This window comes from Trichoplusia ni, chromosome 20, assembly GCF_003590095.1.
Source record: "Trichoplusia ni isolate ovarian cell line Hi5 chromosome 20, tn1, whole genome shotgun sequence".
In the NCBI taxonomy this organism is placed as follows: domain Eukaryota; kingdom Metazoa; phylum Arthropoda; class Insecta; order Lepidoptera; family Noctuidae; genus Trichoplusia; species Trichoplusia ni.
In genome coordinates this window covers 2446464-2563544 of record NC_039497.1, presented here as the reverse complement: position 1 = coordinate 2563544, position 117081 = coordinate 2446464, and the positions used below count along the sequence as shown (strand labels likewise).

The 117081-nt window shown below is 36.0% G+C and overlaps 2 protein-coding genes, 3 long non-coding RNA genes and 1 other non-coding gene across 8 annotated transcripts; 3 read left to right on the top strand and 3 right to left on the bottom strand.

The window, feature by feature from the left end:
• Positions 1 to 6: 6 nt before the first annotated feature.
• Positions 7 to 6292, bottom strand: LOC113503831. Its single transcript, XR_003401516.1, has 3 exons — positions 6024 to 6292; positions 3031 to 3101; positions 7 to 2092 (listed from the first exon to the last, which is right to left on the bottom strand). It is a non-coding gene; the product is annotated as an uncharacterized LOC113503831 (long non-coding RNA).
• A 54537-nt stretch (positions 6293 to 60829) lies between these two features.
• On the bottom strand, positions 60830 to 60902 carry Trnaw-cca. Its single transcript has one exon. It is a non-coding gene; the product is annotated as a tRNA-Trp (tRNA).
• A 15886-nt stretch (positions 60903 to 76788) lies between these two features.
• Positions 76789 to 78424, top strand: LOC113503808 (chymotrypsin-2-like). The gene has a single exon (XM_026885907.1). The coding sequence runs from the start codon at positions 76868 to 76870 to the stop codon at positions 77651 to 77653; it is 786 nt and encodes a 261-aa protein (XP_026741708.1). The 5' UTR covers positions 76789 to 76867; the 3' UTR covers positions 77654 to 78424.
• A 2716-nt stretch (positions 78425 to 81140) lies between these two features.
• Positions 81141 to 104730, bottom strand: LOC113503943 (dipeptidase 1-like; the record flags this gene model as incomplete). The annotated part of the gene is made up of 6 exons (XM_026886087.1): positions 81141 to 85402; positions 85894 to 86032; positions 86640 to 86715; positions 95682 to 95766; positions 96424 to 96600; positions 104578 to 104730. Coding segments are annotated over 6 exons (738 nt in total), but the record flags the coding sequence as incomplete, so codon positions are not given.
• Positions 89512 to 90429, top strand: LOC113503759. 3 transcript variants are annotated; one of them, XR_003401499.1, is made up of 2 exons: positions 89512 to 89792; positions 90171 to 90429. It is a non-coding gene; the product is annotated as an uncharacterized LOC113503759 (long non-coding RNA). The 3 variants fall into 3 exon arrangements; XR_003401500.1 differs by lacking the exon at positions 89512 to 89792 and adding an exon at positions 89807 to 89864; XR_003401501.1 differs by lacking the exon at positions 89512 to 89792 and adding an exon at positions 89828 to 89880.
• On the top strand, positions 93127 to 93973 carry LOC113503761. Its single transcript, XR_003401502.1, has 2 exons — positions 93127 to 93159; positions 93709 to 93973. It is a non-coding gene; the product is annotated as an uncharacterized LOC113503761 (long non-coding RNA).
• Positions 104731 to 117081: the final 12351 nt, after the last annotated feature.

Below are 117081 nucleotides of genomic sequence, written 5' to 3'. Positions count from 1 at the left end.
TTGCTTAAATCACTAAACCGGTAGATAATTCTTACATTGCTAAATTGATTAATAATAAATACACTTTAACAGCAAATTACACAGATCAATATTTATAATACTGAGTTGGGACAAAAAAAATCAGCGAATAAGATCAGGTTTAGGTAAAATTACTAATATATATATATACTATAATACTAAATATAGTAACATAAATCTTTTAAGTCCGTCAGACGAATTTCCAAAACATTTAAAATAAGTATAGTATATATTTTATATCAAATCATTAGAAAACCAAGTGACGTCAAATGAGATTTTAAACCACTTCGTCCCCTTCATTTTTTTACGAAATAAAATACTAGATTTTTTTTTAAATCTGTCTGTCGGACTACATAGTTTTCTTTTTGACAATTATCTTACTGTTAAGTTCTTAGTTATCCCAGCTTCGACTACTATTTGGGGAGTGGGTGATTCTCCAGAAAAAAGTAAAACAAGTTAAAAACGTCATTATCCTCACCACACTTTTGATACTGCAAATTGATGTATTCTATATTATTTTTATCCAAGTTCGTAAAGTACTCAGACTACTAATAGATGACTTAAAAAAATTAAACAATTTAGTACTACAGTTACTTAGACCAGTTGGTGAGGATAATGACGACGTTAACTTATGTTATTTTTTTCTGGAGAATCACCCGAGTATTATTCAGTAACTTTTGTTGACTTGATCTATCTACTGCTACCTACTTGCCTCTGCTTGGGCCTAATACAAACATACATATGTTAAAATTACATAAAACCAATCGACCAGACTGAAAATGAAAACACACAGCTTAAATACTAATGACTCAGATAAAAAATAACTTATAATATAAACAGGCGGAGTAAAATTATATTTAAAGTTGTAATAATGTAACACATGGGATTAGCTTAAAGACTAATATAATCTTAAGATAAATATATATATATATCGACTAAGCACATGGGTTAATTAAGAAATGTCATCAATTTAAAACACAGCTCAATAGGGATGATGACTAGGTATAAAAAGTAAAAATTTTTATGACCGTTCCGTTAGATAATTAGAAATATTAGACACGTATATTTACCTTTTTTTCTGAACAAAAAAAATATAAAGATTTGCTTTAAATTTAAGGAGAGAGGTCTTATGACGTAAAGATTTCGTTCGTGTGATACATGTCATAATACATTGCTTCAATGAGACGGTGACATGGTTGATAATCTCTGCTGTCGTTTAAATAGGGTATTTGACAACAAAAAAACTGTTTAGTCAGTTAGACAGTTTTCCCAGTTTTTTGTTTTTTAAAAAACTAAATGGGATGCAGTGATTTCTAAATCTCGAGTGACGTCACTTACTAGTACGGTTTTTACTAGCAAGTGATGTTACTAGCTCCACTTCAATACACTTTCTAATGATATATTCAAATAAAAAATACGTATTCAATATTTTTGGGAATTCTGTCTGATGGACTAAACAGATTTATATTATAAAGATTTAGTCAAATACCCTTTTCATGTTGAACAACAGCCAGTGACACAGTTTTCAGTCATGTGAGCCTAGCCCCAAGTCACATATACAAGAACTTCATTTAATAAAATATCATTTGTGAGTACGACTGTGATGTTTTTGAGAAAGACAAAATTTCCAATTATTGTGTTAAAATATCTAGAATAACACTCATAGTGCCAATTTAATCGAATTATCATCGGCCATTTTAAATAGCAGAAATGGGGCAGGGGCCATGTTGTAGACAAAGACGGCGACTTATGAGAGTGTGAGACGTTTTGGTATGTAGTAGGTAGTAGTTTACTTAGCATTATTGCGTCGTCGCCTGGGCTTGGCCGCGCGAGACAGGACCCGCTTCAACGCCAGCTTCTTCTGCTGCAGCAGTTCCTCGTAGGGCGCCAGCACGCGGAGGATGCCCCTCTTCACAGCCCTCACTCGGGGCTCGTTCTGGTCCATCTCCAGAAGCACCCGGATCCCCTTCTTGATGAGGCCGAGAGCATCCATCAGGCGTTGGATCTGGTCCTCCAAACGGACGGGGTCGCGGGAATATTCGAATTTGTACAGCTGTAAATCCATCTCGGAGACCTGAAATGAATATAGATTTATGAAGAAAATACATAACCGTAGATTGTAATGTTTTTTATTTGCTTACATTTAATATGAGAGGTTCTTCACGACTAGCAAATGTATAGCAATGACATTATTTTACATTTTAGTAATTGAATATTGTAATTAATCCTCTTATATGTTATATTATTTTGTCGCAGTAGAATATTGCTGAAATTGGTTTTTAACAAGCCAGTATAATTTCTAGATTGTACTCATCTACGGTCATAAAACGACACTGACAATAAATTTTGAGAATACCAGTAGGGAGTCATACGAGGAGCTCGTGGCTAAGCTATAACCGCATAAGTGATACGATCACAGGTTAAGCTATGCTTGACGCGGTTGGTCTGTAGATGGGTGACCATCTTTGTCATAACGAGTTCCTCCGTGTTTCGGAAGGCACGTTAAATTGTGGGTCCCGGCTGTTATTCCTATATCTTTGACAGTCGTTACAGGTAGTCAGAAGGTTGAAAAAGTCTGACAGCCAGTCTAACCATGGGGTATCGTGTTGCCCAGGTAACTGGGTTAAGGAGGTCAGATAGGCAGTCGCTCCTTGTAAAACACTGGTACTTAGCTGAAACCGGTTGGACTGGTAGCCGACCCCAACATAGTTGGGAAAAGGCTAGGCCAATGATGAGTCATACGAGGAAATAAATAACTCGGCCACAGACCCAGGGAATGCCCTAAGTACTATTCGTTTATATCTGCCATAATCATAGTGTTGAGCATGGATGTGGATGGATATAGGGAAAGAGGACGACCAAAGAAACGATGGATGGATTGTGTGAAAGACGATATGGCTGCAAAGAGTGTTACCTGTGAGATTTCAATAATAGAAGGAGAAACATGTTGTATCGACCCCAAATAAAATAATTGAGATAAGGGCAGGGGAATGACGATGAATCTATACATACCAGAAAACTGTCCACAAACGGACCCAGTAGCTTTAAACGCGTAACCTTCACCGATGCAAATTCGCCGATACCTGTAAAAACGTTAATAACAGTTTGAGTGGCTTTTTAATTTCATATTAAAGACATTGCACTATTAGAAGTCAAGTAATAGGTTTGATGCGTCAGACTCTTTGTAAGATCATAATGTAGAAGGGATTGGTAGATTTCAATTAGTTTGGTTTATATTAAAAACGAATGAGTGTGTTTTTAGACAAGTTCGAAGAAAAAAAAAAATCGGTGGAACCAAACGTCGTGAATTTTTTATGGTACCAAATGACAGCAGGTTAAACAAATAATCACAATTTTCACAAAAAAAAACCGACTTCAAATTAGTTTCAGTATTGCGTTTTTTTGTAAAACTTTGTAAGTGCCCTTGAACATAATTTTTTTTCGAAATAGTTTTTATAACCTTTGTAGTGAGTACAGGCGTGATAATATGTTGTGTGATGGCGTAAACAATGCTTAGATATGCTATAGCAACAATTGCGGTTAATCTGCTGTTATTTATTGAAGAGTTCCCCCGATTTCTACAAGATCCCATCATCAGATATTGAAATGGTGATAATGGGACCACACGGGAAGCACAGGCTTTCAAATAAAAAAAGAATCATGAAAATCGGTTCACCCAATCGCAAGTTACGAGGTAACAAACATAAAAAAATAAATACAGTCGAATTGAGAACCTCCTCCTTTTTTTGAAGTCGGTTAAAAAGGAATTAACAAAATCGCTCTATCCGGTCTTAAGTTCTTAGTTATCAAACACAAAAAATACAGACTTATTGCGTAACCTCCTTTTTTTAGCTAGCGAACCAGGCCTAATAACTTCCTGAGGCGGGTATGTGAGCAGTAGGGAGATAGACAAAAGACTGTCTAGGAAGTCGTGCGCGTCTTTATAATAACTTCCTCTGCCGTCCCACAAGATTAAATACTTCAGGGCAGCATGCACCGGCAAAAATGGAACAATATTAAATACCAAGAAATACATATTGTAATGTGAAAAACTTTATAGTTGAAAAGAACTCACAGTGTTGCGAGTCCTACTCGTACTTAAATAATTTCTGTAGAAGGCTGATTGCTGATTGTGACCGGTTCACCAATCTACGTGGCGACACTTCAGGATCTTCTGGTATTTTATTTCAGTGCCATCGATGGACCAATTTAAGTAAGAGGATCTCGTGACTAAGTTACAAGTGCACAAGTTGATTGATCACATGTTAAGCTATGCTGGACACGGTCGGTCCGTAGATGGGCCATCTCTGTCCTAATGAGTTCTTCCGTGTTTAATAAGGCACGTTTGATTTAAGCTTATTTATGCTATATCTAGGCTTCGTAGACTGAAGAATAGGCTATAGATTTACATTGTATATTGAAGAAACAACTACCCAACTACCATGGTTCATGAGTTACAGCTTGGTGACAGGCGGATGGACATAAGGGTTAGTATTTACTCTTTAGGTATGGCTCTACACTTTTAAGTATTGTATTGTATAATATTATATATCAGCTTGTCTCACCCTTCACAATCATATTAAGTTAGATAGCAATTTGAATATCAAAGATATTCAGAAACACAATATTGGTTTTGCTATTGGCATTTAAGGCATTTAATTTACAAGATAAGTTATTAAATCTAAGAAACTTACAACTTTTGAATATTCATTCAAAACAGGCTAAAATGGAGTGTATTATTTTCAGAATCTTAATGTGTTGTTGACATCATCATCCTTGAATAATAGGCACTGGATATATACTGGTCATAGGCTCCCCATTGTTTATTCTATTCTTTTCAGCCTCTTGCTCTTTGCACCTATTCTATTCCTCTTATCTACTTTACATTGTCTTTCTGTCTTAGCCCCAGCTTACTGGGATTTCACCGTCCAAATATTAGCCACTATTAAGTTATAGATTTCTGTGTGTAAGTGCATGTCTGTCTAATTCTAATATTGTTGACTGATTTAACACAGCTACTTCCCAATTTTCCGGAGGCCAATCATATACTGGTTACTGGTTATAAATTATTGATAGTGTAAAGTAATGAGTTTTAATATAAATCAAATAACTCAGCTAGGCTCAGATAGTAACAACAAGCAACCACTTGCACCTATTGTACCCTATTATATTTTATCAGTGGCCTCTAAGATCTAGTTTTTCTGATTTTGGCACTTGCACTGATGGCTAACAAGGTCTACAGGGGAGCGACAATGCCAGTCGCAATGTCTGCAAACAAATTGCGTTCCTGGTGACATTGGAGGTTGTGCCATTAGTTGGTGACGTAGGACACCCTTTTATATGTATGTATCATTAGTTTAGGTCCAGTGAGTCTTAAAAATTCAACTGCCCGACTGTAAATCAAGTAATTTACTGCTCTAGAATTTTATAATGTCTCATGGACCCGTGATAGCCCACAACATAACTATATTAACATTATCTATAAAAAGGAAAGAATAAAAAAGGATTGGCCATTTATACTTAATAAAAATAAAACAGACAATACATAAAAGATATCAAGGAGAGGAAAAATCCTGTCACTCTGCTTGTTTACAATATGTGTGATGCTCATACGTTCAGAATCATGAGTTAGGGTGGTTAAGTTGTTAATAAACAAAATATATATAATTTGAAAGTGCTTACATCTGGAAATGAACAGTTTCCACCATCTTGTGGTGTGGTCTGTGTAAAGGACTAAGCTATATTGTCCTTACTTGGCCTTGCAGTTGAAAACTAAATCTATTTAAAGGATTTTATCACTATTAAAATTGAAGATCGTTAAATATCAGTTTAACAAAATCCTCAAAACTTAATATTTCGAATGTATACGTATAAAAGATATTTTGATAGATTGTATACACCAATTTATGAAATAATAGCTATAATCAGAAAATAATAACAAAATGTGAAAATAAAACAGCCGGTTTTTGTGTAGGTTTAGACATTTAAACTTGAAAGGTACTTACCACAACACTGGCGGGTGGGTTAAACCACTGATTTTACAAATAATTTAAACAGTTGAATATATAGTTTCGTTATAATAACAATTTAGTTTATTCAAAAGACTTCGGGCAATTTCAAACACTCACACAGTAGAGACTTCGTTTTGTTTGCCAAACCTGAAACCAGTGTTGCTGCCCTTAGGACGGTGTTGACAGCTAGCATTAGTAAGTTTGCAAACTTTGAATGTTGGAAAATCAATAAATGTATGTGATATTACTATCTCGAAAATTATGTACATAGAAAATTATACAAATATATGGGAGAAAAAAAGTTTTGATTTTTTTATGATCCTTTCAAGGTGTTTCTTTATTTATGAACTCGAATTTACACTTGCCTTTTTGTGATATTATCAGGTTATAGTTATTTTATGTAGACTTAGAGTGCTATTGATTATTGGTGATTTAAAATAGTTTTCAAGTTTCAGTTAATTTTAATCTGCATAATTTCAATTTTGACCCGCAAAATTCCACACGTTTTCCCAATTTTTTATTTGCAACATCGAATTCATGCGACAGTTTTTTTAAATGGCGCCAACAGGTGAAATGAATAGCATGGCGATCGGCGAGCTGTAGTTATTTTTATATTTGCGCACTATTTTGTAGTACCTGTTACTTTTGTATAAGTTTTGAAGGTAAAATAATATATAACTTTAATACCTGTCCGTTTGAAATATTTCATGTAAGATCACGAAACAAATAAAAACCAGGAACGTGTCTAAAATAAAAAATCCACTTACGAGTAGCTTGTTTAGCAAATAAATATTTTTTTTTAAGTTTTCCTTTTTTAAATCACGCATATTTATAGGATGTTATGATGTTTTGTAAATTCAATCCCCTGAAGAAAAAGCCGCGCTCAGTAGCCTGTCATAGTTCAGTTTCCACACAACAGGTGGCAATTTTCACCATTTTTGTTCTGTGTTGTTGCGTTATAATTAAGATAGATGGCGTGATTTTTTCACAAATTCTCAAACTTTAAAAGATATCAAAATTTAATTAAGAGATGGCGAAACTATTAGAAAGAAGTAGTAAATAAACTTTAACAAAAAGCCTTTTCTCATTAAATACGCACTCTACAGTTAGCTAGCAAACTTTTTCCTAACGATAAATTAAAATATTATAAATAAATAAATAAAATGCGGACAACATCACATACATTGTTCTGAACCCAAAGTAAGTTGCCAAGGCACTTGTGTTATGGAATTCAGATACAACGAAGGTACCACAAACACCCAGACCCGAGACAATGTAGAAATGTGAATTTTTACATTGACCCGACCGGGGATCGAATCCGGGACCTCAGAGTTAGCGACGCCTTGAAACCGGTGCGTACGCCACTCGACCACGGAGGTCGTCAAACACTTACTTAGATTTTGAAAGTGAAATTTTAAAAACCTTTATGGAAGGCTTTATGCAATTAAAAACTAGAACGAAATTTACATTTACGGGATACAATGATATTTTAGGGCTAAAATTATGTTAACAGTAAACAAATTATGTACACCAAAAGCTTACATTTTGTAGAAAATAGTAAAAATACTGCATCTAATAATTTACAAATCTTGTTATTAAATCTACTCTCTTCACTGCGGAACGCTCCTCTAAAAGCAGAGAAGTTTTGAGAAATTGAAGAATCAGGATTCAATAACAGCAAAAAGGTCGAGGAACATAGATGTGATGGTTTGGGTACCTTTATATGACTTCTAGGGTCTCTAAAAACCTTAATAAAAATCGGGCCCTCTGCATAGGAACACTAATTTCGTTAGAACTTTCAGCGGTGGCGTAGCTCAATCGGCAGAGCGCTTGTTCGGCAGACTTGCTGAGCGGGAGGTACCGGGATCGATACCCGGCGCTACTCAAAGCAAATAATTCACATTTTTGCATCTCTAGATTTTATTTTGACAAGAATATTGTTATTTTTGAACGGTATATAACGGTAACAAGAAATAAATAATCAAGTACCTAAGTCATCAAAGTAGAGTATAATTTATTAAATAAATATTTAATAGATTATACTTAGTTGCAAAAAAATGAACAAAAAATAGTGTATAGAAGAAAAATCTGTGTGGAGTAAAAATAAAGCATTACAATATGCCATTCTGACTCTAAAAAGCGGTTCTGTTTAGGTGGGCTTTCTGGTAATCCACCCTTAAGAATGATCGTCAAGTTGCGTAAAAATCAGTAGGTACATTGGATCCCGAGAGTTCGGCACTGTAATGAAAATTTAGTTGAAGTTAATTTAGTTCGCGAGGTGACTAGATGATCAATAATCAGCAGAGTATTAAGCTTTACAAAATATAGCAAGTACACTGAATAAGAAAAGTTACAATTACCTGGACACCAATAACTGATGAATTACATTGGCCTTATTGCGTACCCCGAGTCTTAATAAAGCCTATTTACATATATATTTTTTTTGTACAAGTTAAATAAATATTAACATTATTAAAATTTCTCAATTACACTTATACACACAGCATTTACAACATAGGTGTACTAAGGTCTTTTAAGGAGGCGGATACCTAAATAAAGGAGAGCTCGCGGATAGATCACAGGTTAAGCTACTCTTGACGCGGTTGGTCCGTAAATGTTTCATCTTTAACGTTTCATTTGTACCGAGTTCCTCCGTGTCCGTGTCCCGGCTGTTATTCATACCTATGCAAGTATGAATAACAGCCGGGACACGGACACTACCTGTAGCGACTGTCAAAGTCTTTGACAGTCGCTACAGGTAGTCAGAAGCTACCCAGGTAACTGGGTTGAGGAGATCAGATAGGCTCCTTGTAAAACACTAACACTTAGCTGAACCCGGTTAGACTGGAAGCTGACCATAACATAGTTGGGAAAAGGCTAGGATGATGTTTAATAAAAATCAGAAAGCATAAAACTTTTCATTGATGGAACTTGGAAGGCTATCGACAAGTCATTTTTAATTCACTTTGATGAGATATCCAAAGAGAAAGGAATATGGTCCAAAATCATCCAAAACGAGCCTCCTCGTGTGCCGTGGTTTGAGACTTGTAATATAAGTAGGTCTTATATTAAATTAACACTAAGACTTCGGCTGGTTTTACAGTCACGCCGCTAGACGCGCCGTTGGACAGCGCGCTGTTGGACAGCGCGCGTTTGAACAGCGGTGCACCATAAAACGACATTAGTACGGCGCGTTTCGCTGCTGTGAGACAGTCGTGTACAAACAGATACAAAATGAACGGCAATGCGGTTAGAGTACTGGCTATTTACTTTTTATGGAAAAAAAGGCAACAAAAACGTCGAAGAACAGTAGGTGTTGATCCTTATAACGCTACAAGGTTACTGAGAGGCGAACACGTAACATCTTTCTCTGATTTACGAGAAAATAGTTATAAATTTTATAAATATTTTCGCCTTATTCTTATAAATTCTATATTCTTATAAAAATCATCGGCCGGGTCCCATAAACATCTTCTAATTCGCACTTCGTCAATTACTCGACCCGTATCGATGTGATTCATTTTGTACACAACAGTACCTAACGGCACGTCTCAACGGCGTGAGACTAAAACGCACAATGGCCGTAGAAGCGCACGAGCGGCGCGCGCTTCGACCGCGCCGCGCGAATAGGACGCGTTCAACGAACGGCGCTGCTCAAGCGCGCGAATTTGAAACGCTACTAATACCCCAAACATATCCGAGCGCGCGCGCTCCGACGGCGCTGCCGAAACGCGTGACTGTAAAACCAGCCTTAGTTCTGGGCACTATCCGACAGCAAAGTTTGCATTTCTAATGGAGAAGACAGCATCACCCAATTGTGAATTATGCAATAAAGTTGAGGACGTGCAGCATTTGCTGATGAATTGTGTCAAAAGGGAAAGGGAATCACTGATTAAGGAATTCCAATTAAACATTTTGGATGTTGGTCTTCTCATAATTTGTTTGTCAAATCCTGTTTCAGAAATTACTAAACGAATATATGGTCTGGTTCGAGTGTGTAATCAGTGATTCCCTATTCAGTAGCGTGTTAATAAATTTAGTATAAGGTACAATGGGGTTGACGTATCCGTGTGGATAAAAACCCCTTAAATTAGAAATAAAGATTAAAACAAAAAAGTCATTTTAATTTTTTATGACAAGCCCAGCTTCTTGCTCCGAAGTCAATATAGTCGACTGACCTAGCTTAAGGGATATCTAACCACTAGCTAGATTGTTGCATAGGGGTTTCCTTGCCCTCTTGACATTGCATTATGTAATTAATTATTTTCCAATGAGCTTTTTATTCCTTGGGCTGACAGCTGGTGATACGTTTTTCATGAATTCACTAAAAAACAAGAGCTTACTATGTTTTTTTTATGCTTCAGGACCGTTTATTTGATAATATCTACATGATAGACCGACGACGTCCTTCTAAAACCAAGATGACTTATTGTTTTTTTTTCTCTCCTAAAATTTACATAGCAAATGAAAGTACTTGTAAAAAATAATTGAAAAAATTAAGTGAAGCCACTCTGAAACCATTATAGCGAAATTCTAAACCTTCTAACTTAATTGGAAGAACTTTTATTTGACGTTTTTCTTCGCAGTAAGTACCCAAAATAGTGAAGATATTCTTTACACGCATATTTTCAAAATGTTAGATACTGGTATCAAGTTTTATGCTTACAAATATGCAAACTATCTGCGTTAACCTACTTAGTTTTAATGATCCAACTCGCGTTTAAAGTATAACGTCGTTTGGAATGTTCAAGAAAGCGTGAGCTTCTAAAAACACGTAACTGACGATGTTACGCTTTAGGAATGTAAGATTCTTATATAAGGGTTGGTTTACGCTGTGGTGGTAAGTGCCTTCTTCCTGTGCATTAATCTGGAAAGACAAGAATTAATATTTAACATCAATCCAATTAATTAGAGGTCTGGAAGTTTGTTCCACTTTCACGCAAAACCATTGAACGGATTTAGACGAAACTTGAGGATTAGAGATTGTACCACCAGAATTTAATTTTGATATTGTGAATACAAAAAGAAGACTTAATGCTAATACTTCCCAGATTTCCTATGTCTTAAGTGGCTCATCATCACATATCAAGTTATTCAAGAGTATATTTAGGTAAAGGCGTCGGTAAGTCTGTCTGTGTATCCGTTTCGGAACAAGGAGAATGGTTTGAGGCGGAATTCAATGGAATTTGTCAGTGACAGTAGTCATTACAATTGAGGCAAGCGTTTTGACTGTGGGATGTTTTGTCACCCATGCGAACGGGTTGTGGAGAATAGATAGACAGTGGTTCTATATCCGAGAAAGCCTTTTCGACAAAGGCTTTATTACATTTTTACTCTTACACATGAGATTATATACCATATTCACTTAGGACCACGTTTTGCTGTTCTTCCTAATGTCGAGTCGGTCAGTGACAGAGCTAGCACGAGTATTTAGGTCGACCATCCTTACTCCTGAGAATTGCAGCGCAAAGCCAGTTTAGGAATCTGGTCCGGGGATTTTATCAAGGGATGCCTCATCCAGTTGCAGCTGCGACGTTTTATCCGATGTTCAAAAGGACTTTCATGGTTAGAAATTTGGTAACTGGTATTTGAGATCTTCTCCGGACAGAATATCTATGGGATATGACGAAGATATTGGTTGATGTAGACTGTCTAACGTGGATCATCTTTTCCCGATAGTCTACGAAAGCGTTCCCGTTTGGCCATTGACTATAGGGAACAGAGTAACATTTTTGGTTGTAGCAGTTTTAAATTGCGTATGGCGAAGGAAGGAAGAAAAGCTTGGGTCATATACATGAGATTTATCAACTTTCCCTGTCTTACTCCTTGTTTCCGTCAGCTTAATCTTTCCTTGAAGTTTACGGAATTGATGAACACTTATTGTTACATGTGACCTTAAAACACTGAAAAAAACACAAAATTTGCAAGTGGAATCGAAATACATATTTAAATACTAGTACCAAAATATTTGTAAGTTGGTGCGTAAAACAAGGACATTGAAGTAATAACTTAAGATTATCAATTGTGCTCGTTTTCCTGTAGTTCTACCACCACGCATCACAGCCCTTACTTCCTCCGAGGGGGAGGAAGTTAGCCGCACTGGCTTCGCCCCCTAATAGGGGATGATTACCCCCTATTTGTTTACCCCTATCGGGCAGGTAGTGTGCAAACTTCCCCAGTTTCTAAGATTACAGGCGTACAATACACCACACCACTATCCACCAGCAACTGTTGCTTCCAAAAATCGCCTCTATCCCTCAGTGATAAAGTTGTTTTTAGTTCTGTTGTTGTAGTATTTGTGTGGTAAACTGTAAACTATTTGCAGAGAACATCGATGGTTATTTATTAAGTTACCTTGTACTTAGGGCAAGCTTCGTTTAACTTGGACATGTTTTTACGCTTCCTTTCCAGATATTTATTTTTCTTTTAATCAAAACATGCATGTAACTCTGTCGCGTAGAGTACCTCGGGGTATTAGTGGACTGATATGTTATAGAGTTTATGGATATGGATGCAGCAATTTTACGTTACGAGTATATGAATATTGTACTCTTGGTATCTCTGTGATAAAAGGATTAAATCTAGGAATATCTTGTGCAACAAAAACGAAGCTTAATGAGTTGTACAGAAATTGCGACCCGATCGAAATCATTCGAAACTGTTACTAATGGGTTGATTCCTGACAGAATCGGGTCCCGGTCCAATCAAATTTTGAAATTGTGCTCGACACGTCACAATTTTGATCTACGCTTGATCGACAGCTGACGAATCTGATAACACTGCACAGCTACTGGATAGTACCACTTTATCACCGAATGGGGAATCGAACAATATTCACATCAAAACCAAAAACTGAGGGAGGATGCCAGTCGCTGCCTTTCAACTGCCTAGCAAGTGTTATAGGATGTTGCTGAACGTTTGCTGGTCTTAGGGGGTTTAATCCTCATGTCGCATTGGTTCCACAAACATGCGCAAAGACTCCCAGACTCAGTTTGCAGAAGCTTGGCTTACGCGGGGATCGAACCAACGACCTGACCTAAGGCTGTCCATCCAGTCAATTTGAGTGCAATATTTAATCGATGACAACCTAAACAAATGTTGTTATATACTCGTAATCTTGCTGTATCCGTAGCAAGACCGAAACTCCATGCCAGAGATTCCACTAATACCAACTCACCTACAAACCTACCTAGATTAGCTCAACTTTAGGTATAAACCTCTTCCACACCTAATATATTCTAGACGGAGAAGTTTTATCGCTTTGAGTACTGGACTTTTTCTCGAAGTTTAGTTGTAAAGACCCCATCCCTCTCTTCTCGTAAGAAAAGAAGCCACTTCATTGAACCTGAAACCTCATGTATACAAACAAAGTTGTAAGATCAGTTTCTTATCTCAAAAACGAAACATCACCATCATCACCATCCATATTTTTACATCTCAGTTGGCGTCATCTGTCGTGTTGTCGCCAACTCTTATCTAATATATAAAATTCCCGTGTCACGATGTTAGTTACCGTACTCCTCCGAAACGGCTTTACAAATTTTAACCAAATTTTATATGCGTATTCAGTAACATCTATTTTTCATACCCCTAAGTGATAAGGGTTGCTCACACTAAAAAAAATATTTTATTTTTTGGACGAAGTTGTTTGTTTTTTTTTTTGCAATTTGTCATTTGCTGGGAACAATGTTTCAAAACAACGTTTGCTGGGTCAGCTAGTCAGTAGATACTCAAATATAATCGATTTACTAATGTCAACTTACAAAATCAAATATTATTGAACTAGCTGTTGCCCACGACTTCGTCCGCGTGGTTAGAAGATATAAGTTATGATTTTTTCTTCGCTCCTATTAGACGCAGATGGTATATAGCCTAAAACTTTCCTCGGTGAATGGTCTATTCATCACAAAAATATTTTTTCAATTTGAACCAGTAGTTCCTGAGATAGAGGTTTCAAACTAACAAACAAACAAACTCTTCAGCTTGATATATTAGTATATAGAGTATAGATTAATTATTATAAACATTCTGCAAAATATTTATACCAATACCTATATCTTGGGTTACGACCTGACATTATAGAGTCACAAAACCAAAGCGTCTTGTGTTACATGCAGGTATGTGTATAATATTAGTCGTAATCTAATGATCTCAAGCGCACTCATGTGCACTATGTAGGTACTAACAGATGTCATTTTGTGGTACCAGTGGCACGTGCCTGCAATGCACGTTGGCCAGTTACAATTTGCGTGGAATTGGACATGTCTATACAACGAGAGCAGAATAAGATTATAATACGAGGATAATATGATGATTCTACACCGTGATTTTTAGTCGTCTTACAAAAGCAGCCCAGTTCATGTATCCAATGACTAGAACACGCTCATGATAAAAAAATAGGTATTTATGAGATTTGAATAAATTTAAAATGCAATTTTTATTCAATATTATGATGCAATTCGTAGTTTTTTAGAAACACAACTCTGTTGCGTGTGCGGTCCGAGCCTTGTAACAATGGTGAGGGGCGCGGGCGGCGGCGTTTTTATCATTTTTAAGAGTATATTTCAGATTTCTCTTGTTTAATTTTACTTCGTACTTATTATCTTAGTCGATGTTAAAAAAAAACTCTCGCCTATACATGAACTGGTCTGCTTTTGTAAGACGACTAAAAAATCACCGTGTTTACTATAAACGTGTTTGAAAGTCGGTGATTTTTTTCCACGTTTTTATAAACTCACTTTCTTGTTTGTTTGTCGTTAAGGTTAGATGTTGGCAATACAATTTTGAGGTACGCTGAGATTTTCAGGGTTCTTTCAAACCCAATGACAATGCAATTTACAACTATAAAAACTTGGGTAGGTATTTAGATTTTATTAATCTATTATTTTTTTAGCGTTATGTTACCAAGAGGGAGCAATTTAACCCTGTATTTTTAAACTAAAAAGCATCTTTTCGTCTCCGCCGCGTCAGTTCAAGGTTAAGGACTCCGGTTGGGTCGCAAACTAGTCGAGCAATCCCGATGAATACGCGTGAGTGAAGTGTAGCAGCATTAAATTACGAATCATTTTCACGATAGTTACCTACTATAAGTATAGGATAAGCATACATAATATATATATTTCTAAATACACAGAACGTATGATCGTGCTCATCACACAAACATGTCCTGTGGGAATCGACCTCCAATAAGCAGTCATCGTCTTGCCAGTAAACCGACAGGCTAGCTACATTACTTAGGCTCAGCTGCTATTCTTCTGGCTATTTAAGCTAAGCAACGATTGGTAACACCACAAATTTGATGGAAGACCATTACATTTTGGAAATTATCAATTATGCATAAAGGGTAAGTTCAGTGTCGCAAGTCTAATTCACACTTACTGGTTTTTTGTAAGAAAATCCACAACATATCCAAGAAAGCGATATTCTACCTAAAGAAAATGCTCTTCCTGACTCTTCTTTAGAGAATTACAATTCTTAAGAATTTCTTTTTATTTTGATTTGGCGAGCAGTTCTATAGTAATCCCTTACAATGCATGTTTCTTTTACCACAAGAGGAAACTTTGAAAACGAGTTTTATTTGTATTTCATATTTAATAGGAACAGATATACTCGTAGACAAGAGATCAGAACAAAAGAAAATAGTAGTAATAGTATTTAAAAGTAAGATCAGACAAATCCAAAATGTAGGAAGAATCTCTGAGTAAGTACCCATTTGAATCTCCAGTACAAAATAAGTATTTCCGCCTTCAATATCCTACTACTATTATAAAGGCGAAAGTTTGTAAGTATGGATGTATGGATGTTTGTTACTCGTTCACGTAAAAACTACTGAATGGATTTGAATGAAACTTTACCACAATATAGCTTATACATCAGAATAACACATAGGCTACAATATTTGAGGTTTCTAATGTGAGGTCGTAAAAAACACATTTTTTGCGCTTACATTGCAATCGCTGACTGAATCCTACAAGATAGATAGAAGGCAGATAGATAGATAGAAGGCAGGTATAAATTATAACTCATATCTTCTTACCACGCGAACGAAGTCGCGGGCAACAGCTAGTTTATAAAATAAAACATCTTTCGCTATATTATTTTCATTCAAATGACGATATTTTTTGCTATCACCCTTTCATTTCCAGTAATTTCGTTCAGCTCATTCATTAATTTATTTTAAACTTCTCATACGTGGTCAAAGAACAATGGCCGACTTAATACCTCAGTCATTCTGTACCAGTTAAACGTAAAGGGAGGCGGAGCCAAGAACCAGGTGCAAGAATACAGAGGGGTAGTACACCATTCACTAGGGTCAGTCGACTTTATACTTGTCTAACTGGTTGAACTGACAAAACAAGGAAAACATTCAAATTCAATAAGGCATTTGACTAAATCTAACATATAAGTAAATCTGTCTAGACCTTTAGATAGATATCCAATAAATATTGAATACGTTTTTTCAAATTATTAGGTACTTATGTACGTCATTAAAAAGTGAATGAATGAATGAAAGAAAATCGTTTAAAAGCACTTAATATGATACTAACTGTATGGCAGTCGGGGTAGTAACATCACTTGCTAATAAGAAAAATATTAGATATATTTTTTTATTGACGAAGTAAAATAAAAAGAATCTGGATTCTATAGACTAAATATAATATATTTTTTGTCAAATACACAATTTTCAGAATCGATAAATTAAAGTATGACTGCGATGCGTTAAATTAACTTCGCTGTATTTCATAATAAATACAACGTAATTATCGTGACATGATTCACAATTTCGTGCACATTCCCCTCAGTAAATTTTACTGGGGAACATGTTCCCAAATATGTGAAACATTTTCACTACGATACGTTATAACGCACGTAGAATAGAAAGTGAATTCTGAAGCTACCATCACTTGCGTGATGTTATAGCTTGCTAAAAATTGGTAATAGGGGAGGCCTAATACCCCAGAATAAGACAGGCATAATAACGACGATGGTTTCGCAGACTACTTATACGCGGCCGTGTAACGAAACCATAGCGCGATCTAATTCGACGCCAACGCCATCTAGTTAGAAAATCGGTACTAATCTTTCACTCCAAGCGGTGAAAGTTGGAGCTTTGAACGTAACTTGAGGATGGGTTGGGGAGCGACGGAAGCGCCAACTAGCGGCTAAAATGATACCGGTCTCTGAAATGTTAATTTCAAGTTTCATTTTGTTTCATTCAAGTGTTATTCGTGTGTAAGTAGATAATAAATAAGACTGCAACATTCCTTTACTAAAATGACAGAATAAATTAAGTTTAGAAAGTATACACAGACTTTCAATTAGAATAAGTAGCAGTCGTAAGTAAAATTAAACTTTAAATTGCCTGCACATTTCATATTACATTCTAGACGATTACGTCTTTAGTAATGCGTAGTTTTAATGTACAGATAACTTATCTAATTTTTTATAAGCTTCGGATTTGCAAATTCGCCTTTTTAATCAGACGTAAAAGCGATTGATTGCTATAAGTAAGTTTGCTATTAGTATGAGTTTATGGTATCGTAGCTATCGAACGGATAAATCGAAGTTGAAATACTCTTGAATATCATCGTAAAATATTAATGTTTAACATAATTATGTGCAAAATGATTAAATGTTTTCTACTGTCTCGTAATATCCAGCGCCTAGAGATTTTACAAATTATGTATACATGCGTTTGTAAGCTGTGTTGCTTAATTAATTAATTAGTTTCTTGCATTTTGGAACTCTACAGCTAGAGTCATTATTACAGCGTTTTAAAAGCGACCGAAAAGTGTCTACTTGAAATTATTTCTGATTCTGTTAGACTGCTTATATTGTCACACAAAAGATAAAAAAAACCAAGACCAATTCAAAAATCTCTACCAATTTGTTGTTGAATTGTAAAGTGTGTGAAACTGAAAAATTCAATTGTCAGAGCCATTGTTGAGAATCAGTATGACTGACGCTAGTGACAAACGGACAGACAGCGTAACGTTAATAATACTGTCCGTTTAGGTATGTACAAAGAAATAAAACGGTCAGGTGCGAGTCATAATTGGGAAGCTAAAGACTCCATAATTCAGATTCTGTAAGAGTTGCAACTGTCTGGCTATCACGCTTAGAGAGATATAGCCTGGTGACAGACGGACGGACAAGCGGACAGTTAAGGATCCGTATTCCTATTTTGGAACGGGTAAGATTGAAAGCGTGGTGATTTAAGCTTGTTCCTTGCATATATCTAAATAATGATAATAAAGAAACCTCCTTCAGTAAAACACGCCATGAAAATGAAATTTAAAATGAATTCAATCATAAAAATAACAAATTGACTTGTTTTATTTCAACTTAATAAATATAACATATTTGTGAAATAACAGGCTAAATTCCTTGTAAAGTCCTTTGTACACGGGGCACCAGAAATCTTCGATACCCGCCAACTGCAGTCTCATAGTAACTTACACTTCACAGGAGACTACAGCCATCGGTTATCAGAGAGCTGAGTCGCGTCGTGTAAGGAGGCTCTAAATCAATTTGTGCCTTGTGGTATTAAACCTACGTCTTGCCTTTCCTGATATGTGCAGTTGGATCCAGTCGATATACGGGCTGACTGGAGTGAACTCCGCGTAGGTCTTGTCCACTTCTGACGTCACTCCCACGATAGTGTCCGCGTGCACTAGAGGAGCTCCGTAGTCCGGCGACATGACACTCGTCCGCGGGTCACTCTCGTCGATGTCGAAGCACTTGTTCGCCACGCAGAGCGTCGGGCCCGCGTAGGTTTTCCCCTCACACAGCATGGCCACACCCGTTTTCACGTCTAACATTTTCACATCAAGATAATCATCGGTTTCGAATCGAGCGAACAGAAATTTCTTCTTCAAGGGCTTGTTATCGCTTCGCAGGCGGAGTTTGTTCATTTCGTAAACCTTCGATTTTAACGAGGGTAGAAAGATAAACTCGAAGACTGTCACCTCCCTCCCGAGGAGGGCTGGGTAGTCGATACTGGAGATATGGCCGAGAGACCACTTTGGGATCTCTTCGATGTGTGCAAGGCCTATGTTATTCGTTTTTGGTGTTAAACGATTTTTTGTCAAGACTGGACCGTAGACGCTCCGTGAATTGACGTGAGGTACGCGTTTGAGTATTCTGCGGAAAGTCGCGTTCTCGTCGCTTGCCATGTCACCGTAGCGGACCTTGCAAGCGAACTTCGGGAGGCAGTTGGCGGTGGTGAGGACCCAGGCGCTGGCGACGAGGGAGCCGGCGCACAGGAAGTTGTGGGCCTTGGAGCTGCGGTGGATGCTCACGATGTACTGGTACTGCTCAGCCTGGCGGGGCCTGGTCTCGTGGCCGGAGGCCGCGAGCAGCGCCAGCGCTAACACAAATGATTCCATGCTCACTACTCCATACGAAATTGCGTTAGAATTTTACGGGCGATAAAGTTTTTATAGTTCGTTTCTGGTTAGGCCGGAGGAGTGGCGCTGAATTATTGAGCACTGCGCCAAATCTGACAGTTTTAGTGAGTTGTAGTAGTGAGATTGTTGGACGAAGTGTGTTGGCCGGACACTATTGGTACGATATTCCAGTCCCTCGTGACTCAAACGTAGAAATAAAATACAACTTTAAAGCGACAGTTAATAAATGAAAGAGTATTCCTGAAACATTCTTGCAAGTTTCATTATTTACAATGTTGCCAGGTAAGAGCGCTGTTAATGAATTCATTTCATAATTGATTTAATTATAAGAGTGTAGTAATTATGCCCGTAATAAAATCACGTTGCTTTATTTATTACTCTCTGCTGTTGCATGTTGCGAATGTGCTAGCAATGAGGATTTTAATGCGATATATTTCACGTGCAGAAATAATATATGTTTATTTTTTGAAGATCAACATGTAAAGATTGGAGTACCTGACTGTCTTTTGGCGATGCCAATTTGGAAAAAACTTATGTCTGTTATCAGATTTCATTTCAAAGAGTTTGTTTGTTCATAGTGTTTGTTATGTATTGAAAACTTTGGTTTTTCTATCGTGATCTGACAAAGAGTTTTATAACAATGCGTAAAACAAGCGGTAATTTTACTATGCAGAGAGGTTAATATTGTATTTTTTTTAGGTCGATATTAAGTTTTAATAAAAAACTATTAGTGACGCTGATTGGTCCAGGATCAAGTGCGGCTAGATTTATTATCAAATATATACATAGCCGGAGCTGAATTTTATCTAGAGTTATTTTATGATAAATTATAGATTCTGGCCATAAGTAATTTATGTTAAAAGAAAGCCTCAATTTTTCAATTTGAAAAATGGGATTTTTTATAACGACTACGATGATACGGGATACGATGGTCTACTGACTGAGATACTGAATGGAGAAAAAAACATTTATTTTCAACAGTTGAAATTCCGTAAATGAAATATTAAGATAACAAACCAGTCTAACTAAAGGGTATCGTGTTGCCCAGGTAACTGGGTTGAAGAGGTCAGATAGGCAGTCGCTCCGTGTAAAAAACTGGTACTTAGCTGAATCCGGTAAGACTGGTAGCCAACCCCAACAAAGTTGGGAAAAGTCTAAGAGGATGAGGATGAAAATGAAATATTAAGATTAATATAATTCCACCAAAAAAATACAAGGTAATTTCGTATTACTAAAATGGCTTACGGTTTAAGCAGTGGTTTATTCGAGGCTGATGATAATAGGTTACAATCCTAAACCCTGTCAGGCACTTCAGGCGTGAGCCCGCGAGCCCGCGAGCCCGCGTCAATGTGCCCGCATCCACAGTTATCGGCGGCGTGCAGTCACGTTAGCGTGACCTCCATTCACGTCACGTGACACTCCGCCGAGATAATGCAGGGTTTAACCTTACTTCAATTTGAGGGGTTTTCATTCATTGTATTCATAATTGCTCTTTTGTTTTTATTTTAACTGATTACTGTATGTGATATAGGTTACCGAGTTATGTGTACTTTCGGGAGGGGGGGGGGGGGTGGGTCATCAAGTTTAAACTGAAAGTATTGAAGAGGAGCTCGTGGCTAAGCCATAACCGCATAAGTAATACGATCACAGGTTAAGCTATGCTTGACGCGGTTGGTCTGTAGATGGGTGACCATCTTCGTCATAACGAGTTCCTCCGTGTTTCGGAAGGCACGTTAAATTGTGGGTCCCGGCTGTTATTCCTACATCTTTGACAGTCGTTACAGGTAGTCAGAAGCTTGAAAAAGTCTGACAGCCAGTCTAACCAAGGGGTATCGTGTTGCCCAGGTAACTGGGTTAAGGAGGTCAGATAGGCAGTCGCTCCTTGTAAAACACTGGTACTTAGCTGAAACCGGTTGGACTGGTAGCCGACCCCAACATAGTTGGGAAAAGGCTAGGCCAATGATGATTGATGATTTATATGTTATTACGTAACATAGTCTACGTATGTGTCAAAGATACGAAAAGCTATGCCTTTTTTCCCCATTTATCAACTTACGTCATATAATCATATCTGCTCCATTGTATTATATCGAAATATATCATGGGTGTTTGTGGTGCTTTCGTTGTATCTGAATTCCATAACACAAGTGCTTTAGCAACTTACTTTGGGTTCAGAACAATGTATGTGATGTTGTCCGCATTTATTTATTTATTTCAATAAATATATCGCAGGTTAGTTGATAAAATGAAATAAATCTGTTTTGCCCTTCAGACAGATTTCCATAAAAAGGTTGAATACTTATTTTTCATTTGATTATGAAATGTGTGATGGTGGGGGCTTGTTGTAGTAAAAAGCGTGCTTCTTGTCACACGAGATTTTATTTCACTGAAATTCCTCCGTCCTCCTCCAACCAGGGTATTTTAGCCCAATCAGACACCGGGAAGTAGGTAAAAGGGTAGAATTAGTTTTCTTTACATGCTATACACCGTGATTTTGTAGTCGTCTTATAAAAGCAGCCCAGTTCAGGTATCCAATGACTAGAACACGTTAATGATAAAAAATTGGTATTTATGAGATTTGAATAAATTTAAAATGCAATTTTTATTCAATATTATGATGCAATTCGTAGTTTTTTAGAAACACAGCTCTGTTGCGGGCGCGGTCTCAGCCTTGTAACAATGGTGAGGGGCGCGGGCGGCGGCGTTTTTATCATTTTTAAGAGTATATTTCAGATTTCTCTTGTTTAATTTTTGCGTCATAAATTACGTCGGATACATGAACTGGGCTCCTTTTGTACGACTAAAAAATCACCGTGTATGCGAGGCAGAGAAAAAAAAAACTTAAGTAAATAAAGATGGTGGCAAATATCATAAAAGGTAAATTGATATAAAAAGTGCACCAAACATAACCATCAGCTAAGCTTCTGCGAAGCGTTCACAATCTAAAAACATTTCAATTGTCGTCGATACCATTTACATCACTTTTCCCACCTTGCTTCCAGCTTCAACGCTATCTGTCCAATTGTGCTTGCTTTATTGAAAGTTCCTTTTTTTGTCACACCTGTCAAAAGAATGTTACCCAGTCGCTGTGACGCGAAATCCTCGTCCGTTTATCCTTCAGTCTAGCGCAAAAATGGATTTTGCAATATCAATCTGACGGGTGACGGGAGGGTTTTGCTGTGAAAAGTGTTTGGGAATTTCCCTTTGAAGATCAACTCTGGATATGGTGCAATGTGAAGCTTTAAATTCACACCGATGGCACTTTATCAGAGACGAGTGCGTATGTATATCGAAGGATGTGCTATAGATGCCCCACTGGTGGGCATTGTAAATGGACACAAAAAGTCTAAAAAAAAAAATAGAATCGATATTGGAGACATATACATTGATTTAATCTATTACTCCTGAAACAGTTTGATGTTCTTAAGGGCGATCCAGGGTTCTCATAGGAAGCAAAGATCTAAGGTAGAAATATTGTTGTATTTGTGGAAAGGAGAAGCGGTTGTTTGAAATATGATGATAGGAAAAAAAAACTACAGTTAAGCACCCTAAGGTGAACTGTCATTGTTCTGGTACCAGTATAGCCAAACTTATCTACTTATTCGATGACTCGATGTCTGATCCCTGTCGCTTCTAGCTGTTAGTAAACATTAAAAATAGTATATTGCTAAGAGTTTCGGCAAAAACTAGTACAGAAAGGAAATTTGCAGTTTTTCGTAGTTTTAAAATGTAACTCGGATCAAATCTATCATGCACAGGTTGATCTTCAGCACCTACTTACTTGTGTGAAGCCTAAGTGACTCTCAATTCTCATTGCTTCAAGATCTCTATACATTGCAATTAATACAAAAGATGGCTGAAATAACTAAATACAGGTAATCGACACTTGTGTTAAATTCAGATTTTGGTACTTAGTATGAAAATATGAATAATTTTCCAACTATTTTTACATACACTAGCTGTTCCATTTTACAAAATTGTATTAGAAACGATTAGTGCTAGACCTGCGCTTTCACTATTCAAATTCAAAGCCCTGTTGCAAAAGCGAAACTGTGTGAATGAGACGATGCTCTACACTGTCTAGAGCGCTCTCGCTCGCACAAAAACTTTACACTTACTTTAAAGTTAACAGTAGAAGCATTCTCCTATAAAACGTGGTTCTATCGTGATCACATCGGCTACGGTCGTAATCGTTATCGGCAATCGATACATATCGGCCACATCGATGTGGAGGGAGCGGGGAAGAGGGGTAGATAACAAGAGATCGGATCGTTAGGGTTGATAATGGAGACTTTAAAGTTTATTAGATCAATATCTAAGATGTGAAATATGTGAAGAACGAAGATGGAGGTTAAGCAACGCTGTTATTGTCATTTGTTGGGTCCGTAGACATTTTGTTTCTCAACCAATTTGTTTCTCTAACTTGCATTTGAGCATTTTTTTTATCGGTAATCAGACGTTATCTATAAACTAAAACATTAACAGTCCCAAAACAAAACTCATAAAAAGCTCATATTATGTTAATGCTGGTTATAATTTATTCCTGTAAAGTCGTCTTCTAAATCCGTTCAGTGGTTTTCGCGTGAAAGAGGAACAAACTTCCCGACATATATACTTTCGTGTTTATAATATTAGCAAGAATAGTAGTATTAGAAGGTAACGTATTTAGGAGGCTTTACCTGTCAAGGAAGTATCTTACTTAATTCACAGCCGATGTAGTCAAGCGAAATTGAGTCTAATCACGTTGAATTAATATTAGTATTTAAATAGCTAATATATGCACATAAATAGCAAGCAGTGCTGTTGAACTCGGTCCAAAAGCAAGGACCAAGCCATCTAATTGATGGTTCTCATAACAGTTTGCGAGATCGTTGCCCTCACGTACATACTCTAACAATGCCGCTTGTGGTCTACCACAAACTCTACAACTAGGCATAATGTAGGCGTGGGAGCAAGATGGCGCTATCCACGGAACAGGCTATCTCTCTTCTTCAAATGACAAGATATTTTTTTTAACTAGGAGTATACGAGAGATATGTGTGGTTTATAGTCGTAAATAATACATAGTGACCTTGTGTACTGATACAGCTGTCATTTGTGTGTCACTGTCACACAAATTAAATTAAAGCGTCGGTACTTATGAGTTGCACTATTTTTATTGGGTTTGAATAATTCTATGTATAATTGGGTATTTCGTTAAAATTCCAACAGATAAAATGTCAGAGAGATATTTTAAACAAAACTTGTGAGTAAAATTAGATGCTTAGAGCGGAAATCGTTTTATTAAAAAAGGTAGAGGCTTTATGAGTTTCACTTATATGTGTGCGTGTTTTATTGTTTGTGCATCGTATCTCTCGAACGGATGAACCAATTTCAATTGAGTTTGAAAGGACAAGCATTATACTATATAATGTTTACACAAGGAAGGAATCGGTTTGTAAAATAAAAGAAACTTTGCGGTCTCTAAACCTTTATTACTACTTACATTTAATTACATCTATTCTTAACCTTATCTTATCAATATCTTACTCTAACAAAGTCACATTATATTGTGCATCATGCGACAAATCCCTTAATCTATTCTGCCATGCTGAACCTCACTACATAAATTAATCCTATCAGGTGCTTAAAGATATTCTCTTAAAATACTAAAAGCCCTTCGTACGCGGAGCAAAAAGGCCTTGCGTACGAAGGGCCTATTACGCTAAATAATATTGCATTAAGTGGTATGTTGATTACTTGACACGCGAGTCAAAAGCTAAGCGACAATTTTTGGGGTCAGCATTAAAGGCAGACTGCTTTGAGTGTTTAAAAATATCTTTAATATTGTGGAAAGGTGGGTAAAATGGGAAAATGTGTTCGCTTTACTTGAAAAATTTATGTGATAATAGATACCGATTCGTCTGAAAGTATTTTTTTTAATTGTAGAACCGTGATACCGCGTAACAGGGCGTAGAGGACGCGGTACCTCACTTCAACAAAAAAAAAATTACTCTAAGACGTAGGGATAGGTTTTCCAGCTATATTGTTTCCCAATGTATTTGATTATTTTGCGGAGCCTTGCAAATGCTGACAATACAATTATTGGCGTCAAATCTAACGTGTATCACATTAGTGTGATACGTGATACAAATTAACATTTAACAGCAATAATTGTCGTCATTATCGCATCGCTTTTGATACGGACTGCTGAAGATGGTAAGGATAGAGACACCGCTTCTGTAAATAGTCTAGCAGAACGACTTCGTCCAAGAAACGCCAGTCGATTCTCGAGTAAACACGAAGCTAACAAAATGGATGATGAGCTGATCACAATTTTGTAGGTTATTTCTTCGAGAGTGGACTGTATGCCTTATATCTCGATAAGAAGTTGTTCCTTTGCATGTACAGAAGCGGTGTTTTGTGATTGAGGTCAGTTTTATGGAGGATTTTTAACCTATCTTAAAATTAAGATATGTTTTTGATTATTCCTTATTTTGATGATCGGATGGCCAAGCGGTTCAGGTCACAACGACAATGTTCTCTGTTCACGATGGGTCGCGAATTCGATCTAAGCTTTGGTTAAGCATTTGTGTTTGAGATGAATGCTTGTTCTAAGTCTGACTGGGGGATTAGTGGAGATTAAATGGTCTAGCTGGTGGTTAGTGATCTTGATTGCAGAACTGTAGGTCGTGAGTTCGATTCCAATTCAGGAAAAAGCAGTTGTTAAATGGTAATTTGTTTGTCTGTTATTTTATCTATGTAATTTTTTTTTGTATTGGTGAGTTTTTGGTTTCGTTAGCTCTGGTATTTTACACAGTATTGTTTTTTTTGGGAATATGGAACAGTACTGAAGGAATCAGGTTTATTGGCTTACAAGAGGACACAGGTTCTACACAGGGGCTTTATTGAGAACTTTGATCTGAAAGGTTATGAGGCGTCTACCAGGAACTAGCCACCCCTGTTCTATGCAAGAACAGACATGAACAATGCCAAGTAGATGCAGAATTATGGTATATTATGGATGGTGAATAACCAGGCTAGTGATATTCAGAATGTGGTTGCATTGAATTCGTCGGAAAATTATTACATCTGTCTTTCTATTCTACACATGAGCATGGATTATTTATTTGAACAAAGTGCATGTGATTTGAATGTTTATGAACTCCCCTGAGACACGAAAATATGATCCAAGATCCTTAGTAAGGCAGTTTCCGGAAGGTAACTGATTAGGTTGAAGTAAAAGCAACAATAGTCGATGAACAAAGTCAGATTTACATATAGTCAGAATAGTTGAGATATATTTCAAATATTTGGTATGGTTGCAGTAGATTTCCAGAGTGACTGATTTAATTTTCTACCTTCAATTTGAACTCATTGCATTTTTTTTTCTATTGTTGTCTTAATATGTTGATCGGATGAAGTCCATGGAATTTTGTTGCTTATTGTATTTGAGGCTAAATTTTATCAATGTTTTTGATGATAACGGATATAAGCAGATCAGTGGTGAATTTATGGTATTGTAAAATGAAGTTGAGAGAGCGGAGGTTGGATTGCATAACATATATAAGGAACCAGTGGCAAGGAGAGGAGATGATAGGAAAGAGTTAGCTTCGCGAACGTGGTGCTTGGTGGTAGTTTACTGTGTGCGCTAGTGCTGCACTCTGGTGGCCGAACATTGCAGTATTATCAGAAATCTATTGTAGGAATGAGTGTTTTAAATATGTCGGGAATGCAATCACCTCCTGTTGCCACAACTGCGATAATTTAATTCTAACAGAAGGTGCTAATTACTATGGGGACTCAACAATGTGAAGAATTAAAGATTTTTTTTTTGTGGCTATTGTGTCTTAATAAATTAAAATTTTTGTTTCTTGAGGGTTTCACGGGCATTCAGATCACATGCACACACACATGCACTCAAACTTAGAACAAGCATATTTCTCCCTCACAATTGTTTGTTCCAAGCGGAGATCGAACTGGCGGATCGTCGTTTATAGAGACTATTGCTGTGGTGAACTGTACTGCTTGGCTATTTACATTGTTTTTGAAGAATAATGGCGTTTTTTTTGCTATTGTTTTTGGCCGTGTTTAAGCTACGTTTAATACTAAAGAAATTATCCCTAACAATCCTACCTACCAATCTTTTATAACTAAGTCTTAATTGTTAATTAGTACTAAACTTAAAATTAAATAATATTAATACATATGAATCGCGAGTTATCTTCAAATATCGCGACAATAAATCTAGTGTTTTTTTTCTATTTTAATTTTGTATTTTTTATGTTTTTCTTTCTTTTATTTTTTTTTAAGCTTTCTTCTTTTTTATATTTTTTTGTTGAAAGTTTTGTTGCTTTTTTTTTCACTTTTTGTTTTTTTTTCATGTTTTTTTTTCGTATTTACATATTTACAATAACAAACAATTACGTACTAATGATTTTTGTGCCCACTTTTCTATTAAATTAATGTTTAAGAGTTAAGTTTACGTCGCCAGCAATAAATACTAATACTTTAACTTATTTGGATTATAGTACCTTCTACCTACTATATACTAACATTTTTTTTTCACATTAAATTTTAGATTTTATAATTTTTTTTTGTACCAACCTTTTTTTATTTTTTCAACAGATTTAAAAAACCTATATTTACAATTTTATTTTTATTTTATTTTTTTCTTCTTTTTTCTCTATTTTTTTTTTCTTCTATTTTCTTTATTTTTTGTTTTGTTTTAAAACCTACCTTTTAGATTTTTTTAAGGGTTAGATACTTCCAACTTTTAAAAGAATCTAAAAAGGCAACACAGACTAACACAAAATCACACGTCTATAGCATATCACAGTACAATACCAAAATATAAAAATTTACAATAAATTCTAGTTTCTAATTAAAAATAAAAATTAACTAATCCTAGATGCGTCTATTAGTGGTATTAGCCAACTTGCAGCAGCCAAGCAGCAGCAAAAAAATTACAATAGCGCTCCCAAAATTATATTTTTTGACAGCGATATAGCAAAACCCCCACTGCTCTTACAAGTTAGGTAATACCATTGCTTATATTTAACGTTCGGTCTAATTAGATGATCAGTTAAAATTAACTAAATTAAAAATGATGTATACACTATGGAAGTTACAGGATTTTTTTTGCTATGGAGAATATTCTCTGCAAGCAAGGAAAATAATTAAAGCTTGAATAGACCCCGAGACGATCAAACTGTTTGACATACTATCATTGTTACAGTCAAACACAAAACAGCTAGAATCCGTCAAACTGTTTTGTATTTGACTATAACTTGGTCTGCATCAAACAGTTTGATACTCTCGGGGGCCATTGAAGCGTTCACCGAAACTAAATTAAAACTGAAATAAATAACTGTGTTAACACCTAATTATTTAAAATAATTGCTTTTCACGTGTATTTTTCAAAGTATCCTGAAAAGTTAGAGGCAGAAATATTCCAGTCTCGCACACGACAGAATTAATGAAAAATACTCGTGAAAGACCAGGCACACACACATCCCAACACACACCCACACATACACTCACACACCCACACAGACTCACTCACTCAGGCATACACAACACACACACATCCACACACACACTCGCCTTATCACACGCTCAAACACATCTGGGAACGACAACACACAACTACGTAACGACGACAACAACAATCTACAAGCTTGTTCTCAGAGACTCAACGAATAAATATTCTTTTGAATAATTCAATATTATTACAACTAACCCCAGCTCTCATACAAGTGGTATCTCTACAAGCTTTAGCGTCATCTCTCAAATGTATGGATGTGACGTCGCAGTCATTTTCATACATTTAAAAGATTTTTTTCCTCTAACACTTGTATAAATATCACTTGCTTAGGGCATGAGGTTCACTTAATTTTGAGATTTTAATAAATGTATACCGAGTTTCACAGCCACATTCACAAACGACACTTAAGTTAACGACATTCTCAAATATCTATTTGTCTCCATCAGCGATGGAGACAGACAGATATTTGACTTCGATTTTCTATCGAGTATTGTTTGTGAATGAGGTGGTAAATATATATTTTAAAAGTATGCTTTCTCACTAAATTCAGACAACTGATTTAAAGACAAAAAAAAAATGTAATTTCATATAAAAATATTTATGTACCTTTAGAAATTATCTGTAAAACAGTTGTCCGTTGAAGCTAGTAAGAATGCACACTTTCTAAGTATATTGCCGAAACATATTGTTTATCTCAAAAAGTAAGGAAGTCTCGAGAACAAACTACTACCTTTACTAGTGCATCATGGTCAGAGGACTCTAGTGCACTCTCTATTCCGTCCCTCAAGCCTGCCGGCGGAGCGAGGCTCACGCCGCGGCGAGGTCAGGCGCAGGACCAAAAGATTAACGTGCTCTCCGAGGCACTTACACAAACATGTACAAATGTCTAGGACATATACTACTTCATGCTGATATAGCCTTTGCTCAGACGGTTTTTTATTAGAAGCAGAAGCCGAAAAGCCAAATTGACTTGAAAATATCGTATTTCCTGTATAAACTGGGAAATTATCGGGATAAACTGTCCAATTTAAATGGAGAAGGTAACTTGGACTGAAGGCGAAAGTCGAAGGTATGCCGCGATTTACGACTGGCCTATGTCCAGCAACGGGCTGGAACGCAACGGGTTGGCTTGACTGAGATATCAAGAATCCCATTTCCCCCGGTCCGGTAGTAGGATCCAAGACCGCGTTTCGGAGGGCTCCTCCATAAACTAAGCACAGCGGAGATAACCATAGTTTATCAACCGGGTAATCTGCATAGATCGAACTTACATGCACGCGAGAAGCTATTCAATACCAGGGAGATTTTCACAATGATTTCGCGGATCCGGCGCTGTTTGCACAGGGGACAGCCTTCGAGGTACTCCGGCTCCTCTTGTCCGTTCGACGAAGGGTTTTTGGATCCAGCCATAATTGGAGAATCACTCTTCAAGATCCTAATTTCGGCAGCCACTCATCTCACACACTCACCATCTAGTACAGAGCGAAGCGATTGAAGCCAAGGCTTTCAATAATAAACTATTTCAAACGGATCTTACGAAGCTATTATTACCTTTCATGAGAATACAACGTAGTTTAAATGTCAATAGTAAGTGCTCACCAAGGAGGTTTAGAACTGGTCTTAATGTATCAGTTTAGTGTATAGATAGAGCATGATGTAACAAATGAGGAAGATGATGGCTACAGAGAGGCCCATAAGCGACCGGCTCACTATCGGAACGACCGAATCTTTGTCGCAGCACGAGGTTTGGGGCATTATTCCAAATTGTACTCTACACTTGTTCCTCAGTTTTACTATGAAGATATAATCAGATTTTTTAAATTTATCTGTACAATAAGCAGATTATTTAGTGACATTTTTCTTGACTTGTAAGCGAGGTTTGTTTTATCGGAAATATAGGTAGGAGGAAACCTTTAATGCGACTTACAATTGCTTTTTTCTGATCAAGTTAAGTTATTTGAACGGGTAGAACTGAAGTCAATTCAATGTCAACCTCTTTTGGTAAGGATTCCGCCATAAAATATTCTTAGCCACACGCTAATGTGCGCTTCAGTCAACGTTTTATAATTCATTTAAATTATTTACCATGTAATTATTTTTCCCCAAAATCTGTCTGACAAAAGTCAACGATGCATTAATCAAATGATATTATCAATAATACTTATAAATAAATTATGTTATCGACACTCAAATTAGTATAACACAGTAATTAAAAAAAGACATTTTATCTTTTAAAATAGAAACTATTCTAATTAGTTAAGCACCAATCGTATTCTTCAATATGAAAATCGTATTGATGTTCCTTCTTTTTATAATCAGCTACGCAATATCAACGCCATCAAGCTTTAAGTAGTGATGCACAAACGATTGCATCATGAACATGTGAAAGGCAAATCCTTGGCGATGTCTCAGCAGAGTTACCTTGCCTGTTTTTAATATACACGGCTATTGTTAGGTTATAGTTATAGGTTATGTAGTACGTATGGAGCAAATGATTGCTCGGTCAAACTTCCTGAAAGTAGACCTTGCGATGGGCAGTTCTTTTACCAGAACTAGGCAGTTAGCCTGAGCACACACTGAACAGCGAAGAATTGGAGACCAACCGTTGTATGTCGATGTAGATTGAGCCGATGTGTGAATGTTCGGGATGAAGTGACCTGGAAATGAAAGGAATTATTTCAAGTTATTGTATATGAAGTGAAAATAGAGAACCAATTAGTATAATAATTAGGTCTTTTTTTTTAGTCTACGTAATGCAAATATTGAGGTCGGCTTCTAATCTAACCGGATGCAGCGAAGTACCAGTGTTTTATAAGGGGCGACTGCCTATCTGGTCGTCTCAACCTAGTTACCTGGGCAATATCATACCCTTTAGTTAGACTGGTTGGCAGAGTTTTCTAGTTTCTTAATAACCGTAACGACAATAACAAATAATTTATTTAATTAAATGTGATAGGACTACCTATCACATTTAATTAAATAAATTATTTGTTGAAAAGAATGTGGCCATACTAATGGCCACATTCTTTTTAAATAAACCTTGACGTAAAATACACCAAAGCTTTATTTTTTCATTTTCTCATAGGCATAGCGATGCTTTTTGATAAAAAACTTATTTTATTTTGTTTATTTTAAGAAGGCTTACAGACTAATAACAGAATAAGTAACAAAAATATATAATAAGGTTGTTAATGGCAAGCCTCCACAGATATTATGACCCGATTTCTATGTTGTCACTATGCAAATAGTTTATGTTTTCTATTGTCATTTTAGCTATATTTCGTAACTAGCCGACCTATACCACAGACCATACTCAACAATACATTTGGCTTAGGAAGACGCAGGGCTGATAAACCTTTACCAACTGGACTGGATCAAACATTTGGACCAATATGAGGCATAATAAGCTTTCTGCCGTTGGTTAGATATCAGCATTCGTGTGTGAAACAAATACTCGTTCTATATCTAGATACATTTTTGTATGGGATTTTTTTTAAAATTAAATATAATTTATGACCTCTTTGTGTAGTGATTAGGGAGCCTGACTGCTGCCTGTTCGATTCCCGCACTGATGAAACAAATGATGACCATCATCATTTGTTTTGTGTCTGGGTGTCATTTTACACGTCATTTTATCTACATAAGTATGTTTATCGGTTGTCTAGTACTTATAATACAAATTTTGCTTACCTTCAGACTAGATGGCGTTGTATATATTAATTAGATGTTCTAAATTGTATATTATAATATTAGTTGAAATATTCGCTAACTGAATGCGAATATAAAAATCTACTTCATCTATTCAACACGTCTTTCGGAATAAATCGATATTGATAAATAATTTACATTCCATTAGCGATTCGGGATTTGGAATTTGTCTGGCTTAATGCGCGTCACTCCGTTACGTAGACTGCATTATTGAAACGAAATTCAGGTATTCAATATTAAATGTTCTCTCTCGGAAATTAAATGTTCCAAATTCCAATTTGCGAATAGTAGGCTGAATTTATAGAGTTTGATTATGAAGTTATATACCTATAAATGATTCATCATCGACCTAGCCTTTTCCCAACTATGTTAGGGTCGGCTACCAGTCTAACCGGTTTCAGCTAAGTACCAGTGTTTTACAAGGAGCGACTGCCTATCTGACCTCCTCAACCCAGTTACCTGGACAACACGATACCCCTTGGTCAGACTGGATGTCAGACTTTTTAAGCTTCTGACTACCTGTAACGACTGTCAAAGATGTAGGAATAACAGTCGGGACCCACAATTTAACGTGCCTTCCGAGACACGGAGGAACTCGTTATGACAATGATGGTCACCCATCTACGGACCACCCGCGTCAAACATAGCTTAACCTGTGATCGATTCACTTATGTGGTTATAGCTTAGCCACGAGCTCCTATAAACGGTTACCGACCTCCAAGTATAATATTTAATTGACTTATTATTATATTTTCACTTCGCTTCTTTACTTTTATTGAAGCAAGCGCTGTGATCAGTGCCGGATCCTTCTCAAACTTATGGTAATAGGCACTGGAAATTATAGGTTGACAATATTAATGCCATATTTAAATTCGCAGTCGCTTATCGCACACTTTGTCTATAATTAGTTAATAAGTGGCAGAAAAATCGCAGCGCAAGCAGAGCATTTTGATCTGATATCGCTTATTTGCGCAGTAAATAAAGACAAATTCTTATAAATTCATGAAAACGATTTTTAAGAAAACGTTTTCTGAAAATTTTTTTTTGGCTGTCATGTATCATTGATGCCAAATTTAAGCCTATTAAATAATAATTTTTGGCAGAAAAAATTCTTTAATTGAGAAAAACTCATGACTCCTAGTTCGATACTACAACAGTCTTTTTAAATCTTAGCAAGGAGGTTGTATATGCTTACCTGCACTGCCGACGGAAGCCCCGCCTCAGCAGACACAGCCAAACTTCTTGCTTCGAGCACCAAAGTACATCGACGTTGAAAAATGAATTCTGAAGAACAGTGGCCCACTTGAGTCAGAGAGCTCTGAACGGAAGCAAGGCAGGATGTCCACTGGAGGTCAATCACCAAACACTCCGCTTTTAAAGGAGAACGGCAAGAGAAAGACACGTGAGTCGGAAAATTTCGACATTTTTTTCAACAATTGTTATATTTAAATTTGACTGAATGTTGAAAGTTCCGCAAAGTTTCCCCCTTACAGACATTTTGAGCGGTTTCCCTTGAAATTTGAGGGTCGATTTTTTGTTAAAGATTGGTTCATTTGCTGCGACTACTATTAGATATATCTAAGGGTAGTCGTAGAAAAGCGATCGGATTTAAATATATATATTGAAATCCGATCGCTTTTTTAAAGTAAATGTGAGTGAAAATGTGAAATTTCGACAAAGTAAATGTAAATTTCTTACATTTTATTATTTAAAATAATATTAATTTCAACATATGAATAATGTTTTGAATATTTAAAAATCGTTTGACACTGATTCGAGTGCTTTTTCTAAATTAACTATTTAGAATACACACGAATGAAGTATTTACAAAAAGTCGTGATTCAAATGTGCAGAAAATTTTCTTTTCAAGAAAATTGTATTTCTGAAACGAGTCCTTAACTCGGCAGCTATTCAATCCACTTGGTTATTGCGACATAAATATCATTTGGAAACATTGCCTTAAAAAAAATCATACTCTTTTCTGAGGTTTCATTATTGCTTGTGCGATTTGGAAAATTTTGGGAGTTGCTCAAGACATTGGCTTCTTGCTTTGTCAGTCACATTTCTTGTGCAAGCTGTCACGTTACCAAACTTTGTATAGATATTTCGAAAAAGTTCTTTATTTCGGGGGTGGAATATTTGTAATCTTTCGTTACGACTATTTGGTGCGTTATTGTCGCGCACAGATCCAACGCCTGTGTTGTAGCACGGCGGTTTAGGTTTAGTCAGTCAGTCTGACACTATTCGCTTTCTCCCCCGATGAGGCTGGGGTCTATGAGAATATCCCAGTATAACAAAAAAGTTAATTGTTTGTCAGTACTTTTGACCATCTTTAGTAATAACAAAGTGATACAAATCTTACCAGGTACACGCAAAGTGTCTTAAGACTAATTTACTTACAAGTTCATCTAACGCGTTATAAACTGATAGCCAAGTGGTTGAGGTCACCCCGCCAAACCCACTGTGCGCATCGTGTTGCGAGTTCGATCGTTCGAGGATTACTTGTCCTGAGTCTGGGTGTTTTTACCTACCTATGGTTAGTAGTAGTTTTAAATACCTAAGTTGCAATTTGTTTTAATTGTACCTATATAGATATTTTTAGCGTGCAAGAAGCTTCTTCTCATTTTCGCAGCATATTTTGCTACCTATTAATAATAACGGGATGGTGCATATTCTTTCTAAATTCTTCACTTATATAATACTAGCTGTTGCCCGCGACTTCGTCCCCGTGGGTAGAAGATGTAAGTTATGATTTTATTTTAATCGGTTAAGTTTTTAGAGTTCAAACCTTTTTTACCAATTTTTTGTAATTCTTTTATATAGGTTTTTTTGGTATCTTGAACCGTTTTCGCAACTCATGAATATGATGAATAATTTTCCCTGGTTTTTTCACATTTTCCATTGTATCTTCGCTCCTATTAGCCGCATAAGAGCAAAATCAACGAAATTATTGATACTTATGCATACTATTTACATTTTAAAATCAGTTAATTTTGAGGTCGGTGCCAAATGCGGGCAGACGCGTGAGGGTAGAAGACGCTGATGGTTGTGTTTTATGTTTGTATGTATTAGTTTATGTTTCTTTTTTGTGTTATTAATAGATAAATTATTTTATTGTCTTCTTTTTAATTATCGGTTGTTTTTCAATTATGTATGTAATTTCTTTTTGTGTCATTAATATATTGTTTTTGTTTTGGCTGGCACCGACTCCAAAAATAACTGATTTTAAAATGTAAATAGTATGCATAAGTATCAATAATTCCGTTGATTTTCCTTTAGTGTTCTTTGGCTTGTAATTAAAATATTATTTTATACTTTTTAGTTCAATTGTATATATTGTTAGTGTAGTCTTGAAGTCGCTTTTTATTTTTTTCCAAAATTAATTTTATTTTTCACTTTTTAGTGGAAAGTTTCTGATTTTTAGTATGGGTAGGCCTACTAAACGCGCTGCCCAAATGAGTTCTTTGCCCCCGTGAAACTGCCCAGAATTCCCCGTGATATTTGTTCGAAAGCCTCCACCCAGTCTGTTACCATTTGAGAGTGATGTTAATTATGGAGGCCATTTTGAATAACCGAATATCTCATCAGAACAAACATCTAATTATGTTTATTTTAGTTTCAGTATTGCGTTTTTTGTAAAACTTTGTAAGTGACCTTGAACATTATTTTTTTTCGCAATAGTTTTTATAACCTTTGTAGTGAGTACAGGCGTAATAATATGTTGTGTGATGGCGTAAACAATGCTTAGATATGCTATAGCAACAATTGCGGTTAATCTGCTGTTATTTATTGAAGAGTTCCCCCGATTTCTACAAGATCCCATCATCAGATATTGAAATGGTGATAATGGGACCACACGGGAAGCACAAGCTTTCAAATAAAAAAAGAATCATGAAAATCGGTTCACCCAATCGCAAGTTACGAGGTAAAAACATTAAAAAAAAATACAGTCGAATTGAGAACCTCCTCCTTTTTTTGAAGTCGGTTAAAAAGTAAGTTCTAACATAAATAAAGGATACAAAAATGAAATTAAGTATCTAAAATTATAATAAACTAGCTGTTGCTCGCGACTTTGTCCGCGTCGTTGGAAGATATAAGTTATGATTTTATTTTAATCGGTTAAGTTTTTAGAGTTCAAACCTTTTTTACTAATTTTTTGTAATTCTTTTATATAGGTTTTTTTGGTATCTTGAACCGTTTTCGCAACTCATGAATATGATGAATAATTTTCCCTGGTCTTTTCACATTTTCCATTGTATCTTCGCTCCTATTAGTCGCAGCAGGATGGCACAAAAAGATTTTTTTTGTATAGATATAGTATAGATAGTCAGTATAATACATAAAGCGGAAGAGTTTCGAAATTATATAATAACTAGCGACCCACCCCGGCTTCGCACGGGAGCAGTACTGATATAGGTACATCACAGAATTTCTTTGACGTTCTTTGTTTTGATAAGGATTCATACCATCTCAACAAAAACAGCTTCGCACAGAAGTTTGTTTTGGAATAAAATTATTAGTCCAAAAAAATATAAAGCCCCCTTTATTTTCCTCCCATGGGAGATCATCTTTGACTTTAGATATAGATTACATACATTACATATAGATATTTTACCAACAAAATCAGCATTTTTCAACCCGGTCCAGACAAGTTTGTATATCGAAAAATAAAAAAATAAAAATTGAAATAAAAAGCATACCAAACATCAAGAATCGAATCGTGGCGGCGCCGGGTTTCGATCCCGGGACCTCTCGCTTGCTAAGCGAGCGCTCTCCGCTCTGGGCTACGCCGCCGGTGGATGTAACATCAAAATTACTGTTCTTATGAAAACTTCAGGGTTTCTGGAGGAGCAGTTGGTGACCACAACTGCACTCTACTGTGACTAGAATAGGTGTCTATCCTGTACCTACACTTACATTTTTTTTTACTTACATTTTATTGAATGCTCCGAATAGCGGCAGTTGTGGTTAAGATCTTCATGCCAAATCCACAAAGCACGATAGTTGTACGTATAAACTTACCTTATACTTAGACTAGCGGTCGCCCGCGGCTCCGCCCGCGTGGATGTCGGTTACCGCTGCAAAAAGCCTACCCAGGAAAGACACGGTCAGCAAACAAAATGATTCCCAGGTCAACTCACAGACACCGACACTAACATCGACGAAGCAGTCACTATCCGCAGGCTGAACAGATTTTCTTTCTGTGGATGTTAGTTGTTAAGTCCCGGAGTGCAACCCGTTGTTTTAGGATAGAAAACTTAAGCTTTTATTGTAGAGCTTCTCTATACACAACATTTGTCGTTATATTATTTCCTGGTAACAAAATATACTGATCGTCGGGAGCCCAGACCCGTGATAGGGCAACGTAAAGTTGCCAATGCGTGAAACATTCTTTTCGTAAATCAATTCCTACTAATTTGAATGTTTGGCCCTGGGATTTGTTTATCGTGAGTGCGAAAGAATTTTTTACTGGAAATTGGGGCCTTTTGAAGGCAAATCAGTAGGGATCATGGGTATTCTTGGTATATGAGCTAATTCACCAGCTGCAGAGCCGGTGATAATCTTCGCAACTATTTAATTACTCACCGGGCCTTGGTAACGCCTACTTCGCTACGGGCCGTGCAGCAGAAATCGTAATATTTTAATTTCGCTATAACTTCAGAACCAAACGTCCAATTTTAATCATTCAATGACCAAATATTATCTACATTAAAACTGTACTTAGTGATGAAATCATTTATTTTGATAAGGATTAATGGCATGAGTAAAATAAAGGCGTTTAAATGTAGTCCAAAAAAAATCAAGATTTTTCAATTAAAAATGGTTACTGTGCCTCACTCGACATAAATAGGTATAGTGTGTCGCAGACCCTTTTGTAGATATTTATAAGATCTACAATTACGTACGCAAAATAAGTAACTTTTTTGGTTGATTTTTTACACCTAGTGTCCGAAAAACCCTAATATCTTACGGAACCCTATTTTTGTTCAAAAATAAATATAGCCTATATTACTCGTGAATAATGTAGCTTTCGAATGGTGAAATAATTTTTAAAATCGGTCCCGTAGTTTATGAGAATATTCATTACGATCAAACAAACAAAGTTTTCCTCTCTATAATATTAGTGTAGATAATATACGCAATACAGTAGGTACCTAATTCAAATATAAATATGAATACTCAATTAATATATTTATCTACAAATTTCACTAACAGGATGCAATTTTGACAATCGCTTACAAAACTCGTTGCGTTCGATAGAAAACTAAACGATCGCCGAGACCCTAAAGTTTACGACAGAAAATAGCGTCATTCCTAAATCAGCTGTTTGGATGTTGCTAACTGTTTTGTTTTGAATTATTCAGTTTTAATTGACGGGCATATTGGTCTAGGGGTTAGTGACCCTGACTGCTATGCCAGAGGTCGTGGATTCTTTTCCCGCTCAGGACAAATGTTGTGTGACGAGCATGAGCATTTGTTCTGGTGTCTGGGTGTAATTTATCTATAATATGTATGTATTTAGAAATATATAAGTAAGTTTATCAGTTGTCTGGTTACCATAACACAAGCTCTGCTTATCTTGGGATCAGATAACCGTGTGTGAGTTGTCCCAGGGTATAAAAAAAAGTCCCAGTGGCAAAAATAAGCAGCTGATCAAATAAAATCTAAAATTATGTATTTATGTTTGATTTAACTATGAAGAAAGGTGACTCAAACGGCGGGAAAGAGACCTTAATCACCAGTGCATAGGACCGTCTCAAGATTCATTATTTATTTATTTATTTATTTATTTATTTATTTAATTATCACACTAATCTACCATTACAGGTTACTTAACCTAATGCGGTAGCTAGGACTAAACAAAGGTCTAAGTATTTATGTGAACTAGGGTTTCAAAGATTGAATTATTATGCACATAGTTGCAGGTCTAAATTCCAGCAACTGTTTTAATATGTAATTTTCTGATAAATCTGATATGCATAGGCAATAAGTTAGCCTGAAACACATGCCCATCATTGCTCCTCCTGGAATCATGCCAGACACTGTTTCGTGTAACATTATATATTGAATAATTCTATGATTCCGGCCCTTTGTCAGAACTTTGGATTAAAATGTCCTTGACATGAACTTAGGAGATTACGCTAATAGTAATGGTTAGTCCAAAAGAAACACTTTCGAAATGCATAAGCTTCAAACTGTTGTTGCTAGGAACATGATTCACTAAAAGAAGCAAATCTTGTGTCTTTGTAAGTGTTGTGCGCTCTTTTATAAGCTGACAGATAAAGGTTTGATCAATCAAAAGGAAATACCCTATCCTGTATATCATCATTGGCCTAGTCTTTTCCCAACTATGTTGGGGTCGGCTACCAGTCCAATCGGTTTCAGCTAAGTACCAGTATTTTACAAGGAGCGACTGCCTATCTGACCTCCTCAACCCAGTTACCTGGGCAACACGATACCCCTTGGTTAGACTGGCTGTCAGACTTTTTCAAGCTTCTGACTACCTGTAACGACAGCCGGGACCCACAATTTAACGTGCCTTCCGAAACACGGAGGAACTCGTTATGACAAAGATGGTCACCCATCTACGGACCAACCGCATCAAGCATAGCTTAACCTGTGATCGAATCACTTATGCGGTTATAGCTTAGCCACGAGCTCCTCCTATATATGTATTCTCAAATACCATAATTCTTATTATTTTTTCTTTCAGGTTTCAAAGAAGTTTTGGAGTACTGGTCTGGAGTAATTGGGTGCATAGTATATTGGTATTATAAAACCTAATGAGGAAGATAATCACAAGACAGGAAAGGATATCATTAATTAAATGTTCAAATGGTAGATGCCGTCCCCGACCGTACAACAGTCATGAGACAAGTGTCGATTTGTTCATTGCTACGGTAAAAAAAGGGTAATGGTTTGATAGCAAAATCTATTGGGTTTATTTATAATAAAAAAAAAACTTTTCGGTAAAATGTATTTATTTTTAAACAAAAATATATTTTTTTACCGCTTATTTCACACAAACAAGGATTATTCTACATCTATAAAATATTTATTACTTTCAATTTCGAAAAGGCATAAATTCCACTATAAAACTGTACAAAACTATAGAAAATCAAATAGTATATATGATTGAAATCAGTTGTTGCCCAATATAGGCCTAACAGTTGAGGGGATTAATAAAAATAATAAATTTAAATAAATAAAATGCGGACAACATCACATACATTGTTCTGAACCCAAAGTAAGTTGCTAAAGCACTTGTTTTATGAAATTCAGATACAACGAAGACACCACAAACACCCAGACACGAGGCAATGTAGAAATGTGAATTTTTACATTGACCCGATCGGGGATCAACCTTGGGACCTCAGAGCTAGCGACACCTTGAAACCGGTGCGTACGCCACTCGACCACGGAGGTCGTCAAAGAACCACGAGCGTAGCGAACATCAAGCGAGTGACGACTGCGACTACCTGGCTGGTCGGCGCGTGTGCGGCGGTACCTGAGGAGTCAGGGAGGCAGGAGAGGGGTAGGAGACGCAGGACCTCTGTGCATGTCTAGCCAAGCCCAAGTCCGTTTCTATACCTATGTTATTAGCGTAATTATTTTATGCGCAATTTAATTAAGAGGAATGAAATATTCAAAAGACACTTATTTCGAGTCTGGTGGATGGTGGGGACATGTTTTCACTTTTATATGTGTATCGGCTTAATGGTGGAGAGTTCGTTGCGAGGGTTGACTCTGTACATAATTTATTAAACGATAATGTTTTCCTAAATGTATTTAACAAAGTCCTTAAGTTACCAAATAGATTTTTATCTTAAGATACGCTTTATACCAAAAAATCACTGGGTTTCTAGTTAAATGCAATACTACAATACTTTACGACACTACACGGTATATCCACTCTAATTTTGGACTCACAGGGGTATAGGCTGCAAACATCATACCTGCTTCTATAGCTATAATCGAACCAACTCCTATGATCTTACCATCATATATGAGCGGACCGCCGGAGTCGCCGGGCAGCGGTGACTCCAACTTTTTCGAGCACTTCGACGCGAGGCATATTCTATTTTCCCCTTTTTTCATATCTTCATGACAATTAACGATCACTGCTTCACCGAGCTGCAGTGGTGTTATAAAGTATTGAAATAATTTATCCCGTGTTTTCTCATCCTCCATGAACGTGTGACCCCCACCAACATACACTACGGGTAATCCAACCAACGTTGTGTAATCGGCGGCTAATAAGACTGCGTGTGCCTTCACAGGTACATTGTTGCATCGAAATAAAGCTATGTCGTTCATCAATAACTTTGTTTGTCCTTTAGAATTGACAATCACTTTGTAGCTAGGATGCTTGACTGATTCCATAACGGGTACATAGAGTCCCGAAGTTAACGGTATTTCCGTAAAGTTATCGTAAGCGACGTATTGATTATAAACGAAACCCTGAGCAAATAATATTATATACCCACAGTGCGCGGCGGTGATGCCCCAGGTCGCCGTGATCATACTGCCGGTACACGACCTGGTAAATAAGCCATGTTCTTCATTCATATATACCAATAGGATCACAAAAGGGTACTCTCCCACCGCTAGGTCGCAACCCTCGTGGACTCTGCTTATATGTTCACTTTTGTTGAGATGTTGTTCTTTTTTCATTAAGTTTCGCTTAACATTCCTAGTGCCGGTAATCGGTCCACAAATTAAGTAAACGAACGTAATTAATTTCAACAATTTTGCTACGCATAGCATATTATCCGAGTTCTGTCAAAGTTTTCGTTACAGAAATCACTACTGTTGAATATAAATTACAAGTGCAAAACATAAAATGCGTTCCAATACGTTTATCAATTTCAAGTAAGTGTTTGATGTCGTAAATTTTATATTCCGCTCGACATGCTGTAAATCTTTATTATATACAGAATTGCTTGTGGTGTTTTATGTACATGTATAAGGACTTATTACATTTCTTGAAACAAACATTGACTCTCGGCACTTTTGACCGTCGTTATGTCTTCTGTGAAGCCCATACAAGTATTATTACTACTTTACGTTGTTCGTACAAAAACTCCTAGGGGTGGCATTAGGTATGGATTACACTAGAGCAGTGCGGTTGGCTTGGGGAGGGAGTACTCATGGTCGACCACTTTCTCGAGGGACGGAGCGGGTAGTGCCAGACTCTTAACTGACGATACATTAACACAAGCACGCAATACGGCCCTTGCTCAGCATGTTGCTGCGACCTCATGCTAGACAAAGTCCCAGCGCTGATTTTCAGCGATAGCCGAAACTAACTAACCATACCTAGCCGCAATGACTTTCAGAATGCTGTGGCTGAAACTGTAACAGAGAAGCCGTTTTCTTACCGATTAAAGCTTTGAATTAGAGACCTAGTATAGTAAAATCTTATGTAAACAAGCATATTATAAATTAAACGATTATATTGAGGAAAAAAATGCTTGGAAGCAGGCTGCTGCTGCTCCACAGGACAACTATTAAATTCTTTGTTTTAACATGGCAATAAAACCTCGTTGCTTAATGTAAATTGTATATAATATATCTAATATATAAAATTCCCGTGTCACGATGTTAGTTACCGTACTCCTCCGAAACGGTTCGACCGATTTTTATGAAATTTTGTATACATATTGGGTGGGTCTGAGAATAGAACAACATCTATTTTTCATACCCCTAAGTGATAAGGGTTGCTGACACTAAAAAAATATATTTTATTTTTTGGACGAAATTGTTTGCTTTTATTTTTAAAAATACATACAACTAGAAAAAAGAAATATTCGGCCAAACAACGTTTGCTGGGTCAGCTAGTAATTGTATATAATTGTTGTTATTGTAAATGTGAGTACCATGTAACCAATTAATATAAAATTAGACTAGTAGAATGTACTTGTGTCAGCTTGGAGTTGTCATGCTCACTCAAAGTCTCGTTGGTGGCGGCAACGGCATTGGATCGCTCGCTTCCCTGCGCTAGGGTTGAGTTGGGCGGTGCCGGTGTGCGTGCCATGCTCCTGAACGGGCGCCGTCAATTGGGACTGGCCAGCTCTTGGCTGTACAATTTGTTGTTTTACATCGTTCTCATATAATGCAACCATAATATTGTAACCCAGATAATTATTGTATGGCAGTGAAAAAGAGTAACCATGGAGTTTCTTGCTCGTTCTTCTCCATGAGAATCTACCTTCCGAACGAGCGGTAGCTTCAATAGGAGACTGACCGACAGACTGACACTAGTTTTTAATATCTATTGTTCATATATAAATTGTTTTGACGTTCAAAAGTGCCATATACTGGTCTAATTGAAATAAAGAATTTGACTTTGTCTTTGACTTTGACTTTAGGAATAGCGTTTTGTAATATTAAATCTATTATTAAATGATGTAACGGTTTACTCACGCGTATTTATCGGGGCAGCCCGACTAGTTTCGGACCCAACCGGAGTCCTTAATCATGATCAGACGCGGCGGGATCGCGTTTCCGCCTCTAGAAGGCAAACTAGTCGGGCTACCCCGATAAATACGCGTGAGTAAACCGTTACATCATTTAATAATGAATCATTCTCACGACAGTTACTATCAAAATATTAAATCTAGTTTTCCGAGTAGTTAATAAAAAGTAGAAGATTGTATAATATTATATAAATAGGTAACTTGTTAATTACCATATCTTTGATCAATATAAGGTAAACGCAGGTATTATCGATCCCGTTAAGGCAATTTTAAAATCAACCACTTTTTTGTAGTGTACTGGTTCCTCTGAATGTTCATAGTTTAATTTTGTATGCTAGTGTTATGTTTAAACGTGTTTGAGTTATGTCTATGTTTAATTAATATTATTTGAGTGATAGGGTCCAATGTGTAGATGTTAATGGTAGTAAGTTCACCGGACTACTAGGGGTACCCCAGGGTTTAATACTCAGCCCATTTTTATTTTTAGTATATATATTAATGACTTACCAGTCTCTTTAAAAGATACTGCTTTAATAGTTAAAGTTAACACGAACAGAAATGAGTTTAACGAAGTAGTCACACATTGGTTTTCAGTTAATAATTTAGTTTTGAATGCCAAAAAAAACTTCAAACGTCATCAATCTTCACGTATACTCCAAAAACAGTTAAATACATAGTATAAATAGGTACACGGAATAAACATAAGTTAATAACCAAAACCAAATTGATAACCAAAATAATATGAAATAAATAATAAAAATAAAAGTACAAAATGCATCTAATTCAATGGACTTAAATTTATAGAAGATACTAAGATAGAAAGTCTCGGAAACCAATTTATTCAGAGAACTCCAAGAAATCGCGGAATGACAGAAATTTGAAACATGGGAATCGTAATTAGTAAGGATTTCATATCTAGGAGAAAAGTGGATGAAGCAACAAGCAATTCCAGAAGGAGCAATGATGGGCATGTGTATCAGGCTAACTTATTGCCTATGCATATCAGAATTATCAGAAAATTACATATTAAAACAGTTGCTGGAATTTAGACCTATAACTATGTGCATAATAATTCAATCTTTGAAACCCTAGTTCACATAAATACCTTTGTTTAGCTCTAGCTACCGCATTAGGTTAAGTATCCTGTAATGGTAGATTAGTGTGATAATTAAATAAATAAATAATTGGTACATCGCACCGTTTACACAGGGTACACAACTCATTTGTGGGACTTAGTGTTCGGCCCTACAATAAACTACCTCTCACTTTATTGGAATTGCCTTTTAGCTCATTTAAAACAACGGTTAAAGATAAACTATGCAAGAAGGCTTATTATACAATCAATGATTATTTTTTAATAAAATTCCTTTGTTGACAATACAACTTTATTCCGATACCACACCTTCTTAAATCTTTTATCTTTAAACCGAATATCCAGCGCAAAGGTATTTTCCGATCTCCCGCCAGAATTGTCCGTCATGAATTGTTCCTTTTTCTTATCGCCAACTTTGTATTTTTTTCGTTCTTTTTTTTTTATCCAGACAGCCTCATTTGCTCACGCACGCGAATTAGTCAAATGACCTTCTAAAATCATTACATTTAATTTCGCGCCTTACAATTTAAAGGATAATAATATAACTTAAAAAAAAACAATTTAAAAAACTATTATTTAAATGCTCTAAAAAGGACAAAATAAACTTTAAATTAAATGAAACATATAACTTAAATCCATACCAATATTATAAATGTGAAAGTATCTCTGTCTGTCTCTGTCGCTTTCACACCAAAACTACTGGGCCGATTGCAATGAAATTTGGTACATAGATTGTCTAGAGCATGAGGAAGGACATAGGCTGAACTCTTTAACTGCAAAAATTGTTGTAAAAGGGCGAAATGGTTCGTTATGTAGCGAGCGGTTTTAGCGAGTAATAAATAAAAGTTGTAACCATAGCAACTGTCAGAATGCCGTTGTTATTGTCATTACATTTCAAAGGTACAATTAAAATAATTTCGATTAAAACCTTATATAAATAACAAAACATTTCGATTCGACAAAATATGTCCGCAAAATTCAGGTAATGGATTAATTTCGCTAAATTCCAATCGGACTGACAATCAAACCGCTGTCGCCATTTTTACTGTTGATTTTTCGCAAAAAAAAAGTTCAAATGTCATTTAGTTTCGCATGGTGATTTATTTGTCTTAAATAATTCGGTTGATGTAGATATAAGAACTCTTTTTGTAATTGCAGCGTGCCGTCGCTTGATACCTGTAGGAGCATTTGAAGTTGAGTTGACAGGACTGCTGGAGGTCATGAGAACATTGATTTGTATTCATTGATTAAAACGAGGTGTAGATTAGGTATTCGTCAACTTCATTCATAAATATAAATATATCTTCTCATAAACGATTGATATCACAAATAGATATAATGTTTTCTTCTTGCTATTTTGGGTTTTAGTAACTGTGCATCTTTCCATACTAATATTATAAATGCGAAAGTATCTCTGTCTGTTTGTCTCGCTTGTAAACCATATTGTATAGAAATGTGGTATACAGATAATCTGATAAAGGACATAGGCTTCTATTTAAATGAAAAAAGGGTTGTAATGGGGGCTAATGGTAGGTCAAAACTAATATAAAACTCTTTTTATAAACATTGTTTGTTAAAAGTAATGAAATATGGGCACAAGGGTAGTCTGAATTTAAAGGGTGTAATGGGGGGCCAAGGCCACATTTTATCTCGGCGTTCCCATGGAAACGGCGACCACCGAACACAACTAAAGTCCACGCGGACGGAGTCGCGGGCAACAGCTAGTAATAACATAAATATAAATGCGGACAACATCACATACATTGTTCGGAACCCTAAGTAAGTTGACCCGACCGGGGATCGAACCCGGGACCTCAGAGTTAGCGACACCCTGAAACCGGTGCTTACGCCACTCGACCGCGGTGGTCGTCGAAAGTATTGTCAGTCATTTGAAGATGATTTATAATTTAGTAAAATTGAGAGACAGAGTTTCTTTTTAAACTAAAATTTACGAACGGGTAGTGTCAGAATCTTACTGACTAAACCTGAACCGCCACGTTACGTCATTCGCGCTTTTACGTCGGCGTATGGCAATGCGTTGCAATCCTTTAACACCGGTCTGTAGTGTGGGTTGGCGAGTAACTTTCTTGTTATGTGTGGAATCCGACGTGTAAAGAGCGTCGGCCTCACATCCTTAGTGAATTGTAATTTCTGCTATGACATTTAAAGAAACGCTTTCTCAACAATATTAAAATAAAATGTACGTCAATAGATTAAACAAAGCACCATCAAGGGGATGATTGCACGTTTCGGTGAAGCCTGATAAAGTCAGCAATACGTTGCGACATCTATAAGGAAAGGTTACAAATAAGTTTATTTCACTGGAATTTGATTTCGACATGAGAAATTTAAATGCGTATTGCGTGGTTTTATTTTCTTAAACTCTCTATGGATTTTATAATGGTGTCGCTTACGAGACATGTAGACTCAGACCAGCATAATACGTAAGTAATACGCGGGCATGAAACTCGCGACACGTCTTGCAAAGTGGTTTCTCGTGGCGACCTACACTAGCCTAGCCATCCATGCAGTCAGAGTAGCTATTAAAATCGTTGGGAATTGAAATGTCAGCGATTCGATACAATTATAATTATAAAAATCATACTGTCCTTATCATAGTCAAGTGATATGAAAAAGACAGTGTGACATTTTCTAGGGCTTTAAGGAGCTGGAATTGAATAAGAGCGTTAGACTTGTAAAAAAATCTCGATTTTTGAAGGAAGCATCTGAAAGCTGTAACAATAGTTTTTTTTGGTTTTATATGAGTACGCGTAATTTTACCGAGTAGTCTGATTTGGATAATTCTTTTCATTCGATAGGGAACATTTTGAAGATGGTTTAATAGGTATAAGAATAAAAGAGCAAAGAGGCAAGTGGCAACCCTCATTACGGAGCGATAGAAAAAAAGAAGAAACAGTAAAAATAATATAATATACGAAATACTAAGTAATTAACGTGATTAACAGAAAAAACAATGTTTGGAGAAAATTATGCGCCACAGGGACAAGAAATGGCCCTCGCTCAGCATATGCAGCGACTCCATGCGAGACAGAGTCGCGGCGGATGGCCGACACTAACACGTGGACATCAGTCGGTGTATTGTGGATATCAATGTTCTAGAAGTGTATATAATGAGAAAAACAAACACGAATTTGAGTAATAGATGTAATAAGTGTAAGGATGGCGAAATTAATTAATCTATATACTAATATATAAACCTGAAGAGTTTGTTTGTTTGTTTGTTTGAACGCGCTAATCTCAGGAACTACTGGTCCAAATTGAAAAATTCTTTTTGTGTTGAGTAGACAATTAATCGAGGAAGGCTTTAGGCTATAAACCATCACGCTGCGACTAATAGGAGCGAAGATACAATGGAAAATGTGAAAAAAAACAGGACGGGTATAAATCATAACTTACATCTTCTTCTACCCACGGGAACGAAGTCGCGGGCAACAGCTAGTTCGTTATAATTGTTGTTAATACTGTTAGATGACAATGCAAGATCCTGACCCACAAACAAAAAATAACCTCCTGAATTTAAGATCCTTTGATAATGAATTGTAAATCTGTGTAACTTGCGGATAAGAAAGGATTTAATAAGAAGGAATTAATCTCCTAGCCTTGCTAGACATTAGATAATAAATTCGAACGTCAAAAATGAACAGATTCATTATTTTACACAAATCCACTATTGATCTACGATAAGACCTCAGAGAGAAGGAGATTCTCAATTCGTATTTTGTTTGATAACGCAGAACTTCGGACTGGATAACCAATTTGACCAGTTGACTCTTTTTTTATTCCGGAGCAAAATGAAAGGTTTCACAAGTTGGACGTGTCTGTCTGCTAGTCTGTCTCTGGCATCGTAGGTTGAGCTAGAATTGTTTGAACGAGAACAATGTAATGAGTATAAAAGATGAATTATTCGACAATATTGTATTGGGTGTTTTTAAATTTTATTTGACTTGAAACAGCTGTCTTTTTATCCAATAAAGATGCCATCTAGTTTGGCTTTCGTTGTTAGAAATATTAGAAGACAGCACTTCGTTTTGTGAAGCGCCATCTGGTTGCCTCAATTGCAACAATCTTACTTCAAAAGTGGTCGGTTCTCTCAGCATACGGCTTGCCAGGTTGTCAATTACTTACAAGTTTGCCAATTTAAGGTCGGATACGTTTCCCAGTTCGATTCCTCGTCGGGAACTATTCGATTTTCATTACATTGCACCGGTTAGGGTTGGCCAGGTATTTTATTTGGTTTTTCGTGTTTCCACAAATTACTAACTTTGAGTTTACTGCTTATGCAAATGTTATAAATGAACTAAATTATTTAGCTTGACTCACGGTAGATAGTATTGTATTGATGAATGTTCCTTGTAGTGTTATTAGATATTCTAGAACCATCTTAGTCAACCAATGAGATCATTTACTATTAATTCTACTTTACGTGGACGGCTGGACCGACTGACAATATATTTTTGTAAGTACAGCTTTCATTAGTTCTCGCTGTTGTTTTTCATGACCTCCAAACTGGTTTCAACCGATGGGGCTCGATTCAGAAACAAATTGTTCTATAACTTTCAAATATATTTAAATAGTACATTTTTCTTTTCGAGAGTGTTACCAAATGCACGACTAACATTAGGAGTGTAATAAAAACCGTTTCACGGTAAACTTGTCACGATACGCCGCGAGCCTTAATTTGCATGATTTAACCAACTTTTTATCAGGCAACCCTGTTTACGAGAAACTTTGTGCTTCGTAAAACACTTTAACGCGGTGTTGCCAACTTAAAATTTTAACTTTAATATATCCTTAAGTTAAACGCATCGAAGTTGTCGCTTTAAATTAATGAATAGTTGCCTTGTTTGTTGGAACTTGTTGTTTTGTTTCTGCTGCAGTTTCGGGTAAGTTACATTTATTAAAAGGGGTTGTCGTGGCGTCTTGTTTTTAGCAAATGGAACCATAATACTGGTTCGTCGCTGTCAGTCCTTTAGAATAAAATCAAATTATATGCAATCATTGAATGTGTGTTAGATAGTGTAGATAGTGTGTGGTAGCAGGATATGTTAGACCGCACAGCAGAAAACGCATATAATTAAGTGCCAAGCGTTTTCGATAGCAAAATATATAACCAACAATATAGAACTATCATCTAAAACACTATTTCGAAAATTTAGTTATAAACATAGAGGTTATTTGAAAACCTAAAGCCATCATTTGTAAGACTATTTGTGTTTACATAAATTATTAAAAAAAAAGAACAGGTACATAATTAATCGAATAATGTTTCTTGCAGACAAAAGTAACGTTTAAGTAGCTTTGATATGGTGCCTTTACCTTAGTATATTAAATTTGTTATTTTTTTCGTCTTTTCCGCAATGTTTTTCGTACTTTCTCACCGTTTAAAGCTTCCCTGGACTGCTACGAATATTTCAAGACTAAAAAAGGCAATTCGGTTCGGCCGTTTTCGAGTTTTAGTGAGACTAACGATCTGCAATTCATTTTTATATATATAGATTTAACCGGTGTATAAAGTTAAAAATAATAGTTTAAAAAACTAGAAACACGCTTTTATCAGAGCGTGTGCAAATTTCATCCTAATGGAAGACCGGGAAGTAGGTCAAGTTAAGATTAGAAGATTTTCTTACAAGTGAAGTTGGGTGATGCATTTCGAACAACGGCGATTGAAAGCAATTTACAATATTTATTTGTGCCTGCAAGATACATTATCCGACTAACAATTGAATTTATCTGTCATGTTTATAAGGGCAAATGAGGGCATTACGTAAACTGAATTGTACGATTTCCTAAGTGTTTTAAATTATATTTTTCAAGTGAAACTTCTTTACGCACTTGCGTGACGCAAGGGTTACGAAAAGTGTGATCGGACGAGGCTAACGGGCATTGACTAGGGCATATCAGAAATAGAAGGCAGTGACCGCATATTTCTTTCTCTCTTCCTCTTACAGCCAAATATTTTCCGTATAACTAAGCACAGTGCAGGCCCACAAAATAGATTATTAAGTTTTAAAAATTAAGATTTAGCGAAAGAAGTTTATTGTCAGCCGTGTGGTCATTAGCTTTTGCGGCTGCTGTGGCGCGGTAGTGCTTCAGGTATGTTCGCTGAAGCCCACACGGATGGCTTCAAAGCTTTAATCCGTAAGAAAAAGGCTTCTCTGTTACAGTTTCAGCCACAGCATTCTGAAAGTCATTGCGGCTAGGTATGGTTAGTTAGTTACGGCTATCGCTGAAAATCAGCGCTGGGACTTTGTCTAGCATGGGGTCGCAGCAACATGCTGAGCAAGGGCCGTATTGCGTGCTTGTGTTAATGTATCGTCAGTTAAGAGTCTGGCACTACCCGCCCCGTCCCTCGAGAAAGTGGTCGACCATGAGTACTCCCTCCCCAAGCCAACCGCACTGCTCTAGTGTAATCCATACCTAATGCCACCCCTAGGAGTTTTTGTACGAACAACGTAAAGTAGTAATAATACTTGTATGGGCTTCACAGAAGACATAACGACGGTGAAAAGTGCCGAGAGTCAATGTTTGTTTCAAGAAATGTAATAAGTCCTTATACATGTACATAAAACACCACAAGCAATTCTGTATATAATAAAGATTTACAGCATGTCGAGCGGAATATAAAATTTACGACATCAAACACTTACTTGAAATTGATAAACGTATTGGAACGCATTTTATGGTTTGCACTTGTAATTTATATTTAACAGTAGTGATTTCTGTAACGAAAACTTTGACAGAACTCGGATAATATGCTATGCGTAGCAAAATTGTTGAAATTAATTACGTTCGTTTACTTAATTTGTGGACCGATTACCGGCACTGGGAATGTTAAGCGAAACTTAATGAAAAAGGAACAACATCTCAACAAAAGTAAACATATAAGCAGAGTCTACGAGGGTCGCGACCTAGCGGTAGGAGAGTACCCTTTTGTGATCCTATTGGTATTTATGAATGAAGAAAATGGCTTTTTTGCCAGAATGTGTACCGGCAGTATGATCACGGCGACCTGGGGCATCACCGCCGCGCACTGTGGGATTTTAAAAACAATTTATAATGGTTTTGTTTTTAATCAATACGTCGCTTACGATAACTTTACGGAACTACCGTCTACTACGGAACTATTTGTACCCGTTATGGAATCATTCAAGCATCCTAGCTACCAAAAACTTAACAATGCTGTAGGAGGATTGATCTCAATGATGAACGACATAGCTTTATTTCGATGCAACAATGTACCTGTGAAGGCACACGCAGTCTTATTAGCCGCCGATTACACAACGTTGGTTGGATTACCCGTAGTGTATGTTGGTGGGGGTAAGACGTACCTTGAGGAAAACGAACTTAATTCTAAGAAGTTCGATACACAACCATTGCAGCTCGGTGAAGCAACAATCATTAATTGTGATGATTTTATGAGAACATTTACAAAAACGGGTTTATGCCTCGCGTCGAAGTGCTCGAACAGGTTGCAGACACCGCTGCCCGGCGACTCCGGCGGTCCGCTCCTTTATGATGGTAAGATCATAGGAGTTGCTTCGAATATAATTCAACATGCACGTATGATGTCTGCAGCCTATACTCCTGTGAGTCCATATTTAGAGTGGATATACCGTGTAGTGAATGGCAAGAGGTCGTAAAATATTTTACGTATTTTGTGAATCTCGGATTGTATTTAGCTAGAAACCTTTTGTTGAGGAATAAATCGTGTTTCAAGATAAAAATCTATTTATTGCCTTAAAAACCTTCTTAAATACATTTTGAATGAACATATTGTAGTTTAATATGTACGGAGTTATCACCATTGCCCAGCGCTTAGTTAAGAGCAAACATACCATCGCAACGAACTCTCTGCCATCAAGACAATCTATACATATAATAAAATTGTAGAAAAGTGAAAACTGTACTAGTCTACCAGCGTAGCTATCCTCGGTCCACGGCACTGATAAATTAACCACGAAAATTCTAGCTCCAATACTGGTTGATTTTGTAGTGCCGTGCATCTCCGAGGCTTTTGATGCCTGGTGACTCGCCTGCCCAAGTGCAAATTTACCTGGTTGCCCATCATCTCAAAAGCTGTGGGACGAGCCGCTTTGCAGAGTAGTTCAAGACCATCTGATATCTACTTCTGCCACTCCTGCGGAGCGGGCGCGCCTCCTGGCTGTGAGTGAGTGGGAGTCAGGTCTTTGGCACTACCGTCGTCGAATATAGGCACCTTGTTCGACGACACAACTTTCCGCCTCGCTGCTGCCTTAAGACTAGGTGCTTCATCTTGTTCTCCGCATCGCTGCCACTGTGGTGAAGTTGTCAACAGCCTCGGACACCACGGTCTATTATGCAGCCGTAGTGGGGCACAAGCAGTAAAGTTTTTAATTTTTAGACCCACCCGTTATCTCGTGTAATACAATTATGGGGTGTATTTTTACTAAATTTAGTAGAACCGTAGACCGTACTGGACGTAAGGTCATCAATTTACACCAAAAACATCACGCTTTTTAACTTAAGACATTTGGCAAAGCAGTAATATAATTTTTCGAAAATTCAAAAAATTACAAAAAAACATTTGCTCAAAATTAGTCATTTTATTCTCTTTCAAGTCTAGCGCGGCTATTTCACAAGTAAAATAAAAGAAACATAAACTATTTAACTTTTATTATTATTATGTTTTTGATGCAATTGTTACTTCGTAATCGGTACATTCTTGAAACAAAGGAACTTTAAATATTTTTATTTTTATGGATATACTAAAATTGCTCCAGTTCAAACGTGAAATATTGTTTTGTTTATTTATTTACGACCTATATTTTTAACTCGGTAATGTTGGCGATGCTACTTCAAGATCAAAACATTCTCACTCAACCCAAAGTTGCATGTAGTTCACATTTTTCAAATCTATACCTAGGCATAACAATAAATTAGTACGCCGACGGAGGATTAGGAATATATTTTTCTAAATTCCTCAATAAGGCTGATAATAATCATCGTCAATCGTGAACCTATCAGCACGGACATCCGTCAACCTCATGCAGTAAACCAGACAAGTGAGGGGCAAATAAGCAGAAAAGCTGAGGCTTGGTTAGTGTTTAGCACTTCGAACAAATTTTATAAATCATTTATGAAAACTTTTTTTTCAGATCGTCCAAAACACAACCTCTCAATCTCTAGAAATGCTAGGAATATTATACTTGCCTAAACTACTAACTCTTCTTTCCGTATAGTTCTTTATTTTAGTTGTATATGCAATAGGGATGACGACATTTTACTTTAATGATCGTCAGTTAGGTTAACGAATAAAATACGTAGATAATTTTTCTTCGTAAATAGGCTAGTTTTTATTTTTATTATTTGATAGAACGGTTCTTTACGATTATATAACACCATAAAAAAATATCATTTTTTTTGAAGCACCTATCCTTATATATTTTGAATTTTAAAATTTATTTTCGCTATGCTGTCAAAAACGCCGTCCGCCATGATGGTCTATTAATTATCTGTGCCGTGACGTGACTATTCTTGTAAACACTAGGCGTGACTGTCATAACCTTTTTATCGGAATTCAAAACCATACCTTCGAAAGGATTACATGATAAATATAGTAATTACCACTATTGTATCGTGCGGGAATGTAAGAATACATCAATACAGAACCCAGAAAAGTTGTGAATTAAAGTTCCCACTGATGAGAATATGCGAAACACCTGGTTAAAAGAGATCCCGTAACTGTGTCCAGTGGAACTGCAGTGTATTTCTGTGTATTATTTACGTGAAATGAATAATTATCAAGGCGTTTAAATGAAAGACCACGAAAAACCTGAAACTAGCGTTTGACATTATGTTGTTTACAATATTGGTGACGTAGAAACATGGCGGACGGTACTTTCAAGCAAGAGAAAAAAAGTAAATATTTCACGGGTTTCAGTTGAATTTTCACAGCAATCCTTTATTAATATTTATTGAAGTTTATATATTTCGGACCCTTGTATTGAATAATATTTGAATTAAAAGTTATTTCTGTAAATAGTGACATGAGGCAACTAGCCTATTGGTACAGTAAATGGAACTCATGCATGAAGTCATGTTCAAGATTCCGCATTTCCTATATTTTAGATTTTGTTAATTTAAAAAAAAGAAAAAAAAGCGTGACTGATATCTTTTTGCTTTGTCAATATTCCAAATTTTTGTTAAGAAGATCAGTTTTAATATTAAGAGGGTAATCAAACATAACGTGTTTCAGGAAACTGTTTATCCACTGTTTCCTAACATCTAACACTTTTTAAAATCTTATTCTGGCCGGTTCCATCCTCAAAAATCATTTGACATCTTCTTTATATCGTCAGAAAACATCATGTGTGAAAATTAAGAACTGTCTGGCTATAACAGTTCCTGAGATAAAGCCAAGTGACAGACAGACGAACAGTCACCGGAGCCTCAATAATTTGGTTCCGGTTTACCTCTTTCAATAATAATCAATGATACCTCAACTATCATACACAGTCCAGCCTTTTGAGGTGCAGGGCGGGACGAAGTACAGACGTGCTCGAAAAACATAGCCCAACCTTCTGAAGCCGTCCTGTAAATAAGGTAAAATTAAAAAAAAAACCCTCTAAAGTAATGCATTTTTAGCAGAGGCGCCAAGACTAAGTTATACAATAGCTTGACAAACGGATTTCCAAATCCATTTTTCTGCCACCAATTATATCATTATTACTGAACTAAGAGCTCGCTTGATTAAGTCTTCAATATTTTATTTTTGTTATTCTTTCCTACGTCCTCAATTTTTCAACTTTTAACCTTCTCGATTTTTCCAAACATGTCTAAGACCACATAAATCACTTTTAATACAAATCAAACTATTACAAAGAAAACATTAAAACAGCTGCGAAATATTGAACACCAGGACAGTATCGTAATCAATGAAACATGTTTGACACAAACATCTGATACTGTTTGGGGCCCTCTAGATTCATAAAACGTGGAAATAAAAAAAAAGCAAGCTCAAAATGTACGAAAGAATTTTATAACAAAGCTTACCACAAAAAAGGCGCTTTTTTTGAAATGTTGCGTTACATTTTTGCGAAGATCGTTATTAATTAAAATTTATTGTTTTTCACATCTTGAAAATTACGCAGACAAACTCGCGAGCAACAGCTAGTATACACATCAAAGTGAAAACTGTGCGTAATTGTAATGAGAGACTTTTCAATGTTCGACGTTCGTTCGAGTTTAATTTGCGTTTAGAAGAAACTCGACCATTGATGGTCAGTCAACTACAAATGTCAATTTGCAGAGTAGTAGGTATTTATGTCTCTCACCTCAGTGATCATATAAAAATCACATCATATCTGAAGTATGATAGTAGTTAAATTATTGTTGGATGAAAATAAATGTTTGCGTTTACTAGTAAAAATATTTACCATATGCAAGTCTACAGAAATTGGTTAAATAAAGTTAAATAACCCAGTTAAAGTTTATCAAAAGGCCTTTAGTACTGCAGACATGAATACAAATAATTTTATTTCATTTTATCTTATTGCTGCTGAGGTTGATTGGTTGATTTTAATAAATTGTATTTTAGTAATACAAATACCAGATCACACCCAAATTTCACTTCAAAAATATCACAACGTCTATTGGACGCCATATTTGTAAAACTTTTTAAGTTAAACGGTTTTATGTTAAACAAACATTGCAATGTTTACGATAAATGCACTAAAAACCAAAAAATAATAAAATAGATACAGTCGTGATAATCTATACTAATATATAAACCTGAAGAGTTTGTTTGTTTGTTTGTTTGAACGCGCTAATCTCAGGAACTACTGGTCCAAATTGAAAAAATCTTTTTGTGTTGAGTAGACAATTAATCGAGGAAGGCTTTAGGCTATAAACCATCACGCTGCGACTAATAGGAGCGAAGATACAATGGAAAATGTGAGAAAAAACAGGACGGGTATAAATCATAACTTACATCTTCTTCTACCCACGGGAACGAAGTCGCGGGCAACAGCTAGTTATAAACATATGCATAGACTAGATTAAAATAAAACCGTTTGGCACGTCAATTGTCTGCAATCGTTGATTAAAATGTTTGTTTTGTAATGTTTGTTGTATAATTAGGCAGTTGTACGTTCGTACAAATCACTGTAATTATAACGATACTTAACCTTGTGAAATTAAGTGACTTTCATCTATTATTATTTTACATATAATAAAATTGTAGAAAAGTGAAAACTGTACATTGAATATTTTTTAAAAAGAATAATTGCAGGGTGGTCTACGAACGATTCCGATGCCGAAAATATGATTTTTAGAATTTTTGTGTTTGTTTGTCTGTTTGTCAGTATGTATGTCCGGAACGATCTCAGAAAGTACCGGATAGATTTGATTCAAATTTTCAGAGAATATCAACGAGAGGTCCGGTCAACATACTTTTTACTTATTATCTCGCTTTTCGTTACAGGGGGTAGCAGGAGCCTTTTATATCTATAAAAAAATATCAAATTATCTCATAAACTACTGAATATATTTCGTTTAAATTTTGCATGAACCTTATCGTAGACATGATAAAACAAATATACAAAAACCATAACGCTACTATGCAGGGGGCATGAGCAGTAAAGTTTTAAATATTTGGACTCACCGGTAACATCGTTTAATACAATTATGAGGTGTATTTTCACCCCATTGAGTAGTAGGCAGCACGGTCATCAGTTTACACAAAAAAAACATCACGCTATTTATCTTAAGACTTTTGGCAGAGCAATATAAGCTTTTCGGAAATAAATAATTTTCACAAAATTTGTCATTTTATTCTCTTTCAAGTCTGATATAGACCTACCGCGACTATTTCACAAGTAAAATAAAAAAAGCATAAACTAATACGTTTTTTTTATGCAATTGTTAAAGTAATCGGTACGTTCTTGAAAGAAAGGAACTTAAATTATTTATATTTTTATTGATGTACTCAAGTTCAAATGTGGAATGCCGTAATATGATTTTGTATTTATTTACGATAGGAGTATATACCTACGTTTTCAGCTCGGTATGTTGGCGATGGTACTTCAAGATCAAAACATTCGTAGTGACACTCAACCCAAAGTGGCATGCAGTTCACATTGATCTCATCTATAATTACGCATAACAAAAAATTACTGAACGACAGTTAATTATTACCTTGGTTCATCTGTAACAACAAGCAACAAAAATATAAACTTTCAAACAAAAAAAAAGCCTTTCAAACAATGAAATAATGTTTTCTTAAATTTGCAACATTACATAGGCCAAAAGTATTTCGGATAAAAAAGCCCAGAAAACTTGCATAAAAACTGCATAGTAGGTATGCAATGTGAAAGATCTAAAAGACCAAAGCTATCAATGAATAGACATTTTGTATCTATTGATAGAATAATGTCTACTGATAAATGGGATTTTTCGATATTTTAACGATCTGATCGGTCTACATCCACCATTATAGAGACCGCACACGTGGTCCTTCCAAAAATTCCTTTAACAATTTATTGTAATCTCTACTTATTTAAAATTTTCTTCTTTCGTAGCCTGGTAAAAACAGGGAAAGGAATGAGACTGAATGAGTTTCTGAGATCCCTAAGCCGACGAGGATTAGGAACATATTTTTGGAAATTTCCCCAATAAGGCTGATAATAGCGTGTAGCTATCAGCACTTACATCCGTCATACAATGTCTGGAAAATTCATTTTAGCTGTCGGTATCGACAGCGTAACCTCATAACCAACCTCATGTAGTCTTTATTTAAGTTCCATTTATGCAGTAGGGATGACGGTATTTTACTTCAATGATCGTCAGGTAGGTAAACGAATAAAATACGTTATTTTTCTTTGTAAATTGGTACAGTAAATAGAACTCATGCACATGAAGTCACTTTTATGTTCATATTTTTGCAGGAAGATCACTTTTAATATTAAGAGGACAATCAAACATAGAATGTTTCAGAAAACCGTTTATTTGGGCGCAATTTTGCAAAATCTTATATCTTATGACACTATGTAAAATCCACAGTTACCCAGCCCGACTCTCACTTCACCATATCTATTCTTTATATCGTCAGAAAACATCATGTGTGAAAATAACAACTGTCTGGCTTTCACTGTTCCTGAGAAACAGCCAGATGACAGACAGACAAACGGACACCGGGGTCTCAGTAATATGGTTCTGGTTTACCTCTTTGGTTACAGCACAATAATAATTTTATGATATCCGTCTAGCAATTTCAGGTGTAGGCAGGCTTAAGAACCCACCCAATTGGAAAATGGAAAATTTCGAATGTAAAAAATTTTTAGCAGAAGTGCTAAGACTGAGTTATAACTTCTGTTATTTTTTCCCCATTGAACCCCCACCCCCCCATTTTTAAACGGCTCGATTTGTCAAACATGTCTAAACGAACACACGCACATAATTCACGTTTAAATTTAAATAGTTCAATTCGTTCGGAAGCTATGATGTCACAGACAGACAGGCAGGCAGATATGTCAAAGTTATAAACCCCTCTTTTTGGTATTAAATAAGAAAAAATCATTGAAACAGCTGTGAAATATTTGACACCTGGATAGTATCGTAAATGATGAAATGTGTTTGATTCAAACATTTGATAGTCTTTGGGCCGCTCAAGATTCATTATAATTTAGAAATAAAAAAGTAAGCTTAAAATATAAAAAAGTGTTTCGTTTTCAATATTGCATTACATTTTTGAGATGATCGTTATTACTAAACTTCATAGTTTTTCATATCTTGAAAATCACGCAGACAAAGTCGCGGGCAACAGCTAGTATGATGAATAAAACACGTAACTTATAGATTTGACTGTTACCCAATAGATTCTAAAAATAGATATAACTTTAGGATTATTACTTGAATCTATTTTTGATATCTAGACATTTTATTATCTCATTATAGACGGAATTCTAAAATCATTCATTTGATAAATAAATATTATTATCTAATATTAACTATCCCACCAAACGATGTTTTGCCATACAAAAGAGTTTTAGGGTATTAATAAGAAGGGGTCTGAAAAATCGATGTTGTCCGATTCTCAGACCTATTCAATAAGCACACAAAATTTTATAAGAATCGGTCGAGCCGTTTCGGAGGAGTTCAATTCCGTACATCGTGACACGAGAATTTTATATAATAGATTTTAAATAGTGATACCAAAGTTGATACCAAATAACTTTAAATCGATTTCACCGAGCAACGCCACAGGGCACAGCTAGTATTATCTCATCGTCCAAAGTGCGAGTAAAAGGAAGCGATTTCGAACTCACCGTTTGTTCGGAACACTAAAATCAAAATTAAATCGAGATATGTAATCCGTTTGTTTGTAATACATAAAGCAAATGATTCGAGGTCATTCCGCAACAATTTGCCATCTGAATATAAGGATAAAATGAAATCATTTCTGTACCTCAGAGGCATACAACATTATGTGTGAAAATCGGTAAGAAAAGTAGAATTAAGAACTATTTAATGAAAAAGAACGGGCAAAACTAATATTAAAAGTAACAAAAAGGAACTTTCTGCATTGGTGGCCACGACAGGATTCGAACCTGCGACCGCCGATGCTGGGATCGGTCGCTCTGACCTCTGAGCTACGTGGCCGGTGAAACAATACTTCAAATTTACCTTCTGATGAGCTTCGCCGCGCATCGCTACTTCAATTCCGCGCCGTAGTCCCCTAAACATAGAGTACAATTTAGCAGTTCCCGATCATTATTTCAAATTTGTTCTCTTATGAACTTCGCCGCGCATAACTCCCTCACCGTCCCTCGTCCTAACCTTTTCCTAACTATGTTTGGGTCTGCTTTCAGTCTATGTGGATGCAGCAAAGTACTAGTGTTGTACAAGGAGTAACTGCCTATCTTCTCATCCCAGTTACCTGGGCAACACGATACCCCTTAGTTAGACTGGTTCTCAGAATTAATCAAAATGCAAATGAAAGAACGGGCAAGAAAAGCCATAAGTTACTCATTAAATAAATGCAGTATATATCCATACCTCAGAGGCATACAACATTATGTGACATTAAAGGTAAACGGTATTTCTTTTTCTAGATGTCATGGGACTTAATATCGTATACCAGTGTATAGAACTGGTTCTTGCGAGTGTAATTGGCAAAAAACATACATTTTATAAAAAATGGAGTCAATGTTTACCTCTGAGGTACAGATTTATTCTGCAGATAGGATATATCATCACTTCTATATGTCTTTTTGAGAACGATAGAGTTGCAGTTTCCTATCTGACTACCCTGAGGAAAATAGGATGGAAAAGGCAAAGGCGGATACAACAACTAGTCAATATTAAATCCTTGTCTTTCTGGGCCCTAATTCTGCTATTTACAACGGCCGATGAATGAATGAATTTCGTATTCTCTTAAACATTGTTCTATACAATAATTGGAAATTCAGTACGTGACGGTACACTCAAGGCCAATACACTTAACTTCCAATTATTGTATTGGCAAAATGCTTAAGAGAATAGGAATAATTTCAAAAATGTAATTGCCATTCATTCATCGGCCATTGTAAAAAAGTAGAATCGGGGCCTTGGCAAGCCGCATGTTCAATATCCCTTAGAATATCTACACAAAAGCAATAATCATTAAAAAAAAACATATAATAATAATAATATAATATTCCACAACTTTCACACAACGCCATCTAGTCTCAAACTAAGCAGAGCTTGTATTATGAGTACTAGACAACTGATAAACATACTTATATATTTCTAAATACATACATAATATAGATAAATCACACCCAGACACAAACCAATGATCGTGCTCATCACACAAACATATGTCCTGGGTGGGAATCGAACCCACGACCTCCGATATAGCAGTCAGGGTCACTAACTACTAGACCAACAGGTCCCTAAGTGAAACCTCAACCACGAACTCTCAACTAACCATTTCCAAATTCCATGGCAATCGATTCAGTAGTTTAGCGTGATAAAGTAGCAGACATCCATCAGGGGACTTTCACATGGCAATACTCGTATTAACACTAGACCTGTGTACGTAGCCCCGGGGGTCATATCGACCCACAATTACGATGCGTCGAAAATAGCTTTGATGTAGTGATTTATAATATTCTAGTGTTGAATCTATACTAATATATAAAGCTGGAGAGTTTTTTTTTGTGAAAAATTATTTTTAGTGTTGAATAGACTATTTATCGAGGAAGGTTTTAGGCTATATACGACTAATAGAAGTGAAGATATTTACAATGGAAAATGTGGAAAAAACAGGGCAGGTATAGGTGCTTTTTATATATTTGAAAATCATAATTTGAGAAACAATGAGAATAAATAATAACTTATATCTTCAACCACGCGGACGAAGTCGCGGGCAACAGCTAGTTTAAATATATTATTTCAGCCATATTAAAATTCCAGTGTCAATGCTAAAAACTTAAAAGGAGCAGCGATGCACAATACCCCGAACGTTTTTCCACAGGTTTTTCCCTTCAGTATAATCCTACCAAATCTAAGAGGTTAGCTAATCCTTTCATAAGTTGTGACAGAAGGGATTTTCTCATTTTGTCGGTTTATGTCATTTGAAGTTATATGTCACAAAAGTGTTATGAATACTGCATCCTGTTCGTTGTTATTGCCAAGTTTTTGTGATTTTACTGTTTAGTTATTGTTTTCTTATCGTTACTAGTGTTGTTATTGTTTTGTAATTTAAAATAGAAATAAAATGTTTCGCCCTCCTGCTTCTACGACCCTCTTTTTTCGAATGTTATAATAAATCAAGTACAGCTTTTCGCCCGTGGCTTCGCCCGTGTCGAGGTCGGTTATATCCCGTTTCCAAGAAAACTCTTTAAAAGTCCGGGATAAAAACTATCCTATGGTCTTTCTCAAGGTTAACTCTATGTCTGTACCAAATTTCAATAAAATCAGTTCAGTAGTACAGACGTGAAAGCGAAACAGACAGAGTTACTTTCGCATTTATAATATTAGTAAGGACTAGCTGTTGCCCACAACTTCGTCCCCATGGGTAGAAGATATAAGTTATGATTTATACCTGCCCTGTTTTTTTTCACATTTTCCATTGTATCTTCGCTCCTATTAGTCGCAGCGTGATGGTTTATAAAGCCTAAAGCCTTCCTCGATTAATGACTTAAATTTAAATTGCTGATTCAACCAGATGACTGCGACATTCTTATTACTAGTCTTAAATCTTACATTATTAATAAATGCTTTTTTAAATTATTATATTTCGCTGTATTATTTTTTTACAAAATAAGCAGTCAGTGCAATTTTAATTATAATATTCCACAACTTTCACACAACGCAAATTCAATCGTGTGCAGCGGTTACACGGCCGCTTATTTTTGTAGCCATGAGCCTATCCCCGGGGCGGTTCACATCGGCTCGCGTCTTGCATTCTGTTATACGTATCGATCTGGACGTGTGGTTGCAACCTTCCTCGACCTGACGGCAAACTTTTCATGGTGTACAATTTTTTAGAACATTATTTCGATGTAAGTATCTCGCAGGGCAAAGCCAGCGTTTGCAATGAAAGAAAAAGTCTTACTACTAAATTATGCATAAATTATACTTTCAAACCTTTTATTTAAATTTATTTTATCTTAAAAACAATCAGCAATAAAATCCGTCGAGTACTTTCAAAGATTTAAGTAGTAAAAGGGATATAGGGACAGAAAAAACGATTCGGTTTTATAATATGTAGTGATTCTTATACGTCTACGTTGCTAGTGACGACATAATTTGGTTTTTAAATAATCAATTTAGTGATCTCCTAAACAGATGACGTATCTCTGTTGCAGCTTTAAAAATAAAGATCGTTTCAAAGTAACAGTGGTTCCCACTATTTCATAATAATGAATCACATGTATTATTCAGTTAACATAGTTTACACTTCAGCCCGGAAATAGAGTTATTTATTTTTGACTTTTACCAGTTTCGCAAAAGCGTGTGTTTCGTTTTTTTTTTTAAACTATTAATTTTATGTCATTTCAACCCTGCATACATGAAGCTTAAAGTTGTTTCAAAAACGCGTTGCCATTTAGAAAATAAATTAAAAATGTATTATTAAGCTGAAGGGTATGTTCGTTTGAACGACCTTATAGCAGGAACTACGGGTCGGATTCGAAAAAATATTTTCAATGGTCTTTTTACTGAATAGGGCTATTGGACTATAAAAATATCTGTCATCAATCTATTACTACTCGTAATAGAGGAGTAATTAATTATTCTTAAAAAAACAGGAAAGGGATGCGTGGTGCAGCTAATATACGAAGACATTAATTACCGCGATCTACTTGGTTAAGGTCCAGTTTCACCATACTCTGTTTGTTAAATCATAATCGGTCATTTACTAATGGATTGTTAATAGTTAACGGTCTGTTATGTCGTCATGTGTCCCACGGCAAAAATTTAACAAGGCATTAGTAAATCTGCCATTTAACTGAATGACGGGCAAGTCATTCGCTCTTATTTTAAGCAACCAGATTGAAGTGCTCGCTTCCGACGTGTATTTATATGGAATTGGACGACATTTTACATAGTCGTATAATACGTCGTTTGAAATGAAATGTCAAGGTATCTAGGTGTTGTTTACGTTTTGATTAGTTGTGTTCGGTTTGTTGCGGTGTAATTTTTTCGCGATTTTTTGAAATAAAAAAATGTCGAAGAAGACACGTGGACCGAATTTTACCACACACGAAAAAGAACTCCTGATAGAATTAATTTCACGGCATAAGGATATCGTGGAAAATAAAAAAACGGATGCCGTGACCAGTGCAACGAAAAATGAAGGGTGGAAGAAACTGGCAGAAGAATTTAATTGTTTAAGTTCTTTTCACGTGCGTCACGTTGAGCAATTAAAAACCTGCTGGGACAACATCAAACGCACCACACGGAAAGACAAAGCCGCTGCCAAAAAAAATATTTTTTTAACTGGTAGGTGACACAGCTATTTGTTTTAAAACATGAACTAGCTAGGCCTGAAAACAAGAAGAACACAATATGCTACAGCCGATTCATGTACCCACTATCAGCCAATAATACAGCATCCCTATACTTGCCGCTTTCGAACAAAGCATTCCTGTAGGAAGCGTTCCAAATAGTTTGGTCTTGGCTACTGCCAGGCCATCTTGCCACCAAATCTAAAATTTCTAAATTTGCACTGCAAATCGCTTGCACATTTATGGACATGTAGCCTTTCCGGTTCCTAAAATATTCTGCATTTACCCCACCAGGGGAACGCATCCGTACATGTGTACAATCTAGAGCACCCAAAGCTTTTGGAAATTTTGCAATATTATAAAAATTCAACTGAGTTTTCCTTATCTCTTCCACTGTGTCTGGGAACTTGATACAATTGCGGCTTAATGAGGCTATTGCAGCAGTGACTCTGTGTATGATTCTGTGAGATGACGATTTACTTATACCGCAATAATCACCAACTGATATTTGTTGGGAGCCAGTCGCATAGTATCTCAAAGTCAAAAGAAGCTGATTTATGGGTGAAATTGATTCGTTTCTGAAACAAAATAAATGATTAATTTTATAAAACATTCATGTATTGAATAAGCCTTATAAATCTTACCTGTATTATGTAAATCTGTGTTCGTAAAGTTATAAGGTTGTAGGTGGATATAATCAAAATATCACACATGATAAGATGGGTTGTATAAGTGCATAAAAATACTACTCAATGATTTCTTGCATTTCATAACGTACATGATGGTCTTAATTAATTAATAGACGACTTACCGATCTGATGGATATTCTAATTTATCTTCGATCAACTGGAGAATATCAAGGGTCATATCTTTTGATAAACGAAACCTGGTACAAAAATCGACATCATCGTATTCTTCGAAATAGCAATGACGATCTTTAAAAATTCTGGGACGTCGTACAATTCCATCTAAGCAATCTAAATTTTCTAAAATGTTATTTGCAAAAATAAAATTATATGCAGCGTCCATTTTGACGTGACTTTGACAATCTGTTAGTGTCTAACAGACGTCTTGACCGGTGATTAGATTTAATGCCTTGTTAAGCGAAGTTAACAGACGTTTAGTCGTGGTGGGACACTCGATAACTTTAACAGTCCGTTATCTGTCTTAACAGACCGTTAAATATTTAACAGAGTATGGTGAAACTGGACCTAAGTGAGTGTGTCCCGCTCTCGAGCCGCCGTCCTCTCGTGATGGATTCCAGGGCTCTCCAGAGCTCCCGACGTCATCATTACGACACACATGTGCGAGCTGTTGAACTCGGATTGGAAATGAAAAGTGGTCTAGCGCTGCGACTAAAAACTTCTTTCAAAAAATCAATAGTTGAAATAGAAAACACTTTCGAAACTCCTTCCTAACTTTTGACCATTTGACGATTCGAAAGGCGTATCTGAAGGAAGTGAGTATACTATGACTTGTTCAAGTATTTGGTTAGAGGCTGGTTGTTTTACGTGACTCGATCACTGAGGATTATAAGAGGCGTGTCGGCACAGTCAAGGTCGTATGCGCCTCTTGGATATTCGCCAGAGGGATTACAAGCCAAGCAATGGGAGGAGGCGGAAGGGCCAAGCCACAAGGGAATGACTACTTTTTCACAGCACTGAGATTTAAATACTTATTTTAGCTAAGAGAAAAGACGGAATAAAAAGGACTCATTGTCTGCGATGGGTGATGTTCGACGATAATTTTACGTGATAAAGTAATAATGAAACATTGCTGAATAATTGCATAATTTTATAATAATCAACTACTAGTTATAAAAAAAATAGAAATCAAAACAATATTAATATTATTAAAAAAAATCTCGCTCGGTCATTGCCCAGTTCAACTTGTTTTGTATTAAATTAACACTATGCTACTTCTTATTCCGCAACAAATCATTCATCACCCTGTACAGATTCATGATGATCGATTACCTAAATATTTTTCGGGTGAAAGCGCAATTAACAATGACATTCCTTAGATTAACATTTATCATATTAGTGGCTAAAGCCGCATAAACTATAAAACGGCGGAAACATATTAAACCTTATCCTTACTAATATTATAAATGCGAAAGTAACTCTGTCTGTCTGTCTGTCTGTTACGCGTTCACGTCAAAACCACTGAGCTGATTTTAAAGAAATTTGAAACGCGATATAACCGACCTCGACGCGGGCGAAGCCGCGGACGAAAAGCTAGTTGGTAATTATATTTTTGAAACGTTTGGGGTTGAAACGTTCGGGACATAGGGACCAAGTGCAAGAGTTATTTATTTATTAGGTATACTAACAGCATAACTTACATTTTCTCATGTGCATGCCTAGTATACGTACCTACACAACTAAACTATTACAAAACTAACAAAAAAAAAGTTGTTTTTAAAGAACTCGCAAATTTTTTCAGGGATGAGGATGTGTTTAGACGAAGACGTGGTTTTAAAATATGTCAAAATGAAATTTAGTAACTTTGGATGTATACACTTATGTATTGCACCACACTCCAAGAATTAAAGACACGAGTGTAGAGCGCAGAATGTTTTCCATAGTCTTCATCATGTGGTCGTAAATACGTGGGGATTTAGCGGGAAACAAAAATATAAGGGGCCGAGCACTCTTAGCTATATATTACCCCATACCACTTAGGGAACAAGGATTTAGTAAATATATTAATCACATTTATTAAACTAACATTCCACAAAAATAAAGCATATTAAAGGGACAATATCTATCTAATATATAAAATTCCCGTGTCACTATGTTAGTTACCGTAAACGTCCGAAACGGCTTTACAGATTTTTACCAAATTTTATATGCGTATTCAGTAGTATTAAGGATTGCTCATACTAAAAAGAAATATTTTATTTTCTGGATGAAATTGTTTGTTTTTTTTTTATAATGTGGCATTAAAAATTCCTACAACTAGAAGTAATTTATTAGGCAAAACAACGTTTGCTGGGTCAGCTAGAGTATAAGTATATGTATATGTGTATACAATGTGTCGAATAATATTAATATTATACATTTGTTGAAGAGTGAGGCATTATCTAGACCTACATGAGAATCTTTTTTTTAAATTAGGAAATCAAGCCAACTTAAATCGACATTCGGCTGTACCAAGAACTTCATTACTTAATTTAAATTTTCGAAATTTCATAATTGAAAATAAATTTAAAATATAAATTTCGAACCATCTAGTAAAAATGGGGCGTGTGTGTTTTGAAATTAAGTTTTAATCTATACTAATATATAAAGCTGAAGAGTTTGTTTGTTTGTTTGTTTGTTTCTTTGAACGCGCTAATCTCGGGAACCACTGGTTCGATTTGAAAAATTCTTTTTGTGTTGAATAGACCATTTATCGAGGAAGGCTATAGGCTATATAACATCACGCTGCGACTAATAAGAGCGAAGATACAATGGAAAATGGGGAAAATTCTAACCACGTGGACGAAGTCGCGGGCAACAGCTAGTAATAGTATGAAACCTCTTTGCGCGCTGTTTAGGCGGCACGCAACGATGCGCTCCGTGCTGGCCGCTACTGGCACACAAAACGAAAAAATAATTTAAAAATAGGTTCGTCTTTTGTTTTTAATGTAAAATGTTCTTAGGGATTTGTGAATTCTTGAAGGTTTAAAATGTGAATTATGCATGTTTTAATATTACACATTAGTTAGTATTATCAAGTTTAGTAATTGTTGTGAATATGTGTAATAATAAGTGCTGTCGTGTTTTTAAATTGTGTGTTCGAGGGAGAATAAGTTTTATGTAAGTCACTGTTTTATTCATCATATTTTTTTTCAAATAGGACTGTGCCCACTTTTTACGGGATGTTTTCATGTTAATACACTGTCTTATGTCTATGTATTACACTTACAAAAGCTGTACCTTTTTATTAGTATTTAGATATAAAAAATCGGTTTATGCGATTCTGTGATTATCAACACAGTAATTGGCCTAGCTTTTTCCCAACTATGTTGGGGTCGGCTACCAGTCTAACCGGATTCAGCTAAATACCAGTGTTTTACAAAGAGCGACTGCCTATCTGACTTCCTCAAACTAGTTACCTGGGCAACACGATACCCCTTGGTTAGAGTGGTTGTCAGACTTTTCAAGCTTATGGCTACCTGTAACGACTGTCAGAGATATAGGAATAACAGCCGGGACCCACAATTTAACGTGCCGTCCGAAACTCGGAGGAACTCGTTATTACGAAGATGGTCACCCCTCTACGGACTAACCGCGTCAAGCGTAGCTTAACCTGTTTTCGATTCACTTATGTGGTTATAGCTAAGCCAATACCTCTTCCATTATCCTTTACACAGTAACTTTACTATTTCGTATAACCTTTATCTATACAAAAAAATATTCATTTTTGTAATGTAACTTACATCCGACTCTTCTCATCCGACGTCTTGTTGATTCCATGTTTTTGGGTGAAATTTTTCTAAGTCCTAATAACCTTTGAAAACATTTTGTTTCACTTAAAAATACATTTAAATTTACTTCACTTAAAGAGAACATTAAAAATTGCGCGGAAAATTAGAGAAATTAAGAATACTTACACACCATATTAGGTAATCCTTACTTTTGTTACAATAGTGATTTGTTGGACCCATCTACGTCTCCAATAATATAAGGGCACCGGGAACCGTTTAGCACAGTTAGTACGATATAAATATATATTATACCAGCTGCACCATATAACCAGCTGCGTAAACGATCAGTTGTTTGAATCCCATCTATTACATGTTTGGTCATCTCGATCGTTTCGTGTAAAACCTTTATTTATTGCCTTCAAACTATACTACTGAAAGTCGTCATATACCTATTTTAAAAAGCCTATAAATTCACCGCTGCTAGGCCTACGGATTCAAAACTTCTTTAACTATTACAATATGATGGTTTAAATATTACGAGATAGGTACTCTTCTTAAAAATCCACTACCCGATTTTAGAATTTACCTAAATTTTGCGTGAAAATGCAATATTATTTTAACTAACATAGATCTAATTCTCGAGCTTGACGGTGCTCATCTCAGCTCCGTATTTAAAGGACACATCAGAAATAAATTTAAAAAATCGAAACCCTGTAATTGAGTCACCGATGGCAGCCAGTATGACACCAGGCTGGTCCTGTATCTCAGGTCCTTATTCAGTTTTTTTTACAGAAAATGTATCTAGTTCTTTCGCCATTGTAACAGCAAATACAAAAAATCGATTTAAAGCAACGTTTTAATATGGCCATTAGTCTGAAGGCTGTTTTTTTTAACTGAATTAATTTTCTTTGTTCTATTTGTACTGATCTTTTAGTTTCACTCATTAGATAAATAACCGGGACAACCGGTTATTTTCCATACTATTATTAATTATCCTTGCTGCTGTATTTCGTGACACCTCGACGCAGTAGTACAGAAAACAATCAATGTCTATTTCACTCCACATTCCTATCCCCTTAAAAGTAGTCGTCGAGTGTTTTCGACCAGTAGAACAGTGTCGTTCTGAGTTTTACGACACTCGGAATTATGCCGTACCGATCGTAAAAGCCGTACATTTTATATGACACGATCTCCCAGAGCTACCCTAAAATGACGCTGAAGATAATTCAATCTCTAAAGAAGGAATACTAAGGTACAGTTTTATAGGCTCCTGTATTTTTAAAGTGTATCACTTTGTGTCTGATACGCGTGGATTTGAACTATGTACATATTTGCACGAGGCAAAGCAATCAGGCAGTTTGTGATTCAAATTTTCAAAACTTCAATTATTCTCAGAAAATCCTAGACTTATAATATTGGAATCTAAAATCACCAATTCAGTGATGACAAATGTTCCTATTTTGTATATAGTAATACCTACCTCTGTACTTAGAAATGGATTTTTTAAGGTTGTGTTGGTATTGTTGTTTGTCAATGTTGAAATCAACGTTGTTTTTTATTTACCTCCATAAATTTTCCTTATAGATGTCGAAACGAACCCGACTTTAAGTGGCTTCCCAACAATTTACAATTGCCTTTCAACGTGTTTTGTTCAATCCCGATATAGATCTAACGACGCACGTTTTATTTAAACGTTGACAAACTCGTTTTTACTAATTTATCATAGGTACCTTGGACAAGTAAAAACAGTGTGTACATCGCCTTAGTACTCCAAATAGTGTCACTAAACTTATTTCTGTCTCTCTTGGTCATCTGTCAAATGACAGACAAAAAAAAATACTAGTAATTCGCTGTCTTATTCCTCTACCGGGTCAAAAACTTGTCACAACCTCCAAGCTTAACTCTTTGACAAGTTTCCACATATGTATGTGATTCCGATCAACAAGTACTCATAAACATACATAATTACATACCAATTCAAACATTCGTCTTCGCTTCATATAAAAGCTCTGAATTCTCAGATACGAATGTCAATAAGACAATATTATATTGATATGAAAGTTGTCGAGTGTGTGGAGATCAAAGCGACCCACTTTCTCTCCTGTAAATATGCGCTCGAATTGAAAGGAACCGTGAACTTACCTTGGGGTGGGAATTTTCAATGCTGCCCGTACCAAGGGGTCTCCTACCACCTTCAAAATCATCTAGGAGATGAGATTGTGGAAGCAAGATAGTACTTTAAGCAAGGAATAGCGCCTTCTCGCCCGCACAACGGCAAGCTATATTATTTTGAGAGGTGATAATTGGGCTCCTACCACGCAAAGTACGTTGGAAGCATCATTCGGTATTTACTCAGTTGAAATATTAGAATGTATTGATGTTTCTAGTCACTCGGTAAATGACTAGAAGAGTCGACAGCTTTCTAACTCAGTTTGCCATTTCATCTTCGAAAGAGATGAAATGGCAAACTATAAAAGTCTTAGTTGACTGTTAAGGGTACAGGCAAACTGATCTCACGATCTCACATCGTGATATCAAGATATGGAATAGGAATAAAATTGTGTAGAATAGAAAACTGCAAATTCATGTCACAATTCACGCAAGCGAGATGAGCAGTGTAGATGTGGCGGTAGACAATTTACTGAAATAATAATTTAACAAAACCTTAAAGTTTTTACATTTACATACATGTAATAATAATTTTACAAATCTTAAACATTACTTACATTTACACACATGTTCATATTACATTAGAATAGAAGACCCAGGCCCAACGGGTCCGGGGCCTATCAGAATATTTACGGAAATTAATCGATTTAAAAATAATCTTCATGATTCATTAGTAGACAAGTACACTCTATAAAATACTTCGTATGGGACAAATCAATGCTAGTCAATCCTAGCTAAGTCATTCCTAGTCCTTAGTCATTATGTGTTCCGAACCCTTTTCATCTGCACCTTTATACTTTAACTAGCTGTTGCCCGCGACTTCGTCCCCGTGGGTAGAAGATAAGTTATGATTAATCATAACAAAAAAGCATAGGGCACTGCCCTGTTTTTTTCATATTTTCCATTGTATCTTCGCTCCTATTAGTCGCAGTCGTTTATAGCTTCTATTAGTCTTTTATAGCCTAAAGCCTTCCTCGATGAATGCTCTATTCAACACAAAAAGAAATTTTCAATTAGCGCGTTCAGACAAACAAGCAAACAAACAAACTCTTCAACTTTATATATTAGTATAGAGCATAGATTATTTCTTTTTGGTTTAAACTTCATGTTTTTTATATTTAATTATATTCCTACTACTACTTGACTATTCTACGCACAAAGGGTGAGACATAGCTGATCTGTTTCATTACTTAAGACCGTATTATGTACAAACCTATGACCTAAAACAAAGATATTGAATTGAAATTAATCACTACATAGTGTGAACGCGCCCTTGCGATTACTATGCATTTGCTACCATGTAATGTCTGTCACGTGTGGAGATTGTGCAAACACAGCGATATAGTGCAACAACAAGCGGTTTGACGGTCGAGTAACTAGATCATACGGCGGATTAGCTCCGCCGGTCATCACTATTGATCGTCTGAATGCGAGGCTAGACAGACGTTTACTATGACACGGGTATTAAAAAGCGATATAAATTTACGATAAAATAGCATAATTTATTTCTTTTTATACATTTTTTATTTTTTTGAATGGGAAATTATCACCTTCCTGAAGGTGATCATGTTGAGAGTCAGACTTCTACTGGCAAAAACTCATCTTTGGATTTCGCAGCTAGAATATTTTTTTACGCCGTATAATTATTTAAAATGTTAATAGTAGTTAGTGGTAATACGACAAGAGTTACATTTTTGTTTAAATTTTAGACGCAAAATTGATATAGCTTTAGAAACGATCCTTTGGTTTCTTATGTAAATAATCTGAAAGATACGTAGAATGCAACGTATCTATTAAGTTTATAATTATTTTTAAAATAATAAATAAATGATGAGTGATGGTTTATAGCCTAAAGCCTTCCTCGATGAATGGTCTATTCAACACAAAAATAATTTTTCAATTTTGACCAGTAGTTCCTGAGATTAGCGCGTTCAAACAAACAAACAAACTCTTCAGCTTTATATATTAGTATAGATACGCATGATTGAATTTCACATAACGCATCTACATTGAATGTCATCTCCATACATTGGAAGTCTCCTAATATGTATTTTTATTTCATAATATATCAGTTTGTCGGTACCCTAACACTTAACTAAGTAATTGACACTGAAGTGATAGCATAACTTGCTCTAACTCAATTCATAGCGTCATAAGTTACGTATCGCTTCCTTCGGAGATGTAAGGGCAACAAATTGAGTTACGAAAGCTTTTAACTCTTCTATTCATGTGCCTAGTGACGTCAGTACCCGAGCCCCCAGTTCAAAGGGATGTTAATTATTGAACTGCCTTTTATTCGTGACTTCGTTTAACGCCTTTACTTCTAAAAGCTTTGACCATGATTATGAGTATGCCTTGATATTATTGTTAAGTGTTAAAACCGACTCCCCTGCTGTTATTCTTACATCTTTGACAGTCGTTACAGGTATATACCTAGTCAGAAGCTTGAAAATTCTGACAACCAGTCTAACCAACGGGTATCGTGTCGCCCAGGTAACTGGGTTGAGGAGGTCAGATAGGCAGTCGCTCCTTGTAAAACACTGGTACTTAGCTGAAAAAAGGCTAGGCCGATGATGATGTTATAACCGACTCCCGCCTACAATAATATATTTTTTTTTTAATTTTAAACCAGTAAAGGTTCATTACAACATATCTAAAAACCATATAAAAAGGTCGAGATCATTAATATTGTATTACCCATTGTTAAAACATATGTGAGTGGGCAAGCCCATTTAGTTATTATCACATTCGCGAAGCTGTGTTGCTTCCGTTTATCCTGAAAAAAAGAGCAACTAAAAAGTGTCAAATTCTGAGTTTTACAAACATTTAAATCACTTCGTTAATTAGGGCTCTACATTAATAATTATAGTGTACTTTAGTAATACTTGTATGCTAAGTATATGCTCCGTAGCACCATTTATCTGTAGAATAAATCGTGTTAAAATAGACTTTTTTCCTTTTTTAATTATAATATTATCTCTTCCATGATTGGATGTAAATTATTCTCAAACTATAATATAGATCAGAAACTTTATGTTTTTTTAACAGAATATCTTGATAAGGTTCTTTTCTGTAAATGAAACGGGATTTTTTTCCTAATTTAACTTTATTCTATAATATTTGTTCTTTAATTTCCACAATGCCTACGCACCTACTGACCATTTATATAGGTACGTCAACATCGAATAATAAAAAAAAATGATTTTTATCTTCAACCAAAAGATTGTTAAATCCAGTTGCAATATAACCAATAACAATTGTATTTTAGATAAAATCCCCTCCATTCAACACTAAGGAATAGAATAGAATCTAGAGTAGGTTGTGTAACGTAGCGAGTGTTTCCAGTCGGTCGCGTCTATCGCTTCGGTCGTATCGCACGCGTCTCTCTATACATACGGAATACGTGCAGCTTCTGCACTACTGCCTGACTTCACTATAGCACAGCCTATAACCACAAGTTACATTTTTATTGAAATTGAAATAAAAATAAACTCTTTATTTTATATTTTAACTAGCTGTTGCCCGCGACTTCGTCCGCGTGGTTAGAAGATATAAGTTATAATTTATACCTGCCTTCTATCTATCTTGTAGGATTCAGTCAGCGTTTGCAATGTAAGCGCAAAAAATGTGTTTTTTTACGACCTCACATTAGAAACCTCAAAAATTGTAGCCTATGTGTTATTCTGATGTATAAGCTATATTGTGGTAAAGTTTCATTCAAATCCATTCAGTAGTTTTTACGAGAAAGAGTAACAAACATCCATACATCCATACTTACGAACTTTCGCCTTTATAATAGTAGTAGGATTTTGTTTTGTAAACTTCTTGCCTTGGCTTTTAAGTATTTGTGGATTGTTAAGATAAGTTAATTAGTTACTAAAGTTATAATGTGTTACAAACTGCTTAGTACCTTTTGTTATTACGATAACCAAGTGACAGTTTTTGAAGTTATACTTCTTTATTTTTTATTTATTCGCGTTATGGAAAACGCTCATCTTTGCTGTGACTGTGTCTACTATCCTGTTATTATTTTATTGGAATTCATTATTATTCGCAGGCAAATGAAATATTTTTAATGATGTCCTTTCCACGTATGTATGTAAGTAGTACACCCCCCGATTTTTTATATTGACAGTAACGCTAGACCGCGTGACCCATGCGAGGATCGAACCCACGACACGTCGCGCACAGTAAGATGATATGGTGATAAAGATGATCATGTGGTGACCTCAACCATTCGGTTATCCGTTCATTAGAAGCTATTAATTCGCAACTTCGCTAATACGATTCCGCGTAGTGTACGTCCCTAATGCGAAGCATCGGCCGGCCAATTAAAGACGTATAATTACTTGAAGGTAGTCTATAATGTAATGTATCCTATTACACAAACTAAGCTAATTATATACATACTCAGATAATGAGGAAGATAAGCCGCAAAGCACATACTGTCTAGTAAAGCATTTGGAAACAAAGCTGATGTTAATAGTTGTATAAGTTTTTTTATGCGAGTGAAATAGCCTTTTTATATAGATGTATATTTGCAATCTGAGATTTATTCTTGATGATGTTTTTATATGCAATAGCATTAGTGGAATTAAAATGAAAAACTATATGTTAAAAACCCCGATTGGGTTGGTAGTTTGTACCTATAGGTGATCCTTAAAACTAGCTCATTTAAATGAAATGTTGTTAAGATCACTGTTTGAAAATACAAAATTTGACAGCAAAGTATTTAGACCTAAACAATAATTAAACCTGCCGTCCAGCGTGTGGCGTTACCGGTTGGTGTATTTTCAACGTCTTTTCCTAAACGGTACGAAGTATTGGTACGAACTCCCTCAGTGCTTAACTCAAATTCACACTTGTCCGGTTTATCGCAATTATTAACAGTATAATTTTACGTGTTTTAATTGATAAACGAATATAATGAAATTTTACACAAAAACCCATTACATTTAATTTGAATTTTACATTAAATTAACGAAGTATGAAATCAGCACTTCTCTGTAATAGTAAACTTTCATTAGAGAACTTCATACGCGGGTACCATGTTTTGGATCACATTTATATTTCTTGTAGTCACTTCAAAGGTGAGTTGTGAGCCTCAGTCTCTAAGGATTCTGTACGGCCGGGACGCAGAGGAAGGAGAATTTTCATACGTCGTTGCACTTTTTTCAATGAACTCAAATGAAGACAGAATATTAGCCCCGAGGCAGTGTACGGGATCCGTGATTGCCAAAGACTGGGTACTAACCGCCGCCCACTGCCTGTTATTCGCAAAACTAGAAAACCTATACGTTTTGCACACAAACTTCACCGTGTCTCCTCTGATCAGCAAACAGTATGCGAAAGCAATCAAGTTTTTCATACATCCTGGGTTTAGTACATATGCTTTCAATAATGATATCGGTTTGTTACAAGTGGATAAGTTGGAAATGAACAGCTACGGGCAACTGTTAGCAGTAGATCATTTGACTATGATAGGACTACCTGTGACGTATGTCGGCGCTGGGAGCACACGCGAAACCAAAGGTGGAGACGATGCCCTCAGGCCCCTGCAGGTCGGCGAAGCTGGGATCACGACCTGCCCGAGCGAGGTTGTAGAAAACTACTACCGGGTTCGGCAGAAATACATCATTTGCTTGGCTGCCACAACTGACAACATCTTTCAGATCCCCTTCTACGGGGACTCCGGTGGGCCCCTGCTGTTTGAAGATCGGATAGTCGGCGTTTGCTCTATTGGCTCTGGGAAATCCTTCTTGAATGGTGACAGCTACGCGGCGGTCAGCCCTCATTTAACTTGGATATATAACGTTTTGCACAATAAGTACTAGCTACTATGATTCAGTTTAGATGTTTTATTAAGTACGTGGTTAATTCTGTTGATATTTGACAGTTATTTTCTGTATTGGTTAGCTGGCTTTATTAGAAGTTATAATTTAGAATAATGAATAGATTTATTTTTTTAATATTTAATGGTCTAACAGCAAGTGTGACGCTTAGCAAAATATTATTATAAAGGATCATACTGTGTTGGTTTTCTTCAAGTGAAATGTAGAGACAAATAGCTGTTATAGAATGCGCCTTAGTCGTATTGTTCTTGCGTCGCAGTGACTAGTACCAAGTGTGTCAGTTTGTTACGTCTCCTTATCAAAATATATTCTTGTTATTGTATACATGACCACTAAGTGCACAAAAACCTTCACTTACATTTTTAAGACATAAATTGACTTGTTTTATAAGGCAAATAAATGTTGAACATGATTTTCAAAATAATACTCTTTCAGTTGCACCTGTTCGTGTTTGTCGAGATATTTATCATGTTTCTTCCCACCTTAGTTTTGAGCTATTTCAAGTTTAAAATAGGAGTTGGTGACGTACTAAATAAGTGGAATTTTATTTGACTGAACGTAATCATAAAATTATAGCAATAGGGAACTGATCTTTTATAAAAGTATTACATGTCTGCTTTTTATCCCTAATAGGCTTTTTTCAACCCCATTATGGCAAATATTTTTGGAAGTTCATTAGGGACCGGATCATGAGGGGTGTTTTTTAACTTATGCCTAGGAATAATAAGCTTATTCGTATATAATTTTTCAAACAAAGCTTTTATAAGTAAGTTTTTATCAAGTGGTTATGCGACTGCACGGATAGCCGAGCAGTTGAGGTCACCACGCCAAACCCACTGTGCGCGTAGCACAAGCAAGCACGCAAACAAGCATTTTATTTTGTGTGATCGAAGAATGCTTGTTCTGAGTCCGGGTGTCTTTGTGCATGTGCTTTGTATGTTTATAAAAACCCCTGCGACACAAGCATTAAATTCCTTAGTGCGGGAGTCGTTATTTATAACTATAAATATGACTCTGAAAAACGCACAAGAATTCCAAAAGTTAGATAAGATTAGTGCGACTCTTGGCAGTCCAGCGGTCTCACCATGAGACGGTCACAATTTTTCCAGAAAAGCGAAAATTCCGTTCAAAACCGCTTTAATCACACACATGACACCAATTTTCCATTTCAAGTTAATTGAAATGTCGATAAACTCATTAATTTGTTTGTGTGGACGGTGTTTGCTGTTTAAATGGACTAACCGTGTCCAGTGAGCCGCGGCGAGGGAATGTTTATTTGCGGTGTGCCGGACGCCAACGGCGAAGAAATTAAATATTCATAATCATTTATTTATACAACGTGTGATCGTTACTTCAACAAAACGTTTCAGTTTCATGATAGTGAATAACTTTAGTAAGGAGTTGAGAACGACATACAATATAATACTTACACTTATGCATACAAAGTTACATTTTAAAACTTACTGCATATAAAAAGATTTGATTATTCAACTCATAAAACTTCAAACATTCCAATATAATAAAATCGTCTAGCACTCGCAACACGTCACATTCTGGTTTTGAATCCAGGATTAACGGTTTAATGATTTCAAAAAGGATTCTTTTCAAATTTTACTTATAATGTGTACCTATCCGAAATGCTGTCTCAATCATATGGCTAAAAGTGGTTTTAATTTAGCTTGTCGATTTCCCCAATACCTACTCTACAAGCAATACTCTTTTTTTTTTTAAATATTATTGGAATAGAAATCTTAAAATTTTACTTAGAGAGATATAATGTTTCAGGCAAATATTTTTGATCATTACGACGTGATCGAAGACTCATCGCTCATTTGAGAGTGACGTATCGCTGTTGGAATCAGTCAGTTTAGATGATGTCACGTTTGGTTTCAAGTAGATATGTCCGTTTTCACATAATTTGTAAAATGACAAAACTGAGACAAGACCCTTTTTATATCCAATGTTTGATCGCTCGTATTTGGACGACGCTCAATGGAATTAATGAAATCGTTTTAAATGATAGTGGTCATTTTGTTAATAACATAGAGGTAGTTTTAAAACTATAACATACAGCCAAAATTTCAAATCAAAATTACTGAGCCAACTGACATCTAGTCCAAGGTTCCGAGTTAACAAACATAAAAATAAAAATACAGATGAATCGAGAACTCTTCTTTGAAGTCGGTTCAAAAGGTTCTGCATTACCAAAACCGCTTCAGCAATTTGTCGTGTCATTCTGTGTTACGTTTTTCCCGGTCTTTTGTCTGCATCGAGATGACTGATGGCCCCAACTTATTAATATTTTCGACGCGGTGATTGAGTAGGGAGAAAATTAAATTTCTCTTTAGTGCATTCATCATGAACACAGCTTGGAGTGATCGAATGCTTAAACTTTCTTTCACAATGGTAGAAATTTTGGGCAGTGGGCATTAGCTGAAAATATATATATTAAGTAATAAATTTTGTTTCGTATTCACGTTTCTGGAAAGTAACTGGTTAGTATTTGGTTTATTTGTCAAGAGTTTAGGTTCAAATGAATGTAATGCATTGTACCTATATTGTTTTTTTTTTAAAGAACAACTCCGGGTTGCACCGATAGTCAGACGGTTAACGTAGGACAAGCACATTTGTATGTGATAGAATCTTAAAACTTTTATTTAAAACAGCAATGTCTATTCCAAAAGCAAAGTTAAATATTGATCAGCTGATAATTATGAATAGTGAATTTATCCGTCGTTTTGTGCATAATCTGGGTTTTATCTAAAATTATTTTTTATTATTACCCTGTGTCGCGGTGTAATTTATCTTTATTATGTAGGTATGTATTTGGAAATGTATAGCTATGTTTTATTGCTTAGTGTGACACTAGATGGCGTTGTGTGAAAGTTAGTGTGTAAATTGATTAAAATCAAGCAAGTAAGGCATTTGGCAAAAAATACTTTCTAATTGTAAAAGGGTAAAAAATAAAACAAGTCATACATTACAGCAAACGTATTTATTGGTTATCAAGTGTATTATTAAATATATAAATAGATCAGAGTGCAGAAACGTGGCGCCTTACAATAACTAGAGATTATTAACATAGTTCTTAAGTATATAATACCCATAAGGGTCGAAATACAGTGTGAGTACTTTCAATGAATGCTATGTAATGCGCCACGCGACTGTCGCAAGCGCACATCAGGAATTCGATTTCAAGCTCATAATTTTACAGGTTTTGCTTTGGCACAGCTATTATTGAAATGTTTCAACGACGGAACATAGGAAAGTAGGGGGAAGCGCCCTTACACTGCAGTAGTGAAACCAGTGTCGTTAAATTCATTTATTAGCTGACTTTTTCTTCGCGTTTTGTGATGTTTGAAGTATTAGAAAATTATTAGGTTTTCAGTTTTGTGTTTGACAGCTGACATGGGAATAGTCATCATTTTTTTTTATGGTTTCGTCGATCTACGCTTAACCTGATTGTAACTTTTCCTATTTTCCATGGTTTTAACAAATATACAGTTCCAATTATCTATAGGGTTTTGCTCCACAGTGCAATGTGCAGATTACATTGATTTGAATACAAACATTTGTCTATAGTTCTTGTTTGTAAGTATTTCGTTAACCGTTATCGTATTACTGTTTGTTCCACTAATTTTAGTTAGTGCTGTTCGATATTTCGGAATATGAATTTGTTATCGTAAAACGGTCTGCGGCAGCGTTCGCCTCGCCGCGCTGCGGTCGAAATATCTCCCCAGTTTTAACGGTTTTAGCTAAATATTTTGTAACATGTGTATTTTATTATAATGTCCGATAGTGCGCTTGACTTTACATGTATGTACGGTAGACACGAACTAACAATCAGATTTCAGAAGAAAATCTTTAGATCAAAGATCAGTACAGGTTCAAAAATCGTTCAGTCACATCATATAAGAAATAGTCGTTCTACATCATCGTTATATATTAAAATCCTATTTAAATATACATTAAGAAATTCACAGCATTCAGTTTTATTTTTAAAGTCGACTTTAGTATTGTCATGGTGACAACAGTTGTGATGTAAAGTACCCTCCGTGTGGCAATGAAACACTTTACGTTAGTACAAAATTATAAAATAAAGATACAGTTTTTTATATCAAACTGTTAAAGAAGTTATAAAAAGTTTAGGTCATTCTGGCCCTACAATCTTCATCACAACTTTATACCTTACCCTAAATGGTATACTAGCTTTTAGCTTCGGAGAGCGACTCGAGACGGATCCGTGCCGGTCACGAGCCGGACGCGGGTCGGACCCGTGCCAGACGGGAGCCAGACGGCCGTCGGGTCCGGTGGCTTCAGGCGCCGTTGTTCTATTCGGCCCGCTAGCATTTAATGCTTGCAAACTTTAGTACGATTCATTAATTCCTGAAGATCAATAAATATAGGTATTATTATATTCATAACTTGCATTGTTCAACCCTCTCGCGTTTATTAAGCCCCGAGACTCCTGCCCGATTTAAATTCAACTTAATATAAGAAACTACACGTGTTGTCATTTCCACATGTAAAATGATGGTAACTTATAACTAATTATAATAATAACTACACAAATTACTAGAAAGCGGTGAAGTTAACAAACCCTCTATACCCCATTTAACTTTCAATTCCTTTTAATTAAACGTAAAAGTAGAAATATAAGAAATCAACGAACGAAACCGAAATGTTTGTTACGTTATTTTTTTTATAAATTTTATTCGCTACCTACGCCCCTAGAACATTCCGATTAGTTTTCATTTTAAATTACAATAGTAAAATAAAATGTTTTTCATTATTTTCCCTTTAATCATCCTTTAAGTATTTTACTTCGTTCTTGAACCATCATTTAATTCCAATTTATAGTTCTCTATCTAAGCTCCCCTGATAATGCAACCTTAGGAAAGAGAACGGAAGAGATAGGAGTCGTATTATCAGAGAGAGTAGAGTACCAAGGATCTGTCGGTGATATGTGAACGCCATCTAAAAGGGAGAAGTGCAAAGTTCACAGAGTTACAGCTAATGCATCTACAACATTTATTACATATACTTGATTATCTAATACAGTACACATACGTACAACCGTCATAATTCAAAAACCAAAGCGGAACAAACCGACATTATAAAGAGCATTAACGAAATGCACGTAGGATTACCGGACGTTGTGTGATGTTATTACAACCGCTAATCCCCTTAATCATCTCTCTGTAACAATGTATAATGCTGCTAATTAATTGATTGTCATTCCGCAACGAACGGAATTATTGGAATGATTGGACAGGCGTCAAACGATCCATGAAACGGTCTCTCGGTACCTTGTTAATTCTTCAAGAGAATATTTGGCAGGGACTAGTCTAGCAAGGGCCCTCAAAAATCAAACTTACGACGCTGAAGGAAACTTTTCGTTAAACGATGTCAACTGGAATCGAACAATGAACGAAATTTGGATTGGAATCGGAATAAAATTCCGAAGCGTGAATACACTCCAACGAATTTACCACGAACGCGATATTGGATGCCAAATAATTACTGTAAAACACTTGTCATTGGTCATTAAATACCGAATTACATGTGATATAGACACCGAAATACGCGCGAACAAAACAACCGCCAATTCCGACAAGTTGGGGACGCGGAATGCGGCGAAATGTCCAACACAAAGTAGGGATAGTTTAATAAAATTAATCGCACAAAATAATTAATTGCGGCCAGTTTAGCACTAAATTGTTTCCCGGCCGTTTGGCCAGATATCATTTCGAATAATTGAATTCCGACGAAATTGGAAACCGTAGCGAGGGCTTACCGGACGATACCCGATGCAGAATACGGCCGTTTCAATAAAAATTCCGTAACGTCTGTATTTAATCTGAAAGAATTTTAAGTACCGACTATGAAATTGATTACGATATCGAAAAGAAACGCATCGTAATCATATAGCAAAAGTAATTTATTCCAAAGTACAGTCGTAATCATATTTGAAACGGTACATTATAAAACCAGTAGTTTTCAGTTAAGTCTTGCACTTAATTTGCTTAATTGTCATGAACATTCAAGCCGGCATAATGAAGAGATCTTGCACTGACTTCAAAACTATGTTCGGATTTATGAACTTTAAACTCCTCCAGTATTCTCATAACTGGAACTTTTAAAAGTCTGCTTCGTGGAAACGATAATATAGAGCCGAGAGATGCAGACTACATAAAAGAACTTAGTCCATGTTGAGAGATGAGTAGATTTATGGAACTAATATCCGAGGAACTAAATCTGGGTCTTCTAATATCGGAACCCGACCTAGGCTTTTGAATTATGACAATCGTTATCCTGAATATTAAACTAAACAGACACATATCGACTACGGCATCGGTTATAGACTTTCCACACTTGTCCCCTATCGTATATTTTCATGCATTGATACTACTGCCCACCAAATAGATTAGGGTCGGCCATTTTGGTCTCCATTACATCGGATTACGAATCCAACATGTACACACACAGATACAATGGATCTGATGCTTTTGGCATAAGCAATTAAGGTATTAATTAATAGCGATACTAATATTAATTACGCTATCGAAATCGGTATTAATAACAATGTTGGAATCACGGATTATTATGACACAGTGAACTGTAAAGAGAAGGTTCATTGAGAACCGGTGTTTTTTCTCTTTCATGTTATAGCGAACAAGTGTGAACGGTCGCTTATTGGTATACAGACATTTATCAAGTTAAACACGCATCAATTGGAATCAAACTGTCGGATTGAACTCACGGTCCGCTGGCTGTATCGCTCGGTGTACGCGACTGCAAATTGGGGCACGAAATTTCTATTTTCCGAACATAAAATATTCTTTCATCTTTTGAATTTGCCGCAGTAATTTCGTTCCAAATATTAAATTTATGAGAATAAAAATGTCACATTGAGCTTTTGAAATATCGTGAACGACAAATCGGTAATTTCGGAAATAATTTTTGGATTGATTTCATTTTGCTTTGTCGAAAAATATTGTTATTTCGAAAATATTATCTGCCTTTTCATTACGATTTGAATCACAAAACTCAAGACATGTTCTCTTTCAGTACCGATTGTTACAAACAACTTTATCGTCGTTCAAGCTGGCAGAATTCTGAATCAAAACTGTTCAAGTTTACGAAACTGTTGGTTTCAACGCAAATGAGTTCGATTTATTGAAGACGAGAACTCCAAGAGAAAACGAACCGCAGTTGATCCTGGGACAATCAAGTTTATGCTTGATTTGAGCGCCGATCCCTACCGTGGCATTCATTCAAAACCGTGGTGCGCTTCAATAGAATGCAATTATGTTTGTCTGCGAACCAACGTACTAGAATAATTAAAGTTGCTTGCTTCGGTACTGAAAGGATTTCTAATTGAGATCTCGCGCTTGAGTTAAAACTTAATGTAGAGACGGGACTAGTGCTAGGACTTTTGATTCCATGAGTATTATTCAGATTCAGCCATCAGACAAGCTCACGTATTTTTGCATTACCCTATCACAGCATCCAAATACTAGAATCATATTTGGTTGATTGACATTTGTTTAGCTAAAGTAAATTGAATCGTATGACAAAGAAATAGTGTTGGAATTTGCAGTCGCGTGTCGTGTGGGCCATTTACACGTATTCGGTGTAGAAAGCGTTGCTGGTGCAATTTCCGTTGTCGTTCGGCGAGTCGGGATGTTCCTCCGGTTCCACGCCGTTAGTGCGCATCTCATCACGGACCTACACAAATAAACGTGATTTATACCTTAATAGTAGTCGACATCTAGACTTAAAGGGTGTATGAGACGATCAAATGTGTTAAATTCGTAAAAGTCGTTTTTGGTTTGACTCAAATATGTTTGATGGTTCACTTAGCTGGTTTGAACGGTTTATCAAACTAGATTTCATTGCTTTCACTCAACCTCCAGACGATTTTTAACTGACACGTAACATTCGAGTCACACAAGTTTGGTCGTGTGGCGCATCCTTAATGTGCAGGGTAACGACATGGTCTCTGTTATGAATCAAGTTTATATCATCTTTGAAGGGATTACTGAATAGTGCAGTAATAAAACTAAAATGTATACAAGGCGAGAAAATATTGTTCGGGCTGCAATACACTGCGGGGCCACGATGCTATAATATAAAAAATAATCGAACCAGCAATATATTTCAACTCCACTCTACTTCTCGTTTCCTCAATTCTCATCTTAGTAGTTCAGTCAGCATACCTTCTCGACGGCTCTCATGACGCGCAGCATGTTCAGGCCAGCCAGGTTCTTCAGCTCCTGCACGTTCCAGAGTCCGCTGCGGAGCAGCTCGGCGAACAGCTCCGGGTAGCGAGACACGTCCTCCAGGCCACGGGGCACCCTAGAATGGAGAAATTAAGCTTTTAGTAATGTTATAAACGAAAAAGGAGAGACAGGTCGGTAAAGTGTTAAAGAAGAAGGCGGTTGGAATCCACGAATCATCTTTAATTTGTATTAAGAAAAAAATAACGACTCTCGCATTAATTGTCTCTAGGGAAGTTTCAGAAACATTCAAGTCATGTGCACAAAGACTTAAAAATCTCAGGATGAGGATTCATGGTTCGCATAACGATTGTCTCGCGCTTGGATCGTACCCACGACACGTCGTGCACGGTAGGGTTGGCTGCTGATCTTATCCACGGCGTTCTCTCGAACTTCGATTAGCTTTTCATCAAGAAGAAAACGTTACATATGATTTGTTTTTTCACTGATCATTATAACTATAAACTGATTATGAAGATTTGTAAATGATGTATAAATTAACACTATGTTAATACTGTAAAGCACAAACATTGCGTGATATTTTTATCAAACCCGCTGCTCGTCATGTGCAATGGCTGTTGATGGGTTTATCATTCCTTAGCTTCTTTATAATTTGCGATAGGGGACTGTTTCCCAAGTAACTGATAAGTTCTAGGTTAAGTTTTAAGATCAAATTGCTTTCATACCTATTAACGCCATCGAAGTCGCCGCCGATACCCACGAAGTCCGATCCGATCATGCGTTTGATGTAGTGGAAGTGTTCTGTGGAAAAGAAACGAAAACTATAAATTAAATAAATCAACAAGATATGCCAAACATGTTTCTGTACAATCAACATTTGTATGGGAGCACAAAATATTGTTCTTGTTTTCAATAGAAAGAAGAAGTATTAATACACTGTCCGACGCTCGTTCACTGTCGATAGAGACTAGAAATTTAGTGTGAAAGCGGCTCGGTCTATTTTCTGCCTCCCTATAACATAATGTGTTGCATACGTTGCGTACGTACAAATTCGTCCCCGCCTTTGTTTCCCGCTTCAAAATTGGATGAAGGATGAAAGGGCAGGAACAGGCAGAAATATCCGGTTACAATATCGAGTAAGGTACATCAAAATAACGGTGTGCATCCTTTGAATAAGATATTAAAAATTGATTGAAGTACGTCTCGTCGCACAAGCTTGCTTTAGTCAGCTTGACTGCCTTCAAAGTGTGCAGTGAACATGATTTTGACGTCACACAGCCTACTATTATCTCAGCTCTATCATTATGAATAGGCTTTACAAGTTTTTGACGTGACAACGTCTTAAAACGTCTGGAACTGGCTGCATGCACGAAAATAACCTTGTTACCTCGCTTTGAGGCGTTCCAATGTCATTTTACTTCCAATGCAAAAATGCAACCAAACTATCAGAATTATCTTATGTCACATTCAGCTATCGTTAGTAAATCGATTTTACAGACAGCCGATTTTTGTTGTTTATGTAAAGCCAGGACAATTGAAATGCCGCAACTGTGTATGGTGTCAAAGCGATCAAGAAATCAATCGTCTGTTCATATTAATAGTAGCACAATAAAATCAAATCAAAGTACTTTTTGAGTCAGTAGTATTGTTGGCGTACGATATAGATTTGGATACAGGATTTGAGATTATAACCATCATTCAAAATGTATCTTTTACTATTACATACCTACCTGTAGTAAGATATTTGCTACTCTGAGAAAAGACAACTGCCATAGAGTTTGGATTTGATGTTTCAGATTAAAATATTTTAACTTCTAAGGAAGTTTAAAAAAAAACCGTATGAAGTTTTAAATTGGTTATTATCAAGTTAAAAAGCCTTAAAAAGTATTTGCTACTACTGTTTTATGAACGTGACGTCAAAATTACAGACTAGTTTAAATCTACACAAAAATGGATGGTGTTCATTAGTCTCACTGAAAATATTCGTTAAAGTCTTTTAAACGGTGATAAAATGTGGAAAAATTGCAAGAAGTATATTATATTAGAAGTATATCTAAAACATTTTTTTATCTCAGAGCTAGAAAGTACTATAGGTAGGTATTTGCTAGAAATAGGTAAACAACTCGCTTGGTCTTGCCAACCAGACCAGCCTCCATTTCGATTTAATCTAACCAGAATCTTAACGCTTGTGAATTGAAAGTATTAAACTAACAAACAAATTGGCCATCGGACATCCGACCGCGGCGCTAATCAGCTGTGGTGAAGCAGTTCACGCGGATAATTGTATTGATGTCCATTAAAGCGAGCAGCTTGCGTGATTTTACTGTTTCTGACAAACTGGTAATCACAGAGACAGTTAAAAGGATGATACAGAATTCGACTGAGTATAAACGACGAAAATTATAAAAAAAACACGATGGTAAACAACGGTAAAAATTCTCATCAAACGAAGCTAAGCATTCTTAATTAAGTCATCAATATTCCATATCAGTACGTTTGCAGAAATTTCGTTATTCTTCGCCTCTCACAGCTCTCCTGTCTTCTAAACATGTCTAATAACACTCGCACACTTTCACCTCAATTGCTCAATCCGTTTGGGAGCTGTGATGCCACAGTCAAAGAGACAACCTTATGACATCCCTCTTTTTGCGTGAGAGCTTAAAAAGTTGGCATAATTAATATATTTAGTCCGTCTGACAATAAGAAACACCAGAAAAATTTTTGTTTTTACTGTCATAATTTACATCGCTTATACGGAATTACTTTGTATATTATTTAATTCATTTTTTTGTTATTATTTCGATCCAAGTCAAGTACGGCCTGATTGATGTGTAAGAGTAAAAATTATCCTTGCGATGTTTAAATCCCAATATACCGACAATCTTCTTGTCGTAGATAAGTGGGCCACCCGCATCCCCTGGTAAAGGCCTGGATTGAGGGTCGGATGCTTTTGGTCGGACGCATACAGTCGTTCTTCTATTTTTTTTGCACTTAATGACGACTCCCTCGGCGTAGTGCAGTCCTTCGTCTAACATACCATAGCGCAGATCCACCTCTGTCCGGCCGGCACCTAGGTAAGTCACGACTTTTTTGTAAAGCTTGCAGTGACTGATTTTACACAGAGTCCCGTACCTCGCCCGCTGGATTTTGGTAGTTAGGAGCAAGCCTATATTATTTTTTATCACTCCATTTTTATTACTATATTTAGGATGGGTAATACGTTTTATTACGGGCGCTCGCTTGCTTGTTTCTAATGGGTTTTCTAAGAGGCCGGCGTACCATATGTATGTTTGCATTGTAGCTTTTTCGAGGTGCAAACAGTATGCTGCGGTTATGGACCAGATCTCGTTAACCAGGGAGGCTGTACACCTGTTGCGATAACCCCGCGTCGCAGCATCGATGTCGAGTACGATCACGACGTATGGAAACAATCCTTGTGGAGCTTCATAACCTTTATAAACTCTTAATCGTGCCTTGGAGGGATTGCTACTATTACGAGCCCTAAAAGCCAGGTCTTCAAAGAGTTCCACCCTGTTTTTGGCATCGCAAATCACTGTTACAATGCTAAGGGTCGCCAGAACCGAGAGCATGCCTCAATTGCACTGATTTTGTTATCAGAAAAGAAACACATCAGCAAGTACCTTTGTATCAAACAATTACAGTTTTATAGCTTTTCTGATTGTTTTCTGTTTATCGTTTCTGAGGAATTATAAATTGGATTTGCTTTTTAAAATGGGCGCCTTTCATTACTTCAATTCGATTCAGGAGCAGTAGTGAAAAAGGTACGATGTTTGTTTAAATACCTTTTTTAGTTTTCAGGTCTTGTGCTTGTATTGTAATATCTAATTGGACTATAAGAAACCATCTGGAAAATTCAAGTTAAAGATTTAGAATGCTTTCAAGTTTTAGAGTAGCGTAGTCTAGTTGCGGTGTGACGTCACATACATTATGTGACTTGATTTTTTTGTAACTTTTTACAACTTGGTTTTATTAAAGGCTGCTTGTGAATTTGTCGTATCATAAGGATGTAACCATCAGAAGCTTGAAAAAGTCTGACAGCCAGTCTAACCACGGGGTATCGTGTTGCCCAGGTAACTGGGTTAAGGAGGTCAGATAGGCAGTCGCTCCTTGTAAAACACTGGTACTTAGCTGGAACCGGTTGGACTGGTAGCCGACCCCAACATAGTTGGGAAAAGGCTAGGCCAATGATGAAAATGATAAGGATGTAACCATTTGTCCCGTTTTCTATCCAACAGAGAGTGCTGCGATCATTAGCTCGGATATCATGGTGGCGGTGGACCTGCTGTGACCCTGGAGAGAGGACTGCCATCACCAGACATGGAAACACTCAATCTTGGTTCGCGAGGACACTCACTCTTGATTGAGTATTTGAGTCATTGTGACTCTTAGCTACTTCGGGAGTCAAGTTACGTTGGTGTAGCGATGTATTGGGGCATCGCAAATCACTGTTACTAGGCTAAGCGTCGTCAGTATTAAAAGCATGCCTTGATCCTAGCTTGTTTTTTTTTTTAATTGTGTCGACAAAGACTGATGGTTGCCTGGCGGTTCTATGTTTCGATTTGGACGGGTTTTCAAAGCCATGGGTTCCTTTCGAATAATTTTAGGACACTTTTGAAAAACAGTGATTGTGGAAATCCGGAATTGTAAATTAAGAATTGGCTACTGTCAAGCTGAGTAGCATCGGAACCTTTATAGCGTTTTTATCCTAATCAGAGGGTCAAAGAATTTTTTCCCAATTTTTGGATTCTATTAGAATGGAAAAAAAATTGAGATACTCAAATGTACCTGTTGGGATAGATCCCCGTTTGACGAGTATCAATCTTTTCTAATATTATAAAATCTCAGAAAGTATTGGCCCAAAACAAAAAAGAACTAATTGCAGTTTTTAATAGCCCATTTACTGAGGAAGGTTCTACAATGTCTAACATCATACCAAAATGAATACCAGTAGAATAGTAACGGAATATATTTAAAAAAGTGGGAGAAAATCTGTGCATTCTAATACTACAAATCCAAGAAAAATAATACCTTACTCATATCTTCATAGCGTCGCGGGCGAAGTCACGAACAATAGCTAGTGCAGTGATATACTGGCGATAGCTCTCGGAGTAATGTACCTTGTTGAATGTTGTATACAGTTCGACAAGTCTCAGAAAATCGGTTCGTAGCTCAGCTGATTGGACCGATAATGTTTTGCAAACATTTGCATGTTCATACATATTAAATGTAAATTTAATTTGGTTTTAACTAGCGACAGGATATTAAAGGTGAGATTAGCGGTTTTCTTCGCGTGTTCGTTTGATTCATTGTTTCAACTCTGTGGCAAGTGGTAAAGCCAGTTGAACTCGAGATCCCGTCGCCGTGTCAGCTCGATCTCGACCGCAAATAATAGGTAGGTGTGAGTTAACCATTATTTAATTAATAACATGAACTCGCCTCACGATAGCTTTTATTGTGAAATATATCATCTTTGCACAGTTTGGCAATGTGCTTAAAAATCGATCGCAAATTGAAAACTTTCTAAAAAAAATTAGTCACTTCGCTTTTTTTGCGGAACTCTACATTATATTTCATAATTATCTCTTCTTCTTCTAATATATTAAATTCCCGTGTCACGATGTTAGTTACCGTAATCCCCCGAAACGGTTCGACCGATTTTTATGAAATTTTGTATACATATTGGGTAGGTCTGAGAATAGAACAACATCTATATTTCATAACCCTAAGTGATAAGAGTTGCTCACACTAAAAAAATATATTTTATTTTTTGGACGACATTGTCTGTTTTTATTTTTATAATGTGGCATTAAAAATACGTACAACTAGAAAAAAAAAATATTTGGCAAAACAACGTTTGCTGGGTCAGCTAGTAATTGATATAAAATTATTCTTTTCCATGTAGTGAAGCGAAAAAAAGCTGGCACCGGTTTGGAAACCTGGCTCAATTGATTTTTTATGAAACATTTCTAAGAACACATAATGAGACTCATTCATTGGATCTATTTGGAAGCTATGATGCTACAGTCAAACAAAAAAACTCATGACACCGCTCTTTTTGCGTGAGGGCTTAAAAAAATAGTATTAGGCTCATCTTGGCGGGGGCATTATCGTGCCCCCAGCTTAATCTACTAAGTCCGTCTGATAATAAGAAACACTTGAAACTTTTTTTGTTTTCATTGTAATAATTTACATCGCTTTTACTGAGTTACCTTAGATAATATATTTATTTGTTATTTTTTCGATCCAAGTCAAGTATGGAAGGACTGGTATGAAAGACCAAAAATTATCCCTGTGATGTTTATATCCTAATATACCGACAATGTTGCGGTCGAAGATAAGTGGGCCTCCACCATCTCCTGGTAACGGCGTGGAGTAAGGGTCGGATGCCTTTGGTCGGACGCATATACTCCATTTTTTATCTTCTCTTTTGCACTTAATGACGACTCCCTCGGCGTAGTGCAGTCCTTCGTCTAACATACCATAACGCAAGTCGCGCTCTGTCCGGCCGGCGCCTAGGTAAGTCACGACTTTTTTGTAAAGCTTGCAGTGACTGAGGGCACACAGAGTTCCGTACCTCGACCGCTGGATTTGATGTGTTAGTAGCAAGCCTATGTTATTTTTTGTAATTCCATGTTTATTGCTATATTTAGGATGAGTAAAACGTTTTATCACGGATGCTCGCTTGCTTGTTTCTAATGGGTGTTCTAAAAGGCCGGCGTACCAGATGTATGTGTGTATGCTATCTCTTTCGAGGGTCAAGCAGTATGCTGCGGTTATAGTCCAGGTCTCGGATAACAAGGAGGCTGTACACCGCTTGCGAAAGCTCCACGACGGAATATCGATGTCGAGTACGATCGCAACGTAAGGGAACAATCCTTCTGGGGCTTCAAAACCTTTATAAACTCTTAAGCGTGCCTCGGAGGGATTGCTACTATTAAGAGTCCTAAAAGTCAGGTCTTGAAAGAGTTCCACCCTGTTTTTGGCATCGCAAATCACTGTTACAATGCTAAGGGTCGCCAGAACCGAGAGCATGCCTCAATTGCACTGATTTTGTTATCAGAAAAGAAACACATCAGCAAGTACCTTTGTATCAAACAATTACAGTTTTATAGCTTTTCTGATTGTTTTCTGTTTATCGTTTCTGAGGAATTATAAATGGGATTTGCTTTTTAAAATGTGCGCATTTCACTACTTCTATTTGATTTAGTAGCACAAACTTCAAAGGTACGATATTTCTGTAGATCCTTTTTTTTTCTTGTATTGTGCAAGCACGCACACTAATGTAATATTAAATAAATATATAAATATCTAAGTATGATAATTCTTAAAATATATTAGATTACGAGTATCCTTTGTCTGAACAATGTCATGTTATAAAAGTAGAATGGTTTCAAGTTTAAAATTGACGCAGCCTAACTGTGAGTCTAAACTTGACGTCGTCGTCGATTCGTGTCTTGATATTTTTTTATACAACATTTATTAAGAATTTGATTTTATTAGAGATTAGAGACCTGCCCCGGCTTCGCACGCGTGGACATTAATTATTTAAGCTTCTTTTCCGGGATAAAATATAGCCTATACGGATTTGAAAGATTGCGAAAGAATCCCTCTTAGTAATGGTAAAATAAATTTTGAAATCGGTCCTGTAGTTTTTGACCCTATTCAATACAAAAATACAAAGGTTTCCTCTTTATAATATTAGTATAGATGTTGGTTTTGTGAATTTGTTGTATAATAAGGATGTAACCATTTGTCCCGTTTTCTATCCAACAGAGAGTGCTGCGATCATTCATAGCTCGGATATCATGGTGGCGGTGCACCTGCTGTGACCCTGGAGAGAGGACTGCCATCACCAGATATGGAAACACTCAACCTTGGTTCACGAGGTCGTAACTCACTCTTGATCGAGTATTTGAGTTATTGTGACTCTTAGGTACTCCGGGAGTCAAGTTTCGTTGGTGTAGCGATGTGTTGGGGCATCGCAAATCACTGTTACTAGGCTAAGCGTCGTCAGTATTAAAAGCATGCCTTGATCGTAGTTTGTTTTTTATTTTAACATGGTAAATAATGTTGTCGATGAAGACAGTTGAGGTTGCGAGCCATGCTGCCATTCTATTTTTGAATTTGGACGACGTTGCAGACTCAATACTGATGCAGACAATTAAAAAAATAGCGATGGATCACCCTTAAAAGGGGGATAAATAGATGATGTCCGATTCTTAGATCTACTCGATATAAACACAAAAATTGTTGAGAATCGGTCAAGCCGTTTCACGAGAATTCAATTTTTAGGAATCTCTTAATATTTTGGAGAAAGGGTAAAAAAGGTTTTGTTGAAAGACATTGTTGGATGAAATTGAATTTTAGACGTTTATTTTGTTGGTGATGCCGGTGCTGTATAGTTTAGTGTTGTTTCGATATAATGCAGGTAAGGCTTGATTGGTGTGAAAAGGATATGTTTAGTGTTGTCAGTAAACGAGAATGTTCCGATAATCATTCCGTCGTAAATAAGCGGGGCTCCGACGTCTCCTCCAGCGGGTCTCGAGCATGGGTCAGATGATGTTGGAGCAAGGCATATCTCCGTCATATTTTTTTCGCACTTGATGATGATTCCTTCAGCATAGCGCAGTGGGCTTAAGGCCATACTGTCGTCGTACTCTCGCGCCGTCATCCCGGCACCTACATACGTCGCGACCTTTTGATAAAGGTCCGTGTGCACGACTTTCGACACCATCCCATATTCTTTTCGCCGAATCTTACTTGTAAGCACCAAACTAAGAGCTTTCCCCAAGAGCACGACTTTAAGTACAGGCACGAACAGGAGTGTGCGTACAGGGTTTTCCGTGAACTTGTCAAACCATATCGATGTCTTGATCCCTTTCTTTTCTAATTCTTCTTTATCTGATATACATTGTGCTGCAGTTAGTGTCCATATCTCGGATATCAAGGTGGCTGTGCATCTTCTGCGGTAGGTCTCTTTAGGATAGCAGACATTGAGCACGATCACCACGTAAGGATACATTCCCTCCGATACTTCATAGCCATGCCTCACTCTCAACAGTGTTTTTGAGTCATTGTGATTCTCAGGTACACTAGTAGTCAAATTTTTGAAGTTTTGCGTTATATTTTGTGCATCACAAATCGCTGTTACTAGGCAAAGCGTCGTCAGTACTAAGAGCATGCCTCGATCGTAGTGTTATAAATGTCAACAAAGGACCGATACATCAATAAGTACCAACTATCGCAAATAATTTTAGTTTTATAGCTTTCCCGATTGTGTTTTTATCGTTTCTGAGATGTTTTAAATTAAAATTTCTCCATACTTAGGTACTTGATTACCTGAACTTATTTGTTTCATGTGGTTCTGTATTCTATATATCTATTTATAATTTTTATAATTCTCTTTTGCCCGCCATTAATATCCTTTTACTCAAGAACGCGTAAAGGTATGTAGTTTAACATACTTATGACCGAGAATACAGTACTTTGGGCATTGGAAATCGTAAGTTTTATAGTTTTACTCGACATAAGTACATTTTTTTATAGTACCTATCGTGAGAATTATTCATTATTAAAAGATGCAACGGTTCCAAACCGAGTCGGGCAATTACGATAGTTACGCGTGAGTAAACTGTGGCACTATGTACGAAACTTTCAATATTTTTATTCGTATAAAACCCTCCTTATATAACCCTCCTCCCTTCCCAAAATATTGGTACAGGTAAAGAATATATTAGCTAACTTACCGGCCACATCGGAGATGGTAGCGTTGGGAGCGCACTTCACGAAGTCCGGGAAGAAATTCACCATTATAATGCCACCATTGTCCTTCTGCAAAGAAATGTCACAATTATATACGTAACATACTAGCTGACCTAGTAAACGTTGTTTAGTCGTATGAATGATATATTGTACGAAAGAAAAAATATGGTTGGATGACTCTTGTCAATTAGAGCTGTGAAAATTAAATAGAAGTTGATTCTCAGAGCTATTGAATATCGAATAGAGGAGTATGGTTTGTGATATGAAAGTTTTAGATAAAATATTATAAAGGTATATATACAATTCCCGTGTCAGGATGTTAGTTACCGTACCCCTCCGAAACGGCTAAACCGATTTTTACCAAATTTTATATGCATGTTCAGTAGGTCTGAGAATCGACTAATATCTATTTTTCATACCTCTAAGTGTTAAGGGTTGCTCAAACCAGAAAAAAAAATTTTTGACGATTTTTTTTATAGAAAAAAAATTTTCGGCGAGATAACGTTTGCTGGGTCAGCTATTAATATCATAAAAATCGGTCAAGCTGTTTGGGAGGAATATGGTTTGTGATAGGAAAGTTTTAGGTAAAATATTATTTAGGTATATATTTCTGGCTACAGACTACTAGGTAATGCTAGCATTTAATAATAATAACCATTTATACTGGATTTGTTCTCATTCATCTTCAAGTAAAAATCAGAATGATATGAAATGGAAGATACAAACCAAGGATTGGATGATATCGTCAGGAACGTTACGCTTGTGGTTGCAGAGGCTGTAGACCGAGGAGTGGCTGAAGACGACGGGCGCTCTGGACAGCCGGATGGCGGCCCTGGTGCTGTTCTCACCCACATGGGACAGGTCCACGATCATGCCCAAACGGTTCATCTCACGAACCACTTTCTGTTGACAATGAAATCGGATTCTGATATGACTGCAAGTAAACAAAAACATTTGAGCACAGCGTAGAGATATAAAACTTTAAAGTATCACGAATGAAAATATACGTGTTAGCAGTTCCAAGATTACCCAAATTATATAGATCAATTGAACAGATGGTCTATCTGTACTTGACAATTGTTTTTACTTGGTATATATTGTTTTTATATTTTCAACCGAACCCAAAAAACAGGAGGTTCTCAAATCGTTTGATTTTTAATGTTATTTACGTCGTTACTTCTGACTGGATCAACTGATGAAATTAATTGTAACTATTCCCTAACACAGCACAGCGATACAGCATAAAATCTCCGTGTTGCAGAGTCAAAATCATTCGCATAAATGAATAGCTTTGTTCTTTTGCATTCAGAGACCGCATGGATAGAGTCAAATATCACGGCGCGATGCGTGCTGGCTGAATCATGTCGAAAATTTAGTTTTTTATTTACTCACTCCGCTTCGATGTTTTGTTTTTAACTTGAATGTTTGGATTTTTGATTGAATAATTATGATAAATAATACTTTTCCCGTACAGCGAAGGTTTGAGCCACCACTCCAGCTCACTGCGAATTGGTGATTTTGTATTCGAATATTTTGAAAGCCAGGTTTCCTCACAATATTGTTCTTCACCGATGTCACAGAATATTTAAAAATCGATGACTATACACGGTGATTTTTTAGTCGTCTGACAAAAGGAGCCCAGTTCATGTATCCGACGTAAAATACCCCTAGACGCGATTATTTTTTTTTTATCATCAACTAAGACAATAATTACGAAGAAAAATTAAACAAGAGAAATCTGAAAATACTCTTAAAAATGATAAAAACGCCGCCGCCCGCGCCCCTCACCATTGTTTCAAGGCTCGGACCGCGTTCGCAACAGAGCTGTGTTTCTAAAAAACTACGAATTGCATTATAGTATTGAATAAAAATTGCATTTTAAATTTGTTCAAATCTCATAAATACCTATTTTTTTTTGTCATGAACGTGTTCTAGTCATTGGATACATGAACTGAGCTGCTTTTGTAAGACGACTAAAAAATCACGGTGTATAAAAGACAAAATGAATTCTGATAACTTAAGTTAATTTCGTTCGATAGAGCATTTTTTTTTTAATTTTGCTCAGCAGATAAAAAACATGTTTAATCTTAAATCTACTTAACGGACTTTAATAAGATGTGAACAACTCAATTTGATTTAGATCTTATTTTACCTTTCAGTGAGAGTTTTTATTACTTTTTATTTCTTCATTGGATCCCAATTTACGTCAAAGCGTCCTCTCAAATATAGCACTTAACAGCATTTGATTAGTTCCGAAGCGATCGTAAAGTGCCTTCGACATGATTAAACATGTTTGACGTAAATACGGTGGTTGATTCAAACACGTTTCACTGATTACGCAGCTGGTACGACGAGGTTTTTATGTTAGTTGAGAGTGGCATATTTCATATGAGTAATGCTTTCTTCGTTTTGCCGTTCGTTCGTTTTGTAATCTAAACCATCGTCAGCCAGAGAGATTCCATTGACTCTGAAAGTTTTGGATATTAAGCAGTAGAAGCGGCCCGGGGCATTTTTAATCGGTGGAAGTTCGACATATTCCCACGCCGTACTCTCAACGTGGTTTGAAGTCATTAATGTTCCATCCCGGACAAGAAGGGCACCACCAAAACGCGTATAGGAGCAGTTCGGTTATAAAACAAGGACCATCAAGCGGGTTAAATACAATAAATGATCAAGAGACGAAAAAGTTTCGTTATGCTTATATGACTCAAACTGATTACTCACCAAACCTACTAAAATAAGTTTTCAAAACGGTTTTTTTTGGATTGGTTGTTCATTGTAGGAATAGTTTGTAGGACCCTTATAGGGGCAGAAAAAAATCAAAGAAATTAAGACCTACCATTTCAATTTTAGTATCATTATGAAATACGTTAAAGGAATAAAATCTGATGAAACTGCGGGGCTCAGTCTGAATCATAACTTTCTTCATATTCCGAACCATTTAAATAACTGCGTTCAAGTCAGTTTTAAATAGCGTTCTAAATCATGGTTATATGTCCGTGTGAGCAATGGAACGCGAATGGAGTTCAACGTGATTCGTCGGGTCTTTAAGACATTTTTAATTTCATAGCTTGTGAGTTTTGTGTGTAGAAAAGAATTTTCCCAAATGAAATAATTTTGTCTACCTGTCACGACCTTCTAAAGGCTTCTAGATGTATAACATATATACATTTTTCCCCTAACTCATTCTTCTTTGGGGCGCTGCTTAGGTTTAAAGTCTCTTGTAATAATGACACTATATAACTTCATTATACGTGTTTCCAAATTGCACAAAATCTGCCTGATATTAAGCCAATTCACACACACAGAAAAACTAATATAAAAATCATTACCCTATCCTGAAGCAGTCGGGTAAATACTGTGCTGACATTTCAAACAATGACATAAGTCTCTTACTTTCAAATGGAAAAGTTTCTGTTTTTATTCTTTCCCTGATTAATCCCTACTTATACAGGGCTCCGGTTTCTGAAGAAATTTTCTTAATTTTCCGACCATTTCCAATATTCTTGAGACTTGAAAGACTATTCATTTTACAATGTCCCGAGCGAGCTTTTTATACAGCCTCGACCCTAATGATAAAAATCTTAATAAATAATGGTTTCAGAATAACTGCTTCGCTAATGTAATTAAAAGTTGTCCTATTTATTTAATTTTTTGTAATGGGTAAAAAACAGTTTTTTAATTTTGAGTTTTAGCAATTTTACTCTATTTCCATCAGACAGTTTTACTAAAATCTCGTAGTAGTTTATTCGTCTCAATCGACAACATACACATATTTTATCTTTTACGAAGCTAGTTTCAATGGTTTATCTATGAACATTCACCTTCGAATGTCCGTTTGTTGAAATTCTATTATTTGCTTTCTCTTCTTCTTGGTATTCTATTTTGCTGAAGGTCGTGTCCGTCTTGAATCGGCTTAACGGAGTCATTGACGAACCTTTTCCACTCTAACCTACCTTAATATGCATCAAAGAGTTTCGAAAAACCAACGTAACATTTGTGTCAAAAATGTTTTAGTCATAGCAAAAAAGCCTGTGATGAAATTCTAAACATTTATTTCATTTGACTGTACAGAGTACAACCCTAGTTTCAGTTTGATATATCATCGATTAACTATTCCCTTAATTGATGCCATACATCACTAGTCGAATCCCTCCAACAACATTTATCTTCCTAAATACTGAGCGAGGGATCATGGTCAACATTAATGCGAGTACTGAATCTATAAACTGTTAAATAAATTCCTCCAGGATTTGTCTATCTGTTTGTCCAGAACGGAAAAGGTACTTAACAGGTTTTTAAACGGTTTACGCGCATAGATAAAGTGATTGAAGATATATTTAAAAGTATAATAATAGCTTTCACATACCCAAAAAAAAATTTGTTAACCAATTTTTTACAAATCATTTGAGTACAATATTTCTTTTAAAAAAATCGTCAACGGCCAAAAACAGATTGCAATCAGTCCCAAAAATGAGTACAAAGTCTACGGTAGCTACTTCTACGTGTAGTAAGAAACAAGACGCTCCCGTTTTAATTACAGGAGCCACCTATATCATCAATGTAATGCAGAGATAATGGTGAGTGTACACTAGAGTATTTGCTTGTAACAATATCGCGAACCGCCTTTGGAGTATGGCGGCCGTCTTTTTTATAACTTGACTGGCCACTTAGCTAGTGGCTAGAGGCCCTGGCTGCTATATTGCGTGAGTTCAATTGATGAGCACGATCAGTTTGTCCTGTGTCTGGGTGTATGTTTTTCAGTTGTCTAGTACTTATAATACAAGCTTGCTTAGTTTGACACAAGATGGCGTTGTGTGAAAGTTGCGGCATATTAAATCTATTTTTATTTTGTGTTGCAATATTTAAGCAAAGTACTTTATGACATGTAAATGCTCAATTCTTGCAGCTTTACTCCGAACACAGAGCTGAGTTTCTATAGGAACGTTGCATAACTATTAATTACCTGATAAAAATAATGTTCTAGCGTACGTCTACCCTTACACCGGCCCGGCCAAAAGGCGTTTAGAGCAGCCAACTTCGTCTGCGCCCCGACGTCGGAAGGGACAGAAAGGACCATTCATTTAGCTTTGCAACGTCTTTGAGGCGAATTAATAACATGCTGATGAGAAACAGGCTGAGACGTGATTATATTTCAATTTTAGATTGCCATATGTCTGTGATTATGAACTTAAGTGGGAAGAGGAAAGTGTTATTCTACCGTGCTTTTGACGGTTATGAGTCTTGACGACATTAGAGTAGATAACTAGTAAAGAAATATAAGTATGAATGGAATTCCTTCTCTCAAAGTGACTTTGACTCGTCGAATGGAAATTTTTTAATGTAGCGATTGTACTAGTTTAGGACTCGGAGATATCAATTTGTTGACATGCGCTTGGATCAGTTATGTTTAAACATGTGCTTAGTCTGATTCTTATTGTTATCAAATTGTAAAAATTTTAAAGTAATACAGTAACTGGTTGTTTTGTTTTTCCTAAACATGATTTTTTGACGTGACAACGTCTTAAATTAGGTTGCGGCTGGGAGTCACTTATGAAAAAGTGTAACGCCCGGTAACGTTACGATGAGTCACCGAACGAGAGAGAGGCCCGCCGAATGCCTTGCGTCTCTCTCCCACTCAACTATGATCGGTCTGCCGCGCGCGCAGCACTAGAGAATTAGGCGCATTGAATCGGCGCTTACATGTACAATGTTTTAGTAAACAAAATATATTTCCATAGTTAAAATTTGTGCAATTCTTATTTTCATTCAATTCCTTGTTCCTATTGTGCAATTTAATTATATTCATATCAATAAATATTCTACCGAGAAAAAGACGTTGTCACGTAAAATCTTCGCCCGTAAAACCGACTTTACAGGCAACCATTTTTTATATTCCTTTATTTTGTTCCTCTTTTTCTTGGGGATAGTTTAAGTAAAAGTTATTGTTTGTTCCCGTTTGTTGTTACATTTCTCATTAGTGTTTTGCTATTATTGATGAAATCTTGATGTTATATAGTTAGACTTCCTCAATAAATGGCCTATGTAACTTACTCTCTCAAACTCTTCGGCCTTTTTGGTTTTTGACGGGAATACTGGCCTGCGCGAGTACCCTTAGACACTTGATTTTAATTGTTTATGTTTCATCCCTCTGTACAATGTTCTCGAACGTTTTCCTACTTGTAAAGCTGTCATTAGTTGTAAACATTATTTGTCCTTGTTCACAACTTGTTCAGTAATGTTTTGGTGTTTTATTTCCTTCTTGCATTTCCTTGATAATAACTGTCTTGTAATTCAGGTGTGACTGTTTAAAATGGATGAGATTGAGAACAGTTAAGAATGCTTGTAGAGAAGGTCTGTTTCTCCGATGGTCAACGTTGGTTCAGTCTTTCCAATATTACATTAACGTCACAGTTATAATAATCTATATCTATACTAATATATAAAGGTGAAGAGTTTGTTTGTTTGTTTGTTTGAACGCGCTAATCTCAGGAACTACTGGTCCAAATTGAAAAAATCTTTTTGTGTTGAACAGACCATTCATCGAGGAAGGCTTTAGGCTATGAACCATCACGCTGCGACTAATAGGACCTAAGATATAATGGAAAATGTGAAAAAAAACCGGGCAGGTATACCTAAATCATAACTTATATCTTCTACCCACGGGGACGAAGTCGCGGGCAACAGCTAGTATGTCGATATAAATGTAAGTCTATGCACTTAATTTTGTTTTTTTGTGCAATGTAACATGGTCCTACCCTCTTATCTACTCCTCCGAAGTTGCTCACCCTAAAATAATATTTTCCAAGAACTAATCCATTGCATAACGAATTCAAAAATAAAGTAAACCAAGTAGAATGGAATTCAAATTCCGTTCCCATTAAATAATTCCAAAGTTCCAACCGATTTGAAACAAAGAAACATTTTGCAGCCTAAGAGCTTCCTAATTTTGTTTCTTGTTTGCCCAAATATTTTAGTGGAATTCAAATAGTCGAGAATTTCGTTAGGAATGTATTATCTGTTTGGAAACTCCCCTTTCCGTTAGATTAGTATTTGGTTAGGCTAATTAGACTTTGGAAAGATGTTTCACGTATTTTTGGTCGTTTTGCTAAGCGGTCCGTGACCATGTTTGATTAGCGTTCCTTAATTATCTTTGCTAAATAGAGTACTTTTAAACAGAGTAATTTGTTCTGCAAAGCGGATAAGTTCTATCCCTTTTAATGGGAAATGTATAGTGAGCTGACTGGATAAGTTCCTATGATAAATAGTCCAAACGAAATGTTTTTGTTTTTGAACTTTTAAAGGCATCTCAAAAAATACCACACAAAATAATCTAAATCCTCATTATGAAAATTCATCATTTATGAGCTTTTTGGATACCCGTGAATTAAACCACGAAGGTTTTAGTCAGATATTATGTTTAACCATTTTCTTTTTGTTTAAAGCATTTCTTATTGACATAACATGTCAAGATGTTTTGTCTTATTTCTGAATCGTTAATTGGATTTTGAATGCACGATTAGCCGAGTGGTAAAGGACGCCGGGTCGATAGGGCGTGAGGTGTCGCGATTTCGATCCCCACGTAGAGCAAGAATTTTGTGATTCACAAATGCTTGTCCTGAGTTTGAGCCTTCGTGTTAGTGACTAGAATATTGGTGGAAAGCCGCACTAGTGCTGGAGTTAATTTTTTTCACATCTCTCCCTCTAAATATTCCATACTGAACGCAAAATTAGGTTGTCAAAACTTTGGTTGGATTCGTTTGAATGTAATTTGTGTTTACTAAACATTTTGTATTCTTTGAACAAGTGCTACTACTTAGCTCTTAAAATACTTGTAAGCAATATTAAAGAGCACTTTTGCGAACATTTATAATCGACAGCGATTCGGAAAGGATTTATGACATAAAATTATTATTTTTTTAATATCACTCGATATGCAAATCCTCTAGTAATATGATTCAGGTTGTCAATACTAATTCTTTAAAAAGAATGATTGAATTTGTCTTTCTAAAGACAGTTAAGAAGACAAAGCGTTTTATTTCTCAAGTGTTGTTACAAATGCCTCGGTTAGTTCCACAATGGTTGGTTCTCACTATTTCAAGTAAGGACGGATTGTGTCCCATTCCTCAAGCTTCAAGCTTCATTAGTTCTAAAGGATGCTAGTTTTTCACGGGCTTTTAAAATGTAAAGTGAGGTCGGCAAGAAAATCTATTAAGAAACGTTAATCTTATTCACTTTGATATCACATTTTTGTTCGTATTTGGACGTTGTAGGAAAGTAGGTATTGTGTTGGTTTTAAATCCAACAACTTTTGTTAAGTTGGTAGGGTCATCATATTTAAGAGGTATTTTACAAAACTGTTGTCATTTTAAGCGGTTTTTTTTGCTAGCGAAGAGTTTTGAAATCTATCGAATTTGTTTAAAGTTTTGTCACGAACGTTAATTCACTAGATTTTTTTCATATCCAATATTTTTTTTTGGAGATTCCGAAGCTCGAACATCAGTATAATATCGAACATGGCCCAAGAGAATATCAAAAAATAATCTATTTTCTTTGATACATTTGGAATCAAGACTCGTTTTTGTACGAGGCGTATTAGGTAACACTGGGTATTTAAATATTCTCAGAAAGTATAGTCCGACACACAGTACTATATTCTGAAGCTATCCAACTATTTCAAGAAACTTCATATGTTATATCACTAATATACTTCCCAGGGTTACCGCGATCGATAGACGAACTCATAGCTTTAGGGCTACCACGCAACTTGTTTGCCAACAACACTTACATAACAAATCGTAAGAACATCATAAAGCAATACCATCGCTCATACAGTCGCGCAGCCTTAACACACAAGAAATAAGGTTTAAGTTCGCTTACCTCTCCGAATTCGGTCAGTCCATTGGCCACTGGCGCTTCGTTCGATGAGTCGGCCCTGAAAGGAAGGAACAAATGACGCAAAAAGGGAAATAAATGTAGAACAAAAAGATACGTATGTACCAGAAAGATACATTCGCTATTGTCCAGTCGCAACGGTTACTTTGGCAGCGGTCGGCTACACTGTGCAGGTGTGTGCAGTAGAGCCACTCGATCAACGCGCTAACAAGCTCGCGTCGACACGCGCCCGCCATGTTGGATATTGAACAATATGATTGATCGCGCCTTTTAAATAGCGAATAACGTTGTCTTTTTCAACGGATCATTTCGTTGTTATGCAAAAATGATAGCTTGTTTCATAGTCTCTTTTAATTTGTTTACAAGTGTCTTTAAGATTTATTTTTCTGGCGTTTTTTGGTAGTATGAAAATTGACATGGTTTTACTACTTGTTATATTTAATAATATTATTATTATCCCCTACATGCGTCAGTAAAATATTACATTTTAATAAGTTTCCATGATTATAATATTATTTACAAATAGTAGTAGAAAGCATGTAAAAATATTCATCAACAATTTTCGTAAATATCGCCTACTCTAAAAAAAATTTCAGGAACTAGTTAACGTTTTGATTCGAGTGGACCTTCTGTATAACGTGTACACACCATGGTAAGGCTTCTGAAATAGCCGGTTGTTTCTGTGAATGTCGACAAATGTTTTACTTAGTATGTTGTGCTCGGCGGTTGTTTTGTGCGAGTCGTCTTTATGTTTGCTCGTCTCAGCTCTATTCACTGTACAGTCGGCGATTTCGAATTTTTTGTTTGACTTTATATGGTCTTTCAAAACTTGCTAACTTTGATTCGACAGACTAGTGTTTATTATAAACAATATAATTAAAGCAATAATAATCAAAAAATATTATACGTTTCCAATCTGATTTTGTATTAGAATGAATGTGTATTCTTTAAGTAGTATCTAGAATATAAATCTGTTCTGTGCTTAAACAGTTTTTTTGTGTTTTTTATAAAATTACCTGTGTAAGAGATTGAGATTTTATATTCTTCAAAAATAGTTTTTTTAGCGACTGACAGATTTTTGTAATTTTTATTACTACCAAACTTATTGGTCGGCCGATTACTTATCGATACAAAATATGTTTTTTCTCTACATTTTTACCAATTAACATTCCGTTTATCGAGTATCGCCGATGAACAGTTTTTAGCTTCAACGTGATTCACTAGAAACAACACTAAATTGGAGAAACCTAACTATTGATAAATAACTCGGCTGCTGTACTACGTAAAACAAAACGCATAACATTGCAATCATTGTTGTTATAATATTAAGTATATTTCAATAATAATTATGTCTACCAAATCAACAAAAATACAAACGGTATCAATTGCAACCGCGTGATACTCGTACGTAATACCGCAGCCAGATATGATCGCAGCTTTCGAAACTAATATGTATTTGCAATTCGCTTACAGTTTGATAATATAGAGTGTTTATTCACAGTTAGACAAGAGATATGGACGCAACACGTAATCGGCTTATTTCAGAGTGCTTACTGACCGTGTTTCGGAAGACACGTCAAACTGTTTCTCCCGGCTGTTACTCGTACATCGTTGACAGTCGTTACAAGTAGTCAGAAGCTAGAAAGTCTGACAACCAGTCTAACTAAAGGGTATCGTGTTGGCCAGGTAACTCGGTTGAGGAGGTCAGATAGGCAGTCGCTCCTTGTAAAACACTGGTACTTAGCTGAATCCGATTGGACAGGAAGCCGACCCCAACATAGTTTTAAAAAGGATAGGACGATGATGCTGACTTAATCGTAGCGTGCCGTCGTAATATTGTGGTGTTTTTTGTTTTTTTATTTTAACGAGATTTAATATAGTCTTGGTCATAATTTGCAACCGTCTTCAAAAAGGAGCAGGATCTCAATTCTTGTTCTTTTTTTAAGTTTATTATTTTTGCAATGCGGACTGGATCAACCGATTTTGTTCATTGAATTATTTTTTCAGTTAACGTAGGTAAATAAGACCATCATTATATGGTCCCAAAAAATTCGTAGGTAAAATAGCTCAGTAATTTTTATTTCAAGTTGGCTGTACGTTTTTGTTCTTAAAAACTACCATAAATTATTAGTAATACACGTATTACGAAGACTATAAATTCGAAAATCAGATATCGAATAAGTTTGGTGACACTGCTTCCAATATTAAAGCATTGTTAGCACTTCCCTCTACTGTTCTACGTCCAATGATTTTGAGAATATTCTCCATGCCACTGCATGGAAATCATAATGCACGTTCACTAGCCTGCATTACGCTTTCCAATGAAATCATATGATACGTTTCCAAGTATTATTTAGTGATCTGAAAGCTTGTTCTGCTGGACGCAAGCTCTTGCTAAACCAATGCATTTTGCATCGATAGAGAGGTATTTTGTATTTCTGTTAGTCTAAAATTTACATTATAGTACGTTAACATGTATCGTTTGTACTATTTTGGAAAATTTCTAGGTGAATTTAAACGTTGTGATGTTGTTTGAGTTTGTGTGTTATTGTGAACCCTCTCGCGACAAAAGGACTTAAATTCTTTTCGGAAAATGTGAGAGTCGTCATTCAAAAACGAAAAATAAGTGAATTGGACTGATATTTTTTAGTTCGTTTTTAAACTTATTAGAACAAAGTTTCTTTTCGCGCGTTGCGAAAAATGACGATTAAAACCAAAAGTGCCGTTCATTGTGCGTGTGTTTCTCTGTCTACCTCTCTCTCTCTTCGAGAAAGTAAGCCAGTTATCAGATTAAGTTTAAATTTCTTTATATTAGGTAATTATAAAAAAATATATATTATTTAATCAATAAAAAATATATTTCCTTCACTAATTCGACTGGCCTGTTGGTCTAGTGGTGAGTGGCCCTGACTGCTATACCGGAGGTCGTCGGGTTCGCTTCCCACCCAGAAGAAATGTTTGTGTGATGAGCACGATCATTTGTTCTGTGTCTGGGTGTAATTTATCTCTAATACGTATATATTTAGAAATATATAAGTAATTTTATCAGTTATCTGGTTACCATAACACAAGCTCTGCTCAGCTTGGGGTCAAATAACCGTGTGTGAGTTGTCCCCGGATATATTATATTATAATTAATCGAAAGGAACTTCCTGGAATATCCAGCCTACCTTGTTTTTCTCCTTTTCGTTTCTGATATCACCTGCTAAGTTGTTTAATATATATCATATCTATGTGTGCGCCAGTGAAGCGAAATGACTTAACGTTAAGTCAGGTGGATTTGTCGTTTCGTTTGGTATATTAATTATATTATCTACGTTTGTGGGAGTCGGTGAGGTATAGTGTTATAATGATTGAGATCACTGGCTCGGTGTTGTTTGATTATTTATTTGTTTGCTGAACACAAAACATAGCATAAGGTAAAAGATGTACAAGGGTGCTGGTTATATCATAAGAAATCTCAACCATCAGGCCCGCGATAGAAGGAAAAATAATTCAACCGCACAGTCTTTAATTGTAAATATTTCAAAATTAAAATCATAAAAAATAGAAAATAAAACTACAAAAATTGATTACAGCTTTAACTTCTTTTATCAATGAAACAGCGCCGTCTATCTTCTACAGTAGTAATAGACTTAGTTTCAGACCACAATCTCCTAATATTTTTTATTTTTACAGTTGCGAGTAACACAAATATTGCCAAAAGCCTACACTGAAAAATCAAACCAGTAGCACACGCAACATATGGCTTCGTAGCCCGCTTCTATTGAATTCGGCTTGGTTCGTAACCAAACAATAATCCCGCGAATAAACCGACGCACAGCCTAAAACTAACCGAGAGCGAATCCAATCTTCACCATCATAAATTAGGCGATGCCTCCCGATCGCGTGCGGAGAGTACATAGCTGGCAATCTTGTTACGCAAACTGCGTTACACCCAACCAAACGTGCGATGTACACATACGTTGGAGATGGACGAGCGTAGGGAAGTGGTTTACTGTCATGGTAATGCAGTCAGTGTCAGGAAATTTATTTAGCGCTTGATTTTTGTTGGATGTTGTGAAATATGTGAATAATCAAAAACTATCGAGCATAATTTTTCGCTTTTACAGTTTTAATAATGAAATGAGTCAAACTTGATGAAATCATTTCGCGACTGAATAAAGGCAGTCAAAAATCCCTATCTTTAAAAAAAAATTGTAACATTACTTATGTGTGTTTGCAAAAAAAGCGTATAATATCAAAACTGGTACTTATCACAAAGCGAAATAGTAAAATTTTAAAGAAAGGTCAAGTACGAGAACAAAGATAAATCATATTTTGTAGTCCGTTATAAATTATAAGGTATTCTACCGCATACATTCAAAGTATTATTTTTATATTTTTATCGAAAGTAACGTTGCTGGACATTTTATTACCCAAATTTCGAAATACTTGACTTTGGTGAAACAATTTTCGTAACTGCGGCAGTGTGTGGCACTTCCCTCCACTAGTATATTCCACGTCTGCAGCCGATCAAACGTGCGATGTATATCCGATTGAAATTAATGCGATTTTGACATGTCGCTGATTTGAAATATCAGTTCTATTCCCCGAATATAGTTTCAATATTATGATTGATTTGAATGGATTATTATATTACGAATTAATTTGTGCTTTTGAATTTCAGTAGCTTTGATATCGAAACGGTATACATAAGTATGTTATGTATATTAAAATTCAAAGCAGTAAGCGTTCCATCTTTTGCCATTGGGCTTCGGAAACTTTAAATCTGTCTTTAAAGTTGCGTTGTTGTAAATTATTATATTTTACATATATATTATTATATTACATATATTATTTATAACTACTTTGGAAGTAAAAATCTTTTCTTTACGGCTTTTTGAATGAGTGTGAAGTTTCTATCAAAACGCAGGCAATGTGATTTTTTTAATGTTAATTAGTTTCGTGTTGTTATTGAAAACCCCGGTAGTGGCCCCGTATGTGCTGGTATCATTGTTAATACATGGCAAGTGTTGATTTAAAAATAGGAGCCGAACTGGTGTAGTAACTGCAAGTAAAAATATGCGAACCTAGTGAAATCTTGCAATTTCAGGCAGAAGAATTTCATGATTTGAGTATTCTAAGAATTTCACTACAAATACCTGCTGTATCATACCTGCCCTAGTAAACGTCGTTTTGCCATACAAAGGAGTTCAAGGATATAAAAATGGGGCTATGAAAATATATGTTGTCCGATGCTCAAACTTACCCAATATGTAGGTCCACAAAATTTCATAAGAATCTGTCACGTCGTTTCGGAAGATTTTGTACAACGTGATACGAGAGTTTTATATACTAGTTACTTAATTTTATGTATTTAGATAGCATACATAACTGATTTTGTAAGCCAGAGCAAATAAAATAAAAGCGATATTCCTGGTTCACAAAATATTTAAACCATTTCATTACTCATGTATCTGAGGTACACAACAATGTTTACTATACTCCTTCCTAGAATATACAACTCCTAGCCCAGACGATCGCATATTGTTTTTTTCTTTCGTTTCCTCGCAATGCTCCGGACGTTACGTTGATTCCGGCGCTAAGCTCTGGAAGACCGGTTCCGTTCCCGGTCGGTTCGCTGAATCTTTTATTATCCAGAGATCAAACGATCCGATTACATCGGTACTGCGATTAACTCTTATAAGGAAGTTGCTCGAGGAGAATGGACTTGATGGTACTTCAATTTGTGGGGATAGTTTTAAAGGAATCCTTATCGTGGTCGCGTAAATGAATTGATACTTTCGATGAATTATTATCGATATTCTGATTTTATTGTTATTTTGATCGGATAAATTGTTCAGATGTTTATACTAACTGTTGCCTGCGATTTCCCGTGATAGGCAGAAGGGTAGATAATAAATGAAAATTAAGCTATGTAAATAAATTGCGAGATAGATCAAGATGTTGACGGGTGCAAATTTTATTGAAATCGGCAAAGCGGTTTAGGGAGTTCATCGCCAATAAATAACATGACAAGTAATTTATACATATTGTGATAAACTATTAACTTTAATATGTATGTAGCGATTAATGAAGAATTTTCTTGAGAATATCGAATAAGTAGTGCCGAGTTGTAATGTCTAGAAGAATTGCTTATAGATTAGCTTTTCTACAGAATGCATATTTTGGTTAAGTTTTGGTACATAAAACTACAGCTAAAAAGTAGCATTTTACAAGAAACATCTGTGTATTTGAAATATTAGAGGATTTCTAGGCTTTTATTGAGAAAAAAAAACCTTACAAAAAAGATAAAAATCCCATTGTTATCTCGACACATCAATCAAAGAGTTTTCCGAATAGATTTGTTACCCGACACCGACTGTTTTACATCACAGAGTACAAATAGACACGTGTGACGTCACCCCAACTAACTTCCACAGCCCTAGTACGTGATCTGAAACGAACCAGAGCAGAACCTCATTAACAGTCTCTATTCCATTGTTATAAGGTCTATTTCAGCACTGGTCTCATACACTGTATAAAAATTCAAGAACATGTTAGTGGTTCTTATTGCAAAAGGAATTGAGTTCAGTTTAGTGTGTTTTTATAGTGGCGTATTTAGTTGATTTAGATCACAGATTTAGTGACATCGTGATCTGTTGGAGTTGTCAATTGTTTGGTGACGTATTAGTTCCTAACGTAGCGTTCTGTTTCTGATTTTTAACTGAGGAAAAATTTAGTACTTTTTTCCTTTTTCAGTCAGTATCGTAGGCTGATCTTACTCAAAATTGGTATCTTAGTAATCTTGCACGTGTGAAGAAAATATAGAATTGTGTACAGAAATATTAACTTTCTCCAACAAATATGATTGAACTTTTTCGGCAGTTGGAATTTTTTTAAGTTATTTTATTTTAAACTCGCTAAATTGACCCAAAGGTGGGCAAGTTTTCTTCCCTTTTGTACGGCGACTAACTTATAAATGTTTTACCAATATCAATATTTAAACTTTACAAAACTGCAGTAAAAGCCAGCGAAAACATTTCTTTTCTCTTTAAGACTTTAAAATGCGCTGTGCTTTTAGACTTCTGCTTTCGTTCCGAGGTAAAAATATATATTTTTTACTTTTCTTGACAAAACGGTCGTCAAAAGAGGGCCAGCAAGATAATTAGCTGCAGCACTATTACTTGCTCCGAAGATAAAAAATGTTTTACACTAAGAACTAGTGTACATTTCAAGGTAAAAATAAAGAGCGCCGTATCTCCTTGCCATAACAAAACAGCTTGTTTATACAAAAGATTTTTGAGTCGCACTAATGGGGATTGAATCTGTTTAATATGTTTAAGTGACAACTATAGTTCAGCAGTAAATAAATTATCAATTTTAAACATTTCAGCACGTGTAGAGTTCTCTTTTCTAAGCAGGCTGCATTATGATTAACCTAAACTTAAATTACCGCCTCATTTTAGACACAGTTTTATAGATCTCATAGCTTTGTTCAATAGGAAGGTCATTACAAGCCTTTGTTTAGTCTCATATGTCCCGTTGTCTGTATATAATCAAATATTGCAAGTTAAATTTGATCCGCTTCCCAGTTTCCAATTCAGCTGAAATTTTGTCAGTATTTCTGAAGTTGCAATATTGTGACATGACATAGAGCTGGAAGGAAGAAGCTAGGAAGGTGGTCATAAGAGCTCTTTTAAATACACCATCAAGTTTTAGTTTTAGATTCGTTTGAATTGTCTTTTCGAATGGACTTAAAAAAAGCAAATATCAATCTAAAATATTGTTCATTTTTATTTATGTATATTATTTAATATTTAATTTATATTGCCTTGTTAAATACTCTTGACATATTTTGGTCGTAAATACAACATTTTACCGGACTTTATTGAATTTTAATTTTTATTCCTAACCCATCTACGGCTACAGCTTTATTAATATTGCACGAGAACTTCTAAAACAAGGCTTCCAGTTATCATAAATTGCTGCCTATGTAACAACACAATGATGTCTCCGTTGGCTCCGCTCCAACGGATGCGAAACACGACGACTATTAATTTTATCGATTGTATCAGCTTGTACTAGTCCTTTATCAGTTCCAATAGATGTTAGCTTATAGCTTATATGACCTGCCGATTCTTATAGATCATCATCATCCACACCTCATCAAAGCAAAGTCAAAGTCATATTCTTTCTTTCAATTAGACCAGTACATGGCACTTTGAATGTCAAACAATTTATTTTTCAATACTAAAATCTATGGCTTAATCTTATGGCTCTTTGGGGGTGGCCTTCGTTCAGCAGTGGACGGTGATAGGCTGATATGATGATGATGATGATTAAAATCTAGTATCAGTCTGTCGGTCAGTCTCCTATTGAAGCTACCGCTCGTAAACCGTAGCCGTAGCCTTAGCTCATGCTAGGCATATGCCTCTCCTTTCTCAATAACGAGATAAAATTAGAAATTTCCCAGAACTTATAAACTTTCACTGCCCACTGTCCGCGGTTTACGAGTGCTGGTGACGGACGAACGGACCGACAGTGGAGTTTTTCCACTAAAAATCCACTAACTAGATCCGAGTTTTGTATCGAGGAAGCATATCATTAATACTCAATCCTACGCTAAGAGTCGGTAGGTCTAGTATCGGGAAAATGTTAACTTACAAGCTAATATTATTAAGAGATACTTCATCATATACCACTAATCCGTTCATGAGGACTCTTCGAAAATTCCTGCTAGAAAATTATCTGAGCGTCATAAAGTACGTTAGTTAATAAATCTTAAAAGTATCGTGTAGCGTATCGTGGCGGGGAATTAATTGCTGCTATATTGCGAGGGACAAGACACGCTCGGATTATAGAAACTTGGATATGCCTCCACCGTAAGGGAATTACTGGAAACGTTTTAGAGATGGTGTGTCAGTTTACTAGGTGGGTATATATTATTTCGCTCCCGGAATTGAAATTTGAATTTTGGATGGTACATACTGGAATACGATCTGAAATATATATTGACCCCGTTTTGCTAGTAGAGTAGAGCATAAATAAAAAGGAAGGCCTTATATAATAAGCCCATATATTTGACTACAATATTTAAAAAAAACATGTGCAAAATATCAATCAAATTATAAAATACGGACCAAACGATTAAATCTTACGAAAATGGAAAAAGAAAGATTCAAATTTCATCAAAATTCTACCAATATTTAAAACGTGAAACTTTGAAAGTTAAACTTATTTTACTTTCATGACTGAAATTAACACATAGGGTAGTTGAATTTTGATCTTCTGTTTCCGTGGGATAATTTTCATAAGCAAGTAATTTATGAGTGAAATTCAATCTGGACGAAAACTAGATATATTCCTCTATACGTCTTATCCAACCCTCTCAAACACCTCGTTCCTGTGCCTCTCATATTGCTCATATTGCATTAAATTTTTAACTCTTTTATGTCCTAGAAATTCATCCACACTTCCCTTCACATTATACGCCTCGCCATCGTTTTTTATTCCGCTCTGGTGCCCGGACAAAGCATATTATTCTCTCTTTTTGTTCGGGGAGCATGCTTTGAAAATTACGCTATTTTGTAATACACATGCTTTAAAGTCGTAATAATATGAGCGCGTCATGACTGTCTAATATTCTTGCCTGTTCTTTTATTAAGTGACAATTTGTGTGCTCAGTTTGGCAGTGACGTGAAATTTTCTGCGTAATTGGAAGAGTATGGCAAATATTCTTAATTTTTGTCGCAAGTCTGGTAACTGTTGGAGATCAGGCTTCTGATCAGTGGTAAAGTTGACCAAGTGGTTTGCGAGATGTGAAAATAAATCATTCCCATTAAAATTATTGTAACAGAATATAAATAGTCGTATTTTATGGTAATCAATTTCAAAATCGTCATTCAGTAAAGTTCTTAAAAAAAATTCGGCGATAAAAGAATAAACTAATATCTTGAAGGGAATCAAGACGAAAAAATTACAAAACGAATTTAATATCCGTATTTCGCGATTAAACTAGCAAAGCGTAGTGATCGCTGTATTTCTGCTAGAGTAACCAGAAACCTGCTGAAAGTTGAGTGTTGTGAAAAATTAAATTGCATTCGCAGTGAGCAGGTGCGCCGCAGCGGATACTAACGTTCGTATCAAGATTTTCTCAAATTAATATGTTACCTCTCATTTTATCTTTTCTGAAAATGTTTAGACATTTTGTGATGACAATTCTGATAGATTTCTATTCTTCTAAAATGTGTATTTGTATCTTAGTGGTATTTTAAATAGTCACTTCACGGTCCGGTCAAATTAGACAAAAAAAAGAGTGACTTCTAGACTAATGACACTCTTATATTATATCCCTCGAATATATAGGACAGTACAAAAACAATTACAAACAAAATACCCCCTTTTTGACCACAATACTTTAACTTGTCATAAACCGAGTAATATGATTATCTACATTAAAACAATTGAAACAACAGAGCGTGGTCTGAAAGTAGAGAAATACATATTAATTATCTGTCTCACCTCCTCCACATTTCTCTCATGTTTCAATGAGGTTATAATTAAATTGAATATAGAGTTCTATCTAGACACGAAGTAATAATCTCTTAGTCTGATAGTTCAGAGACAGTGTAGCTTAGAACAGAGGCTAAGATTACCTCTGAAAGAAAAGCTGTTATAGTTATGTGCGAGCGAGATGCCGTTATACGTCGAGTATAGTTACGTCTCGCTTGCACCCGGTACTCGAAGTCCAACGCAGTCTTTTTGTAAAGGATATTAAACTGAGAAGCAACTAGGATAATGTCTTGTTCATTAAAATAAGGATGTTATCGTGAAACTAGCTTTTGTCGGCGACTTCACCCGAGTGAATGTCGGCTTCTTTCTGCATTTATTTTAAGCTCTGTAAAAACTTACTTCTTAAATGCTCTATTATATTCAGTCTATTTTGCTAGAAACTACTCTCGCTTTGCTCTAAATTAAGTGTTCATCTAATCTGAGAAAGTCTCCTCGTCTTTACGTCACCAAGAAAAGTTATTAGAAAAGGCACTTCAAAATAAAGTTAACTTCGGTAATTTCTCCTTTTGTTAAACTTCTTTAATTAGGTTTGGAGTTCAAGCCAACTCCATAACAAAAATAAACTTACTGAAAGACAGCATATGCATAAAAAATTCTATTCTTGGAACGATCAAAGGAAGATAACTATCACATTTTATATCGCAATGAATATAAGACTTCCTCTCGTAATATCATCTTTTAATCCACTATCTCAGATCCAAGCAGATCTAGTATCAGTATTAAGGAACTCAAGGTACAACAGAGTATCGGGTATCGTCCGGCGATGCACTTGTGATTCCGAGCTTAACCCGACTCTCAAAGAGTAAAATTCCAATAACTCTTTCCGCCCGAAGTAAATTAAGTCAGACCCTGTACTATGATAGCTTAGATTAAAACTGTTGTCGCTATGAAAACAATATGGCGATAGGTATATTGGGAAAGGTGTCAACTTATCTGCAATATTGAAGTGCCAAGACAAAGTTAGATGACTTCTCAAAAGGGAATTTTATATCTGTAAATTTGGGCGAATCGTTTGAAATTTATATTTATACAGAATACAGAAAACCTTTCTGAAACTATTGCACTTTTTTAATGAGTTCTGAATTATTTTTTGTCCGATATTAAGTTAAGGAGCACAATACCGCCAGAAGCTGAATGAATGTTAAAAGTGAATCGAATTGATAAGTCAATGTCAATAAACTTGTCAAAAAGTAGGTACATCACTCCCATAGTTACATCCTACTAATATACTATTATATATATGTGTATGGATGTTTGTTCTTCTTTCACGCTCTGAACGCATTAAGAAACACATGGGATAGTTTTCATCCCAATTTTAAGTTTCCATTCATTCATGATTGATTCATTTCGATTTTTAGCGGGCGGGATCGCGGGCAACAGTTAGTTAAAATGTTACTAGTATTTTTTACTTAAGCCCTGTTTTAAAGCATCATAGTACAGGTACGGCGATCCAAATAACGTTCGTTCCACCAAAGTATAAAGCTCATCATTTCATATTGAGAACATTCTAGAAAATAGAACCAAAAGTAGACCACTCAGACCGAATACAAGGTATCTGTGATTTTAGTTTTAGTGCAGACTCCGAGGTTTGATATCTAGAACAAGAAGGTTTTATTTCGGGCAGACTTAAAAGGTTGTTTAAGTATTGTATAGACCCAGTTAGATATAAAATAGAATTTCGTGTATGGGTTCAAACCATTTTCGCTATGAAAGATGGCCAGATTTGTTTCTTTTTTCAATTTACATAAATTTTGATCAGCTCATAATTAAAATACATTCTATACGGCATTTTTTGGCCACCTCCCATAAACGTAAAGAAAAACCCAGTTCCTTTATGTAGTCAATTTTGGTAAACTGTAGTACCTCTATGTAGTAAATAACTCAAAATCTATACATAAAAAAGTCACTTTTTAAGTAATTATGAAACTTTGA

Bases quoted from the DNA above. Each gene is read 5' to 3' on its own strand.
- LOC113503808 (XM_026885907.1), top strand. From the start codon at position 76,868: ATGTTTTGGATCACATTTATATTTCTTGTAGTCACTTCAAAGGTGAGT.